The sequence below is a fragment of the Strix aluco genome, chromosome 1 (assembly GCF_031877795.1).
Source record: "Strix aluco isolate bStrAlu1 chromosome 1, bStrAlu1.hap1, whole genome shotgun sequence".
Classification (NCBI taxonomy): Eukaryota; Metazoa; Chordata; class Aves; order Strigiformes; family Strigidae; genus Strix; species Strix aluco.
In genome coordinates, this window is record NC_133931.1 from 56,679,125 (window position 1) to 56,814,737 (window position 135,613).

General features: G+C 41.2%; 2 protein-coding genes across 3 annotated transcripts; both read left to right on the forward strand.

Moving 5' to 3' along the window:
• Nucleotides 1–3,090: 3,090 nt before the first annotated feature.
• Nucleotides 3,091–71,388, forward strand: RAB31 (RAB31, member RAS oncogene family). Its single transcript, XM_074822058.1, has 7 exons — nucleotides 3,091–3,216; nucleotides 30,969–31,048; nucleotides 33,651–33,732; nucleotides 47,918–47,989; nucleotides 49,895–50,001; nucleotides 54,601–54,710; nucleotides 66,928–71,388. Exons 1-7 carry the CDS (start codon nucleotides 3,178–3,180, stop codon nucleotides 67,023–67,025), a joined length of 588 nt encoding a protein of 195 aa, XP_074678159.1. The 5' UTR covers nucleotides 3,091–3,177; the 3' UTR covers nucleotides 67,026–71,388.
• Nucleotides 71,389–88,389: 17,001 nt separating this feature from the next.
• Nucleotides 88,390–126,781, forward strand: VAPA (VAMP associated protein A). Of its 2 annotated transcripts, XM_074822071.1 has the most exons (6): nucleotides 88,391–88,699; nucleotides 109,695–109,847; nucleotides 118,004–118,107; nucleotides 120,102–120,182; nucleotides 123,037–123,213; nucleotides 124,182–126,781. In XM_074822071.1, the coding sequence occupies exons 1-6, from the start codon at nucleotides 88,624–88,626 to the stop codon at nucleotides 124,338–124,340; spliced, it is 750 nt and encodes a 249-aa protein (XP_074678172.1). In that variant the 5' UTR covers nucleotides 88,391–88,623; the 3' UTR covers nucleotides 124,341–126,781. The 2 variants fall into 2 exon arrangements, with proteins under 2 accessions (XP_074678183.1, XP_074678172.1); XM_074822082.1 differs by lacking the exon at nucleotides 109,695–109,847 and having other exon boundaries at nucleotides 88,390–88,699.
• Nucleotides 126,782–135,613: the final 8,832 nt, after the last annotated feature.

Consider the following 135,613-nt stretch of genomic DNA (forward strand, 5'->3'; position numbering starts at 1 on the left):
CCCAGGCAACTAGTACTACCTTGAATTTCCAGATGGAGACAGGCCTGTACAAACTTTCCAATTATCACACTCAGAAACACCTTGAGCCAGATCACATCTTGCTGGCTTAAGCCCAGCTCTGAGGCCCTAAATCTCTCACACTAAGGAGTAATTAATTTGAGATCAGTGCAATTACATTGTTATAAAATTAGAATAAACTAAAGGATGGTCTGGTTCCTCCAGTTTCTGGAAACTGAAAGATATTATTTCTGAGGAGAGAACAGATTACTTGAAACTCTAAGGGAAGGCTGCTGAAAAACAAAGCCGCTTGGCTTTGTATTTCCCAAACGCAAAATACAGTTGGGTAGAAAGAACTGAGGTAAATTATTGCTTCAAAACTTGTAATTATTCCTTGAATAAGATGCTACAAAAGGGAAAAAAAGAAAACCTTTAGGATGCAAAGACTTGTTTTCCTTTGCTTTTAACCAGCCATTTGAAAACACTGCAACATGACCAATTCCTCAAAAATGTTTTCCTGACCACAGTGTCTTGCATGCAGACAAACACAAGGATTATGCCAGTTCCTGGAAGAATGAACGTCATTAGTTTTTTTTTTAATACTGGAGCACATGTCTGTTTGTATTGTTGCTTTTCTCTCTTTTTATCTCCCTAATTTTGGGGGATATTTTTTCCTTTTTTTTTTTTTTTTTGTTTCTAGACTCTTTGTTTAAATGAGTACAATAGGCTATTTTTTCCTCTGGTTGTTCTTTTTTTTGTTTGGCTCTTCAGACTTTTTGCCTGTGCAAGTAAAACTGCCTTTCCTTAACACTCTCCTGCTGTTTCAGCCTAAACAGCTTCCACTGGGTCATCTTCGTGCTACTGTTTTAAACAATTTGCTTGTTTGTAAGTAGCTAATTAGTTATTTGCTGTCTTCAGAAGTAAGCTTTTGAGGTCTGGGCTTTAACCTTTTTTAGTGAGGGCTTCTGTTTCACAACTGTGTATTTGAGAAGAAATTTACCCAGATGAGAAGAAAGATGGGAATCTGACTCTCTTTCCTGGGCAAATTTCTCAGGCACTGTTTTATATCATGGTGGTACTGACTCAAGGCAGCAATTAAGCGTGAAGTCGGTGGGATGTATTACTGTTTCGAAAATGGACAGGCTTAAGCAAGTGCTCTCCCAGACTGGAACCTTATTGACTGTACTCTAGTGCATGCCTGCATTGAGAGGCTTTCAAAAGTTAAGGCGCCTCGGTTAAAGCTGCAGAATCCATGCACCTACAGTAAAGTGCATTAATCTGTTCTGTGGGTGCTCTCATTACCATTACAGCATTGTAGCTTAATCTGAACGCACCTACAGACAAGCCCTCAAACTGTGCTTGTGACACTGAACAGCTTTTAATACAGTGCTCCACTTATCAGTCTCTTTTTGTAATTCACAATCTAATGTAGATTAGATTGGAATCTAATGTAATTCAAGTGTTTCTTGCTGAAATTAATTCAGCTGGTATAATGTTTCATGTGTACAACAAGCAAAAATTCCCAAACTTCAAGAATTACAAAAGGATCAAAGAAAAGGAATAGGTAACTAATGGGATCCATGAAAGACACAGAAACGTTTAAAGATGTGACCAAAAAAAAAAAAAAAAAAAAAAAAAGAAGCATTTGTGAAAAGGTGATCCTGAACCATAACACTGTCTGTGAATCTCAGGAATCTCCGTCCCTCAACAGTGGAAAAGTCTCAAAGTTAGAGGAGAGGAGCAACATTTAACTCAGACTTAAAATTGAAAGACAGGATGAAGTGGGATGGTGTAAAACCTTAAAAATTCCTATCTCCTGTTGATTTGTAGAAATAATTACTGACTGAAATGTCGAGCTGCTTTAAATTAGCTGTGCTATGAGTGCAAACTGTAATTGTTCTATGTTAGTGAGTGTATCCTATTTACTTATTGAAAGATTTTATTGTATAATGCATTCTTGTGGAAAGGCAATGAGCAGACAGAATCCCAGCAACATTCTCTATTGGTTGTCTGAAAACCTGCTGTGTTTTCTCTTTTCTAAATTCTCCTAAAAAAAGGCGACTAGCTTCATTAAATCACAAGCATCTCTCTGATGAGCCTCTTCTTTGATCTCTCTCTTTTGATACTCTCTCTCCTGACAGGCTGTAATACTCCACTAGAAATGCTTTGTGTTTTCCTCCTTGGGGATAACAACTGCTCTGCTCCAAGCATTTCCTTGGCCTAGGATCTGGGAGCTCTGGAAGAGTGCAAACATCTTCTTCCAGCCTGTCCGTGTGAGTGTAGGACCCCATGTGGAACTAATTAGTGACATAATGAACGCCACAACCGTTTATTGCCAGGAAGCTCCTAATGACGTGGCAGTAATCTCACAATGACTAATCAAGATTTTCTTCATTTCCCTTCAGCAATTCTACCTGATAAATTAGTAGGGAAAAAAAATGAAAATAAAACTGTAAGTAGAGCAGAGGCTATGATTTAAAATGCCTGGCAGATGATGTTCTTCTGCTTTCCCAGGGTTGTAGCATGCAACTCTTCTCCATAAATTCTAGGACTTTGGCTATTGAGTAGTTACAAACCCCCCTTCCTGATTTCGGTGGCCTGGTCCTAACATTAGGTGTAATGTAGTATTGAGGATAACTTTGGGATGCCTGGGGTGCAGCCCTACTATCAACCCGAAGTTGACTGTTTTCATCAGAAGTGGCAATGTATTACTAGGATTGGGTAAAAATGGAGTCAGTCTTTTAAATGTTTTCTGTGCATAGTAAGTCAAAAAAAAAAAAAGATTCAGACCTTTCACAACCGAAAGCGGCCCCAATCCCGCCTCGAGCAGCACGCGGTGTGTAGGACCCCGCGCAGGGTGCAGCCTCCCGCCGGTTACTTTCCTCATAGCAGCGAACGTTTCCACGCCGCCTCCCCGCGCCGGGCCGCAGCGTTAAGGCGCGGTGCGCAGCACCGAGCACGTTCCCTCCTCCCGCCACGAAACGCCCCGTGTGCTCCCCCCCGAGCCGCGACCTGCGAGGCCGGGGGGCGGCGGCGAGGCGGGGCCGGGCGCATGTGACCGCCGGCGGCGGGCGGCGGGGGGGCGGCCCGGCGGGGGCTGTGCCGCGCCGCGGCGGGGCAGTGCGGAGTGGTGGCGGCGGCGGGGCGCTGGGGGATGCGGAGCGGCCGGGCCGCGGGCAGATGATGGCGATACGCGAGCTGAAAGTGTGTCTGCTTGGAGTGAGTAGAGGGGACCTGGAGGGTTCGGGGGGGTCGCTTCCCCCTATTTTTTTTCCCACCCCGCAGGTGGGGGCTGAGGGAGATGGGGTGCTCGCTAAAAAGGGGAGCGCTCCCTGTCTACCCCCCGTCACCCCGTCCCTCCCGGAGGGCGCCGCGTCTCCCTGTCCCCCCGTCCCGGGGTGGGGGGGAGCTCGGCCGCGGTGGATTCCTCCACGCCGAGGCTTGGCAGCCGCGCACCGGCCTCCGGTGCTTTGTTTTGGTTTTATCTTGTTTTGAACTTTTTAAAAGTAAGAAGGGCGTATGGGGCTGGGGGGGAGGAAGCGAGGGGCTCTCTTTTGAGGGGGCGCTTCCCCCCAGCCCTTCCCGAGCGGGGGGTGTCGGTTCCCCCCAGCCCGTCCCAAGCTTGGGGGTGTCGCCGCCGGGGAGCCGGCTCCCGCCGGCCGCGGGAGGCGGTGGTGGCCCCCGGCTGGTCTCCCTCCAGTGCCGGAGCCCCCCGAGGCGGCCAGGAGGGTTTCGCCGCCCGCCGTCCCCGCGGAGAGGCTAATTTAAGGTCTCGTCACCCGGCCCCGGCAACAATGGTGGGAAGCGAAAGAGAGGAAAGTAGCAGCGCGCTGCCCGCCCGGAGACGTTACTGCGGGTGGCTCCTTCTCCCGGGCGCCTCTCGGCCCTGTGTCACCTACGTGCCATGTCGGTGCTTTGCTTAATTACTGGCCTGGGTTTATTCGCTCGGTTCCTTAGAGGAATAGCCTTTCTGCCATTGCTCTTTCTCCTTTTGCTTTTTGGCGAACCCCTGTGTGCGTTTCACATCTGGAGCAGCAATGTGCTTAGCTTTGCAGTTTGGCTCCGCCTGCCCCCTCTCTGCCCTGCACGCAGGGAACTTCGCAGCAAAATGCGCTCACCCGGCTACAAACACCGCTGGGAGAACAGAGCCACCTCTTCTGACAGTTCCTAGCAGAGCATCACTACTTAGTTTTTCTTTTTTTTTTTTTAAATATCTCAAATTAACAGGTGCGAGTTAGGCTGCTTTTAAGTCCACATCTCCATAAACGTTCAGGAAAGCTGCATGGATGTTGTTTTAGAGTGAATTCTCTTTCATGCAGTACAAGTGTGTTGAACGTTTGAAAAACAAACAAATACAGACACTCCAGTGCTCTCTGGTTTGTGTTGACACCCCAGCGGGAGTGGGTACCTTGCCCTGCAGTAAGTGCCAGGATGTGGTGCCAGGGCACTGGAGAGTTTGACCCAAAGTATTTGACAGTGACCATTCCTCCTTTCTTGGTTAGAATTCCTGCCTTCAACTTTTAAAATGGCATAGAGACAAAATAAATGTGGTTTATACAAACGTGAGGAGTCTGTGGTAGAATATGTGGATGTGTCTCTATTTTTTCTTCCCCAGCAGAAAATCCTGTAATTTTATAGAGATGAAGTATCTTGTGGAATGACATTCCTCTTGCCCATTATTTATTGCTGTTTTGTAACATTAAAATGTACTGGAGGTTTTGCAAGGCAATTGTTTACTTCTTTTAAGACAGGAAAAGAAACCTACCTATAAAGGAGCTCTGTGTTACTAGGAATATGCAATTACTCTGTGGATTCATTAAAATGATAGGGTGGCAGTGGGAACACTTAGGGAAGATGTGTCTGTAGTTATAGTCGCCTAGTAGTTAGTGAGATATTCCTTCCTGAGTTTTAATAGGGTATAATCCTAGAAAACCACCTACTTCTGATCACAGACATCTCATTTACCATGGAGGTTGACACTCTGTCTTCCCAAAAGAGAGGAATCCTTCATATGACAAATCCCCTCAAGAAATTCAGACACATTTCCAGAACAGACAAACTCTGTACCTGTTCGTGTGAACAAGTGCAGGCATTAGTCTTCTGATCTGTTTGAAAGCTAGACGGCAGCTCAGAATACGTTTTCACACCTAGCAAAAGGAATCTTGACAGTTGTCTTTTCAGTAGGTCCTGGACCTGGTAGCTTAATGTATTGTATCTAGTAGATCCCCTGATAATTGGTCAAGTCTGGCATGTCCAGGTCCCCACATGAGTTCCTATCCTTATTAGGAATAGGGATTAAATTGGTTTCTAAACCTGCATCCTTTTCCACTTCTGAACAAAGCCCTAGGGTGTGCCTCTAAATCAGACAGGAGGATCGCTGATGGTCTGTGGCCCTCAGTTGTGCAAAGGGCCTGTGCTTGGGCTGTTTCCGCCAGCTCAGAATTCCCCAATGAGGAAAAATTGCAGCTGGCATGATGTTTTCAAAGACACCTTCTCCACAAGCCCTGAAGACCTGTTCGACTGTAGAAGGTCTAGGTGAGAGGGGAATGGAGAAACCAGAGTTGTGCTCCATGCTGCCAGCTCTATAAGCTAGCCCAGTACTCCAGGGCCAGTGTTTGGCTCCAAGCCATTGCAGTAGAGATGGGGAGTAAGTTACCGGCTCCTGGATGTAACCACCCCCATTGCCAGGAGGAAATCTGGCCTGTGATTTTTAGCATGAATCTAAAAAAAATGGGATTTGGGTATCTGCATTTCACTTCCTCCTCCTCCAGAGTATCTTGGGGTTTTTTAAACTCACTGTGGGTGTGATGGGAGTGATTTGGAGCAGCCTGGAGTACAGCACAACAAGGGGATGGATGGTCGTGGGGTTTGTAGATGTTGAAGGAGACACCAGCAAGAGAACAACAGCTCGAGGGGCAGCTCAAGGCTAGGTGAGTCAGTTTGGAAGGCAGGCTTTGTTGATGGTGGAGCTTTGTTATTCATGAATTTCAGAAGGCAGTGCTCTTTGAGGAGAGATGATTCCAGCTTGCTGGTGGGCTGGCAGGACCAGGATGCCTGCCTGATTGGTCAGTGCCTCACAGCTACCGAGGTACAATTTTAATAGCTCTCTTGAGTATGTTGCTGTGCAAGTGGCCTTAAGCCGGCTACTAAACTACTTCCCCCCATAGATTATCGCTGCTGGGTAGTAAGGTGTCTGCACATGGAAGGTATTCATCTTCGTAAGTGCAAACACTGGAGCATGAGTCCTGTCTTGTCACCCCAGATTCTTCCTGGTCTCTTGGTTCAGTCTGTTGGTTGTTCACAACATTTGTCCCTGTGTTAGAGGCCACCAGCTTCTGGGGCTGAGCAAGTTTGCAGCTCAGTTTATGCAGTGAAATGAAGTGCAGCTCCCATTTGACTTACGTGATGTTTCTCTCCTGAGTGAGCACCCTCTTGAGGGGATGAAGGAGAGAGGGGCGGAGGGGGGCTTGTGTGTTCCTGAGCCGTGCTTTGGTGCTGTAATGTGGCCGGGCATGCGGCTGCCTGGTTTCCTAATCTGGCTGTGGCTGCTGAGTGCCATGTGCCTTGGCTCCCGACATTCTCTTTATGCGGGCTGGCGGAGTGATTTACAACTCTCTGCCAAGTCCTGACATAATTGTGTGTGGCAACCGCAGAAGTGGTTGCCAGGTTTAGGACTAAGGCGAAGTTTCTTGTCTTTGTCACTTCCTGAGGAAACTTTGACAGCCCTTCAGACTTTGGGAGGTGGCTTGCTAACTACCATCTAAAAAGTGACCTCCATTACCTTTTGGTTTTTGTTCATTACATTTTTATGTTGTGACTGTTCACCATAGGACCAAAGGAGTTAGGATTGGAAGAGGCTCAGAGGTTATCCCTTGGCCCTAAAGCTCCTCTTATAACTTTTCTGACATATATTTGTCTCACCTGTTCCTAAAAAACCTCATGATTAAGGTTTATCTTCTCCCCAGGGTTATGCCCCATAGCTTAATTACTCTTACTGTAGAAAGTTTTTCCCAAACCTGATGCATACATCTTCCTTGGCTGAGACTTCATTTCTTCACCCTCCTGTTTGTGTTTCCATTTTCTTGCTAATAAAAAGTCACTTGCTGGCATGTGTTCTGCTAGCAAGTAGTCTGAAAATACTGTCTGAAGTTGGTAAGCCTACATTTGTAAATCCCAATTCTTAGGTATGGAGAACAGTTTATTACCTTTGACGATGTTGTGCACCTTGATGTGCAGTGTCTGCATATGCAGGCTGTGGAATTGAGCTCAGAATTGTTTGATATTCAGAGTAATTGGGAGTATGATAATAGTTTTCTTAAGGAGAAAACCTCTCTGGTTTTCTTATCTTCATGTCATGATAATGTAAAGCTCTGGATTCTGGGAGAACAAATTCCTGTAGCAGAGCATATGCACGCATGTGTCTCATGTTTCAGTGGAAAGCTCAAGTACCCATACTTCTTTTCTAAGTAGCTATTACAATGAATACCTGTGACTGAGAATCTTTTAGTTTGTGTTGGTGTTTATAAAAGACAACAGTTTTATTTCTCTTGGCTCTAAAATGTTTGTCATTACTAATGCTCTTAGTGCCTGGATGTCCCAACCCAAATAGGAGCACTGCTGTTAAAACCAAAAATGCACCCCTGGATGGGTTGTACCAGTTAAGGACCTTTCTTCTCACTAGAAATATGCAAGGGGGTCTACATGTTAAAATGAGCATCCTACTGAAGACAGTAACGCTACACAGGTGCAGAAACTGTGTGTGCATCAACAGCTGCAGTGCTGTAGCCTAAAACAGAACAAGAGGGACCAGAGTAGTGCAGATGACAAAGGTGGTAGTGAAAAGAATAGTACTGGTGGAGTAAATGTATACCTTCTAAAATTTTGTCCACAAAATGTCTGAGAGAACAGAGACTGACAAGTGATTTTTTTCCCCCATGTTAATAGTTCATTTTAGTTGTGTTTTATTATGTAAACAAGTAAGTCTATCATGAGAGAAATTTCTGCATCGTGACTTTGCATGGCTGTCTATCTCGTGGTGACACTGGTGTGAAGTGTCCATCATTGCAGCCTTTCCAGCAAAGGAGCCCTCATCTGTGTCTCTCCTAGCCACTTACTTCTTTGCATTGTAGTGAAACATCAAATCACATGTAAAACTGGACAATGATTTTAAGGCCATGGGAACTGAAAGGCAGACAGCCAGACACACAGTTAGCATGACTACATATGCCTCATTTCCTTGGGCAACAGTTTTCTTAGTCTTCCTTGGTGAAGAATACTCTGAAGTTTGCACTTAATGTGTGCACATAGCACTTCCATACTCCATTGCCCTGCTTGGCCATTCAAAAGAACAGTCTACCAGGATACTGAAGGAGACTGTTTTGAAAAATACTGCATAAAAATCCAGTTACATAGCAAGTGAGAAATGCCTTTTCTCTTGTATCAATAAACAAGTATGTTCAGAAGCCTAAACTAGCCTTTTTCTATTAATTTATAAATTATTTAAATGTCTACAATCATGTTTTTGCAATGTAGACATTAAATATGTATTATGTAAATATTTCCCAGAATTTAACAAAATTCAGGATTTCATATTGACCTCGGTCTTAGTGCTTTCCTGGTGTATCTATGAAACTTTTTTATTTACTCGTATCTTCCAAAAGTTTTGGATGGGATTGCTTAGAAAAATGAGGAGACGGGGTTATGACCTGAAAATCCTTCTAGGGAAAATGAGTGCGGAGGCCACATTCTGCTTTTGTTTCCAGCAGCAGAACCAAACTGGATTTCTGAAGCCGCAGAAGGCAGAACTTGAAGCAGGTTTTACTTTCAGTAGCTGCAGAGCCTCTGAAGGGGAGGGGAAGCTTGTTGCAACTAATCAGCTGGGTAGAGAAAGAGACTTAGCTGCAAGTGATCAGCTCTGATCTGCTGATAACTGGCTCTCTGGTCCCAGCTGCTGCTTGTAACTTCCCTGTTGAATGAGACCCTGCTGTGACTATCATCCAGAAATCCTATATATGTAGGCTGTAGTTTTCCTGTCTTTCAAATTGTATTTATTTCTTTTGTTTATAGTGTTACCAGTTGGGGTTTGTTTAGGTTTCTCCAATCCCTTGCTTCAGTCCCTTTTTTTGATTTCTTAGTACTGGCTGAAAAATTGTGAAACTTCTTGTTTTCAGTAATTCAGAGAAAAAAGTGTATTCTTTCTTTCTATGAAAATAAGGATGTTGAATTAATAATAAACTCGTTTTTAACACAGCAGTTTTAGCCCTACTCAGTGAAGTAGTGCTGAGGCAGACTATGTGAAGCAACCAGAAAAAAACGTGTGCATGAAAAAAACGTGCAGGGAAAAGAAAAACTCTCTCATTCTCATCAGGCAATTCCTTTTAACTGGGTTAAGTCAAGCCATGTTAAAAGGCCATTTTTTATTTTCATTTAAAGTATGTTTTCTGACACTCTGGTTGATGGTATGACTTGTTTCCAAGGCGATAATTTGCCTTATTGATAGGGTGTGTTGGAGTTAGAGTGCAGTTTCAGGAAGTGGCAAAATAGGCATTAGTTGAGCTGGTCATGGGCAAAGGCCTCTGAACCTGCAGGGCTTTTGCATATGGTAGTGTTTATAAATTACTGGTAAATTTTGGTAGCGTTGGGCTGTGTCTGAGCTGGATATATGGGTGCTGCAGAGTGCAGGTGTACAAGCTGGATAAACTCTTTCTAAAATTTCTCAAGCTAACTCCTTGTTGAGAGAAGTATTTACAGGGAGACTGGAGCCACAGCTCTGCTCTGGTTGCTCAGAAACATCCATCTTTTCTTTTGCCTTCCCTTCTGCTCCTTCTTCCAAATGCCATTTGCCCAGTCTTCAGGGCTGTTAGACCCTCCAGGGGTCTGTTGTTGACCATGTACTTCCCAGATGCATCCCTGTTCAGATGGGATGAGGGCAGGAACGATTTTCTTCATTTATTACACCTTGATTTTGAGGGGGAAGACAGAGGGGTGCATTGAAATGGAACACAGCTGGCTTTAGCAGGTTTGCACTGTTGACCCCACCTTCCCCACATTTCTGATGCTGCCTCAGAAAACAAGCTGTTAAGTTCAGGGCAACTTGTTTCTCCTCAGCTTCAGTGGCTTATCAGCCTCCGTTGATGGAGGCTGTAGTTTGGAGTTGTGGTTTGACCGCCTTCCCATCATCTCCACCTCCATCTGGAAGTTTGGGGCTTCCTCTGCTCATGTTTTCCTCAAGCTGCTTCTGAGGCCACCTGAATGCCCAACACATGGATGGATACACAGAGGTACCCTCCAAAAGGGCCAGGAAAGGTGGTGGGAAACTAGATGGGTTCATTTAATCTGGTCTACTGGATCCTGACATCAAAGGGAACAAATGCATTTGCCCTGGCTACATTAGGTAGTGTGCCCATCAGGCATTTCAGTCTTTCTCAGGGTTGGTCTCGTTCTTTTATAGAGCTCATCTGTAAAGCTGCGAGCACCAAGGATCTCATTTTCAGGGCAACAGTCATTTTCTGTCTCCAGAGCTGGCAGTGCATGTCAATTCAATAAGTATCTGTTCCCTCGTCAGCTCCTTGGTTTCCTCACCCGTGCCGTGGATGCTGGCACGCAGGCTAATAGCCAAGTGCTTCCTACTCTGGGTCATGGCTTCAGCTGCTCCCCACCAGCTCTGCGGCCCCGTGGGCGAGCCAGACCCACAGCAACTGGTATGGAGGGCCATAACATGCAGCCCCCCGGGCATGGCCGAAGCTCTTGGTCGTGGGCTGCTCTGGCATCCCTGGAGCTTTCTGCAGGGGTGGCAGGAGGACACGAGTGGGAACAGCTGGTCTTTGGGCAGTTGGGGTAGTGGCCCTGCCTGTGAGGGGAGGAGAAAAAGGAGTCCTTGCCACTTCCAAACTCTCCTGGAGTTTCTTGCTCTGATGGACTTTCCCTTTGAAAGCTACTACGAGCTAGTGAGCAGCCTGGTCTTTTCCTTCTAGTTTACATGGCCTGGTATTTCTAAATGCTTAGCCTACTAACCTTTACAGCAGATTTAAGCTGGTTTATTTTTTTCCCTTCCACTTCCTTTGGATGGTTGGCTGCATTATAAAATATTTAAAAAAAGAAAATCCTACCTCCATCTGGTGCTAATCACACTGATGGGTTAGATCATCCCACACTCTTTGGACAGGGCAGAGCAAACCTTCAGTGCTCTGCTCCTTGTCAGGGCTTGTTGTGCCCCCCACTAACTCATGTTCTCAGCCTGCAGGCAGCTTGTGTGAATATAACTCTGCAGCCCCTCGCCGGAAGGTGTGTGAGAGCTGCCATGGGGCACATGCTCCTGAAGTAAACGAGAATAAAAGATGTTTTTATTCTCATGGCAATATTTTTCTTCGCTCTACCTACCTCATAGAGACTGGATGATGGCATAAGGGCCAAGGTGAATGGAAATTTCTTAAATTCCATCTGAACTTAACTTGTAATACGCCAGGAAAGGGACATGTTGCAGTTTTCTTCGGAAACATTTTTTACACCCTTCCAATGAACGCTTGTAGTTTTGAACATCACTGTAAGAAGACGAATCCAAGCTTTAGAAAGCCGCCAGCAGAGGTGGATGGGAGGCCAGCTCGGAGCACAGCCTTGTGTAAGCAGATGCCAATGGTTTGATTTATGGTCTCCAGCCTCGCAGGGCTGCTCATGAAAGCTGAACAACAGGCAGCGGAACAAATGCTTTTTATTTTTGCCTGGCTATTTTTATATATAAATGCTAGTTAGTGTGTGGTTTTTCTATTTCTTGGAGGAGAGGGTAGAGCAGTTACAGTTTTGCACTTTTTGTTTTGGACAGAATAAGTTCTTATTTGGGCAACATCTGCAGTGGGAAGTACATGTGCGTGAAATCCAGCTACTAAATACTTCGTGTCCCCGAGCTATTATTTCCTTCTTTGTCAGCAGAGTGACAGGATGCTGCAGACGTCATTGAGTGTCCCGGTTGGACTGGTCAGCCTCTGCTAGAACAACTGCAGGGGACTATAAAAAACTGTAAGAGCAATCTTACAAAATGATAAGCATCAGCCTCTTGCAGGAATTCACATACAGCTAGGGACTCTGATGCAGATTTACCTCTACTTTAAATCCTGTCTACAGAGCCAAAGTGAGTTAAAGAGGTTCCTAAAGTGGGTTTAATTTTGAAAAATTATTTTTTTTTGGCCCATTTAATTCTGCAGCAAACAAAACTTAATAGGTGTTGATAAGATCTAACTGTTCATCAGCAAAGGTGTGCTCCAGAGTGGTGCGTCATGCCTGAAGTCATTTACATGTCCTTCCATGCTCACTGGTGACCTGTGAGATACAGCGGGCGTTGGAGTAGCTTTAACTTTCTCTCTCTTATGCTTGTAATCAGTAGCTGGTACCTCATCTCTAGGACTGCCATTGCATGTGTTCTCCAAATGTGCTCATTTCTTGATTGTGAGGCTGATGCTGGGGATTCAGTGGCAGAGATGAATCCTTAGGTATTTGGTCAACACCTGGTATGTGCCAATGCAGAGAAGCTGTAGTGGGGATCACCGGGCTTCCCAAAGATTGATGTGAAAAGCATCCCAGAGACAACTCCCTTGAATGTGATGTGGAGTCACACCAAGGCTCAGCTTGGCTGTTGGGACTTTAATTCATTTTTAACTACTTGATTATCTACGTTAACCACTACATTATCGCTATGGTTAGTAGTTTAGGAGCTAGAAGTATATTATAACTGAAAAATTTGAGGTGTTTGTCTACGCACTGTCACAATTTTAATCTCAAGCAGCTTCTGCCATCTGTGGAAGCAAATACTGTGTTTGTTTGCTTAGGCCAGTCTTTGTTAATTAAAAAAAAAACCAAAACCCTCTTGCTGACTGACACACACCGCTACCAGTCTGTAAAGGCACACTTCCACTTTGTGGCAGGATAAATCTGGTGGTTGGTTAATTCCTGGAGGGATTTGGGAAATGAGAAAGAACAGATTCCCTTTATTGGATACGAAGCCTTTTATCTCTTTTTCTTTATCTTTTTTTTTTTTTTTTTCCTTAGCATACTAAATATAAGTGGGTCTATTTTAAGAGTCATAAAAGCAACACTTACAGTATATCTTGTTAAAGCTGATATGAACAGGAAGCTTCCAACCACATTTAGGCCAGAAGTCCTTCATAGTGCATAATCGATGGTGACTTCAATCTTTGCAATACTATGCAGACAATCTTACTTCTAGGATACTCAGTTCTTGAGTGTGCTACAAACAAGGTTTTTACTTATGTTATCCCTTAAGTAGCATTTTTCTTTTTTTGGATGATATCTCTCTTGTGGAAAATTCAAGGAGAGTTGGACTTTGTTTTTGTCCTAGTTTGTTTGAATGTCAATGAAGGAATTAATTTTGTCCCCTATATTTAATGTCTTCAACTGTTATAACTCCAGCAACAGACTGTAGTTTGTGTGAATCGTCTTCAGAGTCAATTGTTCTGTCCTTTGATATTCCCCCCCACCCGCACCTTGGATATTTTTTTTTCCCCCCCCGCAGGGTGTGCTTGAAAAGAATAAACCCATGCCTAAGCATTAGACAGACAATTGGAACACATTTTATGTAACAAAAACGGTGGTTGTATACAATCAGATAACATAAATGCTGATTCAAGGTTGTGTTACTGAAGCCTTAATTTGTAGAGTCGAGTCCTTAAACACGTGTTTAATTATAAGCATTGGGGTAATCCCTCTTCAGCCATGTATCAGGGTACATCGTTCAGCCTTTGCTGAATGGGCTAAATTGAGTCCCAAGCTTAAAGCTCAGCATATACTTTAATATGCATCAGAGTGTAGTCCTGTGTGGAGGACAAAGATAAAAGGTTTATGTAAATGAAGTATTTGAGATAACGCAGCTCTTGAATGATTCCTGACATTTAACATTAAAAGCAGATAAAGTAGCTCAGTTTTACCTCTGCTTGGTTTTCAGGATCTGGTGGGCTCTTTAGAGGTGGTGCTTTATTTGGTCAGGTGATTAAATTGAACCAGAATTTCATGTTCAGCTTTGCCTTCTCCTTTAGGCTGGTGTGGCGAGAGAGAGAGTGAACCTTTGGCACCTGTAGAATAAGTCCAAATTTTAAAAAGTTTGTCTGAAGGAGTGATAGCCTTACAACCTAAAAAGTTTTTCAGGAATAGTTTAAGTGATGACCGGTAGAAAAAGGGCTATAAAAGTCAGTAGAGAGAATTTGGAAGAACAAAGTGATGAAAAAAGAGACGAACAGAGGAGGAAGAAGTGGAGGACTGAAACTGAGAGACTGAGGGAAAGCATTAGGGGAGTTTTGTGGGGGGACTGGTGGGAGGGAATGAGGAACATTGGGGTCAAGTCGGAGAAGGAACGAGGGAAAGAGATGCTGAGAATAAGGAAACAGAAAATCACACAGAACAAAACAGCAAAGGGAGTAATACGTACAAAATAAGGTGGGGTGAAAAAACCTCTCCCTTGGTTTTAGCCTTCAGTTTCCTTTTTTCTTTTAAAGCTGTAGCTTTGTCTTAGTTAGCATTATTTATGTTTCAAAACACACTTGTTCAGCTGAACCTGCAGAATTGTTGTTTACACTGCATTAAATTGAGCTGTATCTTTTGACCAGTGAAGAACGCTCTGTTGCAGATCTGGTAACTGAAAGTGGGGCTATTGTAGGATCTCATGAGCCACTTGAGATGTTGTCAGACGTCCCTGTGCTTGTCATTCTGCTGTGTCTGGGGTCTGCAGGAGCTTTGGACTCAGTCCCACACAGTCACAAGCACTCGGGCTGTGGCACAGAAAGCATGTTTACCACCCAAACAGCCTGCCCTGAGAGGGACTCAGTATCCTCTGCATGGCTCAGTCTCTTTCTGCTTTGGAGGGAAAGATCAAATTGCCTCTTCTTCTAGCCCAGCTATTCTTGTCCCTTGAGGAGATGTCCTTAAATGTACTAAAATTCACGCTTTAGCACTGCCACTTGAAATGCTCCCAGCATGTTTTCAATTGAGATTTGCAAAGTCAGTACGCTTTTGACCATTTCTGGTTTCCGATTTGTGAGTGAAGATGAGAAAAATTGGTCAGGTGAATCAAAACTTTCTTCTGTGAATCAGTTGTAAGTTAGATACTTATTTCCTATTGTTTTTTTTGTGTTGGAGAGAGGAAGGTGCCTTAACGGCAACAAAACCTGTTCCTGCTCATTTAAAGGGCTTTTCCCTAAAAAGTTGAATTCCCTGGCACTAGTGGCACCAGCTTTAGGAGCTGCTGGGTTTCATTCCTGCTGAAATCAATGGGAGGTGAAAACGTTAAAGAAGTCAACTGCTTAAGGGATACAGCCTTGTGCTGATAATGTCTGCCATTTATGAGCCTGTTCAGCTTTACTCTCAGTAAGTTCACAGCAGCACACAGTAAAACCACAGATAAAAAATTCAGGCCCTGGGTTTTATTATACTGTGCTTACTGTTATCTCTTCTGTTCACTTGCATGGGTGACAGAGGGGAAAGCACTAGGTGGGTTCTTATATGACTCTGTTTAAAGTAAGTGGTGATGTTTACTGTATTACAGAGAACTTCAGATCCAGGCAATAGGTGAAATGAACATGAAATCACTATTAATCTAAATTAATTAAACATGATAGTTTGGTGAAAAAAATTTTAACACAGATTTAGGTTTATGCAGACCTCTGATTGTCCATTCCCAGTCCTACACCTCAATTCAGGAAATGAAAACCCTCAGTTTTAAGGATTTTAGACCTCTCCGTGATGCCATTTAATGTCCAAGTAGAGGTACATTATCTACATGTTATCTACCTTTAACTGTAGATAACAAATAATGGCAAATTCCAGTATCTCAACTCGCCCTCTTCCCCTGATATCATGGGGGAAGGCACACATTTTAATATCTCTGGAAGATTAATGAAGGCAGGTTTCCAAAGGATGCAGGTGGGCTGGCAAATTCTAAGGGCAGCCTGCATAAGAAGGTGCCATTAGCTGCTGGCAAGCCTTTAGCCTGCTGCTGCTAAGGGAGACTACCTCAGACCTTTGATGGTCATCCAAGACTGCTGATTTTGTAGGTTGTTGTGTCAGCTAAAAGGAACTGATAAGCAGAGACAGAGTTTCTAGCAATAAAACCAGGAACGAAATCCTTAGTTTCTGTCCCACCTGTGTGGCATTCCCTGAATCACTCAAGGGTGCTGGTGCCTGGCTGCTTTTGGCCAGTGGAGAGGCAAGGAAGAGTTGTTTGCCTCTGGTTGTTGGTAGGTGACATACACTATACGAGGGCTCTGCTAGTTTGGAGCAAAGATGCCGGGCCGTGAGGCTGGTTCCCATTTGTTAGGGGAAATGTCTTAATATAGCTGCTCCTGAAACTCTGTCTCCTTCCTCTCTGTGGCTTGTTGCTGTAAGAGAGAAGGGATCAGGCTTTCTTTTCTCCAGGGCTGAAGTTTTCAACTGGTGTTTCAGTTGGCACTTCTAATTTATGTGGCTTTTTTCTTTCTCTTTGGTATGAAATGCAATAATAAGTTGCAGGTGGAGTAGTTACAAATTGGGAGGGGTATGTCTGAGCCCTGAATTGAGTTGTGTACTGAGTTTGGATGGCAAATTTGAAGGTAATTCAGCCCTTTTACAAATCTTCCGGGCAACTGCTGGACTATTTTTATATTACTGAAATAGTAAACTGAACACCAAGAGCCATTTCCTCAAATGCTGTACCTACCTGATGTGCATATAGATGATTGCATAAGAGCCACTGCCTTCATTTATTAAAAAAAATTATTTTGTTGGGATTTGTAGGCAATCTCTAATATGAAACAACAATGTTTGGATTGGATTATCAATTCCAGACTGGCTGGAAGATTTTTAGTATCTTCTATGTAGTGACAGATATATAAAATACTCCTTCCCCCCCCATTTAGTAAGTGACACTAACAAGCCTGTATTTTGAAATTATGGCCCCTAATGATAGGATTTGACAACGGAAGAGGCAGGGTGTTGGAGTATGAACAGAAACTTGTGTCAAAGAGCAATTCAGGTCAAAGATTATCTCCTTGTCATACCATTGTTTTGAAAGTTTCAGCTGCTACAAATATTTGTGGGCAAGGTTCAACTTAGAAAAAGAATTTGGTTTGGAAAGAATAACACAGATTTGTTTATCCCATTTTTTGCTGCCAAACTGTACTCAGAAACCAACATTTGTCATCATGCTATTGCCTAACGTGTTTACTGAACTATGAAAGCCTTGGGTTATTTATGTATTTAGTCTGAAAATTGAATTTAGTTTCTCTCATCACTGCATTGCACAATGATGATGAATGATATTTAACCAGATTGTTATGCTGGTGTGTGTACATATGGCCAATAGAGATAACAGTCCCTGCAATCAATACTCATTGACTGTGAGGTACAGTGACTTGTAAGTTACTTCCTTACACTTATCCCTTAATTTTTCAAGTTCAGGGCTGATTATCAGGATACCTAAGCAGATATTCACACAGATTTTTACTGGTTTTTTAACAGGAATTTATTTGTGGGAAGAGTAGTAGTATATCAAGTGGATTTTTATGACTGCATGTGTATTTTGAGATAGAGTGGGTAGGAAAAGGATGGAAGCGTGCAGGTGTTAAGAGGTCTCCCAAGTTTGTCCAGAAAATAAACTCTGACCATTGGAGTTGTCAAAGTCAAGTATTGCTGTCGGTAAAATTGCATAGTCATTCAATCAGGACTTGCAATTTGCTTTGTTTTATTTCAGCTTTGTTTAGCTCCTCCCTGTGGAGGTTTCACATGCTGGAGAGATCTCCTAAGTTAGCTCTTGGTTCCTACTTTGTTGGCAGGGGGGACAGTGAGTGGTGACCACCACCCATCTGTGGCACCACAGTAGGTAAACCGGAGCTTTCATTTCTCCTCCACACCTGAAAAATGAAGTGGTGAACATGAAAGTCATCATACGTAAGTGTCTGTGGTGGTGCTCAGATGGGAAATGAGCAAGCCAGTAACAGGGAGAGGTCATTAAGGTGAACTGCAGTGGTGGGAGAGCATATCATGCAGTGTGAGATAATACACTTTCTTATCACTTACAGGGCATCTAGCAGGGTAGGTTTACCTGCTGGTCTGTGTTACGTGTTGGTCAGGAGGATCTATGATTCAGTGGTCAGTAGAAGGCAATTAGAGGTATGATTCTGGTTTGGATGGTAGTGACTTTATGAAGTCCCACAGCTATAGGTCTCTTAAAAATGAACCAAAAAACCACCTCTGTGATGTACAACATTGTTGATACTGTGCAGGTTTGGGTGCAGGTTTTTCTTCCTTTCTTGCTTCATTAATAGTGATTTACGTGTGAGATATGGACATTCTTTTGCAGCTGCCTTTGCTGCGTTCACACCACTCGTTGTTACACAGAGCTCCAAAGGTGGTAACAACAGTGGGAGATTTCCTGTGTTTCCAAGGGAAGGTGCTCAGGCGCTCTTCTTTCCATCTCTGTCTGTCCCACCTGTCTAGTTCTTGTAACTCCATCATGCAATCCTCTTTCCCTCTTTGCCCAGGCTCTTGGTTCCCAAATCACTTGAGCAATTTAGCTAGTGCTCCTTCCACCTTTCCTCCTGTCCAAGTATGGTCAAGTTGGCCGTTTTCTTCTCCCTTAGTACCAGGAGTCACCAGGTGGTGCTATTTCCCAATTAAATGCCCTTTGCACTGCAGCGCAGTCCAGCCTTTGTAGAAGGGTTTTATGGTGTTTGGTTTTGTGATGGAGCTTTCTTTGGTGGGCAGCTGTGTCAGGTAGCAAGGGGTCTTGCTTCTCGCCATGTGTTCAGTCTTGAGTCAGTTTTTTTGAAGCAAAGTTGTTCCCTGTGACTTAATCACCCAGTGTCTTGTTTGACATTGAGGTCCCAAAAAAGGCTGAACTGCTTCTACACAGCTTGTGATCACACTGTTGTATTTAAAAGCTGCCTTACTGTAGCGTAAAGCACAAACAAGTCTCACTAAGGATGTCCTCAGGCTTTGCACTGTTGGGTGTCCCCCCCCCATCCAATGGGAGGGCTTTTTCTGTGTTCATTGGCATGTGCTGCTACTCCAAAGGAGATTTGTGTGTGTGACTGCTCCCTTGAAAGGTGCTCCTCTTGTTTCTCCTTTCATCCTCTGATCTTATTAGTCAGCTAGATTGATACCACCTTATTTGCAGGTGCTTTTTACAGAAATCATGCTCTTACGTGAAACTTTAGAGCCAGTTCAAAACAAGTTCAGCATCTTGAGCAAATACCTAATGCCTCCAAAAGCCACAATTTGAGATGAAGGAATGCAAATAAACACCAAGTTCCTGTCTTCATTTTCACCAGGCTAAGCAATTCTTCCTTTGCAGCCGTCCATACCACATACTGTCAAGGGCATAAGAAATTGATTGATTGAGATTCTGCTCTTTGATTTCAATTTAAAATCCTCCATTTCTCTCAGCAGTTCAGCTACTGTTCTGAATATGATAACTTGCATGGAGAGGGGAAGGAAATGTGTAAAAAAAGACACAGAGAACTAGGTGGTAATTTGATGTGGGGAAGCAGTTTCTAAATAATATTAATAACGAATGAAGGCTCTTATCTTTGCTGTCCACACTCATGCTAGCATGGCGGTGTGGTTAGCTTGCATTTTGTATGATAAGATGCAGTGATTAAGCGTATATATTTGAATTAGAGTATGGGTTTGGGGTTTTTTTTGAATGAAGTAGATGAGCTTAAAAAATTGCTAAGTTGGATGTTCCAGAGCTAGGTTGACTGCAGTGTTAATTTGTTGTTGTTATTTTTTTAATATATTCTACAGTGTTGCTGTTCTTGAGTCACCTTTGCAGAGAAAGGAACTGAGGTAGCTGGAGTACTGACCCACAGGCTGTTTTCTTCATCAATTTACATTTCTGTTTTGCCTTAAGGTTTTATTTCTTTATTCTATTGGAGTTATTTTAAAGAATAGCTTTGAAGGAAGCTTCTTTGTTCTCCCTTTCCCTCCGCAGCCCCCTGTTTCGTAAATAAAGATTGCTTTATACTCCCATGCCAACTCCCATACACACAAAAGAGTTGGCAGGTTGCAGAAGAGCATCACTGTTTGTAAGCAGTGGGTGACTAAATGTGCACCAGCCACGTGGGCCACTTTGTGATTTCTTGGGTAGTCGATAGTTTAACTGACCGCTAATCCTGCCACCCACTGCTAGTGCCATGTAAAACAAGGATTTGTTCCTTACTGCTGATTTAATGCCATGTCAGTCACTGGACTATGTACAAAGGAAAGATAGCTCCTTTCTGACTAGGTCATCTTTCCAGCACCGTCTCTTGCCTTCTTCCCAAGAGGAAGAAAGAGGAGGGAAGATACGGCTGGTCCACTCATCTTGAAGTTCTTCAGGCTGTAGCTGCGTCTCTCTATGCCTTCAACTCAGCATGAAGAGCTTGAGATTGGAGCACTAGTTATGATAGCGGGATAATGCCAAGTATCTTGGAAACACTCTAGGAGAGACTTTGATTTCATATAATATTACATATACAGATATATGAATGTCTGTAGGGAAGTGAATTTGTTGCTAACATTAGCTACTATACAGACATTAGCATTAAAGAAAGTGTATTTGAAACGAGCATTAGGGCTTTTTGTCTCTAAAAGATTACTGGGCTGGGATCTGGGGGAGAGCAGTGGACCTGTGACAATGAATACGGAGAAACTTATTAACTCCAGAGAAGCCTACAAAATGGCAGGACAAGTAGGACTGCGTTTCCTGGCTCCAAGTCTGGCAGATACCAGAGTAGGTATGCAGGCCCGAGTTTAATTCCACAGAAGAATGCGTGCAGGATGTGTGTGAAAGGAAACCACATGCTGAATAATCACGCTGGTAAGGGAGCCAAAACTGGCAGCAGACATTTGGCTTCAGTGACTGGTTGAGAACCAGAGAGGTGGCCAGGACTGCAGACACATCCAGCTCTGAGGTGAAGCAGATGGGCCATCACTGTACATGTTTTGCTAACTAATGTGGACTAAAGGAAAACAAATCGAGAGAAGGGATCAGATGACAAGTTATACTTTCAGAGGTGTATTGGGTTTGTGTGACAAGGTTTTGGTAGCAGTGGGGGCTACAGGGGTGGCTTCTGTGAGAAGCTGCTAGAAGCTTCCCCTATGTCTGATAGAGCCAATGCCAGCTGGCTCCAAGATGGACCCACTGCTGGCCAAGGCCAAGCCCATCAGCAACCTGGGATAACATGTTTAAGAGGGGGGAGAAAAACCCTGCGCAACAGCAGCTGGAGAGAGGAGTGAGAATATGTGAGAGGAACAACTCTGCAGACACCAAGGTCAGTGAAGAAGGAGGGGGGGAGGAGGTGCTCCAGGCGCTGGAGCAGAGATTCCCCTGCAGCCCCTGGTGCAGACCATGGTGGGACAGGCTGTGCCCCTGCAGCCCATGGAGGTGAATGGTGGAGCAGAATCCACCTGCAGCCCGTGGAGGACCCCACGCCAGAGCAGGTGGATGTGCCTGAAGGAGGCTGTGACCTGTGGGAAGCCCGTGCTGGAGCAGGCTCCTGGCAGGACCTGTGGCCCCATGGAGAGAGAAGCTCATGCTGGAGCAGGTTGGCTGGCCAGGACTTGTGACCCCATGGGGGACCCATGCTGGAGCAGTCTGTTCCTGAAGGACTGTACCCCGTGGAACGGACCCATGCTGGAGCAGTTCATGAAGAGCTGCAGCCTGTGAGAAGGACCCATGCTGAAGAAGTTCATGGAGGGCTGTCTGCCATGGTTGGGACCCCAGGTTGAAGCAGGGGAAGAATGAGAGGAGTCCTCCCCTTGAGGAGGAAGGAGCAGCAGAGACAACGGTTGATGAACTGACCACAACCCCCATTCTCCATCCCCCTGTGCCACTGGAGGGGAGGAGGTGGAGAAAACAGGAAGTAAAGTTAAGCCCAGGAAGAAGAGAGAGGTGAGGGAAGGTGTTTTTAAGATTTTGTTTTTATTTGTCATTATTCTACTCTTGATTTGTTTGGTAATAAACTAATTTCTTCAAGTTGAGTCTCTTTTGCCTGTGATGGTAATCGGTGAGTGATCTCCCTATCCTTATCTCAACCCACGAGTCTTTCATGATATTTACTCTCCCCTGTCCAGCTGAGGAGGGAAGTGACAGAGCAGCTTTGGTGGACCCCTGGTGTCCAGACAGAGTCAAGCCACCACAGGAGGTCGGATAGCATTAAGCCCCGGCCAGCAGATATGTTTCTGTTTTAAAATGGCTATTAGGAATGTACAGGGGATATTGAAGATGCATGTAAATCCCAAACAAATAAACTCAGCACCTGACTATCTCTTAAGGCACTTAAATGGTTCTATGCCACTACTGTCTGAACACTTTACAACTATCACTGATGTAAATCCCCATAATGCTGTTACAGTGTAAAATGAAGTAATTGTTATTTTTGTTTAACAGCTAGTGAGGTGAGAATGATAGCGCCAAGAATTCCTGTGCCAATTGCAGTCCTTACAGCACTAGGAAGAAGGATTGTATTCTGATATAACAAGAGTGACCTAGTTGAGGGTACGAGAATGTCTCTGAGAGCAAGCGGGGCACTTCCTACTTGTAGAAGGAATTACAGTTAATCTAATTCTAATGCACACCAGAGATAAAAGCCTTATTCTGTAGCTAATTTGTGCTCCACAACACCAGCATTGGCCTGAAATTACACTAGCAATTAGAGATGATATGTAGGGTATATTACCATGGAAGAATTGGCACAGACCATTTATGGGAGTAATATACCGACTGATTAAAAGATACCAATATTGCCACATATTATGAGTTTAGGGAAGGGTGTGCAACAAACAGAAATGCAGACGGATATTCTTGCAAGGTTCACAGATGGACAGATCACCAAAAAAACTGTGATGGTTCCTACTGAAGAAGTGTAACACTGCAGAATAATCCTCTCCCTCAAAACACAGTTGCATTGAGATCTGTGTGTTTGTGCTGGGATCTTGGGGAACTCTGTTCCAGTACTCACTGGGAGCGTTGGTGTTCATTTGGCAAATACCCTTCACTCAGAAAAGTACATGATAGCACGTTGACACTCCTGGAGGCCAACTGTGATTCCAGTTCTTCCCTTTCAAGAATTTGCTTTGCAACCCAGTACCTGCCAGACCTTTGCAGATACTCTTTGCAGATCACAGGGGGCATAAGGCCATGTCTGCTGTCATTTGGAGCTCTTATTGCAGAAGTACATTGCCAGTCTTGGTAATGAAGAAAGTCAAACAATTGAAGGTGGTTGTGTTGAGGTAGGGAGGAAAAACATGACAGACTTCTTGTTTGGTAAAGGGCCTGTCAGGGAGTTTCAAGCCGCTGCTTTGGGAAGCAAGTGTGCCCCTGGGCTAGTTCTGTAGCTCTGGAAGGGGGATCCCAGCAAATCAACAGGAAAAGGATCTTCTCCAACAATCATGTTGCTCACAGGGGAGATACTCTATTTCTCGTTGTACAGGGCTGTAATGAAGATTGAAATTTGCAAAAATTATTTGTGTCCTGAATGAGATGCATATTCTTTTGACCGCAGAAGTGAGGCTTCAGAGCACCTCAGCCTGCATCCCTGTGGTTCAGGCTGAAGCCTCAGGCAATTTTGTGCTGATGAAGTGGCTAAGAGCCAATGTGTCAGTCTAAGAGCTGTTCTTGTATTTTCATCTGTACGCTTATGCAGTGGTGGGATTTGCTCACTTGATACATCTTGCAGATGGAAAAACTGAATACAGTGAGAAGCTATTTGCACTTCTTCCTAGACACCACTCTGCAGTGCATGGCTGCATTTTCACTGGGACAAGCCTGACACTTGGCAGATTCAGTTCAGTCCCAGGGGTGTCTCTGAACCCAGGTCTCCTGAAAGGTATTCTCCTTACAGCAGTGTTTTTAGACAAGTAAGTGATACCCAAATACAGGGAAGGATGAAGGATGTGTTTAAGGCTAGCAGAAAGTTTATTGGGTAGAGTAGTTCTTGGATTAAAATACTGCCCTTGGAAACTGTGATCAGGAGTCTGTTGTGCATAACTCTTCCTTGTATGTTCATATGGTTGCTAAAAATCCAAAGCCAGTTTCAGATGCTCTTCAAGCCGACTGCCACTGCCTTCTAGAGCAGCTGTAACTGGATTAGTAAGACATGGAAAGTATTGTAATGCTGTCTGCATGTGATGGTCTGAGTAATGATTAAAATGTTAATGGCAGGCAATAGAGGACTAAAGCAGGCTGCAAATTGTAAAGCTTTATTTTGTTGTTCAGCTTGTTGCTTTTTTGCCTCCACTGGAATTTAAAAGACAGCCATAATCCTGCACTCAGCCTTGCCACATCACGTGCCTTTGGGTTAAGAACTGGCATGTCAGAAAGCATGGAAGATGCAGGTTGGATATCTCAGTGCTGCATGCCAGACCTTGCCTGAGGACTGATGTTCCTCCTAGAAACCAGGCTTGACCAGAGCTGAGCATACATTTCTGCAAAAGCCCAATAATACTTTACGGTGCAGGCCTAGCGGTTTGTCTGATGACAACTAGCAAAATGCTAACCATCTAGCAATGCTGCAATGTGATTATGCTGCTGTGAATTTTCAAATTCCATCAAAGTCCTGCCGGGGATAATGGGAGTGGGTCAGGGGGATTCAGCTGTAAATCAGAAACTAAAGCGTGGCCAATTCTGACAGTGGAAAGAATGGCTATTTTAATGTGCAGAAGCTCAACTGCCAAGTCAAAACCAGCTGCGCTTTACAGAGCTACTAGAATGAAAGGTCTCTCTGCATTTGCATTTTTTGTAAGACTCATTGATTATTTTTCTTCCCCTAAAGTTTAAACCATGTCTTTCTACCTCAGATTTGCCTGGCCAGTTGCAGAGATTCTGAGTGCCTTTTTTTTGGTATTTAAAATATCAAATACACTGATTATAAAGGGCAGTGTTCTCCTTTTTACAAACTTCATACCAATACAGATGTTTTCATCTGTACATCTTAATTACTCCCACGATGAAAGTTCTGCACTGGCCAAGGCAAGGACCTCTCCTTCCTCTCTACTGTAGCACTGGCAAGGGTCAAATTGGTGTAACAAAGATGAGAATTTAGCTTGGGAAATCTTGAGCATAAACTGGCTGTTATTTTTCAGTTAGTGAAGAATGAGCCAAGAAGTTTGTCCGGTGGCATGAATGTGTGACAGGGAGCCAGGAGTTGTTGCTTCTCTTAATAGTCAGGAGCAGCCAGCTTCTTCTCTGAGCAGATCCTCTTCCAGGAGAGTGGGACAACTTTTTGACTGTACCCTTGTTCTGTGTATTTGATTGAGCATTGTTATTACCCCCTGCTCTCTGTGTCTGAAAGGTGACATGAGGCAGCATTATCTCACCGGAAGGTGCACTGAGAAGATCATTAGATTTGGCCATGGTTATTTCTGGTGTGTGCACTTACTGCACATCTTGATGCTAACCAGTCTGAAGAAAGCTTCAGAAGAGCTTGCTGGTAGGCTCCAGTATTACCTTCTGCCTGGTACTTGGGTTTTCATTGGTGTGAACAGCTTTGTAATTCAAGCTCTATGCCTGATGAAGAAGCTGCGCCACAAGAGGCTGCCTGGGAGTTACACTAAATCAACCCTGACTGCATCAATCATACTCTTTTTCTCTTAATCAGGGATCAAGAGAAGGGCTGAGTCTGAGGAAGGGCTGAGCTGCCAAATGCTTATGGTGCCTTTGCAGCTGGGGTGGTTAGCAGGTCAGCTTTTGGGGAGCCTCAGCACAAACGGGTCCTGAGGGGCAGATGCATTCCTGTTGGGAGTCCTTCTGAGTTCGGTGGAAGCCACATGAGCCGTGGGATTAGTTTCTTGCTTATGGGAAAGGATAAAGACTTCCAAATGTTTCCCATATTATTGTTGAAATGACATCTGCTTTACCTGCTTTTTTTGAGCACTTGGTCATTCTTCTGATATGTAAGACCCATGTTAAACCCAGTCAGTTTTAATGAGACCTCTGCCTGTAGATGGTGTCTCAATGAATCTTGGTTATGATGAGAAATGCTTCGGAGAGACAGACATTTTTAATTTGTAAAAATTTATACAAATTGAAATACTGTGGGTTGAATCCTGATTTTGTCTAAGCTGATGGGAAAACTTCCATCCTTCCGAAGGAGCCATGTGTTGGATCCCTATTTTATAGAGGTCAGTTCTCCATTACTTCTCAATGCAGATTTTTGTGGCACCCGTCTCCAGGGTATCTCAACCCTTTTTTTAAAGCTGAAATGGGAAGTTAGTCATGAGATCCGTGGTGGTTACAAGCCAGATGATCTTTTTTTTCTTACTTTGCAAGTAGGAGGACAGAAGGCAGTTTCTTCAGTATCTTCATTCTTAGTGTGTCATTTCCTCATGTGAAGTGCTGTCTAGTATTCTTGTTTTATTTGTGTTTCCAAAATTCTAGAGTCATAAAAGGATTTTTGCATGGTTTAATTTTACATCTATTAAAAAAGCTCTATGTGTTAACATAACACAGAAAAATTCTGTGTAGTCAAGAATAAAAAAGCTCTTGCAGCAGTGTGCATAATTATAGGGATGCTGTTTAGTCATCAGTCATGATATGTGTGGATTTTTTTGTGAATTCAACATTTATCCTATTTCAGATGTAAAAAAGATTTTACATGAAGAGTGTAGTTTGCTCAGCACAATAGGGCTTGACCCATCTGAATCTGTTAAAAGCTATTACATCAAGGCTAAAGACTAATGTCCTGATTGGGGATGTGTTTACAAGATAGTATAGTTCCCTTCAATGTGGAACAGTGCTTGGATGACTGGGCCCTATGGTTTTGCAAAGATATAAATGAGACATCCAGATTTAAATTAAAGAGCTAAATTTTTCTGCATTAGTTTTTTCTGACGGGATAAACGCATCTGGAACAATGGACAGAGGAATATACCAACTGGCTATTTGTAATGGGAAAATGGTTTTCTTTTTTAATATATTGCTCATATTGAACTTCTGCTTTCTTTTTTTTTTTTTTCTTAAATCTTCTTCTATGCTGCTGCAAATCAGCCAGAAATAATCAGCAGCTCAGTTGTTGTTTGCCTGCAAATGAGTTGCCAGCATCGTGTAATTCTGCTGGCTTGAAATACAGTCTCATCTCCTTTACAGTAATGTGAGCTGAGAAGAGCCAAGTGTGGTGGTTCTCCGCGAGCAGAAGTGTGGGTGGAAGCACTGGTTTTTGTGGCGTGCTGCTCTCCATCCTCGTGCTCTTAAATTCCTCATGCCTAAATCTGTGGGTAAGGTATTTTAGAAGAATAGGGAACATCTCTTCAGGGTTAAAGGGTGAAAATCAGGAATTAGTCATGCTTACATTGGTTCCTTGTATTTATCAAAAACATCTGATATGGCTTCAGATTTCCATATCCATTTTGCTGACCAGTGGGAGATTCTGAAGTTGTAGTTATTTCTTCTGGTGGACTAATAGCGGTTTACTTACTGTGGATTACATTTCTACTCCTTTCCTTCCTCACCACCCCACCCCTTTTGCTTATCTCAGTACAGTGCAGTTTATAACTGATATTTTGTAAGTGTGCTATGAGGCTTATGAAGAAGAAGAAAAACAAAACATGCAGTTGGTCCCATGAGTGACTCATCAAATGCATCATGAACACCTTAATTCAGAATAATTATATTTATTTCTTTCTTGCCTCTCCTTTCATGTAGTGGTATACTCTTGATCGTGATGAGTCAGTGTAGTGCTGAAGCCCTTGGATTTCCCATGGATAAGGATTTTTCTGAGGAATTGCAGGATGTCGTCCCTAAAGTGTGACATAACTCCTGAGGACGTGTTCTCAGTCTCTGAAACTTGTCCAATCCACTCAGCTCAATACTGCTATGACCTTTTACATAAGCCTTGTTATTCCTTGGTGTATGTTTGATGTTATATGTACACTAACATGGAGTAAAACAAAAAAGAAAAACAGATGAGAGGGTGTAAAAAGCTGCCAAAAAGCAGAAATTTGAGAACTGAAAAATAAGTCATCTGCATGCCTGAATGCTACCCAGGCATGTGGCTTGACAAGTCTGTTATAATCCTTTGAAGAAAAAGGAACAGAACAAGGGTGATCATCCCCGTCAGATGTTAGAAAAATGGATGTATTTAGAGGGAGACCTTATAGCAAAGGACAAAGCAGATAGTAGCAGGAAAGCTTTGTACAGCCTTATCAAGGAGGTTTAATTTCAGTGCATTGGTGAGAAGTGAATACTTTTTCTGCTTCTTTGAAGCAATCATGTTTTCCTTGAATTCTGTGAGATCAACCTGAAAGATAGTTCCCTATTGTCAATAAAAGATAAGGTCTATCAGCAGTAAAAGATTTCTAAGTTTTCAAGTTGTTGTCCAGTGTTCATGCACCATGATTTGCTTTGCTTTCAGGCAGGTGAGTGTCTTGTTTGATGGTATGGTAACGTGAACTGAAAACTGTCTAAGTAGTTTCAAATCCTGTGATGGAATGATAATCACAGCCTTAAGTGGGAAGTGTTTTCTTTCTTACTTCCTTCCCCTCTGTGCTCTAATTATACTCTGGTAGCTGGCTGTTTGTATCCTCCAGGCAACAAAACAGAAGCTGGGAGGGCTTGTTTCAACTGAACCCCTTGGTGCAGTAAATTGCCTGGCTCCTGGAAAGCACTGGCCACTGGCTGCAACAGTGGTCATCCTAAAGACAGGTTCGTTTGTGGTCCACGTCCATTGGTTTCACTGAGCTTGCACCAGGGGTAAATTTAGCCCTCTCGGTAGTCCAAGCAACCCCAGGAGTAAAGTGTAAGGATGCATTTAAGCTTCTTGAGCGATATTGGTGTGCCTGACATATGCTTAAGTTGAACCGTGCTTGTTGCGAGAGCAATAGAAACTTCGAAAGTTCCTTTAACGTTAGCGTGAAACATTAGTAAGAACCACGAACTGAGAGATGAAGAGGTAGGAGCTTCCAGGAAAATGAGCTAAGTTTTAATCCACACTTGTGGATGTCGTGTCCTTGCCAGAGACTGGTCTCCTCTTGCTCAGGAGCTGTAATTGCAGTTGCCCTTCTGAGTGACCCGTCAAGGGAGCTGAAGGAGGTACGTGAAGCTTAAGCATCATTGGGTCATGGGAGTCAATGTCTAGTTTCAAACACGGTGGCAGAAACTGTGTCCCCACAAGAGGGAAATGTAATTCCTCGCACTCAGTGGGTGGTAGTTCTGGTTTCTCCACAACATTAAAAGTCCGGAATAATAATTGGATCCTCAGTTTCATCACAGAGGAGCTTATTTTTTTTTCTTTTTTAAGTGTTCTGCCATCCTGGTCTAGTAATTATATAGAGATGTCAGCTGGAATCCATAATGAAGTCAAAATTTGGGAATAGCAACAAGATGTGTCGCTGGTATTGATCAAAGGCTATGGGGCTGGTTTTAAACACTGCTTCTCTCTTTGATCTTTTTTTCCTATTGATTGAACACAGTAGATAAACAATCGTCTGTGTAGTATGAGCATTTATTATGGCTTTTAAGATGACTAAGGACAGCTTTGAATTAAATAGAAGAGTTTAAATGATGGTTTTCTAGTAAGCACTGTCTATAAAGACTTCACTTGCAGTGGTGATAGTTTCATTTAAGCATGGTGAAAGGAAATCTAAATACAGGCATTCTTTTTCTTTCATATTCAAAAAGAATATAAAATACTGCAAAATTGATTGCAGGAAAGGCAAAGGCTTTTTTTAATATATAGTTATGTGTGGGCAAAGGCTGCTTTTTTTTTTTTCAATATGTAGTTATATGTGTAGTGCTCTCAACAAACTGTATTCTCTTGTCTTGGTAGTTTTTGAGAAGTTTGTGTAAATTAGTCAAGTGTCTTAAAATGTGGATACAAATGGAACTACCAGGTGCAATCTGGTAGTTCTGCAATCACTTCCAATGAAATTAATAGAAAACTTTCCATTGACTTTTTAATGGGTTAGGTTGGACCCTGAGCTGTCATTGTTAATGTCTTGGAAAGGTCAGGATCGATTTCCTGGCATCCTTTTTGTCTCTAAGGAGGATCTTTACAATTCTGTGGTAGACATAGCAATATTGCTATTCGTCTTCCTTTGTAATTCTCTGTATAATTTAAACTCTTCTACCTACCGTCTAAGGCTTCATGAAATAACAGAGGCAAACCGAAAAATACTGCATTTTGGGGAAGTTGCTCATATTTGTGAATGCCTAAAATAGTATTTCTGCAAAACGTCAAGCTTTCTACCCCCCCCCCCCCCCCCCCGTTATTCTGAATTTTATTCCAGTACTGTGCTGCTGTTATTTTTCCTTACTGATTGGGGGGGTAAAAAAAAAAAAAGACTATTGCTGCAAATGAAAGCAGCCTGCCACATTGCATTGTAGAGAGCAAGTTGTGTTGCATTTAAAGTAATGCTGTTTCACGGCAGTCTGGTAACACAACCTGCACAGGGATAGCTGCACATCTCTGGGGATCCAAATCTTTGGATCCCTGCCTTTTCAAAACCACCTGAAGCCTCTGCAAAGTTTCCACCAAGCAGGCTTGCTTGTCTTGCCATTAAAAGCTAGTTCCACTAAGTTAGTGCTGTCTACTAAAAGGTTGATGTTAGTAATCTGGTTTGGAAGCGTGATCAGGCTACCCTTGCAATGGGCCTGAATGAAATTGTTTCTCTGGCTTTGCGGGGTAGTTTACCATGTGTTTGAAAGCACAGGATTTTCTTGTACATGTAAATGGCTATGCTTGAAGTACTGCAGTCTTTGCAGCAGGAGTATAAAATCCACCCAAAAAAAAGAAGGCTTGGAGAGAAGCGAGTGTTGAGAAGAGGACCAGGGAGCTCCATTCACGATGCTGACATTTGAAAAGAATAATCCATGTGCTGGCTGTTCTTTTGAAATCTTTAACCTGCCCTACTTGCCAGTAGAGAAGATTTAATTTCACAAATAATATTTGACTGTTTCTTCAGGTGAAGAATTGGTATCTAGGGTCTCCTGAACTCACTGTCATGCTTTTCTTTATTTTCAGGATACTGGGGTTGGGAAATCAAGCATTGTTTGTCGATTTGTCCAGGACCACTTTGATCACAATATTAGTCCTACTATTGGGTAAGTACCATGCATAATACATTTTTTACTTCTATATATTTTTTAACTCGCTGCCCTCTGCTGAGCTCCTTTCTTTTCCTTACTTTGAAAGGCTCTGAATACTGTATATAATTTTTTCTCCGTCTTACCAATCTCACTCAACTCTTTACTCTTCTTTAATGTCGTTCAGCTCATGTCGCCTGTTTAGAGAGTCTGGGGTTGCCCCAAACCAGGTCTGCTCTGCGCTCCCTTTTCTGGGAATACAGAGGGGCCCTAAACTTACTATATTGCAGCATACTCTATTGTGCAGAGGCTGACAGAGCTCTGCCAATTCTCCTCCTGGGAATGGTGTCTCTTGAAAGATCCTCTTTTCTGGGGTGGCCTAGAACCACGTTGTATGGACTTGTGTTGTGCACGGCTGTTGACTTCCAGCTGTTCTGTTTCGTTTTTCTTCACTCATCTTACACCAAGAGATTCTTAGATGTCTTACTCAGCTGGTGACCTTTTCTTTTTGTCATGCCAAGAGTTTCGCACTTTAGGTTTGTGTTTTGGTTGTAGGACCTTAGGATTAAAATCACTTTAGTTCCCACTGGTCCATGAGGTATCAAATCTGATCCATGTAGCTTAAAGAACTGAAACCCCACAACCTGTGAGACCGTGATCTGCACAATGATCAGGGCACCCCATAACTGAGTAATGGCAGGAGAACCATGGGGAGCCCTTAATGTACCTACATTGTGTGTCCTGCCAGGCTGGGCAGGAACATGGGCAGTGTCTGTTCCTGTCTGTGGACATACTTTCATCTAGGTTTAGGACGTGCCACATTATCTTGCCTTTCTCCAAATAGGGACAATGCAATTTAAACTAAGTATAATTAATTCATACCTGTTCTTCTTTAAAAACTGTCAAGCTTCCATGTGTCAGACCATCAGAAGCCTGTAGTTGATTTTGATTCCAAAATTTTTTTCTTTTAACATCTTAGGGACAAATCTGCCACGTCCAACATTATCTGAAAAATTTTGAAAGTTCTTGATCTCTTACAGGAAAGGAAGATAATATTTAATGTTCACAAAAGAGTAATTTGGGTGGGTAAGGCTGATCTGACTTGTGTGTTAGAGCTGTTTTAAAACGTCTGTGGATTGGTATTGATCGCTGTGTGTTGTTCAGAGGGTTAGACGATATTTTCCAAAGCTCTGCCTTTCGATGCATGAAGGAGTCTCAGCTGGAAGTTGCCCATTGAAGTTCCAGGACAATTTTGGACTCCTGAATGTAATTAATAGAGAAAAATGGACAGAGAGAAAGGAAGCATGTAATGAATATCATTACTGACTGAAGGGCACTTGTTTGCAGTGAAGGAATTGGTGGGAACTTGAATGGTTCTTTACTTTTAAGTCACCATCGGCATTTTTCCCCAAGTAGTTGTTGTTGCTAAATAAATGTCTTCTGCTCAAATAGAAAAATATTTTCCCTCTGTTATCATAATTATGAAAATTAAAGGGATTTTTTTTCCATTTGAAGATTAAAATGTGATGGCTAGCTTGCACACAGGTGATAATTACTCTTCTATATAGATAAGATTTTTATTTTTATTCCAAATCGATCAGATGTTTTAAATATATAATCCTTGCAATCTACAGTAGGTGCTGTGTCTCTAAAGTTCCTGTTTTTGAAGCTGTAAAGTGTTGCTTAATGCTTTGAGAAGGAGAGTGACAACTGAAAGCACACACCCTGAAAACAACCAGAGAAAATGCTGCACATTTTTTGCCTCAATATTTTTATAAGCAATGTACCATTTAAATTCGAGCAATTTGCAGATGGCTGTAGAGGAGACCTCTGGTATATCATTCTCAGGAAATGTTTTAATCAGTCATATATCGTTCAGTGCTTTTGTAATGACAGTGTATCGTATCAAATGCATCTTTATGAGTCAGGAAAAAAGTTACCACAACAGAAATTGTTCAGCAGTGTCCAGGTGGGATGGGGGAAATAAAAAATCTGCCAGAGTTTAGCAGTCTCTCCTAGCCAGCTTTCAATTGAAATACTGTAATATGGAAAAAACCTATAAATTTGTAACCCTCTTTCCTACAAGACAAATCGCACTGTGAAAACAGATGAATTTCATTTCCTACAAAAAATACAAGAAGCCATGAAGATTTCTTCATCTGAGCTGAGAGTGGGAAGAACTTTTTTCCATTTGTTCACCACATGCATTCCAGCAGGTGACTTTTCTGATCCATGGTGATCCAGTGTTCTGCCTTTAACTGAAAAGTTGCGCATTTGTTGCCTGGTATGATGCTGGCTGATGCCTTTTTCTCAAGTCCATGTCACTGAGAAGATGGAACTAGCTAGCAGCAGAAGCTACGTGTGAGCAGCAGGAGAATTTGTGTTCCTGGGCCCATGCAGAAATGCCCTCTGAACCTCAGAGGCTTTTCCTTTCTTTTAAAATACATATATAGGTATATAGGTATATATTTTATCTGAGAAAAGGGAGACTTTCACTTCTGTAGGCATTTTATCAAGGTTTTGGAGTTTCCCATATGCAGTCTAACCCAGCAGAACTGGCTAGGTTACATATTCAGAGTGACTGTCACGTTATAAATTTCTGTTGCTTCCTCCTTTTCAGAGCATCCTTCATGACTAAAACTGTGCCTTGTGGGAATGAGCTTCATAAATTTCTGATCTGGGACACAGCTGGTCAGGAACGGGTGAGTATTACTTTGCAGTATGTCTTTGTTATCCGGGTCTCTTCTAATGTGTTGGCATACTTTTTCTAAACCTTTCATCTTCAGAAGACTTTGTAAGCATAAACCTACCGAATCTTTGCAAGGTTCTGTGAAGCAGGTGGTTGGCAGTCACCAAGTGTATAGGTTCCCATTTCACAGGTGAGGAAAATGCAGAGGAGGCTGACCATACCACTTAGCCTGGTGTGAACTGTCAGCCACTTTCTTGAAGACACCTTGGGCAGTGCCCGCACGGTCTCCAGCTCCCCACTGGTTTCACTGGGTTTACGTGTGGCAGCTTTTGTTGGCATTGGAAAGCACTTGACTTCCAGCACATGGGCTGGCAGGTGGTTTGAGCTTAGGTGGTGACTCCAGGGTTGTGGTGAGTTGGGACATTGAATATGGGCACAGGTTGTGTCCACTGTTACTATTTTGGAAATTAGCACTGGCAACCTGAACCACTTAGGGTTTTCATCTTGATTTTTCAAGTGTGTGAAGTGAATTACTCAAATTAAGTAGCTTTTCCTTTGGATTTTCAAAAAAGCCATAACAGAGTTTGTGGGCATTAGTTCTTACTGACTGTATGTAAGCCTGATTGGTCATTTGTTTCTTTTAATAGCCTCGATGGTGGTAGTATGTAGTAATATGCTGTAGAACTGTAGAGTTCTCTTAGTATATGCCCAGATTTATCTTGAGAAGTTTGAAAGAAATGGAAGAAACCATGCACACATTTTAAAATATCTTCAAAATTTCTTGTGAATTTTCAGTGTTCCTGTTCATAGAAAAATGTAGCTATGCTCATGTTAGGTTGGGGTAAAATGAGATGCTTATACAGGCTGTAATGTCAGTCCTGATATATCCCATGTATTCTCCATACCTTGTATGTGAATTGTGGGCAATGAAGATTTTTGCTGTTAAGTGCAGGAAATGCTTCTGCTTTTATTTACAATGTGCAGCATGATGTAAAGTGGCCCTGATGAAATCTGTTGACTTTCAGCAATTCAGTATGTTATTTATGATGGGAAAACGGATCTTGAAAAACATATTTGAAGTATAGCATAATTCCTTCCCTTAAGTCTTGTTTGTTCCATTTCTGCATGGTCTGGAGCTGATAACTGGCTAATTATTGCAAGAGGTAGCAAAGGTTCAGTGTTCTTTCCCATGCTTTGAGTTTCCTTGCTTATTCTCTCTCTCTCTCTCTCTCTCTCTCTCTCTTCCCTTCAGTGCCCCACTCTGCTGTCTTTTTTTTTTTCCCTTAAGCTCTTCAGCACACAAAACTCAGTTCTTGACATTTAGATATAAGTATTAATCTATTTTCTCACATAGTCTTAAGACTCTCAAAGCTTTTTTTTAAAGTAGGTGAATATTAATAAAGCCGTATTTACTGAATTAAATGATGCCTCTTTTGAGGCAGGAAATCTGTGACTGAGCTCTGACTCTTGGACACAAAATCCATCCTTCCCATCTAGTCCCTTATGTTTCCTCTCAATTTTTTTTAGGCTCATCATTTTTCAAACATCTGCTTTCCTTTTTTTTTCGTGTCCAACAATGATGAGCAGTGACCACCACAAACCATGTTAAATTTCTCAGAATCTATTACAGATAAGTTATGTTACAGGTTTTCATGTGTAATCATGAATTATAACCTCTTTAGGCCTGGGGCCGTCTTTTTCTTCTGTGTTTGCACAATGTATTCCTAATCCTTCACTAGGACTCTAAGAAACTGGGGTGATACTGTAAACAGAGTTGATGTTGAGTCCTAGGTACTGAGGCAGACAAGTTTTCTGAGGTGAGGTCCGTACTGTTCCAGGTCATTCTCTGTCCTAGAACATCCCCATTTTACAGCTAGACACATGATGCTTCTCAATAGCTTATTCACTTTAATTTGATCTGGGATTCTGGTTACCTTGTCTTGTGTTGCTGCTTCTGATCTGCTATTCAAGAACAAATGTCTCCCCCTGCTAATTTCTTTCTTGATACCCTCTGAACAATAGTAATGACCCAAAGGTTCCAGCCTACCCCAACCTGTGGGCCTATTACTGTTTTTCATAGTGTACTAATAGATGTCTTCCAAGTGGTGTTTCTGGTTTGAGAGCTGTTGTCCTTCTCATGTTCTTTGTTGAGGCTTTATGTTCCACTGCTAAAGTCTGGAAGTTTTGTCTATTGTCTGTACTGCTGATAGCGTTGTTTAGGGCTTCCTGTTCTTTCAACATTGCCTTTGTTTGGCTTCGTTCTCCTAAACACAAGGCCAAGCACAGGACGTGGGAGTGCTTATTCTGGAGTTGGGGTGTGCTGTGCTTCCCCAGCTGTGCCAGCTGGTGCTGTGTCTATGTGCTGACATGGAGCCTTCACGGCAGAAGAGCCCTGAGTCAGATTTAACTGAAGCCTCACTTATGTCATGGAAGTTAAGCTCAAACCTTAACCATGGTAGAGTGGGCAGGCGGAAACAGCAGCAGCAGCACTTCTGTGATCCTTGTTCATGAATTTCTCCTTTTTTGTGAGTTTCTCTGGACAACAAACTGGGAAACTGCCAGCTTGGAGAGTTTAGAGAAACCATTCTTGAATATCTTAGTTGTAAGCCCTTATTTAAGATGTGCCCTGTGAGAACCCGTGTGTCTCCTGGCTGCCTTCAGTCTGCTGGGAGAAGCTGAGAATTCACGTGGCTGTTTCTGAAAAGGAGCCATGTCCTAGGTGCTCAGAGAAGCCAGCTGGAAGCACTCAGCACCCCCTTAAGGCATTAAATCGATATTCAGATAGCCACTTGTAATGTTGCAAGCCTTCAGAAATGCTGGTCATTGCTGGGTTTAAAAGCTTGTAGGAACAGCTGAGTTAGTTGAAGAACCTTAATATACAGACCAACCAGTCAGAAGTTGGTCATGGAGAACAGATAACTTCTAATTCATATGGATAATAGTTACAATATTTCTGTTGTGTCAGAAAACTTGGAATTGTAGGCAGAGTAGAAAAGGAACTAGAATTGTCATTTTGTGGGAGATAAGAAGCAAACATCACTTCTGTAGAATGACAATAACACAGCAAAAAATGGAGATCAAAAGCGTTTCAATCATAGCCTTGATGGGAGTGAATGCTCAGCTTGCTTCCTGGAGGAGACCCTGGAGAGGGGTACATGGCTCTCCAGCTGCTCTTAGTGTGGGAAATTCACATTGTACTTGATTACAAAAGGAGAAAGCTTCTTTAATCCTTCTGTCATGTTCTTTTTTTCCCCCTTTTTGGATAGGGAGCATCTTGAACTGTCAGCACACTTAAGAAAATCCTCCTACTTTTCTGTGCCTAAGTACTGGTCTTTGCAGACCCAGCTGCTTTGTGTTGGTGTGCTATCAGACAAGCTCACTTTATTCTGTTTTTCAGAGTCACTTTCCCTCCACCCCACTATTTTTCAAATGTCACTTTTTTCCCTATCTCACTTTTCCCCAATCAGCTTTAAATTGTTGCTGTGGACTCCAGGATTTAAATGCACAACAATTATGTTACTGTTAGCAAAGGTTCGCTCCCCTAAGAAGTCTCTTCACAAGTTAGTTAATGATGTTTTTATTAGCATATATTTTGGTTCATGGTGCTCTAAGTAGCTTCTAATTGCAGTGCTTTGTCTGAATACCTTGGGTGGCTGCCAGCTTTCCATTTTGCCAGCTGAGGAATATTGTAGCAAATAGTTAGGGAGCCTGAGGGCCATGTTTCTAGGGCAGGAAAATTTATCTTTGTCCTTTTAAAATTTACTGTGTTGAACTCTGGGATTTTTAATTTTGTTTAATAGAAGGAACCTCAATTACTTGAGCCCAGTTTAAACCTTGATAGGAATTACCGTGAGTTGTGGGCTTTTTTTTTTTTTTTAAAACTGCTCCATTTCCTGGAAAAGGCTGACTGATGAGATACCTACAGTGAATTATAGTCCCCTCTTTTCTGAGTGACAGTAGTTGTTCTGCTGATTCAGAGACAGTGTCACAAGGTGGGAGGTGAAAATGCTCCTTGAGGGGAGGACTTGTCTTTGCTGCAGTCTTGACTGGGATGTTTCGCCTAAACTGAGCAATCTAATCGCTGAGTTTATGGATGCTTCCTCTGAAACCAGACTATCCTGAGAGGAGTTTACAGCAACTATCAATGACTTGAATTACTTGCACAGTCAAGACATGGCCTGAATTTTGCTCTACAGTTTTATATAGGTGACTCTGATGACTCTCTGACCCTCAGCTTAGTCCAGTGTGGAGGTGGTTCCTTGTATGTGGTGTAAGGACCTTCCTGTAGTGAGCTGCTGTTTGCATGCTGCAAAGGTCAGCAGGTGATTTGGTAGCATGTGCGTTTGTGAGAGCATCAGTGGCATTAGAGCTAGTAAGTGAATATGTTATTTTTACTATTTTTAGAGTGAGCGTAAAGCATGGTAAATCATTTAAGAGATGCACATGGATGTGCTTTTTCTTAAGCTTCAGCAAACTTCTACCATGTGTAGCTTGACAGTGAGCTGCAGAATAGGTGTAGTGTCTTTTGCACCCTTTGTTTAATGACTGTAAACTTCAGAAGGGCTAAGCACAAGTCACTTCTGTGATGTTGCAAAGATTTGTTTTCTGATTATTTAAAATACCTTCAAAAGATTATCCAAAAATGTTTTCCTTTTTGCTTTAAGAATTCTTACATATTTGAGAAAAATCTTCATTTTTATGTATATATCTTCTTCAATTTAACTAGCAAAAAATACCTGTAGGTTGGAGACAGATAGATCTCTCCTGATTTATTCAGCTTGTGAATCCTGAGAACTGGAATCTCAGTCTTCAGTCATGAAGGGAAAACTACTCCACGTTATGAAATGCTAAATGGTATCTGATAGTGGCTTTCATGCGTAACATTTTTCCATTTGCTCTTTGCCAGCTGAGAATGTTAGGAATTTTGTATCCCTCCCTGTGCTGCTGCTTGTGAGAGAAGCTTATGTGTCAGGGTAATCTGTTTCACACTTCTGGTTTTTGCCTTTGCTTCTCTCCACACCCCAATTTTCTGTTTGTTTGGCAGCTGCTGCCTGGAAGGTGATAGGAACAAGGTGACATGTAAATGCCCAGGCTTGGGCAAGTGGAGGCTCCCAAGCTGTGGAATAGGTACTGTTCATGGTGTATGGACTGCTTCAATGAGCTTGTGCAATGCAGGAGCAGTGGTGGTAACCTCTGGCTATTCCCTCATGGGTGCTTCCCTGATCCACGGAAGCAGTTAAGGCAGCTCTCCTAAACAGGCTGGTAGTAATGTGTTTCTGCCACTGGTCTACCATGCTTTTCACTGTGAGAACCTCAACAGTTTGGTTTATAGGAACAGGAGCCAAAGTGTGAGGAGGAATGTGCTTCAGGTGGGTTTGGGAATGGGTCTGAAGAGGTTTGTGGGGGTGGCATGGCAGGAAGGACCAAGGACAGGAGAAACAGGACACCCAAAATCACCTGCAAGAGGGGCTGGGAATGGATTGCGGAGTGAGGGAACCAAGGTCTGTAAAAGTCCTAATCTAGCAAGGTGAGTGTGTATAATAGGAAGGGGAAGGAAGCTGCAGAGCTATGTCACTGCCCACACACGTAAGTGGCTAGCAGACAGCTAGAAGCTGTGGCTGTCCTTACCATTAATGGCACCCAGATAAAGAAAGTGTAAGGATCTCTGACCTTGAGAGGAGCCAGGTGGTTTGATTTTGGCCACTCAGATGCAACATACTTAGTCAGAGCATCTCCTCAAGAATGGGAATGAAATCTAGTCAAATGATTACAGCTGTCAGGAAGCAAATCTTGTGCTGCTGTGCACCTGCAGATGCTTGAAAAGGCACCATGTGGAAAAATCTTAGCTGAATTCAGCCTGTGACTTGAGAAGGTGCGTAACACTTGCTGAGCGCTGGTCTGATTCTGCTTACTTTATGCATCCTTACCCTTTCCAGCCGTGCTTGTAGGCAGATCTCTAATCCTTTTGCAGTAAGACCAAGTGATGTTCTTTGCAGTCTAGGATGGTAAAAGCAACCCAACAGAGGAGTTGTGGAAGGTTTTTTGTTGGTTTTGGTTTTGTTTTCTTTCTTTTCCTCTTGGCTCTGGAGTTTGGAAGAGACAGCTCTGCTGTGGCAGTAAGCCAGCACTAGGGTGTAGCACTACAGGATGGTGCAAAGAGCTGCTGACATGAATTACTGTTCCCTGGTGTGCCTGGCAGATTGAATGAATCCAGACTGTCTTCAGTAGCATTTGTCAGCCTCTATATAAATAGGCAAGAGTGGTAGTTTTTTATTTTTGTATTTATTTGGCCTTTGTTTTGCTTTCTAAACCAGCATGGTTTAGACATGGTTAAGAGACGTTTACTACCACAGCTTGGGTGTGATTTATGTTGTGTTCCCTTGAATTTGTTTTTCTTTTCTAAGTATTGTGATATGGCTATTGTGTGGCTTTTTCTTCTTCCCCATTCTGTACCATTAGTACAAAGGAAATGTGAACAGCATTACCTATGACCAAATATACCCCTCCATGATGAGATGCACAGGAAACAGAAAGCAAAATACTACAGAGCTCTTAAATAGGTGGTAAATTTCTTAATGGCTGGTTGGTTCCATTTTTCTGCCCTTTGCAAGGTCAAAGCTTCTGTTGACTTCAGTGAGATGGCCAGATGAGGGGTTGCAGAATTCCAAAATACTCCTGGAATTAATGAGAACAACTCTGGTTATGCTGAACTTGCATTTGCACCACCTAAGACTGAATTTGTCCTCTGTGCTGCAGGACTGTGCAACTGTAAGGTTGGGCAGCTTCTAGTTGGATCCTGAGAGAAAAAGGGGACCTGCTTTCAGAGGAAATTTCATAATGCACATGTGGCTTCACTACTTCTTCCTTAGTGGCAGAGATAATGAACCGCAAGTACAAAGTGGACGTGTTGGTAGAGGAGCATGAGTATGAAGGTGCTCCGAATCCAGTTAGCATTTCGCCAGTACTTATGCAACTGTGTAGGTATGTAGCACGCTGTGTGGCGTGCTCTAAGGAAGAGAGTCGTAAAAGTCTGCATGAAGCTACACAAGTCATTGATTTTGTTTTTTGGCGTGTCTTTCGTAAAATAAGTTTCTTATATTTTGAATGGCCCTTTTGGCTTGACTGTACCTGTTGAATTGGAAAATGTACTCCTACAGCTTAACTATTGCGCTGCATGGTTTAGTGTCCTCAGCCTTACAAGTTGTTATCAATCCCGACAGAAGCAGAATGGGCCTGATGAGTGAGGTGCATCAGTATTTGCAAATAGGCAAACTTTTTGTGGGTACTGAATGAGAGGCACAGGACTTCTAAATTTCCATAGTAGGTGAGCTGCTCATGATAGCATACTCATTATACAAAGATGGGAGGTATTCCCAGTTCCTAGGGGGTTATGGTGGAAACTAGTGGGAAACAGTGGGGATGAAATTCAGTAGTAAAGCAGCAAGTCCTTGTACCTTTTGACTCCCAACAAAAATGTATGCTGTAAAGTTGTAGGTGATTTTGGAAACAGAGGAGGAAGCCACCTGTGAATGTATTTAATGCTTAAAAGATGATTATGTATGTATGATGCAGCCATGAGAAATGTCTTACGTGTTGGGGAAAGTGCAGTTAAGGCTGGGTTACGTCTAGAGCGCTGCATTACAAACCTGGTCACCAGCAATTAGGAAAGACGAACTGAAGCTGGACCAGGCACAGAGAAAAGCAATTAGACCCTGCTTTTTCCTCATTACCTTATCTTCAGACTGAAAGAGCCTGGTTTAGCAGACTGGCAAAGTTAAGACTGCATGACTGCTCTATATTCATATTTCAGCTGAAGGCAAGCATTGATGCTTGAATTTCAGTAAGTCAAGGTGCAAGTAAATTACAAGTAACTTAGTAATTAGGAATTCAGAATTTTATTAATTGTCAAAATAATACAATGTTGTAAAAATATCATGGAAGAAAACTCAAAATGATTTTAGGCTGGACCATGATCAGCTTTTGACTTGAGTTAGCAGTGTGGTTATTTGTGATGGTGGGAGCTGATAGATGACTGGTTTGGGTCTGTGTTTCCCCATTAGCCCAAGGTGATGTGATCTGCTGCTGGCTGCAGGTAGGGATGACATCAGCCAGAGCACTGCTCTTGGGGGGGTGGGTTACAGAGGGGCTGGCTCCCCGGCAAGTTGGGGTTGTGACCTGGGTGTCCATGTGGCAGAGCCATGGCTCGCTACTCAAGCATTTTAGGTGCCCCTTCTTGAGAAGCAGAGCTGTTCTCATGCCAAAGCTTGAACTGCTCCTGTTTCTCCTAATTTTCTTGGGAATTACTGGATACAGAAATACTGAGCTATAAAATCAAGGTTATAGACATTGTAATTTATAATACAGAAGGAGTCCTGTGAGATTTAATTTTGTGAGATGATTTTTTGTGTGTCACTTGTTTTGGGCATCTGTCCCACATTTGGTCCTTGGCAGGTGAAAAATGTGCACATTAGTATTTTGTAGCCCTTTAATTAATTTTGCATGACTCTCTTTTTCTAGGTAATTAGGCCAGGAAAAAGTTCAAGAGGACTGTTCTTTTGGGCACTGATTTAAGAGGGGGAAAAAAAAAAAAAAAGCATCGAATATAATTATTTGCATAATGTTTTTACAAGTATGTTTGTGATATTGGAAAAGCCATGCTCATAAAACATGTTCGTTAAGAGTCTATTATTAGATCATGAAACTTACTCAGAGTTACAATTTTTCAACCCCTTTTGATTTATTCAGTGTTGCAAAGAGTCTTTTCCTGTTTTCTTGTGGACAACAGTGATTTCTTATGACGGGGACATAGTATATCATGTTTGGTTATTAGCCTGCACAAAAGAATGATGAAGGGGATTTAATTTTGGTTTTATTTGATATTCTGTACTGTGATAACTGATAATAGTTGTTACTAGTGTACTTTCAGTTGTTATTAAATAATTTCAAAGTACTTTTTTTTTCCTCACAGACCATAGGAAGTTACGTTAAGATGCATTGTAATCCCATTTTGGTCACTTTGTCCAATGTAAAATATGAAATCTTGAGTGTCAGGTTTATCCAAATAGGAATATAAACTTATATGCCAGATGAAATCTATCAGTTGATACTAAAAAAGCTCAAATTCTGAAGCTACATGCCCAAACATGGACAAAATGTTTTCTCCTCTTAAAAGGCCTTATAGCTAAAATATTACTGTAGAGTCATGAAAGAGGAAATAACTGTCCTGTCAGCTGATCAAGTAAATAGATTCTGAGTAGAGTAGGGAGGTCATACTTGTTTGTTAACAACAGCTACTGAACCTGAGTGCCTTTCAAAGGCAGTTGCCTTTCTGAGCCTAGCTCACTGTGGTCTTGCCCTCCCTCTTTGCAAGCTTGTGAGGAATTGGAATATTTAAGTACTTTATTTTGCCTTAAATAGCAGAGGAACTGCATTCCTCCTGCGTGCTGCACCTCTGGTCACTGCTTTTTATGTTTCTTGACATAAGGAGCAGGTCAAGCATGGTTTGACATTGTTTAGCATTTCTGTTACTGAAATGCAACGCACTGTTGAAGTGATTAATCTCCAAAGATAGAAGTTTTCTTTGTTTCTGCATATTACCCACACTAATTCAAAATTATTATTGCTTCTATTATAGGAAAAAAGAGTAAAACTGCCCATGACAATAGACTGTACCAGCAGACATGTGCACAAAGTACTGCAAGTGCAGACCTATTTGAGTGGGGTCTAAACTGAGGTGAATCTGGCTTCTAGTGGTCCTGTCCTTCCTCCTTTTCCTCAGCCATGATTTCCCACCCTTTCGTTTTGGCTGAGCGAGCCTGGAACTTATCTCATGCACAACAAGCTGGTTTGGGAATCCAGCTGAAAGTTAATCCTACCCAAAAAACGGCAGTTTGCATCCTGGTTACAGTTTGCATCTGGTTCTACTTGACCAGGATCCAGTGAGAGAGGTCTGCTTTTCTGGGTTGGTTGTTTTTTTTTTTTGGTTGGGTGGTTTTTTTTGTTTTGTTTTGTTTTTTATGATTATTTTTACTTTCTGGCCCTAACACTGTCAATATTATTCAGTGAAACAGCTGTTACGGAAAGTGTTCTTGTCACCTGGTCAAAAGAAAAGGGAGAGAAATTCCCAAGATGATGTACAGGTTCTCAGTGTGCTTTCTGGGCCAGTACTGAAGGAATTTGAAGCATGTGAGTTTAACTGCATGGCTCCTGTGAAGCGTGATACTGTTATCTGAGAGGTCTTTGTAAATTCATGAATACCATGTAATCTAGATTAAAACCAAATCAGCATGTGTGTAGGATATGTTTTTTCCAGAGTTTACAGACTGGGAGGAGTGTGCATACACCATGAAAGGTCAGATCTACCCTCCACAATTAAGGTCCCTGATTTTCAGGCTACTTTAATGCAACACACATGTTGATGAGCAGGTCTTGGAAATTCTTGAATTTTGTAGGAGATAAGTTCTTGTCACAGGTACTAAGTGAGCCAACTAGGAAAGATGCCCTCCTAGACTTGCTGTTTGTGAATAGAGAAGGACTTGTGGGGGATGTGATGGTAGGTGGCTGCCTTGACCACAGTGATCATGAAATGGTTGAGTGTAATGAGAAAAAATGACAGCAGAGTTGCTACTCTGGACTTCAGGAGAGCAAACTTCAAACTATTCAGGGAGCTATATAGCAGATTACCGTGAGAATCTGCTTTTGAGGGCTTAGGAGTCCACGCGTGCTGGTCAGTCTTTAAGAACCACCTCTTAGAAGCACAGGAACAGTCAATACCACTGTGCTGTAAGTGAAGCAAGCAGGGTAGACCAGCTTGACTGAACAAGGAACTCCTCATGGAGCTCAGAAAGAAAAAGGCGCTGTATGATCTCTAGAAGTGAGGTCAGGCTTTGCAAGAAGAATGCAAAGCTGTGGTTCATTTGTGCAGGGAAAAGACGTGAAAGGGCAAAGCTCAATTAGAGTTGAAACTGGCCAGTGTTGTTTCAGATAACAAGAAGGGCTTTTTAAAGTATGTTAATACTAAGAAGAGGTCTAAAGAAAACATTGGACTGATACTTGTTGAAAATGGTCATCTGACTAGGGATGAAGAAAAAGTGCAGGCATTCAGTGCATTTTTTGCCTCAGTCTTTAATAATCCTGATAGACCTTGGGCTGCCCAGTCCCCTGAATTGGAGGATCACAAGTGTGTGAACAGTGACTTTCCATTTGTGGACACTGAAATTGTAAGGGACCAGCTGTATCAGCTGAATGTTCACAAGTCCATGGGGCCTGATGGGATTCATCCCAGAGTTCTAAAGAAACTAGCAGGTGTTATGGCAGGGCCCCTCTCGATCATCTACCAAAGGTCTTGGGAGTGTGGGGAGGTCCTTGCAGACTGGAAGCTGGCCTGTGTTATTCCAGTTTACAAGAAGCATGTGAGGAAAGATCCCGGGAACTATAGACCTGTTTAGACTAACCTCAGTTCCTGGAAAAATTATGGAGAAGGTTATACTGGGTGAAAGGCATTTAAAGATAATGCAATCATCAGGCATAGTCAACATGGGTTCAGAAAGGGAAAGTCCTGTTTAACTACTTTGATATCCTTCTGTGATAAGGTCACCCTGGATAAAGGGGAGGTGGTGAATGTAGTTTTTCTGGATTTTAGTGAAGCTTTTGACACTGTTCTTCTGGACAAGTTGTACAATTGTGGGAGGAGCAGGTTCATGGTATGCTGTGTGAAGAACTGGCTGAAATCTCAAAAGGCTGCACCTGGCTGGCAACTGGTCACCAGCAGCGTTCCTCAGGGTTCAGTTCTAGGGCCAGTTCTGTTCAATATATTTATCAGCAGTCTGGATGCAGGAGTTGAATGCACCATTAGCAAGTTTGCTGATGATACCAAACTGGGAGTTGCTGTTGACTCTCTTGAGGGACAGGAGGCCTTGCAGAGGGATCTAGGTGGGTTGGAGCATTAGGCTGTGATTAATAGGATGAAATTTAACAACTCCAAATGCTGGATTCTGCACCTAGGAGTAATACTGGGCACAAGTATAAACTGGGAGAGGAGTGACTGGAGAGCAGCCCTGCAGAAAGGGATCTGGGGGTGCTGGTCAGGTGCAGGCTCTATACAAGTCAGCAGTGTGCCCTGGCAGCCCAGAGGGCAAACTGCACCCTGGGGTGCATCAAACAGAGCACAACCAGCCGGTCAAAAGGGGTGATTATTGCACTGTATTCAGTGATGGTGCAGCTTCACCTTGAATACTGTGTGCAGTTCTGGGCACCACAGTTTTAAGAAAAATGTGAAGGTCCTTCAGTGTGTCCAGAGGAGGGCAACAAAGCTGGTGAAAGGGCTGGAAGGTATGTCCTGTGAGGAGCGGCTGAGGACTTAAGGCTTGTCTAGTTTGGAGAGAAGGAGGCTGAGGGGCAACCTCATTGCTCTCTACAGCTTCCTGAGGAGGAAAAGTGGAGAGGAAGGTGCTGATCTTTTCTCCCTGGGATCCAGTGACAGGACACGTGGGAACAGTTCAAAGTTGCGTCCAGTCAGGGGAGGTTTAGACTGGACACTAGGAAGCATTTTTTTACTGAGACGGTAGTCAAACACTGGAACAGGCATTCTAGAGAGGTGGTTGATGCCCCGAGCCTGTCAGTGTTTAAGAGGCATTTGGACAATGCCCTTAATAACATGCTTTAACTTTTGGTCAGCCCTGAAGTGGTCAGGCAGTTGGACTAGATGATCATTGTCGGTTTCTTCCAACTGAAATAGTCTAGTCTATTCTAACACACTGGAAATTTCTGTCATGATTTGGAAGTTTAAAAATTCTGGAAAGTGTTTATTACACTAAACATGCAAGTAATAAAGTCACACACTAAAAGCCCAGAAGGCATGCATCTACCCAACTCCCTCAGGAACTTGGCTGATCCCTTTTCTTTAGACCACGTTTCTTGACTGATTCCTCTTTCTTTTCTCCTGCTCTTTCCTGCTGTTTTCTCTTATTAATGAGCTCTCCCACCTGCCTCGCTCCCTAAAACACTTCAGCACTTGACCATCTGTCACTGCTGCTGTGCATCCTTACTGCCATAAGAGAAAGTGTCGACCTTGAGCTGGAGGGTGTGATCTGTGAGAAGTAGCTTAGAAACTGGCAAATGAAACAGTATTACAAATAACTGGCTTTATACATTGCATGTGAAACAGCAAGAAATGTGGAGGCTGCTAGGTCTAAATGCTCACTCTGTAAGTACAGTCCTGAGAAAAAGATGTGTCCAGTAAATCTGCAGAGATGTGCAATATAACACATGGATCCATGCATGTTCGGGGGCAGTGAGATTCACACCCTGCATTTGATTTAGGAGTTGGCCTCAATTATTAGCTGCAGCTTTATATGAAGCTTTTGCAGATCACTTTACAAATAAAAATTTGTAAAATGGCTGCACAAGTATAGTGAGACTAAATGTATTTTTCAAGAAAGATTATTTTTGGTTTGCTTAAGACTGTTTAGTTGAATCAGCAGAAAGGCTTTTTGACTTCCTTTCTCTGTGTAATTATAAGCTGAAATTCTAAATCAGCTGCTTAGTCATGGTAAATTATAAAAATTATGCTGTTCATTGGCAAGCTGTTGTTATAATAAACATATTTATTGCTTTTTTTTTCTTAAAGGATGTTTCCATTGAAACAAAAAGCTGAATAGTAACTTAAGCTGCAAGAACCCATGTTTTTCAAAATATCTGTCATCGTATAGGATGAGTAAACATGACAGGTGTTCAGAGTTTTCTGACAAGTTAATTTTATACAAGTCAATTTCAGTGTTTTATAAAACTCAAACCCAAGCTGGATCCAGTCTGTTACAACTACAACGGCAAAATGTTGTGGTTTGCCAGGGAAAGGTACCTATATGCTGTCTGGTTAGACCTCCAAGTGTAGGTGATCTTCATGTCAAAACTTGTCCTTAGAGTCTATGCCCTGTAATGGAAAAGATGCATTGAACCTGTAAGTGCTGGTTGTGTAAATCCAGTGGGATGAAGAACAGCAGGAGATAAGGGAGCTCTGCTTCCTTGGTATTTAAGGAAAACTAAAGATAGGCAACCGCTGAAGAAGTCTGTTCTTTATGGGATGAAAGAAAGTCAGTGGTCCTACCATGGCCATCCTGCCATATGACCTGACAAAGTGTGTGATAATTCTGATTTATTAATGATATTTTTTGTTGGGGGGGATGATTATGTTTTAACAGTTTCATTCCTTGGCTCCAATGTACTACCGAGGTTCAGCAGCAGCCGTGATAGTTTATGATATCACCAAACAGGTAAGACCTCCTGTATGCTTTTTGCCTGTGTTAGCTCCTCTGCTTGGGCCAGAGTTGGAGTTAAAACCCACAACTGCAGAAGTATTTATATGTTAATCCCTGTTCATGTCAGTGGGGTTTATATGAGTCGGTAGTTTGTGTAGATTTGGGTGGAGGAGTCCTGCTGACTTAAGAAAAATAAGTCCTTCTTCTGTATTGTTTAAATTTCATCTAAACAAAAGGTTGGTGATTTCGTTTTGTCAAAGTTTCTTTGAATTTCCTCTGGCTAAGTAGACAGGATAATATCCTGCAGTACCCCCTCCCACCACTACCACTTATGTTCTCGGTATGGAATTGAATTTTTGCCACAAAAAGCAGCTGGCCGCTTTATCAACTGAACAGAAATTCAGTTGTTTGCCTATTACTGATTTTAAACCTAATTATTTTTAACTAAGCATATCATTTCATGTTTGCATTGCACGACTCATATCTTAACTTTGAAAGCAGTAATGAAATAATAAGTCTCTGACCTTTGTCTCAACATTATTAATTTGGAATGAAAATTATATTTTCAGAACCTAGACTGCTCTGTCTCATTTCTTGGGCAGAGGAGGCTAAGAGGTTCTAGCTGAATGCCTCTTCCACTGCTTTTGAAAGAAAACCCTGCTGATAAAGCTGAGTTAGAGGAGGCATTAATGGATGGATGGTCATGACAGTTCACTAGCATTTTATTCCTTTCCTTCCAATTGAATTATTTACTACTAGGTTCAGAAGGCTGGGTTGATTCTCCAGTGCATTAGTGTAATGATGTGTGGCTGATGATGGTGGCCGCTGTTGCACAGTGGTACTGTTCTCCTGTTCTAATTTGCCAAGAAAAGATGAGGAAGAGTGAATCGTGCTGGATTGATACTTATTTTTAATGTAAATATCTTACAGTTGATCTTGTAATGCACTGTAAGAATAGAAGTTTGTTTTGCCAGCCTTTCTCCAAGATTATGTGAAACAGCTCTCAGAATAAAGAGGGAAAAATAGAAGAGGAAGGTCAATGTGTATTTCACTTTCTGATGCTTAATATTCAGTGTTGATCATTAAAGCATAATGGATGTGTTTTTCCCAAATGCTTGATAGTGTTCTCCCTTCAGTGCTACTGATACAGCCATTGCTGATTTAGACACAACTCTTATGTGCATTTCTGAAGGGGAAAAAATGATTTATAATATATTTGGGAGCTCAGTTTGAGTTTCAGTAATAATTTCAACCATGTGTTATAATTGAAATCTGTAGGAACAAATGTGATTTTAATGCTATTAGTTCATTAAAGGACTAGAAAATTTACTATTAAAATAGGCAACATCAAAAACTGTTTGAATTTTGTACTTGGAGGGGAAAAAGCCAGGTGAATTGTCACCTGTCTTTTTGGTTTCATAATGAGTAATAGAGGTTTACCAGGTCACAGATTTGGAAATGCTGGGGGGCAGCCAGGCAGGAGAGAGGTCCCTATGCAAGCTCTCCTGGATGTTACCAAAAATATGACACTGGTTGAGATGATAATCTACTAGGCAGAAATTGAAATTAGACAAATTAAGCTCACATTAAAAGTGAAGGAAATTAGCCACTAGCCAAACTTAAAATAGCTGTGGTAGTTTCTTCATCACCGCAAATTTAAGGAAGACATTCAGTGCTGCGTGGGGGAGGGGGGGGGAGCAAAGGGGGAAGAGTCCGAGTTCAAGAATTAATTTGAGGAAGTTTGACCTAAAGTTTGAAAAGCAGATTACATTTTACAGCAATCTTCTTCTTCTGGTCTTCTGATTTATAGAATTATTATTGCATTAATACTGTCAAAGCTGTGTTCTTCTAACTCAAAAAATAAGCAAATACATTAACAGAGACTAGGCTGTTAGCTTATTTGTTATTTCTCTGACTTAGGATTCATTTCATACTTTGAAGAAATGGGTGAAAGAACTAAAAGAACATGGTCCTGAAAACATTGTAATGGCCATCGCTGGAAACAAATGTGATCTTTCTGATATCAGGTAATACATCCATTTTTGTTGTTGCGTTGATTGCAGTAACTATATTGTTTCCTTCCTTCAGGTAACCAAGTTGTTTCGTTGTTCTAACAGTATATAATTTTGGTCAGCTGTATTGACTCTTTCCTAACACCAGTGGTTCTATCAATGTACAGTCTTACCAGCAGCAGCACAACTTGAATGATGTACTTTTTTTTAACGTCTCTTTTACTGCCCTTACTGCATATCTGTACAATCTACACCCTTTAGCGGCTGAATCACTGGGAAAGGAAAAGTATTATATTTCTTTTTACTTCCATTCGTGTTAAAAGATGCAGAATGCATTAAGTGATGATCAAAATCAGCAATGGAAAGATAGAAGGTTGGGCCTGAGGTAGAATAATGTTATTCACAGAGAAACTTTGAGAACTTGTGCTTCGCACTTTGCAACAGCTTTTCTGGAAATGGAAGCACATTCTGCTGTACGATAGTGATCCTTTGTGTCAGTCCATGACTCTGCCGGTTCTTGCTTCAACTATGAGTACAGACTCAATGGCTGTATTTGATGCTTTCCTCTTAGGACCTCATAGGCTCTCATGGTTGTTCAGATATGATCCCCCTGTTGTTTTGTAATAATTACTTTGGCCCAGGTTCACCAGAGCCCTGAAGCATGTGTGTAACTTCAAGTGAGTAATGCAGTGCTTTATTGAATCAAGGCATATACAAGGATTGGACCTGTGTGGTTTTTGTGGTTTGGTTTTTTTTTTTTTTTTCTTTTGTTCCTCCCCATCCCCCACCACTGTCAGCCATGAACCAACACAAAACTGTGAGACACTGCTATCTGTAAGACCTGATGCTAGAAGACTCCTGGCTTCTGTTGGGCTAGGAATTGGGGAAACAGGTAGTATATTGGCATCTCCTACATGATGTTGTGGTATGCTTGTCAACATGGTGAGAATGAGTCCTGTAAGACAAAACTAAAGGTTTCCAAATATGAAGTAGAAAAAAGAGGAAAGGATGATTATAAAAATAAAACCAAAAACGGGTTAGCACAAATCAGAGTTCTCAGTTGCCCTGAGAGTCACTTCAAATTTATTGCTCAAGTGTTCCCAGCAATACAATTGCCTGATTAAATCAAGGGTAATAAGTTTGGAGACTGTGACAAATGGCACCAATTGCAAATGAATCCATAACCAGCCCTCCCCCTGCTTTTGGTAGCATTTGTTATGGCAGCAAGCTTTTAAATGCTGTTCTGCCAGAGACAGGTTAACTTCGGGACATGAAGAAAAACCTGCACCCCAGTAAGGTTGTGAGAATACTGGGGTTCCTCACAGAGCGGCTGTGCTCTTCCCACCGTGTTATTCTCAAGCACTACCTGTTGTTTACTGATTGCTGATTGTCTGTTTCTTGCTCCTGTTCAGCCAGTACAGCTCTTCATGCACAAAATGTTCTGGAGGAGGCTTTTTTCTCCCCATAATTATGAATAGTTTTGAGAATATTTGTTTTATGCAGTTATTCTTTGTGCACTCCCCGTGCTTTTTTCTTTCTGAAGTCATTCAGTGATGTCCAGCTAAAGAGATTTTGGTGGAAAAATAGCAGACTATCTCGTATGTGGTATGTTTTCACAGTTTTTCCAGAAATCTCATTGTTTATGCAATACATGCAGCTGTATGCATTCTCTGGCTGGTTTATGTCTTCAGATTTACTTCAGTAGAAATGATTTTAGGTGAAATGTGTCACCAATTTACCAGATTGTTTCCAATGAGTAGAAAATACATGTGCCTTTGGGCACAGAGAATTTAAAAATAAGATGATGTGAGCACACAGGAGCAAGCTGCTGCTTCTACGCATTTTTGGCATCTCTCTTTGTATTTGTAGAACTTTTGGCAGATGTTTTGCTGAATATCAGAGACACAGCTGCATTTAAGACCAACGTGAATAGATACAAGCTGATCTGGTTCAACTTGATTTGATTCTGCTCTCTATAACTGTGGGAGATAATGTAAGGGAGAATGAATGGAAGCAATAAGAACTGATTATCTTCCTTTGGGAAAAGACTGACACTATTTCTCATAATCATTGACCATGATGCCCTCCTCCTTTAGCATCTAAAATTTGGTTTTGAGCTACCAAGATGGATTTGGGACACTTGGGGGTCATGCTGATTTTCTCAGTGTTGTTAATAGGCTATCAGCAGTTTTTAGCACTCTGTTGAAGTAAATTTCGTCTCTACTTTGAAGGAATTTCTACAGGTAGACAAGCAATTTTGTTTAGTATAAATCCTCACCTTTGTTACAGTACTGTCAACTCTAGTACTGTTCAGTGTTTAGCATACTTTTAAGTAATAGTAATAGGCTTTTTGTTCTGATATGTGTCCTGTCCTTCTGACAGGTAATTAAAAAGTAGTTTCAAAGACACAAGCTGAGACTCCAATGTTAAAATGTTGTAACTCTCCAAAATATTTTTTGAGTGTTACAGAAGTCCATAGTTACAATATCAACTAAGAAGTGTTTACTTCCCTAAAAATATGGTGCACCTTCTTAACAAATTGTGTTCACTGGAAATTGCCAGATCTTTGGTTAAGAGAATTCAGCAGAATTTCATGCTCAGATCTTCCCTTGATGCATCCAGAATATTTCTTTATTCAGTGATTATTCAGAAAATCACAAGGGAGATTGAATCAATAGAATGATTTGGAAAGGATAAAATGAAATAATTGACATCTTTCAGAGGATAGGTATTCCTCTAACTTTCCCCATAACCCTGGAATAACACTTTCTCAGCACTCCACCGATGGTTCTTGCCTTCTCCCCTCTTTACCCCATCTCGCACGTGTTCACCTCTTGGCTTAGAGTTCAAGCATTAGCGCTCTTTCTTTTTGACAAGGTAGCATCTTAGCAATGTTGACATCCAGATTATGATAACTCCACTTGATGTATGCAGCCTTCTCAGTGCCGGCAGCACTGGATGGCATGATGCTTATTGCCCGTGTGCTGTGGATGTTTATAGGCTTCCTTTAGAAATGTCATCAGAAAAGGCTGAGAAGTTTTGTGACACTTCCTTGGAATATTGTCATGTGCTGCTGTTTTCCCTTTTCCTTGATTCCTGAAGTTTGCTTTCTCATCTAAATTACAGCACGTTGAAAGTCTTCATTGCATAACCCTATGCTCTCAAATTTCTTTACTGTTGTTTGAATACTATGTTACGTAGTTAAGTTCCTTTTTTCTTATCTCCAGGCCCATCTGCAGATGGTGGTACCTTTCATAATAAAGGTCAAGGTTTCAGAAATAGGAAGGAGAATGCTGCCTCCCCTGTGTCTTCCACAATAAAAAGACATGTAATACAAAGAAGCAAGTAATGGAAACAAGCTCTGAATCTAGATGCTGGAATTGCAGTCTAATTTTCTGAAAACTATTTATAATAAATAGGGCAGTTACTCTGCCTCTCTGCATGTTTCCCATGAGCAGCAGTTCTGATTTATTTAAAATACATACCTCCATAAACTAATTGTGAAACTGCATTGCTGTGCTCCCACCTAGGTACCTTCTGCTGAAGTCCAAGGCACTCATACTAGGAGGGAATTGTACTAGGAGTCTCTGGATTGGTACATCGAAGCTGTGGGGTGAAGGAGATGTTGCAAATTCTTCATATGCAACAGACAGCTGTAAAGCTACCCAAAACACACCAGTTGATGTATCGAACAACTGGAAGAAAAATGGTGCTGGCAGCCTGGTGTTTCAACATGTGCTTCCGTGATCGGGTGTACCTTGGGTGCCTGTTAGCGTGTTCAGTCTCTGATTTTGAGCTGTTGCTCAAAAATCAGGAACAGCTGTGGTTATGGATAGCAGCGGACACTGACAGATTTAGCTTTGCCACCTGGCTCAGGCAGATAAAAGGTCAGCATGGGGCTTGCTTTGTGTCTGAAGCAGAGGTTTTTTGCATGTTATAAACTGTATTTACCAGCTTTTGGCATATGAAGTATTGGCTACAAAATGAGGACGTTCTACCAGTGATTTTAAGGTGGTGTCCCTCTGGTGACATGGCACAGAATGGTGGTCTTCCTCCAGTGAATCTGGCACTCCCAGATTGCTCTTGCCAGTGTGCTCGGAGTCGGTACCTTTCATATTTCTTTCAGAATTGCTCTTGTTTTCTTGCTGCTTGCAAACAAACACATGATGCTCTTATTGTTCTCTTCCACAACAGTAGTACCCTATCTTGTTTGAACACTTGGTGTGGACCGTGCTGGTTGCTGCCTGGATCAGCAGAGTTAATATATCTTCTCTCTAGTTTTTTAATGCTTTTCTTATCAGGGTAAAGTTTTTAAAAAAAAGCAAGTGGTGTTGTCATTTAAATTACCTTCCTTCTTTCAAGGCATGGCTTCAGCAGCAAGTCCAAGTAATGTGCAAATAGATCATTGGTGAAATTTCAATATTTTGAATATGATGATCTAAATGCCATAAAAAGAAGAAAGATAGTACTACTTTTGCAGGAAAGAAAAGCATGCTAATGCTTTTCTGATTAGACTGTGTTTGAGGTCTTTTTTTTTTTTCCCAAAAAATTAAATTATTTTTTTGAAATTTGGTTTCTTTTATTTATAAATCTAAAAAAATTTTTTTTTGGTAGGGAAGTTCCTGTGAAGGATGCCAAAGAATATGCAGAATCTATAGGTGCAATTGTTGTTGAAACCAGTGCAAAGAATGCTGTTAACATTGAAGAACTTTTTCAAGGAATAAGTAAGTAAATGCTCTCTTTGTTTGTTTGTTTAGTTATTTAATTGTGATGGTTTGGAGGTCTTCTGAAAATACCTGTCTGTTTCTGCTGTAAAAACTTCTTTCCCATGGATAACAAGAAATCCAGTAGCGGGTTGTAGTATGGCTGGTGTTTACGTAGTTGTATGCTAAGAATGACTTTGAATATACCAGAGTAAAACATAGTAGTTACGCGGTAAGCCTGTTTCTTCTAAAATATATAAATACATAAATCCTGACCTGGGTCACATCATCTGTTTCAGACCAAGCCTGCTGTAGAGGCAATACTGCTGATCTTATCATCATGTTAATAAAAACTTAAATGTTGAGAAATGTGCCTGGAAGACTATGATAAGTAGAAAACAGTCATTGCGGAGGAATCCATTTAAAAAAATATTTTCTCTCCAGGTCTTTTAAACAAGATGAGACTGACATTCCTCATGAAGAGAAAAAAAAATGTCTTGTTCAGTTTGTCTCCTAGGGGTTCCAGTTTTGGCCTCTGGCTGCAAGTGCGAAGGACCTTGTGGGCTGGAAGGGAGCTCGGGAGATCTTTGTACAACTTCCCGCTCAAAACAGACTTGATAGTGAATTCAGGCCATTGTCTGACTGGGCCCAAGAGCAGAGGTTCCACAACCTCTCTGGGCAGCTGAGTCCAGTGTTTAAATAGTCCTCACAGCGGCACCTCCCTGGTGTATCAAGTCACAACCTCTCCTGATTCAGTTCACTGTCACCATCGCTCATTGTCCTGGATGCATCTCAGTAAAGAGCGTGGCTCTGTGTTCTTAGCAGCCCTCCCCATTGGTACTGACAGGCAACTTTGCGGTCCCCCAGAGCCATCTTGTCTCCAGGCTGAACAGGCCCCATTTCCTCAGCCTCTCCTCACAGAGCAAGTGCTCCAGCCCCCTGACTGTCTTTGAGGCTCTCCTCTGAACTTGTGCCAGTTTGTCAACATTTTTCTTGTATCGTGAGGCCCAAAACTGGATGCATTACCCAGCTTGTGTTAGACTATATCTAGAAGGGGATAACCACTTCACCTGACCTACTGGCTTGGCTCTTGTTGGTATGACTTAGGATCCTGTTGGCCATCTTTCCTGCCAGAGCGTGCTGCTGGCTTGTGCTCAGCTTGCTGCCCTCAGGTCATCTTTGGCAAAGCTGCTTCCCAGGCAGCCAGTCCCCAGCCTCTCTCATAGCCCGGGGCTCTTCCTTCCCACAAGCAGGGCTTGGCATTTGTCCTTTCTGAACCACATAAGGCTCCTGTTGGCCCATTCCTCCTTCCAGCCTAAGGCCCTGTTTTGCTGATTAAGGATACCAATTAAACTCGGACACCAGAGTGAAAAGAGTAGGTGTATTTTACTAGTGATAGCTAAATAATGTAACAGAGTAATACAGAAAACATGCAGTAAGGAAAGACAGAATAATGCACTTAAAGCAAACAAATAGGAAAATGCAGGGTAATGCATCAAATCATTACTACATGAGAGAGAGAATAGTGATGAAGAAAGATACATCACCACTTGCATACGTTACCATCATCCAGATCCACAGTCGCTGGGGAGCCCCGGTTACAGCGAGGATTTGGAGAGCCTGTCCTGGCAAGTGGGAAATCCTACGCGGTGCATCCATCCGTAGGTGAGGCATCCAAAGTGGCTGCAAATGGGCCCAGCCTTATATACTAGAGATCAGCAAGCCAGAATAACTGGCACCTTTGTTTTGAGTGGAAAATTTCTGGTTTCATTCTCCTGTTGGATTCCACCCAAAGCCTGGCCAGGGCTTGGGGGGGGAAACCAAGGGAGTTTCCAACAAGGCCAAATACTTGGGTTCTCAGCCTTGAAGAAGGTTGAGAAAGGAAAGTTGGATACATTCTCTTGGTCTTTCATCCTCACTACTGATTATATTCTGTCTAAGCTGCATCTTTCAGTAGTGAGTTTACATATTTTATTAATGACTACATGCTAAGTTAGCAGCTTCAGCTCAGGGCCTGTTGTTCAGGCTTCAGTATTTCAACACTTTAGCACTTTTTACATCAACATAAGTGGGTGGTTGTAGCTTACTACAATACCTACTAGCACAATGGTTATCAGTTATAAAATATACAGGATTCATCTACAGGTCAGCTCTGGCTTGGGCCTGTTGTCCAAGCCTTAGCACTTCAGGCCCTATGAACAGCAGCCCTGCCCTCAAGTGTATTGAATGCACCTCTGAGTTGATTATTATCTGAGAGCTGAAGTGGGTGCATATTTTTTCCTCCTTCAGGCCACTGATAAAAGGTATTAAGCAAGGTACTCCACTGGTAACTGGCCTACAGGTAGATACATACTGTTAACCACTGGCCTTTAAGTCTGATGATTCAGCCAGTTTTTCACACTGCTAACGGTCTGCCTGTCTATGGTATAACATCCCAACTTGGATATACCAGGATGCTGTAGGATAAGGTATTGAAATTCTTGCTAAAGTCAAGGTAGACAACATCCAGTGCTCTCCCTCAATCACAGATCCAGTCATAGTATCATTTAGGGCAACCACGTTGGTTGGAGATGGTTTACACTTGGTAAGTCCATGCTGACTGGTCCCTGTCACCTTCTTCACCTTCGTGTGCTCAGAAGCATCATCTGAGAGGATTTGCTCTGTGGTTTTCTTAGGAAGCAGAGTAAGGCTAACCAGCCTGTAGATCCATGGCTTGTTACTGCCCTTTTTGAAGACAGATAACAACATTCACCTTTCCTCAGTCATAGGGGACCTCTCCCATTCTCCACAACCTTTCAAGAATGATAGGGATAATAAAGAACAGCCTTGTAGTGACATTGGCTTGCTCCCTCTGCATCCTCAGGCTTGTATGGGTTGAGATTTCTGAAGAGCTCCATGACTTGATCCTCTTCTACTACTGGTGGTTCCTTCTTTTCTGAATCCTGTTTTGGGATACAGAGGCCTAGGAGACAGCATGTTCAGAAACTCAACGTTGTTTTCCTAAGCATTTTATTTTATTTCACATATTCATAATCAGCTCATATTATCTACCACACTTTGCCTGAGACAGGGACCGTTCAAGTGTTTACTTTGCTTGCATGGGATGTATTTGAAATGGTTAATGAGAAATGATATTCCTAGAATACGCTACCTTTCTTTTATCTCCTTTAATAAAGGAGGAGTGTGTAACATGGCTGTCTGGAGGAACTGGTTCTTCCTTGTGATAATTTACTTGATTGTCTGCGTCTGATGGTTGCGAATGTTCTCGCAGAGGAACTCATCCTTGCCATGTAATTAGATAATTAGTTTCCGTCTTTGATAGGCAGTGCTGCAGCTGGCAGCATACACTGTCCCTAATAAAGGATATAATAGACGAGGAAAATCAGCTAAATTAAGTTTAGTATGAACTAGATACCCAGGCAAGTGCACGTAATTCCATAGGCAATTATTTCTATATATAGAAATATTTGGTCTTGGTGGATGTACTTGTGACCTTATCAAGTAGTCAGCGGAGAGAAAGAGAGTCGGTAGTGGATGTTTATAGAAATATAGTGGAAACCAAGTGAAAAATGCTTAATTAGCAGGAGAATTAATTAGTATGATTGTGACAGGGCAGAGGGTGTGGATAACTTTCTGATGTTTTACACTTCGGACTTTGTGCAGTTTCCAAAAAAGTCTGTCTATGCCCAAGTTGCATGGCAGCATTTCTGCCTTTTCAAGTGTATGAAGTCCCTCTGAGACCATGTCTCCTACGCTGTTGACTAATTTTATTTGTGTCGTGTCCTGTAAGTCATGCTGCAGCTTTAGTTTTGCTTTCACGCTGCCCGAGAGTTTGTGCCCTTCTCTTTGTGCTGCCGTAGAAGGGCATGGTGCAGCTCCCCAGCCTCTGAACAGGGAGAGGGCAACTTCTGTTTACCTTGGATCTTGTAGGTAGACTGTATGTGTTACCTATTTTACAGCCTGGATTTGGAAGGATGTTTCAACATGTGAGGAGAATTTCTCCATTAAAAACCTTGTTGAAATTGATACCCCAAACAGAAAGGGTAGACTACATTTTAATTTAGCTAAAACATTTACCTCCTGCTTGCTTATGCTTTTCATTTCCCAGGGGTATTTTAACATAATCATTTTTCCTTCCTAAGGTGTCTAACAACTGTCTCTTTTCCAGGGAAAATGTTGTGAGCAGAGTGAAATAGTATAATGGAAAAAACTTACTCAACATAATGATATAAAGAAGGTGGAAAATAAAAGGGGAACTGGGATGTTTTGCTGACAACCAGATAAATCTTGGCAAAATTGTAGAGATTATAGACAGATCACTTCATTTCTAAGGTTATTATATTACACTATTTAAAAAAAAAAATTCAAATCAGTTTCTCTCAGGATTTGAGGATTTGACTGCTTTGAGGGATGTCTTAATAACACAGTCTCAACACAAATCCATTGTCCTTAATTCTTCTTAAGAAAATACAAGATGTGAAAGACTAGAATCAGTAAAAGTTTCTGATTTTTTTGCTGATAGGGCAAATCTGTCAGGAGAGGAACTCTGCAGTCGTATTCAGGCAAATGAGGCTGAGGAGGCAGACTGACCACAAGAGTCGGCAAAGTCGGTGTTCTCTGTGCTGGAGAGTTTTCACTGAGCTGCATGATGGAATGCAGCTCCTGGCTGGCTGTTGTACCCCTGTGATTTCAGATGGCAAGCCACTGCACTTACCCTGGTTACGTTTAGCAGCGCCTGAATGAAGGCTTGCTGTGATTGTGAAACATCACATGGCTGTTTTATTTCTCTTAAACAAGAAAAGGGTATTTTTAGTACAGTTGTGTATTCTGCACTTGGGCTAAATTTTTCCCAATGTCTTTCTTGAAAGGTTTTTGACATAAAAAGGGCTTAAGATTGTAGTGGTTTTTCATGTGTTCCAGTAGTTCTTTTCTAATAGCTGAGTGCCCATAGGATCAAATGTTACTAACTTTGTATTCCTAGCCTTAGAAGAATAAGCACAGTGGCTCCTTGTCACTGGTTTATACTAAAGCAGCAGCAAAAATGCCAGGAATGTATTATACGAGAGCAGTATAATACAGCATAAAGTTGTACCTGTGCAGGGGTCATACCAGTTCTGTATTGCGCCTTCTTGGTTGTGGGGCTTTAGTCCACTGACCACTGCTTGTGCCTGGGGAGGCAGCTTACCTATTAGAACTGGCTGGTTTTCAATGACTAAACAAGCTGCCCCAAGTGTATTGTCATTTAGTAGCAATCACACCCTTGCAATTCTCAGACTCAGATAAGCCTTAGTTGCCTTATTCAGATCTAGTACACGCCCAACTGTTTCTCTTCAGCCTGTGTGTATTGCCTGTTACCTTAGTGTGAAGGTGACCCAGATATGAAAGAGAAGATTGCATAAAAGCCATCCTCTGTAAATGATAGAGCCAAGATTGTACCTCCCAGGTTAATACCAATCTGCATTAGTAGGTCTAAAGGTAAACAGGCAGTGCTGAAGAATACCTAGCCAAATGAAATATGAAAGAAACTTGTGCTTAAACAAAAAAATAAATGATGGGCATGCATTATTTTTTCTGAAGTCTGGCAAATGTTGGAGATTGGTGTGCTACCAAAGGGGGCAAGATTGAAGCATTTCAGCATCTTCTGTCAAGAGTGAGAGGGAAGTGATGAATAAGATTATCAGAATCACTCTGTGGAAAGTGTGTAAAGAGCTGTTAGCACACTCAGTCTTACTGATTCTAGTACTATGAGAAGGAGAGACAGACTGATGTTTAAAAATCCAGATAAGGATGTTCTTGCTAGACAAGGCTTCCTAATTAGAACAAAGAGTTTCTGTCTCGGGATACAACCTTTCATGTGGTAAATGCTTCGTTATAAATGTATGAAGCTATTGATTTTTCTGATGCCTTGCCAGCAGCTCATGTATTGAATATTTAATATAACCCAAATACCTGTTTCCTAGAAATACTGGGAGATTAAAAAAAAAAAAACAAACACAATCTCTAGAGTTTACAGTTTAACCAGTTGTATACTGGACAAACTAGAGAGGAATGTTTGAAACATCTGTCCGTGGAATGGGGAGGGATCCTTTCCAACAGAATTTCGATGTCCGCACTGACTCAGATGGACTTGGATGAGTGAAATTGCAGATGGACAATATTCAGGCTTTGGGAGTGATGAGTATGGTGGTTTTCATCCTGTCATCTGCTGATTTGTGGATATCTGTGAACTACTTTGAAGAGGTCTATGAAATACATTTTAAGAAAAGCAAGTACATTTATGTTACAAAGCAATTCACATATGCCATTTTTAAGGCAGCCCAAGCTCATAATTGATTTTTTGTAGGGGGTGTTCACCTCTGAACACCCTGTGAAAGAATGGAAAAACATTGCCCTAACTTATGTTTGAGATTATATTATTTTTTTACAGTTTATGCTCCCTGTATTCTAGGAATAGTTCTCCTCTTGCTTTCAAATTTCAAGGAATGAAGCAAAACTTACTGGCCTTTGGACTACTCCTAAAGTTAAACGTGTGAGGTCCTGTATTTCTCTCCAAACATAGGAGAGCACTTCAACATAAACTAGTAAATAAACCAAAACAGCCCAAAGTTAATTACAGCAGGACCTCAAATCACGGTTGGATCTCTTAGTTATTAAAGTAATTAGGAATTCTGTTCTTTACTTTGATGCATGTAAGATTTAAATCTTTTTTTTTTCTGCACATTTTAATTAAATGAGCATAATTTAGTTGTTTTGCTGCTTCCCCCAGCAAGAACTTCAGTGTCAGTAATCTATGCTTTTGCTTTAAAAAAAAGGCTTTATTTTCTTGCATGGAGTTGCTGTTAGATATGCTATTAGGAGTGTTAAAATAATTGCAACTTAACTATGTTTAGTTATGCAATATCCTTTGTTGTAAATACATGTTACCTTTCATGAAAACTTACAACATGAAGTAAACAGCAGTCATCTCTGTCAACTGGGGAAATTCTGCTTCACTGCAAATACAGGCGAGAAAAAGAGACTAGAGACTGACTAGTGGGCCAAGCTTTATAATCCATGTGAGAGACATGGGGAACTTATAAAATACCAGTGAAACTGGTTTCAAAGGATGAAAGGATTTGGGGACATAAGTAGTGTGACTGTTTTAAGTCCTACAGGTGCAGAAAGTATTGTATGCAAATGACAAAACTCTTGGATAAGATGTGCTTGCTTCATTCTGCCATGCCTTCACAGATGGCTGTGGTTCTTTCCAGGGGCTCACCTTGCTGTGATACAGCTAGCAATTTTAGGAGGAGGTTCTGGCCATTGTATAGCTGCTGTACCACTACTTGAAGAAGAATTCTGCCTTTTCTCAGGTGAGCCTTGAGAAAAGCTCACCTTAGTTGCGGCAGTTGTCAGGCTGTTGCTCTGGGGCAGAGTGAAACGGATTTTGCATCCTGCACTGGTGAAAATCTCCCCTTCCTCCAGCCCCCTAAAAAAATAAAGTTGTATGTGATTTTCAGGAAGAGAACAGATGGGAGAAGTGTGCAGAAAGCCACCATGTAGCACCGTGATGTCTTACCTCTTACCCTTAGCAGAATTATAGTTGTGTTAGATAGTAGGACTGTGCTTCTTTTGGACTTGGACTTCATCATCTGGATGTGCCAGCTCATGTTGATCACATCACATCTGTTCCCACACTAAACAAGTATCTGTTCAGTGCACTGTTGTATTTGTCCCTTTGTCGGCTTGGTAATCTGTTGTGGGTTTTTTTTCTTTATGCTCAGCTCTAAGGCTTGAAGTTTTTCAAGCAGTTTTGTACAGGTCTATGATGAAACGGGTTTCATGTTTAAGAAAAAAAAAAAAAAACCACAAAAAAACCCCAAACAAAAAAACAACCAACAAACCAACCAAAAAGCTCAACTCCATGCCTGATTTTTCTGAGCTAATGAGTGTCACAGCTTATAACTGGAGCATTGCATTCAAAAAAGAACAAAGAGAGCAGATTTTATTACTGTGATGATGCATCCTGCTTCCAGTTGCAGTAGAGCAATCCCCACCTGCCTTTCTTCAAGTTCTGCTTGCAGAGCTGTCATCCAGTCCCTGCCATCTCTGTTGCTTCCCTGCTCCAGTTCTCATTTTTCTCCCTTTCCATTTTGTTTACCTCTTGTCCCACCCTCCCATTTCCCAATCTCTTTGCCTCTGGCACTCTCAGAACCACAACTCCCAGAGTGCTGATTAATCTCTTTACATTAACAAATCCCAGATTCAATAGCAGGAATTGGAACTCTACTAAGCATTGGAGAAGACTCTGACCTTCATCCTGGACTGCCTCAGCCCAACTCAAACTGGCCAGAAAGGAGATGCAATTGATTTAGTGCTTCCCACCTGTTAACCTGGGTGGTTCACTTCAGAACCATGACAATTTCTGTAATCTACATTTGAGCAGTCTCTTGGGATGCTTATTATTTTACACATCATGGTGTATTTACTGGAATGAGTTTATGGAGGACACCCAAGACCTCTGCATGAATGTGTAGAGGTGCATGGTTACAAACAGTTGTGTTGCACAAAATCTGTGAAACATGGTCTGAACGTTATTGAAATTAAACCAAATAATCAGATATTTAATTAATACGTGTGCAAAATCTAATTTTTAAATTGCAGTTGGCGGACCTCACTCCATAGAAATATCAGCAATGGGAGCCATATGGGACTTCTATACTGTCTCAGTAATAATATATCCCTAAGTTCCTCATTTCACCAGTTCAGCTACAGCGTTCTTAGATAAATATATGTGCATCTGGTTTTCTCTGTGCAATTGCCTGTTTCATCTGGAATCCTAAGATGTGCTGTTGGTGGTCTTTGGCAAGCTGGCTAGTTGTGTCCTGCTCTGCAAAATGGATAGAAGACTCTATTTGTGGTCTAGTTTGTTGTCTTTAAGTTAAGCAACAGATGAGTTCAGTCTCTCATGGACCTTTTGATCTGACTCTGTCTCAACAGAGCAGTCTTTGGTTTGAAGAGGAATTGCCTTAATCTTTATTTCTTCAGCAGGAGAATTGCAAGACTGGATGTCAGAGCACTACTGCTCCTTGCTGACATCAATTGCATGAAAGAAATAGCATAAATTAACAGTGCTGTAGGTTATCTAATACAGGGATATTTTTTATTGCTCTGGAACAGAGACTACGTATGCCAGTGAGATACACATTTTAAATGAGTATATACTTTCTGAAATTAATTCAGTTTATGACCTGTGTTGATCCTGACTCAGTGCTAGCTATATTTGAGTTGGTGTCAGCAATATTGATGCCCTATTTATCAAGAGCTGAATGGCATGATGAGATAATCACAGTGCTTTTAGGTACCAAAAGTGATTGAGCTGGTTTAGAAGCAGGAAGCGTAGATGCAGGCTCAGTATTTCACTCCTCATCCTTAGTTCTGCTGCTGCTTAAACCTTTCGCTGCTGCAGTGTCTGCTGTGAGACTAGCTGTCAAGAAGGCCCAGGGAGAGACAATCAGTCAGACAGATTTCTGACTGATTATTTTTATTCACTTCCCCTGACCCTTGGTGAAAAATGACTGTATCATTTGCTGTGGAGCTGGTTCTCAGGTGTTGGACTGAGTTTATGCTCCAAGAGAGTTACTTCTGTCAGCTGCACATCAGATGGTAAAAGCTGCTTGGGCAGGGATAAGTCTTGTTGCTAAAACTAAAATTATTTAACTTGATGGTTTAATAAATCTGGTAATAAGAGAAATTATAAGTGAGAGAAAACTCACCTACTAAAAAAAATATTTTCAAACTTGAAAAAAGTTTAGACTGTTCAAAGGCTTATTTCCTTGTATTGAATTCAGGGGGGTGTGTGGTATCCAAACAGCAGAAAACATGACTAGTTAATGACAAACAGTACTTAAGTTCAAAGGCCAAAATAACTAATCAGCAAATATTATGTCTAGAGATTTTTTTCTCTTTATTATTCATAGTTGTTATCTGTGTGGTTTTTATTGTTTTGAGAAACGAAATAAATCAAGGTGATTCTTAACCAGATATGTTGTGTCCTGGTCTGAACTGGACAAAGTGCTTGCTGACCTTGAAGCCTACAATGTTTTTTCTCCAAAGATAAGTTTGCCTACTTCTTTGCATACACATCAAGAGTACTGTAGAAAAGACTTGAAACTTACGAGAAATATGAAACACTGAATGAAAAACAAATAGAGGTAACGTGATTGTTTAATGCAGACTTCTAAAATAAAAGTTAAGCTAATTTGCATGTTAAAGCTCTCCTCTTCCAAACTTGCTGTTAGAAGAACCAGATGTTTGGAGAGTATTTGCTTTATGGTATGTTATGGAAACTGTGTCTGTAAACTCCAGTTGTTTTAGCTACACTGTGTTCTGAGTCAGATCGACTGGGCTTTATTTTAGCTGGGACTGAGTTGAAAGCACTTTGGAAATAGTAGGTATCTAATGCAGAAGTTCTCTGCAGGTCTCTACAACAACAGCGTTACCCTCTTGGAAGGCCTGTCACAGGTACTACTACGTTCTTCATATTCTCTAGAGTTTTAAGAATTAGTGGATTCTCTTTGTCTCCAAACAAAGCCTACAGAACTAATGCATGTAACAGCTGTGTCTATAACCACCCATTCTGCTTTTTATTTTACTTTGAAAGGGCACTTATAAGCATGAAGCCCAAACAGAATGTAAGCAGGGTATGAAGTTGATATTTCAGTGACTTGAATAGAGTGCAGCATTGTAATGTCAGTGCTTATACGTGCTTCAGCCCTCAAGATACCTGTTTCTCACTGTTGGATCAGTATCTTTAGCTTAGTAATGTGAGGAATTTTCCCCCTCTTATTCAGTTGTACAAACACCCAAGATTACCTGCTTCAAAAGTCACACTTTTGTTGTATAACATACCTGTTCGGATCTGACTGAATAAGAGAGGTGAAATTTTGATGGGCTTGACCAAAGGTAATTTAGGGACAAGTTTTACAGATTAAATTTTGGTGTTTGATTTCATTGTGATTGGATTTTACCTGAATGCGTTTAACTCACCCTCCCACAACCACTCCCCCAAGCAATTTCTAGGACTCAGGCTTCAACATAGGTACATAATTCATAGAACATTTGGCAAGAGAGAGCTGTGAATAAATGCAGCAAAGGATGGGGAAATCTAAACTATAAAATCCACTTGGATTATGATGAGCTGTTCATAGGAACTTTATGCTTTCTGAAAGTGACATATAGCAAACCAACATTAAATATTTTAATTCTTGTTATTTAACGTGGGTAATAGTAAAACAAGGAGTAATTCATAGACAGTAGATTCAACTTCAGAAAAAATTTCCAGGAAACCCACAAGGTAATGAGAAAGTACCTTACCATGACTGTAAACTCCCAAGATACTGATGGAGAGATCACACAGTGGGTTTAATGGAAAAGCCAGGCCCACACCAGAGACAGAGGATAGACTGGACCTGGGAGGATCTTGGTTTTCCATTCTGATTATTAAGCACATTGTATGTTGTCCATGAGTAGGAAGTCAGTTAGACAAAAGATGAAGCAGTACTGAAAGGGCAAACAGGGGAGGGAGTTGGAGCAGTGCCTTCTGCCCCTGGGAGAAATCTTTAGCTCTCCTGTGATGGCTGCATTTCTTTCAAACACTTAAAATAATCACCCCATAAGATGATTAAAAGGTCAGGAGAGTTTGGGGGCAGGGGGGAAGGGAGTGGTGTTAAGTAATCAAAGCTGTCAACTGGAAGGACATGGGTACCCCTCAAAGGAGGGAGGGATTCAATGAAAAGAAGAGATTTGTTTTTCTTTTTCAAGTATAGGCAGCATGTGTTTAGTTACAGCACTTTGTAAAACTCTAGTGTACAAGGACTAAATGCCATGCAGATTTAGGACAGGCAAGATCTTGTTAAACTAGCACCATTCGCATTTAAGTGGAATTAGGAGAAAGCTGAGAATTTTATCTTTCTTAGTTGTAAGGTGCTCAGTAAGATAACATGGATAACATAATTTCAGTGTACTTCGTTTCAGTGTACTTCATGCATTCTCAATAGCCATATTTCATATTTTTTTTAAATGTGAAAATCTTTCATAATCAGGATGCAAGGGAAAAGATTCAGCGTACACAGGACAGAGTTGTTTTCTGGTGAAGTTTCACAAATGTAGTTCTTATGCAATCCGAATTGTTCTGTTACCTGCATGTGTTGTTACTACATCAGGAAAATTGAATTCATTGTCTCTTCATGTGTTTCAGGTCGGCAAATTCCACCCTTAGATCCTCATGAAAATAGTAACAATGGAGCAATCAAACTTGGAAAGCAGACTTCACAGACGGGTAGGCGGTGCTGCTGACCCAACTTGATCTTTTTAGATTTACTTGAAAAACAGCACCATTTACTTTTTTCATTGAGAAAGGACTTCATGATCTCTGTGACGTGGCTCTTTATCTTGAAAGCAGTAATTTTGATACTTCCCATGAGCAATAAAGCAAGGACCAGAAGCAGAAAGCTTTACTTCAAAGGGATTTTGAGAAACCTAGCTGGAAAATCCTCTCTAATATCCTGTCAAAATTACAATGTCAAAGTACTCCAATTCTCTATTTAAACCAATGACTGTTTTTTTAAAAAAATAAAAAGATCCTTTTATATATAAAATTTAGATTTGCTGCAAAAACTTATCTTACATTGCAAAGTGGACTTGGCATGTTTTTAGTGTTTTCTCTGTAATAATAAGGTGACAAAAAACCCCTAAAACCTGAATTTTGGCTTACAGTTTCTCTGCCATCTTTCTAGCTGGACCCTGCTTCAGTATTTTTCTAAATCTGTAGCTTCATCTTGTTACTTTCAGTAAACATCAGCAAGAAATGGACTGAATTTGCTAACTAGAAAAAAAATGGATCCAAAGGATGAGTGAGTGCAATTTTTATAGGCTAGAAGTCAAAATCTGTGTCAGGAGGTGCTGTGTATGTGAAAGAAGGAGTTGTCATGAAGGAGACTGCTGGGCCCCATGCAGTTCCAGTCTGCTCCAGAAAGAAGTGAAGATGCAGCCACTGTGCTTTGCCTGAATTGATTCCCTTTGCAAGGCTTTGTTAATTACTGAAATTGTAAAAAGAACATAAATGTCGGCCTAATCTCCACTATTTACTAGGTTTCCTCCCAATCTGTGCCGCAGACCAAAGTTGTCTCTGCTCAAAGATGCCAATTCCTTGATTTCTAAGAGAGGGTGCCACAGTGCCCCACTCCTCATGGTCTCACTGCTGTGCTCCAAGAAGTCTTCAAGTTTGAAGAATATTTCTGTACAAAAACAGCTTAAAAGCACGATATAATTTGGGGTTAAAGGCTGGAATCTAATAAAACAAACCAGAATGTTCTTTACAAATGCAATTCCGTGAATTTGTGGAGTAGTCTTCTCTGTTGTGTGGCGATGTGGTATGGAAGACCCACTGCGTGATATCTTTGAAGCTTGGTGCAGTGTAGAAGAAAAATCCAATAGGTGGTTATGAACTAGAAATAATGTAAAACTGTACGTGTTCTCCACTTCCATCCTTTATGAATGTGTGTGACTGAGATGATAAAATCCAAATCTATTTTCTTCATCAATTCCGTTGGAAATCGGAACTAGGGTAAGAAATGCAGGCTTCAGAACCAAAGCCTAGCCTGCATTCCACAACATTAATTTGTTCTTGTATGAGGAAAATTAACCTCACTGCACATTTGTTGGGGGACTTATGAAAAGCAAACAAAAGGGAAAAACAACTTTCCACAATAAATCATGAACAGTCACGCTAGAGCCGGGTTTCTGTGTTTATACATAAAAACCAGACCTTATTGCTTAGTTATGAGATTGCTTTGATAAAGTGGCACTAATTATTAGGGCTTGAAACAGAGCCAGATTAAATCAATGGGAAAGTTGCTTTGTCTTCAGAGGGCTTGAAGTAGTTATAAGTGGGAAATGTCCCACTGGATTTTATCTAAGAATCTAAAATGCATTGTTTTTTCACATATAATCCATTTCTCAGATATTTTGGACTCCTTTGAAAGCACTCATACTTGAAAATATGCCCTTGTATAATACACAGACTTGGACACCTACCATGGGAAAAGGTATTTCGGGTAAACTTCCAGTTGTCACCTGTGCTGATATATGATTCATGTTGCTGCTTCCTTGCAGCAACTATTTTCTGGATAATCTGGGGTTACGTAAGTGAAAATTGAGCAACCAGCATTGTTGATAGTTTGAGAGGGAGACAGGCTCCTTCAGGGGATGTTACATCCCATCCAAGCAAGTCTGCCAGGTGTGCCTGGCTCTTTCACCTGGCTGTTAGAGGAAGAGGTTAACCTGGCCTTCATCACTAAAGAAAGATCAAACTTATTGATATCACAGATTCATATAATTTATGGGATCTGTGACCTAATGCTGCAAGAGATCTGGTGCTTCCTAAATAAAACCCAGTAAAAGGCTAGACCTGTTACCAAGAAAGCAAGGTGAGATTGAACCCAGTTTTTTAAAGGTGTCATAAATTTTAGTTCCACATATGTTATGCATAACTGATTTTTAAGCTTTCATAAACATCTGTGCCATATTTCTTTTTTTAATGAGACATCTCAAAACATTAAACCTTACTTGAGATGTCTGAAAGCTTTATAAGACAATTCTGTGAGTACCTTGTATACTCTGGTTTATGCTAGAACTGGCAATTGATGCTGATCTGTATGGGATATTGTCCTAAACAACCAGGTCTCACAGCTACCATTGAGCTGTATGTGATTCAGAACAGGTTTAGGAATTGTATGTTAAACTATTTTAAAATTGGAAGTTGTTACAATGGATCTCTGGCGGATTTTAAAATTCAAATGTTGGCTAAGTAGGCTCAAAGATATTTTTGCATGTGGTGGGTCAAATCTAAATCCCACTCTGCTTTTAGTCAAGAAAAGGATTTAAATGAATAAGGATTGTGGTTGTATAAGATCTTGAGATTTGGGTTACGGTGAGCTTCAGTAGGGAACTCTGAAGTCACAGGTGAAAAAATAACAGGCCACTGTCCTGTGCAGAGCAGCTCACATTTTTTTTGAAGACAGGGTTTGCCTTTGACAGTGATGCTGCCTCTCTGTTGTTCATCAAAGCTAAAGTGCAGTTTTAACCTGCCTCTTCAAATGGGGGAATGGTTTGTTTTTAAAATTATGATTTTCAAATGTAAAATTAATGATTTCTGCTTCCTTCTGTTGCTTGTTGCTTGGAAAGTACCACCACTCTTCATAAACAGCCAGTAAAAATGACATACAAAACCCCCCCAAACTCAGAGTCCAGAGTTTCAGCAGCAACTGGAATTCCTCTCAGTAATTAATGGCTGGTGAAAAGCCAAATTCAGGTTACTCCTGGGGAGATTCTGAGTGTTGGATACAAGAGGAAAGTTTTTCACAATCAGAACAATCAGCCATTGGAATAGTCTCCCCAGGGAAGTGGTGGATTTCCCAACATTGGACATTTCTAAGACTCAGCTGGACAGGGTGCTGGGCCATCTTGTCTACACTTGTCCTTTTGCCAAGAAAGGTTGGACCAGGTGATCCATGAGGTCCCTTCCAACCTGATACTCTGTGATTCTGTAAATTACTGTACAGGAGCACCTGTCTCTGTAGCTGATCTGCTCTAATAATAATGAGAATAATAACTGCAGTTCTAGGTTGGCCAGCTGGTGCTGGATTTGTCCAAGACTGGTTTTCTCAAGAGAGCTGGCATCAGGACTGAGGCACAGGCTGCAGTGCTAAGGATGTTTGGTGGAGCTTGTTTGCACCGTGACTCAAGACTGTGACTGTCCAGTTGTGCGTGACTTGTTTTTCTGGCTTGTCATGAACTAGTTTAGAAACAAGATTATGAAGGAACTAGTTTTCATATATGCTCTGCATATGTGTGTGTATATAAGTACAGTTTTATATTGTTATGATGACATGTAGTGTTTTTTCACTATGTCTGGTTCTCATATACTGCACATTGTATTCTGTAAGTACATTTTTTTTGTTAATGATCATTTCACCTTTATGAACTTAAAGTTACGGATCAAGGGTAGCAAGAAGATGGAGATACACATAGGTACAGTTGTTGACTTGCCATTCTTACACATGAAAATGGCATATTATAGAAAAAAATTGTCTTACAGACTGAGAAATCTAAAAGGCCATTATTATCTAAGAATTGGGACTCAGAATTAATAAAGTGACACTTAAAAAAAAAAATTGATTATTTTTGTTCATGGTACAGCAGGTCTATCTAAAGTGCTACAATGTAACATGGGTCTGTATCAATACCTAGAAAAGTTACTTGTCATCCCTTGTCTTTACTAATCCTTCATGTCACGTGGTAATAAGCGTGACTAGATAGATTATACATGTGAGCACTCTGACTATAATCAGACCTTTTCAGTACAATGATGATATATTTTACTGTCCTACCCTTAATTATTTAAACCAGAGTCAGTGATAAATTGTCAGTTTAAAATCACCTGCTAAGTACTCTTCCTCTGTTTTGTTTATGTAAGGGCTTTGACTGGGCTGGACCCACTCGCTTCATGTATGGGATGCTGCAATCTGTTAATACTTTACCTTCTGTTTTACATATTAATTGTATCATACCTAATAATATTTTTTCCCTAAAATGTAGTTTTTGTGTTTTATTGAACCTGCAATGATTAACGCTAATAAATGTTTTTAAATACCTCTGATCTGGGGATGTCTCTGGTTTCAATAAAGCAGAACAAAATAGGTCCCATTTTTCACATTGTTTGCTCTTGAAAAAGGGCTGTCTGCAGTCTGTGGATTGCTTACCTGGGATTTAAATACGGCTTGAAACGTGTGGCTGGCCTTGTAGCAGAAACTGAATGCATTCCTGGGGGATCTTGCAGTGCAAGTGAACTTTCAAAAACCGGAAGAAGATTATCTGAAAAGCCCTTAGCTAATTTATTTGATTTATCCATTAGAAGAGAGGTACCTGAGTGGCCAGTATCAACTGGAAATTTAGAATAGTAGCTGTCAGTAGAAAGTGAGCTTACAATTACCACTTGCTTTCAATAGCAACCATGACTAGTATGGCTCATAAGACTCCTCCTCTTTTGTATGTTTTTAATTTGGTGATACATTTAATTTTTTTTCCCTACTTTTATGTCCCTTGAAGTTGCCTTTAGGAGTTAAGAATTAACACTCCCTTAAGACGTATGCAGTGTTTCATACCTCTTAGTGCTATTGTTTCAAGAGGTCTTTAAACTCACCAGAAGTTTTTTGCACTGTCCAGCTCATATTTTCAAAGTTGTTAGCAGAACTATGAAAACTATGAATAAAGGGTTGGGTGTTTTTTTAAGGAAAAACAGATTTTTTGGAGTAAGGCTTTTCTAACTACCATGATAAATTCAGTGCACACCAGTACACGAGAAGCACAGTAAATCAGATAACAGCACAGAACAACGTTTTTCTGTGTAAGGAGAAACCAATATTTCAAATGGGATTACACAGGTTATGAGTTTAGTTACTGCTTGAAGATACCCAGCAGGATCTGTTCCCTCCTTTAAAACATTTATAATCACATTGACAAAATTACGTATCTCCAGCTATGTGTAAATAAAAGTGAGCCCAGGTACATAACCGTAAATGGTAAAAGGTGATCTACTCAATTCAAGGAAAGCCCCTATTACCAGTGTGTTGGAAAATCAGAAGTGAACGCTGTTTTTCCTTTCAGTGTGGAAAGAGAGTTGTGCCCCTCAATGGATCAGTCCTTGCATTGTCAGTGGGATGTTTTACACAACTTGGAAGCACATTCTTATAGTGCTTTAGGTTAGTTTAGAGTTGAATTTAGCAATGAGAGGGGAGCTGTACTATTGTCTGGAAAATAAACCGCCTCTGCTTTCCTTTTGAAGACTGAAGGTTATGTCTCAGGGTACTTAAGGAAAAGTATTTGACATTTTGGCCTTCAAAATCTTCACGGCTGCAGCTTCAGTCTTTCTGCAAAGAGCATCATAGGACACCCTGCTGTGATCTCCGGAGCACTGTTCTGAAATCAGGACAGCAAGGCTGATGAAATAGTCCATGTATCTGCTTCATACGTCCACCCCCTCACCTAATCTGTAAAAGTGTTTAGGCTACTACCAGGTTTGTGAAATGCCTCCCTTTCCTGAAAGGAAAACAATAAGCTGCGGGATTTTTTTTTTTTCCCTCGATGATGTTTTACATAAAGCTACAGAGTAATTTTCTTAAAAGTGTTAAAACACTCATGGGGGGATAGACTGGCTATAAGTATCCTCCGTTAATTGGTGCAGGTTACTCCTTAAGGACTTGGCATCAATGATAGAATCCATTCATGTGTACTGGGGTTCTTGATCATTAATAAGATCTGCTTTTGATTACATCTAGTTTTTAACAGCTGGACAGGGGTAAATTCATTGCTTGATTTAAATGCTCTCTCACTGTCCAAAAGTAAGACTCTTCACTAGAAACTGTGAAATCAATGGCTTACCTTATTTACCAGGTTAGATGAGAAGAAATAAGTAAGAGCATAATGTAGCATAATACAGTCCTTTTTTGTGTCTGAAAAATCTATTTCAGATGTGTTTCCTGTCTTTCGATTGAGAAGAGTCCTTACTGCAAAAGGTCTGTGTTTCTGATACTACCAAGTGGGTCTTGATGCAGATTAGTTTGCGTTATCTCTATCACTGCTGTGTATTTTGTAGGAATATGAGGACAGGCTCATGGTATTAGCATTCATAATCACTGTGCTTTCAATGGGTACGGTGTTAAAGTGTTACTGAAATTGTTTTGTAACGCAGTTGTGAAAACTTGAAGATAGTACACTGGCAGAACTTGAAGTGTAAGAGGCCTGTACTAACTTGCATTTAGTGTCACACCAATTAACAAGTTTTTAATAAGATGTCATTATTCAGTGCAGAAAAGTCTAGCACTAGGGTGGAAGAGAATTTTGAGGCTTCTGGTTAGGTATCAAACATTTATCATCTTGGGAAGGATTTCTTTTTTCTGGCTGTTAAATTACTCCAGCCAGAAATCATTTTTATCCCTGAGACTCCCTGAAGTATTAAAAAAAAAAAAAAAGCTTTCTTTGAAAAGTACTGACCTTGTTTTCTCAAAACCTCCCTAAGAACCCAAGTCTTTATCTTTCCCATCATCTGTCAAAAGTTCTTTGAGACACACCTTATTTATGATGAAACACTCAGCCTTTGATTGCCACACTCTGGGAATTTTAGAAAACAAAAATGCATTTCTGATGAAGTCCATTTAATTCACATTTATTTTACCTAGTCAGTGCCATTCCTGCTCCCTCCATGACAGTAAAATACACATTTAAATAAGAAGATAAATACCTAACAACTAAACCCTTGTTCCCCTACAGCAAGTAGAGAATACTCTGGAGAAATGATCTGTTACAGACTAAGAGAGAGACAATCCCTATGCTTCTGATTACATATTGACAAGTACCAATCAATAAGGAAGTCAGCTTACATGTCTAAGAGATGCCCTTGAGGAAAATGAACATCACGCTCCTTCCTCTTTGTCAATATAACATGACTTGGGGGGCAAGTGATAGCATTGCTGTTACTGACTTAAAATAAATAGAAAATTAATAAGAGGATAGTAGCAGTTTCTCTGCTTGTTTAATAAGGTTGAAATGTAGGTTAAGCACCTTATGAAAGAAATCCCTGCTTCTTGTCATCTTCAAAGAATCTGGCTGCTTTGCTGACAAATATATGTTGGGAATTTTCACAGAGGTTTAGCAAGAAAGAGCAATGGATGCAATCTGGATGACACAGTGGATTTCAAAATCCCTTTCCAATATTCTAGCTCTGCAAAAAATCAAGTCATCCGCAAACCTAGAATCACCACCCAATATCCAAGTTCCTGTTTGTGTTCATCACTCATCATGTGGGACAATTTTGCACTGTAGATATTTACCAAAAAACATAAAATGTGTAGTAGGAATTTAATAAGAGTCCTAAGAAAGAAGGATGTTAAAAATAAAGACTTTTTCTGTGCTATTTCTTGAGACAGTCTGGAACCCAAATGACAATGAAATAGCTTTCTTGGCATCATTCCCTTCAGAGATACCATTTTACTTCTGAGTTTTACCACACTCTGTAGGTCATTCCTGGTTCTCAGGGAAAATTTGCTTTCAAGGTGGCAACCTGAACCACCTGCTGGCACCTAAACAGCTCTCCTCCCACGGCACAGCCTTTAACACCGATGGTTCTCCCCATAGTTGCAGTAAGGAGGACAGAAGCCTTACTAACAGAGGTGACTCAGTTTCTTGGCAGTTTTGAAAGGAGGCTTTTGAGATATGCTGGAAATATGAACTCATAATGACCTAGGAAGGAGCTCTCAACAGAAAAATTTGTTTTCTCCTGACAGAGATACCAGAAAAGGAAACGTTGGGGTTTTTTTTAATAAGTTTTTCACCACAGTCTTTTTTTTTTTTTTTTTTTTAATGTTTTAGGAGGTGAAATTTCTGGAGGGGAAATAGATTTCTTGAAATGAGAACAAGGCCAGAATATCACATTGATTACAAAATTCTGAAGAGGGGAAGTAATGTTTAGAACTGAAGAGAAGGACAAACAACATGATGATGTCCTACCCTGAAAGACAGTCTTTGTGGTGGGTTACAACCCCGCTGAGGTGGTAGAGGAGGAACAAAAATGGTGTCTGAAATAGAAGATTTCAGGGTAAAAAGGATATCACATTATAAATGGTCAAAGAGTGCATATACATGCATTTCATGGCACAGCCATGTTAACACCGTTGTTACTTCAGAACCCTAACTAATAAAAGAGCATAAACAATTACAAGATTAAGAGTAGATCAAGTGCCTAGACTCCACCTGTAAAAAATGATACCGTATCTTTACCTGTGGGTATGCCTGAATTTACATAGTACAAAGTCCACTGAATAAAAGACAATACCCATTCATATGCTCCATGACACACCGGATACTGAGTTAGAGCCCTCAACAAAGAGCTTTGGCTAATACATTCCAGTGCACTTACATAGCCACCCTACCTGCATGGTTTAGCTTTTCATGAAGCTTGATTCTGGCCGAATGTTTTGGAATAATGAGTAGTTTTTCATGAAAAGGAGAAATTGTTCCAGAGAAGACTGAGGAAGAAAGGATGAGGTGGTGATAAATGTATCCAAGTAGATTTGCATTGACTGATTTAACCACAGCATATAGTATGTACTTAAGTATTGCTGCCGGGAGTATAAAGGCTTTACAATAACACAACATCCATCACTGAAAGATAAAATGGGGGGATTTTTATTTTATTTTTCTCAGGAGGAAATTGATGCCTTAGAAAATCCACAAGATTTGAGTCATCAAGTCATCACTGTCAGCGGGCATGGCTTTCAGACACCTTGTCTAATCTCACTGTGAATCAGTCACCAGTGAAAGATGCATACCACAGCAGAAAATTGCACCCTTCCTTGTCTGATAGACATGGTTTAAAAAATTACAGGTCCTGAAGCAACTACCAGATTAGAAGGAGGGCCTCCCTCTGAGAAGTCTGTTTCATATCACATCAGTGACAGTGAGGTGAGGATGTCTGGGAGCTATGGGTTTCAAAGCTCTGGGAAGGTGGTTACTTAGCTATTTGGCAAAATGGCTTAGCCCATGTCTCTGGTAGTGCAGGAGAGCCTGAAGTTATTGAGGCTACCTTCTGACAGGTCTGCTTTTGAAGAAAGATAGCTTTTCTGGTGAAATGGTGTCAGAATTCCCATGAGAAGTCCCCTTTTCCTGAGACTTTTGAGGAAAGATGTGTTCCCTGCCATTTTCAACCAGCATCGGAAATTTTCCTTCCACTTAGTGGGAGCTCAAAGGCATAACTAAATCCTGGGTGTTAGATAATTTCAATATGTATTTTAAACCAGCCAGCCTCAGGCAAGAAATTAGAGTCCAGGAACTTGTGATTTTCTTTTGGTATCCTCGGGTCGTGCTGGAAATGTAAGCAAGCTGTGTTTCAAGCTAGGTGGCCTATCTGATTTCATATGCAACCACGTCATAGAAAGTGTGTGATGAGATGACGCAAACATTCTCTGCCAAATTTGACAGTCATCTGCAATTTTGTACAGAACCGTTACTATAATGTCACAGTTGTCGTTTAGCTATGTCTTTTGTACTCAGAGCTGGTCTATGGAGAGTGAGATTTTGACTGATTATGATGGAGTATAAATAGTCTCCCTTCTCCCACCAGGGTAAATACTTCCAATTTAGGTATCTGTCCTCTCTTCAACTCCCGTCCTTCTATGAGGCCATTGAATAAGAGCATTTTGGGTCAGGGCTTTGAAGTCTTGAGGCTTGAGGTTGCCTTGGTATATATTGAATTACCAGACTGTCAGGCCTCCATGGCAACTCCATCGCTTTCATCATAACTGGCTTCTGTATTGCCTCACATGAGAGCAGGCTTTATGGGTGGTTTTGTGCATTTCTAAGTTTTCCTGTGAGGCAACTGAAAATATTTTATTTCCTTATGATGTCACCTGGTATGTGCTGATGACACAATGAAGTGTTGAGTTTTATTAGCTACTCAACTCATACAAAGGCAACCAAGACAGTGAAAACTGAAAATGTGCAAAAGTCTGTTTAAGCTCATCTTGGGTAAACCTTACTGTTTTAGTTTCTAGAAAAACAGTCACATAACTGATAGATGTTGCTATGGTCATCTCATCAAACAAATTACTTCTGCTTGCATTTAAGAATGAAATGTTATCCAGGCTGAAACAATCAGAAGTTGGGTCAGTCATAATGTGGCCAGAAGCCCTCCCATCCTGTCCAATCTTTTACAACAAGTTGTTACTGAAATTTGTTAGAATTGAGTCAGTAGCCCAAATGAGTTGTTCAGTGATTACAAAGATGCTGTGAGGCTATGCAGGACAGAAATCAGGAGGTCCAAAGCCCGGCTGGAAATTAATCTGGCTTCAGCAATCAAAGATAACAAGAAATGTTTCTATAAGTATATCAATAGCAAAAGAAAGACCAGGGAGAGTCTCCATCCCCTGCTAGATGCTGAAGGAAACTTGGTAACAAGTGATGAGGGGAAGGCTGAGGTACCTAATGCCTTCTTTGCCTCAGTCTTTAATAACAAGACTAGTTGTATTGAGGGAATCCAGCCCCCTCAGCCAGATGATAGAGACTGGGAGAACGATCCCCCCGCAATCCAGGAGACAGTCAGTGACCTGCTACATCACATAGACGCACACAAGTCTATGGGACTGGATGGGATACACCCAAGAGTGCTGAAGGAGCTGGCTGGGGTGCTCGCCAAGCCGCTTTCCATCATTTACCAGCAGTCCTGGCTGACCGGGGAGGTCCCGACAGATTGGAAACTGGCCAATGTGACGCCCATCTATAAGAAGGGTCGGAAGGATGATCCAGGAAATTACAGGCCTGTCAGCTTGACTTCGGTGCCTGGGAAGCTGATGGAGCAGCTCATCCTGAGTACCATCATACAACACGTGCGGGACAACCAGATGATCAGGCCCAGTCAGCATGGGTTTATGAAAGGCAGGTCCTGCTTCACAAACCTGATCTCCTTCTACGACAGAGTGACCTGCTTATTGGATGAGGGAAGGGCTGTGGATGTAGTTTACCTTGACTTTAGCAAGGCCTTTGACACTGTTTCCCACAACATTCTCCTGGCGAAACGGGCTGCTCGAGGCTTAGATGATCGCATGCTTTGCTGGGTAAAAAACTGACTGGATGGCCGGGCCCAGAGAGTGGTGGTGAATGGAGTTAAATCCGGTTGGAGGCCGGTCACGAGTGGTGTCCCCCAGGGCTCGGTTTTGGGGCCACTCTTGTTTAACATCTTTATTGATGATCTAGACGAGGAGATTGAATGCACCCTCAGTAAGTTTGCAGATGACACCAAGTTGGGTGGGAGTGTTGATCTGCTCAAGGGTAGGGAGGCTCTGCAGAGAGATCTGGACAGGCTGGAGCGATGGGCTAAGGCCAACTGTATGAAGTTCAATAAGGCCAAATGCTGGGTACTGCACTTGGGTCACAACAACCCCCAGCAGCGCTACAGGCTTGGGGAGGAGTGGCTGGAGAGCTGCCAGTCAGAGAGGACCTGGGGGTGTTGATTGACAGCCGGCTGAACATGAGCCAGCAGTGTGCCCAGGTGGCCAAGAAGGCCAATGGCATCCTGGCTTGTATCAGAAATAGCGTGGCCAGCAGGGACAGGGAAGTGATCTTACCCCTGTACTCGGCACTGGTGAGGCCACACCTCGATTCCTGTGTTCAGTTTTGGGCCCCTCCCTACAAAAAGGACATTGAATTACTCGAGCGTGTCCAGAAAAGGGCAACGAAGCTGGTGAAGGGTCTGGAGCACATGTCGTATGAGGAGCGGCTGAGGGAACTGGGGTTGTTTAGTCTGGAGAAGAGGAGGCTGAGGGGAGACCTCATCGCCCTCTACAACTACCTGAAAGGAGGTTGCAGAGAGCTGGGGATGAGTCTCTTTAACCAAGTAACAAGCAATAGGACAAGAGGGAATGGCCTCAAGTTGCGCCAGGGAAGGTTTAGACTAGATGTCAGGAAGTATTTCTTTACAGAACGGGTTATTAGGCAGTGGAATGGATTGCTCAGGGAGGTGGTGGAGTCCCCATCCCTGGAGGTGTTTAAGAGTAGGGTCGACATAGCACTGAGAGATATGGTGTAGTTGGGAACTGTTAATGTTGCATTGATGGTTGGACTGGATGATCTTCAAGGTCCTTTCCAACCTAGTTGATTCTGTGATTCTGTGAAACCTCTATACAGTTCACCCTCTAAGAGACAAACTTAAGATTTAAAACCTCATTTCACTTTTCAATAAAGGGCAAAAATTGTGAAGAAATATCATGTGTGATGTCATCGGAATACACCAGCTTTCCCAAATGCATGACAGTTTTTAAGGAAGAGCCTAATTCTCAGATTTAAAATGTTACTTAATAAAAATGTAATGATGCAGTTCCTTGCTTTGCTGTCCATCAAAGCTATCCAGATCAAGCCTCCTAAGATTTGCTGAAGATTACATACCATACTTGGAAACTCAGCTTAGAATGAGAAAATTGCCTAAAGAGTGATCTTTTTGGCTTAGCCATCCCTAAGACTGAACATTCAATATTTTAACTTGGTTAAAAGTTTTGTTACTGATGCATAAGCCAAAATTCAGCTCACCTGTTTCTGTCACAATGGTATTGTGTCTGAATAGCTAGCAAGAGCAAAATGCAATGACTTCTTTTGTGTGTTTGATAAGAGTGAAACTGAATTCACCTGGGGACTAGTTTCTGGATAAGAAAGCACAGTTTTTACTAAGCTACTTTGAAAAGCTGAATTTTTACTCTTATAATAATGAAGTGATATGAAATTCTTTCTCTTTCACTGTTTGTGTGAGAGAATGTTCATCAGTGAAAGCAAAACACATTTAAATCTTCAGGGTTGAATGCTCCCAAGAGCATGGTAAAAATTGGTGGAGATACTTTCAGAACCATTCATACTCATTCTGAACAAATATTGGTGCACAGGGGAAATTTCAGATGACTGGTAAAAAGTGAATGTGGCATACTGTAAAAAATAAATGTGATGGGTTCAGATGATTACAAGCATTACATAGACTCTGGGCAAAATACTAATAAAGACAAGTATGGAAGACAAATAGAAATTAATTCATAAGTAGTAGCCTATGTAATGTTAATCAATATATTTTTAATGGAAAATAGGGGCATTCAAGCAATAAGACAAGATTAAAATGCAGTTGCTTAAGGTAGATGTATTGTCTTAATGCACATGGATTACTTTAAATCATTTGATGTAGACCTGCATGACAACCTGCTAAAAAACTGCAGTATTATACAAAATCAATTTACCTGTATCAAATGCTCTGCAAACCAATTAGCAGCTACATCAGCATGTTTCTACTCTCTTCTAATGGGTTACTTAACAGCTTCAAAGGATCCAACTCAGTTCAATGTCTTTATCGGTGATCTGGAAGAAAACATAAACTCTTTGCTGATAGCTTTGCAAATGACACCAAAATTACTGGAAAGGAAAGAACAAAGAGAACAAAATGACATAAGGGTATTTAACGTGGTGCTTCAGATCTTAAGCCTTAAGCTAGTATTTAAAAATAGGATGAGTTTCAATGTGGAAGAGATGCTATCCCCTATCTGTTTATGGTGGGAGTCTCTGAAGCTTCTGGTGCTGGCCCCGAGAGGGAGGGGGGTGAATGAATAGAAACTACTCTCTGATCCACTATACATTCCCATTTTCCTCATTTCTATTATTTGCCTTACTCGGGGAAGGAAAAAAATGCAAGGAATGCCCAGGCACAGGAAAAAATCACATTCCAGGTTTGCAGTGGCTGGCTCTGGTTTTCTATTAAATTGCTATTAATTTCTTAAATTATTTTTTTCTCATACTAGGGACAAAGGAGGAGACAAAACACCTGCCTCATTTAAAGGTGAAAGGAGGGGAAGCTTTCTGGCCTGGTTGTCTGCTAGCCAGCAGGAAGAGAGGGGCAAGAGCAATGTGGATTAGGAAAGAGGGAGGGGGAAAAAAAAATCCAAACAGCAAAATAGGTTTGTCTGTAACAGGTATGTAGGCATAGGACCAAAGTTGCAGGTGAGTGGATGCACTCTCCTAACCTTCCCTGTTAATGCTTGGTATTGGGGGAGGAGAATGGTAAATATTCACCGTTGTAGGTGGAGAGCCGTGCATGGGATTGCAGTGTCCATAGTGTAGGTGGGACCTGCTGAAGGGCAGAAGGGACTAGGTTGCCCACAAGGAAGGGGAGCATCAGGGAACTGCGCACAGCATGATAGATTACTGGCTGATGGGCGCACATGGGTTGGGAGTGGAAAGGTCCCGCATGGGGTAATCCAGGTCAGAGCATCTTTGGTACATGGGGCTTTCTGCAGGCCTTTTTACCCCTTGCAACTTCAAAAATGCTGTCAGGTATTCTAGCTTTCCCTTTGCAAAGTGTTCATACCTGTTTTAAGGTGACCCAGAACAAAGTCTGAAAGACACATCCCTGTTTTTGCGCAGTGTATCAATTGCATATTGCTATCTAACAGATCCCCATGGGTATCATTTGTACAATTAAGCTATAAATAATTCAGTATTTGGCAGTCAAAGATTCCATCAATAATATTATGCAGACTTTTTTCTTTTTTTCTTCCCCAAATGCAAAGTAAATAAATATTTCATAAATGATCTCTCAGGTAGAGTGTTCAAGATTGTGTGCAGACACAGGACATGCCTGCAACAAACAACCCAGAGTGGGGAGATGATTCTAGAAACCTTGTGTCTCTGCTCCTAGAGATAATGAATTAATCAAAAGCAAAGATCTTTCATGTGTGTATTGGCCCCATATTAGTAACCTTAGCTTCCTGCATCTGTTAGAGGAGTGTTTTGAGCACTTGCCTGTTTCCTGCCACAAGGCAAGGGTAACAGAGAAAGAATTTCCAGGAGATACACACAACCCACAAAAGCAGTGTCTGCAGATCCCCACAGGATCTATGATTTTGCAAATTTGCAAACTCTTAACTTTATACATATTAGTATTCCTCTGGATTGCATAAACGTGCAATTGCAGAGTTAATTGGCATAAGTGCTTGTGATTTAATTGATCATTCAGAGTGGAGGAAAATCTTTATGTTATTTGATAACAGATTACAGAGGAATGGATATGTCCTCATCAGTCAATTGAATGCACCAGTCAATTGAATCCACTGACATTTTGAATTTCTCCATGTGTCCCCTTCTTTTGCTCTGCCCATTTTCAGGCTCTCAGCTAATTTGATCTTTCAGCAGAGACAAACATTTCATTCTCACGTTCATGATACCTAGTTATTTTTAAAGTATTTTTAACATAGTTTTTGCTGTCTCTTTCTGTCTGGCCCTGCTTAATTGATGCAAAAAATAGCTATCTAAAATGTTCTTCCTTGAGAAAAGTTGCTAATTTTTCCCCAGAGATCTTCTCCTTGTGTCTGTCTTCAGTCAGTTCTACTCAAATTTGTAAGAAAAATCTAGCACTGCTTCTGCAGTGTGTGTTTATTTTCTCTTGTAACCATTGCAAACTAATGTACCCTGGGAAAAGGAGTTGGATTCTTCTCATTTGCAAATACCATTAACAGAATTGTGGACCAAATTCCATACGCAGCTCCAAATTACACACTCAATTAGGGCCTGATCCAATGCTTATTAAAGTCACTGGAAAAATTCGCCCTGATTTTAATGGACTGTAACTCAGACCTTGGGGAATGGACATTTCCACTGTGGATGATCAATTTAATCTTTGAGCATGCTGGAATTTACACAGTGATAGACTCATAGGGTTGGAAGGGACTTCAGAGGTCACATCTCAAGGCAGAATCAACTAAATTTATCTCCCAACAGATGTCTAACCTGTTCTTAAAGGTTAGTGACTGGGACTCCATAGATTGCATTTCCAGGCAAACTTTTTCGTTAATTATCCTTACTCTTAGAAAGTTGTTCATATCTGCTCTAGATCAGTTCTTGCTCCAATCTACACCCATTACTTCCTGTCCTATTCAGAGTAAATGAGAGCAGACTATTTTCTTTCTCTTTGCAATAGCTTTTAATGTATTTGAAGACTATTACTGAACACGTGAGTCAATCATGGCTTCCTTAGGCTAAACAATCTCGGTATTTCGATCTGTTCTCATGTTTCAACCTGTTTTCTGGATCTTAGTCATTACAGGTCCTCTCTTCTGGAATCCCTTCAATTATCCCACATTCTTCCTGAAGGATAGTGCCCAAAACTGGACACAGCACTTCAGTGCAGGTCTTCGCATTGCTTAGTAGAAGGAAAGCACTTCGCGTGTCATGCACAGTCTCAGTAAAATGCTTGTCTTTCACACATTGATATAACATTATTTGTTCCTATTTATCTTGTGAACCATTAGAACTGAACCTAGGCATAATTTTAAAATATAATTTGAGGGCTTCCTGGGACTGCTCGGGAGATGCTGAGAGCAGAAGTAGCACTGCAGAGCTGCTATGTGTGTTAACAGAGCAAATGAAAGGGAAAATTTGAATCCCAGTTGACAGGTGAGTTCTCCAAACCAAGGCTGAGAAAGACCATGATGTTGGTTGCAAGAATATCAGATTGGAAAAGAGATGCAGTGATCACAGGGCTCCATCATGCTGTCTCCACAGAATTACTTCTCAGGTTATGACTGTTATTTAAGACAGTTTTTCTCTTCTGGAGGTGACTTTCAACTACGTACTTATGTTTGTATATTTACCTATGCATATTTGACTTTTGGCTACTTTTTAGCAAAGTATTTGTGCATTTTTAGAAATGCAACACCAGCAAACAACAACCAACATACACACATATTCCATATTTTTTATATTGAATTGTCTCATTACATCCCTCATGAATGCATATGAACTGTAAGAACCAATTCTTGAAAACAGTATTCAAAAATCCACTTCCTTAATAACTTTGTCCTTTATCAAAGGACTAATGGCTTTTAGCACATTTGAAATTGACTCAGGAATCATTCAGTTCTTTAAATGCTACTTTAAACCACAAAGACAAGATACCATTTTTGTCTTGTTCCTAAGTTAAAGGTCTAGGGCATTTTTGTGTTCAGCAGAACAGAATCAGGTCCAAAATATGAGAAGTACATCAAATTTTATGCTATAGCTATTTATAAGTATGCCATTATGTATTATTAGCTTCTCTCTACTTGAACATTCAGCATGCATTCTGTTTTTATAATAATGTCACTAGGGAAAGAAATACACTGTAGTTGAACAAAGTTGAAGATACTCAACTAAGATCTACTTTTCCAATCTGAGGCCACATTTGAATAATGCCATAAATCTTCAATAATAGCACGGACTGCAATTTTACCTTTGCTTTACAATTTAACAAGTGGGCCTAAAATTATATATGGAACTCGTTAGTTAGTTACTCGTTAGTAAATGATGACTAGAGCCTGCTGTATGAATACAGTTTTGTATTTCAGAAGATAAACAGCAGCACCAAAAGGCCAGGTATTCCCTTAAAGAGAAATTAAAAAATACTCTTACCTTTGTACCTTTGCATTTTGCAATATTCACTGACTTAGCAGTGCAGGATGCATGAGAGACTTCACTGAGTGAGATCTGGAATTTTCCCATTAACACGACAAGTAATGCGGCACTTGGTTGCTTTTTCTGACAGTCTTAATAACTCCAAGAAATCGCAAAGAAAGTTGTGATATTGTTTTACTGCAAGACATTTTCAAGTTCAGAATTGGTGGGACTGAATAAACTAACTGCATAATAAACAGTGGAAAACGCTATTACGAAACTGAATCTAGTCTGCTACTTGTCAGGTATAGAGAGAGCTTATTTAATATTTAACGGCAAACAGTTTTGAAAAATGTCAAACCATCTCCAAACTCAGATATTATAACAACAATACTGAATTCACAGTGTGAAAAACATGAAGATCTACAAACACACAGGACAAATGTTGACCTCAGATTAAGCAAATGTTATCCTTTTGCAAGCAGTGATGAATACATTAAAGTCACTTCTGGAACAACATCATGATCTCACCGAAATCAGTGAGAGTTCTATTGACTGCAATAGATCCAAGATTTCATTCCTGAAGTGTGCTATGAGATGTTAAAACGAAATGAATCAGATGTTGAAGAAGGTTGCCAGATATTGCTGATCAACAGCACAGGTGGTGTTTAATATAAAAAAATGACATCAGTCTGGATGAAATAAAAGCATTAGATCAGAAATGACACTAAATGCAACAAAACAGATTAATGCATTATTAAGGTTCTCAATGTGTTCAAATTACAAAGACTACGTTAAAAAAAATATGTTCATACATAATTACCATTAAGCCACCCACTCAGTGTTTATGTACTAACTTTGCCATTACTGTAACACAAAACAAGCAGATTGAAGCTGGACAGGCACGCACTGAGCCGGGCTGACCAGGGAGACTGTGAAATCTCTGTTCTTGGAGGTTTTAATGACCCCACAGGACAAAGCCCTGATTGACCTGGCCTGAATTCAGCTTTGACCCTGCTTTGAGTTGGAATTGAACTACGCCCCCCCCTGGGGTCCCCTCCAGCCTCAGTGATGCTCTGATGCTCCCTCTGTGAGCCACAGCTTGAGGCTCTGCCCTGTTGTTCCTTCACTGCCTCTCCATATGCTGGTGATAAGGATTAACTCAGTCCTCCCCCAACCCGTGCACATCCCCTGATGTCAGTTATATCTATCGTGCAACCATGTCTAACAAGGTGTTTGCACCAAAAAACACACATGGGAAAACCTGTAAGACCTGTTGGCATATTAAGGAGAGATCTTAACTTCTTGTTCTCCTCAGATTTTCTTATACAAGAGATGTATAAAAGAATTGTAAAACAGAGGTATTTCTGTCTTCCAAATCCTCATAGAGGAAGCTTCTTTTGAATTTGTACTCGTTACTGTTATTTTTTAACCCCATTAAAAAGAGAAAAGACAGAACATTTTGTGCCATTTAGTATTTTGCAGCAGTTCCCTATGTCTTGATTCTTTGCAAGCTGAGACAAAGTTCTTCTGGTAGATAATCACCAGGTAATTCTGGAGCTGAATTACGGTTTCTGAGAGGTGTACACCATGGCTTAATCTTTGATGGATTCATGAACAGAGTGGAGGTAATGGAGTAAGTGTCTATGTTAACAGAAGAAGGAAAAAATATACTAGGACAGAAAAAACCCCTCTATCTTCCAGTTTATCTTCCAGATCCGAAGAGTAAGAATGCATAGAGTGGAACATTGGTTTTGCTAACGAAGTCCAGCAGACCACCAGACAGTAACTTTAAATATTGCACTGTAAATAAAGGATGTAATTTAAGATGCTGTTTTATGTGCATCATAAAATAAGTCTGTAGCAGGAAAACTGCAGCCAGAGTAGTTGCAGACCTCTAGCGACATTTTCACATATATGCTATGTAACTCCACCTTTTGAAGCCAGTTCCAATCAGGTAAGACTGCTCTGAAGTACTTTTCTAGAGCACTTCTCTCTTATTTCTTCTTCAGCCAGTGATGGTATTAAAAGTCAGATGGATATTTGCTGTTGGCAAGAGAGGCATGGGGAAAAGTGCTGAAGTAGGCAGGCATGATGGTGGCAGGCCTGGAGGAGAGGCAAGCAGCTGAAATGGAGGGTGGAGGCTCTGCTGGAGCCAAGGCAGAGCCTGAACCTAAATTACTCAGAGGGTCTCCCCTGCCAAATGGCCTCAAAACGCTTCCTTCATGGTTGGGGCTGAGGTAGAAGTATTCACCAAAGAAATGATGTGATCCACAAGTCTTACTATGGTAAGTTGATTTTGAAGGTAAACCATTTAAGTAATTTCAATGTATTATTAGGACGTATTTTTCAAATGGGTTATGTCCCTATACGTGTTCTTAGCATACCTACACCTGATTGCAAGAGAGAAAAATAAATGTGTTAATCCGACTTCATTTCCATCACCTGTACTCCAGCCTCACATGAACATAAGACTTGCACATCTTACAGTAGATTCTTCAGAAGTAGATTTAGAACATAGGAATCATCAGGGTTCGGATGGATTTGGCAGTCTGTTTTTTCTTGTTTGTTTGTTACCGGTGTATTCAAATATCCCAAGATGCACCATCTGCTTGAAAGTATGGTATTAATGAAAAGGCCTACTCTGAAAACACTGTGTCTGACAAAAAGTCCAAGTGAGAGGATGGCAAATACCCCGTGTTCCTGCCTACTAATAAATAATGGCTCATTTCTCATTCAGGTTTTACAAGAGCCCAATCTCTCTCAACATTAACTCCCTGTTAATACTCTTAACATATACTCCCTGTTAATATCTAACAACAATTTTCGTACTTGAGTTTTTGGCAGTTTTCCAGTCCTGTTTGAGATCCAGGCCCATCCACCTTGAAGCCCGTGTGCTGCCTGGCAGGGTGGTAGAGCTGCCTTTAGGCTGGGCCGCAGCCAAACCGTCACGGGTACCTGACAGCAGCGGGGAGCTGGCTCCAACACTTCAAGCCTCGCCCATGATCAGCCCAGACCCGAGCCAGAGCTGCCAACGGCCACGGGGCGTTTGAGACCGTTGGCCCAACTTGCCTCCCTCCCTTTCCCCACTGCCCCTCAGGGACCCACGCTCGCCCTCCCTCCTCCAGCTTCGAGGGATGGGCAGACCAAACCACTCCTGGGCCGCGAGGGCCGCGCTTCGCCGCAGCCCCTCGAGGCCCGAGATTGAGGGGAGCGCGCCGAGACTCCTCGCCTCCGCGTCCCTCAAAGACTACAGCTCCCGGCACGCCCCGCGCCCGCCCGCCCGCCAGCCGCGAGGCACGCCGGGAGCGGTAGTTCCGCCCGCCGCCCTGCAGCCGCCCCAGCCCCGAGCCGGCGGCGCCTTTCCTCTTCCGGCGCCTCGCGGCGCACGCGTGCTGCTCCCACCGCCTCTGCCCCAGCCGCGGGGGGCATTCGGGAGGGGTCGGGGTGCCGCTTCTCCCCGCTCCGCTCCTGCGGCTCCAGCGGGTGCGGTGGCTGCGAGGGCCGGGCCGGGGGGTCTCGCTCTAACCGCCGGCGCGGGAGAAGGAGGAGGGGAGCGAGGGGAGCCGCCCGGCGCGAGCTGCGGGCGGGCGCATGCGCGCAGGGGGCCTCCGCCGCCTCCGCCGCCCTCGTGCCCGCGGAGGGGTGGCGTTGCCGGCCGGCCGCTGAGCCCGTCGCGCGGGGAAGGGCGGCGAGCGCGGCTCGGGGCGGCAGCGCGCGCAGCGGCAGGCGGCAGCGCCCGCCCTCGGCCCGCGCTCTGCCGGCAGCGCGCGGAGCCACTGCCCGCCCCACAGCGAGGGAGCGGCGCCGCCGCCCGGCCTCCCCCTCCCGCCCCTCCTCCTCCTCCTCCTCCCTCCCCCCACTCCTCCTCCCGCCGGAGCGAGCGAGCGAGATGGCGGCCGCCGGGGCTCTGGCAAAGCACGAGCAGATCCTGGTGCTCGATCCGCCCACCGACCTCAAATTCAAAGGTGAGGGGGAGCCCGGCGCGGGGGAGGGGGGCGGCGGGACGGCCCAGCCCGGCGGGGTGTCCCGTTTCGCCTCGGTGTTTGGGCCGCCTCCAGGCGCCTGGTTCCCCCCCTTCCCCTCCCCCGGGCCGCGGTGCCGGGCCCTGCCCGCCCGGGTCCGTCGAGGGGTGGGGGGGGCGCCGCCGAGCCGGTGAACGGGCTCGGCCGCCGCCATCTTGGGATCCCGTGGGGACTCGAGAGCGTGTCCGCGGCCCCAGCGGGTGCCGGGCGCGGCGCTCGGGGGCCGCCTGCCCCCCTCCGGCCCCCGCCGGTGCGCCAGACCGTCCCCTGCCCCCGGCGTGTTCCCCCCGCATGCCGGCGCGGCCGTTGCCGTGTCACCGCTCCTCTCGGGAGGGCCGGCCCCTGGAGGAGCGGGGCCCGGGGAGGGGGAGCTACTTTGCTGTCATTTCTGCGGCCGCAGGGGTCTGCGTGCCCGCCGGTCCCTCTCAGTGAGGTCTGCCTCTGGCTGTAGCGGGTCGGAGAGGCCCCGAAGCTTCGATCAAGCCTCGCCGCCGTGCTACGGAGCGGCGGGGGAAAACTCACTTCACGAGGCTCCTCGCCTCACGTCTGGCCTTCTCCCCCTCCTGCGCCCCGGCGGGCCGGCTGCGGGCGCTTGTCGGAGCCCAGCCCCGGCCCCCGCCGGTATCGCCGCGGGGAATGGCGCGGTTTTGCGCCATCACTCCAGGAGTGTGTGAGTAGGCGATGTGCGGGCACTCACTCGCACCCTCTACCCCATGCAGCCTGGCCCGCTGGCCTGGCAAATGACACCACCCCCCCCCCCCCCCCCAGCCCGTTGCCCCAAGTTGTCGCGTTGCAGGCAGGTTCTCGGTACGTAAACAGGCAGCTCACTCCTTTCCCGGGAATGAGGGAAAGGAATGTGTGCGTTTCGGAAGTTTCTGTGTAGTGGGTATTGCGGGCCGGCCGCATGACTGTGACCGGCATGACATACTTCTGTCAAAATAGGTCCCAGTTAGTGCTGTTACCATGTGGGGGTTTTTCTTTGCTAATAAGTTAGATAGTTGTGAAAAGGAAGGCTCTTCGAAGGATGAGTGATCCTTGAAAGGTAAGGGCATAAAGAAAAGCAGGATAGAGTAAGTAGTTTTCAGTAGTATCCTGCAATTATATTTTATGCCCGTAAGGAGCATGGGGAAAAATCTCAGAAGGTTTCAGATTTAGAATCAGCAATATTAGATTTTTTTTAAAGCTGTGAATGTTATCTGAACTTACATTCTAAATTTTGTGACTAGTATCAGCACATGTACTTGGCTAATCCTATAAATATTTTATTTTCCATTTTTAGTAAACTCATTTTTCGTTATTTTAGAGGGACAGAGTGGAATTTATGATGTTGTAAAAATCTTTAAATGGACAGCTAGAACAAATTAATGTTTATGTTAGAGAAGAACACTGTATTCCCCCAAAATACCTTTGCCTGGTCTGCCTTTTAGAAATAAAGCTTAAGTCTGGTTAAGAGATTTTTAACAAACTATACTTGTTTTATTGATCCATCAGACAGATTTTGGTTTTCAATTGATTTGATCACAGATACAGTATTTTCTTGATAGCTTCAATTTTGAAATTCTTAAATTGTACATTCATAGAGTGAAAACCGTAGCGGGAGCTTATCTTTTTCTGTTTTGTGTTGTTAAAACGCTGCCAGGTCTTGCCGCACTCAGATTTCAATACGCTGTATTCTTATTGCAAGAACAGGCTGGAGGAAAATGCATGTGGGTTTTTTGGGGTTTTTTTTTGGTTTTTTTTGTTTTTTTAAATTAAAAAGCTACTGTGTCTAATTCAAAGCTTTCAAGTGTTGAGCTGTCTTCAAGCTGGAAGTAATCCTTATTTATGTGATATGAAACGAAATGTTGATACAGGGAATATAGAATAAATACTAGATTAGAAATTCTGTCTGTATGAAGCCATTGTCAGTCAGTGATCTTTACTGTGCTGTGTGTTTATGTACTTAGAGCATGAAATTTGTATTCTTTAGGCATAAACTTTGGTTTCAGGCTAATGCATATATTAAGAAAATTTCTCTAGAGCAGACTAAGCAAAAACAAAATCTGAAGCATAATGAGACTGCAGTCTTAATACTCCATGGAAAGCATTCTCTGTTACTATATTATTACAGTAATATACTATAGAAAGAGTTATCTGTTGAGAGAGCATTGAGTGCACTCTCAATATTTTCTAATTGCGTATTATTCTGAGGTGTTTAAAAAGGTTTGTGGGCCACAAACTCAGTTCTAAAGCACTGCGTTGAAGAATACAGTATTGGCAGAAGGGAATTCTGAGTGTTATCTTTTAAAAAGTAGTTGGTTAGTAAGAGGATGTGTGACTCAGAATAAGTGTAACTTAGTGTAGGAAAAATCATACAACTTAAAGTGTATATTTTTTTCAGCATAGCTGGTTATTTAAAGGTATTTTATTGGGGCAATTATCTATTCTTATTATTGACTTAAAACTGTTGATGTGTATATAACAGAGACCCAGTTTAAGTCTAAACATCTGAACTGGACAAATAGTTTTGTTGGTTTTCTTGCCTCAGGAACTTATAATGAATTTGCTGACCTTTAGGGTAACAATGAAATGTGTTAGTATGCCCTTATGCAAACAGTGATTTAAATTAAAAAGTACATAGGACTTATCTTAAGGAGTTGTTGACAAGGCTTTAAATTCATCATTATCTAATGAAACTGTCTTTCTTTTTTTAATCTACTTTACTCAATCAGCAAGAATAAGGTCTATAATACATGTATCCTGAATTTTATTACACACAATTCAGAGGGAGGTCTAAAGAACATGTTCCATGGTGGCTAACACATTACATATTTCCTTTGGTGACCAAAAGATTAGAATACTGTGTTTATAGTACTTAGCATTCCTAGAAATTTCAGTTATTAACAGCGTTTTGTGTCATGGTTGATTCCCTCTGCTTCTATGATAGCTAGGTTTCTTTGGGTTCTGGAACAGTCAGGAATACCTGAGGAAAGCCACAAAACAAATAAGTACTTTTCAGAGTGTTGCGCAAGTGTAACAAGGGGGAAAATTGTACTTAAAAGTGATGAAACTGAGAGGCAGTTGATACACTAGGTAATACCACTGTCAGAGACTCAGTATGGAACAATGAGAATTTGCCTTGTGGTTCTTGTATCCAGGTCTTCAGCCATATTACTCCTGTAGGTTAGCTTTCTTCTGTATTTTAGTCTAATGTATTTTGTTTAGCTTCTCAGATCTGAAGTTGTTTGGGTTTGTTTAGGACTGGATAGGAAGAATTGAAACATGAGACACTTAAAAGCAACTAATTGAAAGGTGGAACATATGCTGCTTCTTACGGGGGTCTTTCATGTGACACGCATATAATTGTCTGTAGCTCAAGTTTAGTGAAAGTTATGGTAATCTGGAATTGGTTCCTTGTGAGTAAATAAATTTAAATAATTTTTTTAAACAGTTGTGTAGTTAAATGGCAGCACTTGGTTTTCAGTTCAAAGATTTCTAGCATTTTTATGGAAACCTGGTCTTCCTTAAGTCAAAGAAGCCAGTTTTGCAGTTGTAAGTAACTTGTATTTAAGCTGGTCTTGGATGATGGTCCTTTTTAAAAAACCTTTGCTAAATCTTTACATCAGTCATAAGACGTGCTTCTGCACCACCTAATTGAAAATCAGCTCTAGTTGATTTGATGAGCCTTGCAGGATTAGTAGACAGTGTTCAGAATTTGAATTTCATGTGATTCAGAGGTCTCTGACTAGCAATAGTCAGACAATATAAAAGTATCTCAATATTCTAAATTGATATCCTTTATTGAAGTTCTTGCTTACAGGTGTGTGAAATCCAGTTATGTTACCTTTGTAAATGTCTCAAAATAATGAGGCACCCTTTTCCTTTTTTTTGTTTTGTTATTACCTTGAGGCCAGAAATAAGTCAGCAAATAAGTAGACTAAAATCAACTTTTGAGCATGTCTGTATGTAGCAAATTTTCCCTTTGATGGTTTGAGTTAATGGGAGAGATCAGTATAACAGATGATGTTTAATTTCTGATTATTCTGTTTCATAATCTGGGATTGTTAGCCACAATATGGCTCATTCTGAAATGGAGATTTCAACAACCTTTTAAATAATATTGCTGTAGCTTATTTTGTAATCATTGCACTGCCATTGGTAACATTGAAAGCCACAGGCTATGTGTTGCTGCAAATCGAGAAGGTGGAATTTGAAGGTAAAAATAGCTCAACGTTAAATGCATCCCCTGCCCTCAAGGTCTGTTGCCAGAATTGGCCCAGGATATCTTTTAGTGTAGGCAGGGTTTGAAGTCCTCAGATAGGATCTTACTGCCTTATTTGTGTGTGTCTTGATTATGTCAAATTTTACTCCTGTTTTCACTATTCAAAGTACCAGCAAGTTTGTGATGTCCCAGCTTTCTAAGATAGGTTAGAAAAAGGTGATTGGGATGTCAATTTTCTGGTATCTTCATTCAAGAACGTTTTTGAAACTAAACAGTAGGAGTGCAGAGGAGAAAACCTGGTTGTGATTACTTAGCACAGTTTTGGCTTTTTGGTACTTTGAAATGATTCCATTTAAGTTGATGTTTTTGCTGTCTGAGTATTGTGTAATGACAACGATTGAACATCCCATAGAATGACTCAGTATTCAACAAGTAGTCTTTGACTTTTTTTTTTAAAAAAATCCAAGAAGGATTCCTGGAATTGTTTACTCTTCCTATATATGTGTACTTCTATCCATTGTGTCCTGGCTTAAATATGATATTTGTTGGTATTTAAAACTTGTTTTTTTCATGATAGGTATTAATGAAAATTGAGACACAAAATGATTGGTGGGAGTGTGTTGAGGAAGAGAAGGAAAGATAACTTTTTTACTAGGTGTTGCTTACAAGGTGATATTATGTTAATACATACGTCTATCACAATGTTACAGTACATTTAAAACTGACTAATAAAAAGGGAGTTGTATTGATCTGTGAAGTCAGGCATATTATAGGTGTTAGATGATATTTTGGCACCCGTAACTTGTCATTTGTTTTAAGATTCAATAATGGAGAATTTTCCTGTGATGACAGAGGTATACAGCAGGAAAGATTTTGAAGTTTTGTCCGTTATCTGCAATTTGTAGAACTCTGTTTTACTTAACATCGCATTTTCACTAAACAGAGAAACACTGTCCAAACCTCACTGTCTTGTATGTCTAGTGTAGTCACTGGTATAAAAGCTTCACCTTTACATTGTAATTAGTATAGAGTGCCTACTCGTTCTGCTTGTTGATAGCCTGAGCAAGTGTTCTAGATCACCGTGATACATCATTATTAATATTGTAAAAAATACTGCATTATACAGGAACACTGTACCATTGTTCAAGGCCAAGTTGAAAAGTAGAAACTTACCATGAACAAAAGGAGCTATTTTATGCATCAGTTAATAGGCCTGAATATTTAGTGCACTGACTGTCCATTGTGGTATTATAAATTGTTCCTGTTTTGGCTTGGCTGTGGTTTGTGAATATGTTTTACTTTCTAACCAACTTTGTCTTTGGGAGGTGTTTGTTAACCAGATTTTTGTGACCATCAGTCATTAAAGGGTTATTACATGCTCAGTTTACAAGCCATAAATTCAAGTTGGAAAAGGCTGCTGGAGAGAACTTGCTGTGTGTAAAGTGGAAAAAAAAAAATCACTGACTAATTAGAGAAGTATTAAATTTTCCAGTGTCAAAGTTGTCAAATTACAAGGCTTTTATTGTCAGATGAGCCAGATAAGTGTGTATAAGCTAATTTCTTTAAAAAAAAAAAAAAAAGATTGGCAAAATGACTCCACTCAGATAATTTCTGATGTGGTATTGTTAAAAATGCAGAAACACAAGTTAGAATGTTAGTAATTTTGTTTTCCTTAAGACTTTAAGTCTTACTACCTTGCATAGCAATCTTGGCCTCTTTAGCTTCTCTTGCCTCTTAGTGTTGTTGGTTTTATATCCTATGCAGTTATTTCATTGCATTGTAAACTATTTGGCAATGTAGATGTCATATTTCATTTTATGGTTTGAAAGTGTTTAGAAATACATGGTTATGTAAATTAAATATTTTCAGTTTATTTCTTTATGAACAAGATCTTGAGAGTTAAGATAGTTTGGTAAATATTATCCTGGTGTAGGACTTCAGGTGTTTGGTTTTTAATAACATGAGTAAGGAAGAAAAGAAAAAGAAAAATAGTTATTTGTCTGAATTTTAAAAAGATAGTCACATCAGAATTTTTCCCTCCTGTGTTTCTCAAAATGTGGTCTCACTTGGAGTAATTATTAATTTGACACTTCAGTGCTTGAATAGGTCTGACCTCAATAGTGTGCAAAGCCTTAGAGGAAAGAATAATTAAAGATGTGAAGGAAAATGGAACATGGAATAAAATGCAGCATGAGAGTCCTGGGTAGAATGTGCCAGTCTGATCTGAGACCTCCTCTTCTCTCTTTCTCTGTCTCATTTTTCATCTCTTCTATGTGTATCCCCTAAACAAAGTCTGATCTTACCACTGGATTTACTGCATGTCATTACATCATTTCATGGAATCATAGAGTGGTTTGGGTTGAAAGTGACCTCTAAAGATCACCTAGTCCAATTCCCCTTCAGTGGGCAGGGGCATCTTTTACTAGATCAGGTTGCTCAAAGCCCCGTCCAACCTGGCCTTGAGCACTTCCAGGGAGGGGGCATCCACAGCTTTTCTGGGCATCCTGTTCCAGTGTCTCACCAGCCTCATCATAAAAAATTTCATCATAATGTCCAATCTAAGCCTACCCTCTTTCAGTTTAACTCTGTTGCCCCTTGTCCTGTCACTACAGGCCCTGTAAGGAGTCTTTCTCCATCTTTCTTATAAGCCCCCTTTATATATTGAAAGGCCACAATAAGGTCTCCCTGGAGCCTTCTCTTCTTTGACCTGAACAACCCCAACTGCCTTAGCCTTTCTTCACAGGAGAGGTGTTCTAGCCCTGTGACCATTTTTGTGGCCCTCTTCTGGATGCCACTCTAACAGTTCCACATCTGTCTTGTACTGGGAGCCCTAGAGCTGGACACAGCACTCCAGGTGGGATCTCATGAGAGTGCAGTAGAGGGGAACAATCACCTCCTCGACCTGTTGGCCCATCTTCTATTTATGCAGCCCAGGATATGATTGGCTTTCTGGGCTGTGAGCACACATTGCTGGCTCATACTCAATTTTTCATCCACCAGTATCCCCAAGTTCTCCTCAGGGCTGCTCTCAACGCCTTTGTCTCCCAGCCCATACTGATACTGGGGATTGCCTTGACCCACGTGCAGGGCCTTGCACTTGGCCTTGTTGAACTTCATGAGGTTTGCATATGCCCACCTCTCAAGCCTGTCAAGGTCCCTCTGGATGCCATCCCTTTCCTCATGCCGATCAACATCACCACTCAGCTTGGTGTCATCTGCAGACTTGCTGAGGGTGCACTCAATCCCACTATGTCATTGATGAAGACATTGAATAGTCTTCGTTGGTCTCAGTATGGATCCTTGAGGGATATGACTTGTTACTGGTTCCCACTTGGACATTGAGGCATTGACTGTAGCTCTTTGGATGTGACCACCCAGCCAATTCCTCATCCATCTAATAGTCCATCCATCAAACTCGTATCTCTTCAATTCAGAGGTAAGAATGTTGTGGAGGACTGTATCAAAGGCCTTACAGAAGTCCAGGTGGATGACATCCATAGCTCTCCCCTTGTCCACTGATGCAGTCATTCCATCATAGAAGGCCACTAGGTTAGTCAGGCATGATTTGCCCATGTTGAAGCCATGTTGGCTATCTCTAACTCCCTGTCTTCCATATGTTTTGAAATCTCTTCCAGGAGGGTCTGTTCCATGATCTGAATATTGATTATTTGATACAGAGGCATTTGCAAAACTAATAATGAAGTTCCAGGTAAGAGCTTACTGGAGAAACCTAAGGTGGAGAAGGGATAAGCTGTAAAATAAATTGCAGCACAGCTGTTGGGCTATTGGAGGCTTAATAAGGACATTTCTAAAGGATGGACCAGTGTCGTGTTTGAACTTGGTTTAGAATCTTCGTTAATGACCTTGGTGTGGGTGGGACTGTGCTGGTAGAGCTCATTGGTAATGCAAAGTTAGGAGATGTGGTGAACGTGAAAAAAAAAATTGTGTGTTTGATGCATGCTTATAATAGAACTGCTGTTCTCTCATTTTAGTTGGAAGTGATAAAGAAGTAAAACTAGTGACTGGTACTTAATCACAGGTTTATTGTGAGTGTGAAATAGGGCAAATATGAGACTAGTTTTATAGTGAGGGAAGTATTAATGCCAAGGTTTATGGCATTGATGAAGCTTTATCTGAATGCATCCCTGGCAACACCTAGTCAGAGAAAATGAACCCAAATGGAAATGGTGCAAAAAAAAATAGTTATTAACATAAGTGAAGTAGAATAGCTTGGCTTGTTTATCTTGGCAAAATGAAGACTGAAAGGGGATCTGATTGCTATCTATAAATATATCAGAAGAGGTAAGCACTGGGGAAAAGAAAAGCTGTGTAGGCTAAAGGGTAGGGATTGGAACAAAAATGAATTAGCATCAAGTGGCTATGAATGTATTCAGATCATTAGAAACCAGTTGAATTTCAGATCTGAATTATGCAGTTTGAACCAACCTTCTAAAAATTATGTGGGAAAAAATAGTTTTACATTCATCAGATACCATCTTACAAAATGGCTTGTTTCATATGGACTTTACAAGGCTTCTCCTAGGTCACAAGGTTACAATGTTAACAAGGTTGCAGGCTGGAGCGATGGGCTAAGGCCAACTGTATGAAGTTCAATAAGGCCAAATGCTGGGTACTGCACTTGGGTCACAACAACCCCCAGCAGCGCTACAGGCTTGGGGAGGAGTGGCTGGAGAGCTGCCAGTCAGAGAGGGACCTGGGGGTGTTGATTGACAGCCGGCTGAACATGAGCCAGCAGTGTGCCCAGGTGGCCAAGAAGGCCAATGGCATCCTGGTTTGTATCAGCAATAGCGTGGCCAGCAGGGACAGGGAAGTGATCTTACCCCTGTACTCGGCACTGGTGAGGCCACACCTCGATTCCTGTGTTCAGTTTTGGGCTCCTCCCTACAAAAAGGACATTGAATTACTCGAGCGTGTCCAGAAAAGGGCAACGAAGCTGGTGAAGGGTCTGGAGCACATGTCGTGTGAGGAGCGGCTGAGGGAACTGGGGTTGTTTAGTCTGGAGAAGAGGAGGCTGAGGGGAGACCTCATCGTCCTCTACAACTACCTGCAAGGAGGTTGCAGAAAGCTGGGGATGAGTCTCTTTAACCAAGTAACAAGCGATAGGACAAGAGGGAATGGCCTCAAGTTGCGCCAGGGAAGGTTTAGACTAGATGTCAGGAAGTATTTCTTTACAGAACGGGTTATTAGGCAGTGGAATGGATTGCTCAGGGAGGTGGTGGAGTCCCCATCCCTGGAGGTGTTTAAGAGTAGGGTCGACATAGCACTGAGAGATATGGTGTAGATGGGAACTGTCAGTGTTAGGTTAATGGTTGGACTGGATGATCTTCAAGGTCCTTTCCAACCTAGTTGATTCTGTGATTCTGTGAATGTTCTTGAAAGTTTGGTAGGACAATGGTGATACCTAATTATGTACTTAAGCTAGAAGCTGGTATGTCATGTTGCATTCCAAGACATTAGAATAGCTTGACTGAGATGCGTTAAATGTTTTTTTCTTTGTAAGAAGGGATCCTCATAAATTTAAAAATCATACACATAGGAGTAACTGCTCCATAGGTGAACTTAGTAGACATAATTCATAGGAGTATGATGTTGATTCAACATGTTTAACATGTTAACAGTATGATGTTAATATGGCCGCTAAATCTAGTAGACCCAATGAAAGTAGAAGCCGTTTGGTTTTTAATTTGGGTATCTACTAGACATGTTCCATGTTGCAGCTCAAGTTGGAACTCTAGCTGCTTCTACAGCAGTGAGCTGAGTGGTCCCAGGGAGCGTGGCTGCATTAGCTCGGCTCAGTACCATGTTGTAGTGAGGGAATGGAGTTTGTGATCCTGTCTGAGTGACAAGACTGTGATGGAATGCAGCTTTTATTTAAAGCAGGTGTTTGTTTTCCTGAGTGACTGTAGGATATGCTGTACTTGGCTTTCGGAGATTTGGTAGATGGAGACCTGTAGTCTGTGCTTCTGAGAATGAAAGGTCACCCTGAAACTGAAGCGAGCTGTTTGTGTCTTTGGGAGATATTCCAGTATTAGCTAGACCTGTCTATAGGAAATTTTCATGTCTGATATATAAGCCTATTTAGACCGGGCTCTGTGTTATGTGCTGAGGTTGGACACTGTCTAACAGCCAAAAGCCTGAAACTGGGTTTTTTTGAAAGAACTTTCTGGGCTTTTGTCCACACTTGGAGAAGTGTGAAGTTGATGTACTTTTAAAGTTACTTTGTTAACACTGGTGGGATACTACTTGCAAGGAAACTGGTGAAAATCACAAAAGCTCTGGTGTTCTGTTTAATGTTTGAGTCTGGCCTCTGATACCTGGTTCTTGGAGCACACTGGGAAAAGTGCTAAGTAACAGCTTTTGCTCAGGTCTTCTGTGGAAAGACTGATTTTCTGTGCCACTACAGCTGTCATCTGAGATGATTACAAATATTCTCATTACTGCTATAGAGTTTGAAGATTATCTTATGTTGCAATTCAGATCAGAAAGGTGTATCCAGTTGGAAATTTTGTACTTGAGGATGCACACATATTTTAAGCTGCTGAATATTTGAATATTTTAAGCAGACCTGGGCTTTTCAGCATCACTGAAGCCTTTTGTAAGCTATAGCAGGTTAAAATACAAAGCAAGTTTAAAGGGAAAAAGAAGGGGAAAAGTTACTTGTTTATTTAGTTTTGTTGTTCAAATCTGCTAGTAGTCTTTGAAATCTAAGAGCCTTTGTAATTATCAAATTGATTAGGTATCCTACCTTATTCAAGTAAAGAGAATAGTTGCTCCAGCAGGAAGGGTTTATGACACAGCCCTTACTGAACTAAATTGTTAATACTGCATGTTACTGAACGATTGCTTTTACATATTACTTAGTTGTTTTAGGACTTTGGGGATAATTTCCTGTTTTAAATGTTCATGTTTAACAGTAGTAAAATGTTTCTAGTGTTTTTGTTATTTCTGTGGTGAGAGTGCTTTGGGATGAATAATACTTTATCATTAGACTGTTAAGACTATCCTGGTAGAATTATGAGCCACCAAATTTAGTATGCTCTTGATGTGTATTTGGCTAGAATAACAGTGTATCCCAATAAAGCTAGATTGCAAGTAAGGAATTCATAATAATGGTGGAGGTTAAGGTGAGTTACAAAGATGCCTTTGAGGTTAGTAACATGACAGTTCTTCAGTAATGGCACTCTTTTGATAGGAAAAATATCCAGAGTAGACATATGACTGAGCTGGACACCGACTGCTATGTTTTAAAGCTTAAACTAAATACAAGCATTAATATATTTGGACAACTTATTCCATGTTATACCATCTTATTAGTAGTGGTTTTTGTTGTTGTTGAGGCTAAACAAACCATTGTCATATTTAACAGTAAATGCAGGACAATCTCCTTTTAGCCGGTATTTTATCTAATATATAAAGTAGATAATGTTATCTTTACCAGAATTCATGGTAATCATCTGTGGCTGTACTTTACCATTGAGATAGATGCTTATTGCATTTTTACTGTTTTTTGGCGACTAGCAACATGTCAGTAACAAGCTGGAGTGAATACGAAATTTTGATCCAGAAACAAAATATAAGAAAACAAATTGTTTGTTTTGTCTGTTTGAAGTGCCACTCCATTGTATTCCTGTGTTTTGTCCATCAGACTGGCAAGCAAAAGGTTTCAATTCCTGTTTCACATAAAAAGGAAGCCTAAAGAGGGTAGGAGCAAGGACAGGTAGCCTGGGAGGGATACAGAGAAACCGTGAAGCAGCCAGGGATCAGGTTAGGAAGGCCAAAGCCCTGAAAGAACTAAATCTGGCCAGGGACATCAAGGGCAGCAAGAAAAGCTTCTGTAGGTGCATTGGTGGTAAAAGCAAGACCAGGGACAATGTGGGCCCTCTCCGGAAGGAAATAAGAAAGCTGGTTATGTGAAATATGGAGAAGGCTGAGGTGCTCAGTGACCTTTTTGACTCAGTCTTCATGGACAAGTGCTCCAACCACACTGCCCAAGTTGCGGAAAGCAAAGGTGGGGACTGGGTGAATGAAGAACCACCCACTGTAGGAGAAGATCAGGTTCAGGACCATCTAAGCAACCTGAAGGTGCACAAGTCCATGGGACCTGATGAGATGCACCTGTGGTTCCTGAGGGAACTGGCGGATGAAGTAGCTAAGCCCCTACCCATCATATTTGAGAAGTTGTGGCAGTTGGGTGAAGTTCCCGCTGACTGGAAAAGGGGAAACATAACCCCCATTTTTAAAAAGGGAAAACCAGAAGACCTAGGGAACTACAGGCCAGTCAGTCTCGCCTCCGTGCCTGGCGAGATCACGGAGTGGATCCTCCTGGAAACTGTGCTAGGACATGTGGAAGATAAGGATTTTGGTGATTGGTGACAGCCAACATGGCTTCACTAAGGGTAAATCGTGCCTGACAAATTTTGTGCCCTTCTATGGTGGGGTTACAGCGTTGGTGGAGAAGGAAAGAGCAACTGATGTCATCTACCTGGAGTTGTGCAAAGCTTTTGACACTGTCCTGCATGACATCCTTGCCTCTGAATTGGAGAGACATGGATTGAGGGATGGACCATTTGGTGGATAAGGAATTGGCTGAATGGTCGCACTCAGAGAGCTGTGGTTAATGACTCGATGTCCAAGTGGAGAGCAGTGATGAGTGACGTTCCTCAGGGGTCAATGTTGGGATCGGGTGGTGTTTAACATCTTTGTTGGTGACATGGACAGCGGGATTGAGTGCACCCTCATCAAGTTTGCTGACAACACCAAGCTGTGTGGTGCGATTGCCACACTGGAGGGAAGGGGTGGCATCCAGAGGGACCTTGACAGGCTTGAGAGGTGGGCATATGCAAACCTCATGGAGTTCAACAAGGCCAAGTGCAAGGTCCTGCATGTGGGTCGAGGCAGATCCATGCACAAATACAGGCTGGGTGGTAAGTGGATTGAGGGCAGGCCTGTGGAGAAGGACTTGTGTATTGGTGGATGAAAAACTGAATCTGACCCAGCCGTGTGCGCTTGCAGGCCAGAAGGCCAATCGTATCTTGGTCTGCATCAAGAGAAGTGTGACCAGCAGGCTGAGCTCTTGTGAGACCCCACCTGGAGTGCTGTGTCCAGCTCTGAGGTCCCCAGCATAAGGAGGACATGGACCTGCTTGAGCGGGTCCAGAAGAGGCCATGAAGATGATCTGGGGGCTGGAGCACCTCCCTTATGGGGACAGGCTGAGAGAGTTGGGGTTGTTCAGCCTGGAGAAGAGAAGGCTCAGGAGAGACCTTGTAACAGCCTTCCAGTACTTAAAGGGGGCCGACAGGAAAGATGGGGAGGGAGTCTTTATCAGGGAGTGTAGGGATAGGATGAGGGGTAATGGCTTTAAGCTGCAAGAGGTTCGATTTAGATTAGAGATAAGGAAGAAATTCTTTCCTGTGAGGGTGGTGAGACACTGGAACAGGTTGCCCAGAGAAGCTGTGGATGCCCCCTCCCTGGCAGTGTTCAGGGCCAGGTTGGTCGGGTCTTTGAGCAGCCTGGTCTAGTGGAAGGTGTCCCTGCCCATGTCAGGGGGGTTGGAACTAAGTGGTCTTTATGGTCCCTTCCAACTGAAACCATTCTATGATTCTTATACCACTCCCGGTAAAGCATTCATGCCAGCATCTACACAGTCACCTCTGAGATGTGTAGCCATATATAGGCTCTGCTTGGCCTTTTGACAGGGGAAGATGAACTATTAGGATTAAAAAATGAGCATTGTTTCAGCATTTTTTGGAAGAGAAGGAAAAATCTTTGACAGGTACACCATCAGCATGGATGCAGACAGCACGTCATTGTGGGGAACTCAGATAAAATATGATGTTACCCTTGGTAAACATTGCTAGCCTAGAATCAGCCTTCAGGAGCTGTGGACATTGAGGTGCGTCAGCTGTCTTATAAAGCCTCTTTTGCATTCTGACATTTACGTGCAGGTTGATGATAAAACTAATAACTGTTTCTCAAGGGTAGAATAAGAAGTGAAAGATTCTGTATTATTGCTCTAATATATGGATATCTACCTGAGGGCATGGTTATTTGTAGGTATTATTAATTTTGTACCTTTATCCACTGATTTACTTTAGAAAGTATTTCTTTACAGAACGGGTTGTTAGGTGTTGGAATGGGCTGCCCAGGGAGGTGGTGGATTCCCCATCCCTGGAGGTGTTTAAGAGTAGGGTCGACAGCGCTGAGGAATATGGTGTAGTTGGGAACTGTCAATGTTAGGTTAATGGTTGGACTGGATGATCTTCAAGGTCTTTTCCAACCTTGATGATTCTGTGATTATCCCTGATCATTGAGACCTATAACGTTGAAGTATTAATCCTTGAAACTGAAGCTGTTATGCTTCATAGACTGAATAATTTTAACACAGGTGATTTGTTAAGAGTTGGAATTTTTCTTCCAGTTGAAGAAGGTATTTGAATGATCATGGTTTTGATACTTTGAGAGGAAGGAATTATGTTCATTGGCTATGCATGTTATGGATTCTCTTCAGATTGTTTTCACAGACGTCTGAATATTCATTTCTTAAAACTAATTTATGGAAATAAACAGCATTCCTCTCACTGTCTTTTGTGTCAGCTGTGTCACCTATGTTTTTTTCAGAAAACACTGTAAAATTCCTTTTGGAGCAATTAAGTGCTTTGTGTATATTTTAAGATTAGTTTTCTTACCTGACAGTCAAGGTAGTTTTGACTTGCTGCAGAACACTGGTCTTTCATTTTTAGACATCTTTCCTTCAGTGGTGGAAGATGATCAGGTCAGGGAATACTTAAGTAAACTGGATATACCGAAGTCCATGGGCCCTAATGGAATGTACTCATGAGTGCTGAGGTTGCTGGCAGATGGAGAAACAGGCTGACAGGAGAAACCTTGTGAGGTTCAACAAGTGTGAAGTCCTGCACCTGGGGAGCAGCAACCCCTCCAGGCACCAGTACAGGCTGGGCTCTTGACTAGCTGGAGAGCAGCTTTGCAGAAAAGGCCCTGGGGGTCCTGGTGGGCACCAGGTTGACTGTGAACCAGCAACGTGCACTTGCTGCAATGGCCAGTGGTATCCAGGGCTGCATTAGGAGTGTTGCCAGCTGGTCAAGGGACGTGATCCTTCCCCTCTGCTCAGCACTGGTGAGGCCACAACTGGAGTGCTGCGTCCAGTTTTGGGCTCCCCAGTACAAGAGAGACAGGGACATACTGGAGAGAGTCCAGTGAAGGGCCACCAAGTTGATGAAGGAGCTGGAGCACTTCTCCTATGAGGAGAGGCTGAGAGAGCTGGGACTGTTCAGCCTGGAGAAGAGAAGGCTCAGGGGGATCTCATCATCACACGTACTTGAAGGGAGGGTGCAAAGAGGACAGAGCCAGGCTCTTTACAGTGGTGCCCAGTGACAGGACCAGAGACAATGAGCACAACCTGAAACACAGGAGGTCCTCTCTGAACTTCAGGAAACACTTTTTTTTTTTACTGTAAGGATGACTGAGTGCTGGCAGAGGTTGCCCAGGGAAGCTGTGGAGTCTCCATCCTTGGAGATATTCAAAAGTTGTCTAGACATGGTCCTGGGCAACTGACTCTGGGTGTTTCTGCTTGAGCAGGGGATTTGGCCCAGATGACCTCCGGAGGTCCCTTCCAACCTCAACCATTCTGTGATTGCTATGTCAAATGATGGGAAAGAAAAACAATTACATTTTGGCCTAATTAAAAATTCTTTATTACATTGTATGAATGGCGATTACATGGGGCTATGTTAATTTGCCTTTATTCCATTGTTACTTCTAATTCTAGCAGAATGAGTTGATGGAGATCTTACTCTGTTCCTGTCAGGTCTATTGTAAAAGTCAGTTACTTGTTCTCAAAATTTGTCTTGCTGGCTTTATATTATTACCGCTAGTTTTTATCCTGCTGACTTTTAACACCTTCATCTTTCATTAGGGCTCAAATTGGCAAATGCAGTAAATGATCTTTCTTTGTCTGCCCAGCCTGACTTGAATATGCACTGAAAGAAAACTACCCTGCCTGAGTTTGTTTCAGTAAAGATGCCTTGAAGTGCTCTGTATGTTTCAAGTGTTCTTGGAATTTCAGAGGTGATGAAGCAGTTGTGAAAAAGCATCCCACTTAAAGCATATAATCCCAATAGTTTTTGAAGTTAGCACTGTAACTTACACATCTTAAGGAGTTTGGATTCCTTTTGCCAGTCTGTGTACTTTTTTAATGTGTACTTACATTGTTTTTAGATGTGGTTGAATATCTCACTTTACTGTGCCAGTTTACAGCTTAAATAAACTTTAGTTCCATGCATGAAATAGAGTGCTTTCTGGCAGAGTCAGCTTAGGTATTAGCTTTTATAACAGCTACAATTCAGTGTCTTAAATCAAAGGGGACAATATACTTAACACTTAAGTGTTTCATCTAAAATGTTGTTGAATTTGTTTAATAATGCATGCTCATTTTTGTACAACTCTACAAGTTATCTGCCTGCTAATTATCAAAGATTTTATGTAATTTAATAAAATGATAATTTCTTATCCAATTTTAGGTAGAGGTGATATTCTGTGACAGGCTCTGTGTGTACATTATGGCAGCCTTAGTAATTTTGAATGGAGCTTCTTGATAACCAAACCTGTCCACTTCTCAGAAGTTCTTTGTTTGCTCCATACTACCAACAGCTAGAGATACTAACAGTGATCTCAACTTTCCTAGGGATACCACAGGCTGAGGTTTGTCTAAGCTCTTCCTTCCCACTCTAGAAAGACATATTCAAGTTGTAATTTTTTCCCTTATGTTTGACCATCCCAAGTGGTAGGAAGTTGACTTTTGGAGCCAAGGAACTGAAGGAGACCTGAATTTGAAGAGAAGATTACACTGTTGATCAAAAAGATCTCTGTACAGGTCCTACCTATTCAGTAATACATAGTATTTTGTTTTTACTGCAGTGTAACTGGCAAGCCTGTGGCAAGCCAGGAAACTTGGCACTGTGTTTCAGCAGTGGAAGCTGTCTGTGCAGAATCTGCCCACTAGTTGCTGTAGTCCGAGATGCATAGTTGCCAGAGGCAACCCTGACATTAGTGTTGCAGTGGCTGCACTGTAAGATTGCCGAAATAGAAATTCAGTACATAATGGTTTTGGAGATCTCTAGTATCTCTGCGTGTGGTTAGGCAGGTGTTTGTCATTCCTTTCTAAGGCCTTCATAAGTCAAAAACCCAGGAAAGATCTCTGCATCGATTGTCACTGCTCCATTCAAAACAGTTGGAATAACCTGGCACTCTCACAATTTTTATTCTAGGAAGATGCTGTAATTGGTGTCATGAACTTACACGGCTAAGTGGGTTGCTGAACTCCCTGTCCCTTTTAAAGTAGCTCTGACTCCCAGAGGTTGTTAGATTGAAATTACAATAAAGCAACGATCTTCTGTCATTGGACATCATAGTTACATCAATATAGCTTGAGGATTTTATTAAATTACCACAGCTTCTGAAAACCCTAGTTGCAGATCTAGAAGTCCATTGTCATAAGTTGTGCAAATATGAAAGATAGTCTTAAGCAGTTTATGGTGGAAGTATTTGGCAAACAACAGTAGATGAGTACTCATGAGGTATTTTGTGTGGTGGGTACAGTTAGACATGAGCCTGTCTGAGGTTTTAAGTGCTCAAATAAAAACCATCTTTGGCCTGGTTGCCATGCAAGCAGCGAGATGTTCTTTTTGAGAGTATAAGCCTGTCCTAGTGTAGCTGTGTTTTCTGAGATGGAGTTGGCATCCATTTGTCCATCTTGGCGCATGTGCAGAATGCCTGTGTCCATCTATGTACTTTTCCTTGTTTAGATGTGGCCTGTGTGGCGTGGCCTAAAACGTTTCTCCTTCCTGGTTGTCCCTCTCCCCCCCACTTCTCTTGGTTTTCGCAAGGAACTGTCATGATTTAGGGTTTTGCACTCAGGCTGTTAGTACCAGCTTGTACTTTTTTTTCTGCACTCCCCCGAGGGTAGTGGTATTTATGTTTGTGTGAGTGGGAACTCCAGAATCCTCTTCTGCTGTTGCATGGTTTCTTTTTTGAAGGATATGTCATGCTACTTTAGCTCGTGCAGCTCCTTTGAATGGTAATAGATACATTTTTCTGATTTACTATCTTTGTGTCTGCTCCTTCCTGTCCATACTCAGATCAGTACTGTCTGTTGGTGCTGACTACCAAAATAGCTGGGTTCTGCAGAAACAGTGAAATTCAGTCATCTTTTCCTTTTGTGCACCAGTTTGTTACCCGCTATGTATTAAATCTCATGGTTGCAAGTCTTGAGAGGCTTTATACATCTTTTTTTCTTTAAATCTTTTAGAAAGCAGGTGACAGAAGGGTGCTTTAGACCTTAAAAAAGATTTCAGTCCACTCTGAAAGAAATATCTGACACTAAAAAATGTCCCTGAGATAAAGGCTCTTTTTTGGGAAGTATTCAGGAAATGCAAAGGAGGTCACTGCGTTCATGTACCTGGGGAACAAAAGCAGTTTTGTTTTTTTTTTTTTTTAATTATCTGTGGTGTTAGAACTGACAGTAAATATCAGAATAATTTGAAGAGTATTTTGAATCCTATCATTATTATGCACTTTGAGGAGACAGGCATAAAGGGACTTTTCATGTCTCAAAAGAAACAGAACATCTTTTTTAAAAAGTTTTAAAAAACAGTTTATCATCAGTTTATAAGTTCACTGCTTTTTTTGTCTTAAGCTATTTTTGAATAGCATAGCTCCTTTTATTGATGACTGTGCCTTTCAAAATGAGCCTTTGAACTAAGCTTTTTTTCCTTTGAGCAAAGATTCCTTAGTAATAGTAGTTGAGAAGATTGATAAGCAGAGCTCCTCAGGTTGTCTAGAGTTGCAATTAAAAAGAAAACAACGCACAGTTTTGAAAGCCAGATTCAAGTGCTGTATACCGCTGGGCACTGCAAAGGCAATGCCTAAGTGGTTATTAGTAAAGCTCTCAGAATAACTTCCTCAACAATGTTTGTGTAGCTTGAAAAAATAAATATTTGGTCTTTTCTGAGTGTATCACCAGTCTGAGATTTAGAGGATTATTCAGCTGCCTGATTTTAGTTCTGCTTGTGGTATGGGTGATGGGAGTTATTTTTGGATCACTCTATAAGTAAATGCAACTGGATCCTGCAAGAGGCATCAAGAGGCAAGTGGCAGGAAACTTTGAAGTAGTTTTGTAAATCTTCCTCTTGGGGGCTGTGTCACGTTTGCTTGGATAGAGAGGAGTGACTATTTCATCCACTGTATGAAGCAGATTAGAAGTGAAGTTTCAGACAAGTAACAGTTCCTGTTCTCTCTGAAGAGTCTCATTGAATGTAAACCTAGCTCACATGTATCTTCATCTACATCTCGGCAATTCACGTTTTAGTCCTTTATTGATTTGTATCTTGGTGTTTTGTGTCAAGGCTCTGTTTAGCACTCTCTCAAAATCAAGGATTTGGAATGAGAGTTATAGAAGCAAAGACACTGGTCAGATAGTGAGCCCTCTAGTGTAGTAACATGTTTGATAGTGGCCAGTACAGTTTCCTTCAGAGTAGTCTGCCACCTCTGTGGAATAAAGTGTTCAGAAAAGAATTGATTTCCTTTGTCTTATGCAATTAGTGGTTTTATTGTACCTTGCCACTTGTTCATATCACATATATTTTTTCATCCAATTTAATCTAAAGTTTGCTTTCTTTGTGTTTTTTTTAATGAAAGAGTAGCTGTCATGTTTTCAATACTGATGAAAATTATTTTGTAGTAATTTAATGTGTGTTTTTTAAAGAACTGAAGGCTCTTAAGTTAATGTACACATGAAATATTATTGAATACATTTCTTGTTCATGTGAAGTTCCTTTTTCTAAGATACATTCTTCTAGTGCCTGTGCAGTCTTGCTTTCAGATGACACAAGCGTAACGGAGATTAACACAGCTGAGAACACTGTGAACCTTACTTGCTTTTTGTGCTGCTACTGTATGGCATCACACGAAGATGATCTCTCCTGGAAGATGTGCTTTTGCAGCTTGACATTGAAATTATGCCTGTTGTCCGATCCAGTCTTAGATGCAATTCCTATCCTGATGGTTTACATAAACACGATTTAGAGAATACACTGCATTGAATATGTAAATATGACAACTACAACTTATTTTCTGTGGATCAGTTAGAGTATATGCATAAACAGAGTATCATCTCCCTTGCCTATTTTAAAAGATGAGGTTGATGTCTGTTTCTGTCAAGTCTGTGGCAGCTCAGAAGTGCAACAGAAGTTGAAATCTCAAGAACGGTAGTATGTTTCAATATCACGCCTTTTCTTTCTTTAAACAGTTGAAAGAGTTCCAAAGCGTATGTTGCCTCTACTCCTAAATTAAAATTGAGCAAAATTGACTTTTGCATATGACCATTACCTCCTAGGTATTTGAAATGTTAAGAATGATTTGGTAAGATTAGCATATGTATGTATGAACTTCTTGGGCTAGCAGCTTGAGTCTGTAATACTATTTAAGAGTTATTTGTTGATTGCTGTAATGTGTATTATTAGAACTAAGGTGGTAGAGTGTGCTTTGCATGTAACAGTATATATGCTTGACAGATGTAAGGTTTAACTTGCTTTTAGAAGTTTGTTGCCATCAAGTTATATTTTAAGAGTAATTTGTACTGTATAAACAGATTTCTTTCCCAGAGATAGATGCATATTTAAAAAAAACCAAACCTTTTTTCAGGTCCCTTTACAGATGTAGTAACTACAAATCTTAAACTACGAAATCCATCAGATAGAAAAGTATGCTTCAAAGTGAAGACCACAGCACCTCGTCGGTACTGTGTGAGGCCGAACAGTGGAATTATTGATCCAGGATCGTCTGTTATTGTTTCAGGTAAAAACAGATATGTACAGTTGTGCATTAGACCTTTTTAGGCCTTTCACAAAGTTCCCTAATGCTTGATCTTAGAGGCTGTATGAAGTTTGTCAGCTTTTTAAAAAATAAAACTCCTCTTCTTCATTAGGGCAATGTCAATTTGATGTAGAGCTGCAATGATCCATGACAAATCTTCCATACAGAAATATTTGCTGTTTGTCACATTTATTGGCAGCTCTCTAAAAAGGAGGAAAAGAAAGTTGGAAATGGGCAGTGATATTAACAGTACCTTTGCCTTCAGACTTCTATATTCATGCTTTATATCGTGAAGTAGGGCATTGTTTGACTGCTCAGATGTGTTTAAAGTTTAACATTTGACGGTTCATTGCATTTAAAAAAAAAAAAAAAATTCACAATTGTAGACCAGTTGTTTTGACCATAGTATTTGTCCCTGGACTCTATTGTTTCATAATTCTTCCATTTATCACAGTAGTATATGTTAAGGGGTAATCATTAAATTGCTTTAAAAAACCCGTATTTTCTGTCTTTTTAGGTAGGTGGAGCAGTTTGTAGCCCTTAAACTTGAAAAGAAATCTTGTATGTTCCACTGTAGAGACACTCTCTCCTTATTGTGTTTTTGTTTTTTGGGTAAGGGGATTAAAAAAAGAATCCTTAATTTTCAGCAGAGTGTGAGTCCTGAAGCCAGACAATATTTTCTTTTTTTTGCATGAAACTCCATGTAGGTTTGGCTTATGTACTTCATTCTGACAATCCACAGAGTTTTGATAGCTGGTTGTATATAATGGTCCAATCCTATACTGGACTGTACAATGTCAAAAAGACCAGGTGTTAGTAATTGTGGGAGTAGACGTTCTCAAGAAAATGGGAAATGACTAGGTATCAGTCTTCTGATTTGGTAAATGATCTTTGTAGGTCATTCTCCCAATTGTTTTGAGGTAGGAATCTCCAGAATAAAGGGAATTCTCAAACCAGTGACTGTAAGAGGTGAGAAACTCTTTTATTTCTCTGCACCTACCATATTTCCCAACTTGGAGAGAGGGGAATCCTCTTTTTATATGCTGTGGTTTTATATGTTATAGAGATTACAGGCAATAGAGGTGTGAGCTCCAGGATCTCCCAAGTCTAGAAAGCTGATTTTATAGAACCCTTTGAGAGCTGTAGCAAAGCAAAATGGAAACACGGGGCAATCCTCAGAGCTTTTCAGATTCATATCCTTACACCCTTTGGGAAGTTTAAAAGAATCTTCAGGTGATATGTTCAAATGTTGCAAGGAATAACTCAGGAAAACTTTATGATTGATTAAAAATGTATAGTAACTTTCCTTATAGGAGAGATACCAGTTTTCTAACCTAATATGATCTGTAGAATGTGATGGAGGGGGGATCGCCCTCTATGTCAGTGACCAGCTGGAGTGCATGGATGAGGACTTGGCCGAGAGCTCATGAGTCAGGATTAAAGGGAAGGCAGGGACAGGATATATTATAGTGGGGGTCTGCTACAGGCCACCTGACCAGGAAGACAGGGCAAACCAGGCCCTTTATAGACAGACAGGAGCAGCTTCATGTTGGTAAGCCCTGGTCCTCTTGGGGGACTTCAACCAACCCAATATCCATTGGAGGGACAACACAGCAGGACATAAGGAATCCAGGAGGTTCCTGGAACGCATTGATGGTAACTTCGTTCTCCAAGTGACAGAGGAGCCAACAAAGAGAGCTGCTATGCTGGACCCTTTTCTCACCAACAAGTAGGAGCTGGTGGGGAGTGTGAAGCTCAAGGGCAGCCTTGACTGCAGTGACCATGAAATGATGGAGTTCAAGATCCTGAGGGCAGCAAGGAGGGCGCAGTGCAAACTCCCTACCCTGGACTTCAGGAGAGGTGTCTTCAGGGATCTGCCTGGCAGAGTAGCATGGGCTAAAGCCCTGGAGGGAAGAGGGGCCCAAGAAAGCTGGTTAATATTCAAGGATCACCCCCTCCAAGCTCAGGAGCGATGCATCCTGACAAAGAGGAAGTCAGGTAAGACCGCCAGGAGGCCTGTGTGGATGAACAAGGAGCTCCTGGACAAGCTCAAACACAGAAAGGAAGCCTACAGAGGGTGAAAGCAAGGACAGGTAGCCTGGGAGGGATACAGAGAAACCGTGAAGCAGCCAGGGATCAGGTTAGGAAGGCCAAAGCCCTGAAAGAACTAAATCTGGCCAGGGACATCAAGGGCAGCAAGAAAAGCTTCTGTAGGTGCATTGGTGGTAAAAGCAAGACCAGGGACAATGTGGGCCCTCTCCGGAAGGAAATAAGAAAGCTGGTTATGTGAAATATGGAGAAGGCTGAGGTGCTCAGTGACCTTTTTGACTCAGTCTTCATGGACAAGTGCTCCAACCACACTGCCCAAGTTGCGGAAAGCAAAGGTGGGGACTGGGTGAATGAAGAACCACCCACTGTAGGAGAAGATCAGGTTCAGGACCATCTAAGCAACCTGAAGGTGCACAAGTCCATGGGACCTGATGAGATGCACCTGTGGTTCCTGAGGGAACTGGCGGATGAAGTAGCTAAGCCCCTACCCATCATATTTGAGAAGTTGTGGCAGTTGGGTGAAGTTCCCGCTGACTGGAAAAGGGGAAACATAACCCCCATTTTTAAAAAGGGAAAACCAGAAGACCTAGGGAACTACAGGCCAGTCAGTCTCACCTCTGTGCCTGGCGAGATCACGGAGTGGATCCTCCTGGAAACTGTGCTAGGACACGTGGAAGATAAGGATTTTGGTGATTGGTGACAGCCAACATGGCTTCACTAAGGGTAAATCGTGCCTGACAAATTTTGTGCCCTTCTATGGTGGGGTTACAGCGTTGGTGGAGAAGGAAAGAGCAACTGATGTCATCTACCTGGAGTTGTGCAAAGCTTTTGACACTGTCCTGCATGACATCCTTGCCTCTGAATTGGAGAGACATGGATTGAGGGATGGACCATTTGGTGGATAAGGAATTGGCTGAATGGTCGCACTCAGAGAGCTGTGGTTAATGACTCGATGTCCAAGTGGAGAGCAGTGATGAGTGACGTTCCTCAGGGGTCAATGTTGGGATCGGGTGGTGTTTAACATCTTTGGTGACATGGACAGCGGGATTGAGTGCACCCTCATCAAGTTTGCTGACAACACCAAGCTGTGTGGTGTGATTGCCACACTGGAGGGAAGGGGTGGCATCCAGAGGGACCTTGACAGGCTTGAGAGGTGGGCATATGCAAACCTCATGGAGTTCAACAAGGCCAAGTGCAAGGTCCTGCATGTGGGTCGAGGCAGATCCATGCACAAATACAGGCTGGGTGGTAAGTGGATTGAGGGCAGGCCTGTGGAGAAGGACTTGTGTATTGGTGGATGAAAAACTGAATCTGACCCAGCCGTGTGCGCTTGCAGGCCAGAAGGCCAATCGTATCTTGGTCTGCATCAAGAGAAGTGTGACCAGCAGGCTGAGCTCTTGTGAGACCCCACCTGGAGTGCTGTGTCCAGCTCTGAGGTCCCCAGCATAAGGAGGACATGGACCTGCTTGAGCGGGTCCAGAAGAGGCCATGAAGATGATCTGGGGGCTGGAGCACCTCCCTTATGGGGACAGGCTGAGAGAGTTGGGGTTGTTCAGCCTGGAGAAGAGAAGGCTCAGGAGAGACCTTGTAACAGCCTTCCAGTACTTAAAGGGGGCCGACAGGAAAGATGGGGAGGGAGTCTTTATCAGGGAGTGTAGGGATAGGATGAGGGGTAATGGCTTTAAGCTGCAAGAGGTTCGATTTAGATTAGAGATAAGGAAGAAATTCTTTCCTGTGAGGGTGGTGAGACACTGGAACAGGTTGCCCAGAGAAGCTGTGGATGCCCCCTCCCTGGCAGTGTTCAGGGCCAGGTTGGTCGGGTCTTTGAGCAGCCTGGTCTAGTGGAAGGTGTCCCTGCCCATGTCAGGGGGGTTGGAACAAGATGATTGTTAAGGTCCCTTGTAACCCAAACTGTTCTGTGATACTGTTCTGATACTGTACTGTTCTATGATATTGTACTGATATGATAAAATTTCAGTGTTGCTTACCATGGACAATCCAGCATCTTGTGGATGAAAGATCGTTTTGCTGGTTATTGGTTCAATATTCTAGAGTCAAGCCTACTTTATTTCCGTCTTCAACTTACAGCCATTTTATCTTAACTGTGTGTTTGATCTGGTATCAGGGATCTTTCCTGTGTATAGTCATGCATCACGGTCAAGATATTTCTGGACTTTCAGGGAATTGAATAGATTGAAGTATGTCACTTGCCTATTGTAAAATGTGTTTTCATAGTTACAAATCATCTTTTTAATACTTTGAATATTTCAGTTTTTTAAATGAGGCAATGTTGGAGCTATAAACAATATTTCAGCCTCAGGTTCACCAATAAAGGGAAAGTGTGTCATACTGCTCAACTCTTCAGTTTGCATAGCAGGGAATCTTTGTTTTCCTTTTTTCTGTATTACTGGATTCTCATGCAGTTATTCAACTACAGTGACCCCAAGATGCTTTCATGTGTAGTTAGTTTAGTTACAATGATTCCACAGTGCTTTTCAGAATTAAGTTCTCTTCCCAGAAATGTCAGCTTCATCTTTTTGTTTTTAAGCATATAATTTCTTTTGGGTCACTTGGTAAGCCAAGTACGCAGATAATTTTTCTAGTGACCCACTTTATCTCATTAATCCCTCAACGGAATGTTTTTGGTGCTGACTCATCTTTCGTATAATTAAAAATAGATTTCTCTCACATTGTTGTGCAGAGAAACACCATAGGATACCATGAGCTGAAACTCCATGTTCAGAGCTAAATGTTGAGATAGTGTTAGCTGTCTTCAGCCTGTATAAATGCATTGTGCTGATTCAGAGTCAAGCCAAGTTTTAAATTCATTGTTTATATGATGCAACAGTCATTTTAAGGAAGTCCATGAGCATTTTGTTTATTATTCAAATGTGAATCACAAGGTAACCTTCTTCAGCCATTTTTATACATTTTTTTCAAAAAATGCTAATTTGGTAAGACCTGTTATTCTTTACCTTGATGCCCTTTATTAGCTATTGTTATATCATTTATTGCTTGTTGTTAACTTGTTAACAGTGGTTGCTTGTTGTTGATTTTTCTTTTCAGAATATAATGTGTTATTCTTCTTCCTTAACAACTTGTTACTGTTACTTGTTACTGTTCTTCCTTCTGGTTTTCAGACCCCTTTAAGGTTGGTTTTTTTTGTGGAGATAAAGCCCTCCTAGGCCTGTTAATAAGAGGCTTGCTTTCATAACTGTTTGTTGCAGCTCCCCTAGGTGTGATCTCTGGACTACTCAGGGATTCCAAGAACATGTTGAAAACTGTGGCTTCATATATTAATGAGATTTTTCCATGATTACTTAAAACCATGAGGAGCTTGAAGAACTCTTTGAATTTGTGGATTGTCTTTTTCTGCTGCTTTTCAACTCAGTCAGTTTTTCGGTTGTTACTGAGCGGTCAAAGAACATAAAGTTTATTTAACTAGTTATCCAGGAATTCTGCCAGCAGGTGAAGAAGTTCTCTGATGATGGAAAGCTGGCTTTCAGGTTACTCCATCTGTTCCCCTGGCTTTAGAAAACTGAAGTACTGTGTGCTATTCAGTAGTCTGTTGATGGAACAGTTCTTAGAGATAAATTGCTATAGCATCCGTACCTGAAAGAAGCATTTAGTTTGATCAGTTATGTTTTGGATCACAGTGAGACCAATGATTAAGGAAACTTGGCTTTTTAAACCTTTCCAAATAGGACTGTTTGAAAGCATGTCAAATACTGCAACTCCTTTATGTGCTTTGTCTGTAAAATATACCTGATTCAGACTATTCACTTATCCTTTGATTATGCTGTATGTAACATTTAAGGAAAAAAAAAATAAACCATCCTGTAGCAAACACCTGCAGCTTGTAACTAGTGTTTAAGGCCTAAAGTTAGGTGGCAGTGTAATTAAATTTAGAAGTAATTTATTTTCATAGGTGCTAGTAAATTTGGAAAGGCCAAGTTAGTAATTTTGATATTGTACTTTATAAAATAAACTAATGCAGTTCAGTCCTACCGTGAAGAATTTACTCGCTGTGTGAAGGGAAGCATGTTGAACTATAATGAAGATTCAGAATTATGGAAAATATAATTGAATTGTTGTAGCAGTATTGAAGTCTACAGACTGAATTGGTATATGGTATATATGGAAAGATTGTTCAGAGCAGACTGTGTTTTTCCAGCTAAATCAGTATTTCTGCTCTAGCTTTTTCATTGCTGTAAAATAAATAAATATACAGATACCTGTTGATAGGACTCCATAAATGTAATTCTTGGTTTTTTTTTTAAATCTGAAACTACTTCAGCTTCTCTTTAATTTTGTGTAAAGATATACTGAACTAGAATTCCCATTCTGTGGAAGAAAAGTGTATGTACACTGGCAAATAATTTATCTGTACAGTTCACTCTTGAGTCCTTGTCCTCTGGTAGACCAAGTTGCAAGTGTAGCCATATACACATATAAATATAATTTGTGTGGTCCTGTTCTCCCATCTGGAGTAAGGCAACTAATTGTCTCTGAGAGAAGACAAGGGGGTGAGCATGATAGTTTGCTTCAGAGTCCACTTCAGACAGACGTTACAGTTGGAGGTGGACTCTGCTGGTTGTGTATCTATCTCTTTGCTTTGGTAGGCCCCCAACACTACTGTAACAAACATTGTGTATTCAGGTATTTCTGCAAACCCTTATATTATGCCCCTGGATATGGAGCTATATCCTATAAAAGTTCAAATCTCCTGGTCTGTATCACACACATCATGTTATTTCAGTCCCTTTGAACTAAAGAAACCACACAAAAAATAGTGATGCCAGGGTGACCTGGACAACTGCTATGTGGTGTAAAAACACAGTCTGCTCCTGGATGGCATTGTACAACTTGGATGGATGAAGGTACTGTGCTTCTTTAATTAAATCTTTCATTTAAAAGTATTGTAGTGCTGTAGAAATAATGGAGGCTATAAATACTGTTAGTGATGTAATTTTTTTCACTGAGCTTGTGAACATTTCAAAATAATAACTTCAGAAACATGAGTTTCTGTTCTTGACCAACAGTTTTCAACTTTGGAAAGCTGAAAGTACAGGAAAAAGGTCATTCAGAAAGTCCAAATCTCTTGCATACTCTACCTCTGGTACTTGTAGGACAAACTATGTTGTGTCAAAAATGTCTGTTTTCATCCAGAAGGTGTGTTTTTTTTTTTTTTAAATGTGCATTACAGTATGTTGAAAGCTGAAATTTCAGCAAGAAAATACATAAGATAAAATGCAAGGAGTGGGTATTATGAGTTTTACTTTAATGTTTCACTTAAAGCTGCCTTTACAGGGAATTTGATTTTGAATCCCATCCCTCTTTCTTCACTGATAAAATATGGTGGAGGCCCAAAACTTGCAATAGAATAAAGTGGAGTACTTCTGGATAAATGTTAACTGTTAGACTGAACTTATGGTTAAGAATGTTAAAACTTGACTAAAATGTGTAGTGTAGTTAGTACATAACTAATCACTATAATTTTTTTTTTAAAGAGCTCAGTTTGAAAGTGGATGTATTATTAAAGCCCCAGGCAGCTTCACCTTCTATAATAACAGTAGTTTGAATGAACCATTTTAGTAGTTTTGCTCCCAGCATTAATGCACCTTTAGAAGTCAGTTGAACTTGCCCCACTGCTTGATAGTCTACTGAGGTAGGTTCTCTCTCCTGTTTGGTTTTTTTCTTTTTCCCCTGAGTAACTATAGTCGTGTGTGCTACAGTTCTTTAACTTTGCATTCACTTAATCATGAAATGTGTTTATTCCAAAGAAAAGTTCTGTGGTGTTTGCTTGGGGGTTTTTTTGTGTCTTACAGGAGGATCTGGTTGTTCATAGTTGTGTATATGAAATGCCTTCTAGCTATAGTAATTATGGAAATAATCATGTCAGCTACACCAGACTGAGAAACTTTTTTCTTTCAGTACCTGTTGCTACAGTGTACATCTGCTCTACTTTCAACACTGCCTTTGTATTTTAACTTTCAGTATCTGTTCGGTGAGAAGCAAATCTGAAGTGGCTTGTTACAGTGATTAGCTGAAGAACCAGAGTTTTATGCTTTGTTTTTTCTTTTGAACAGTAATGCTGCAGCCTTTTGACTATGACCCAAATGAGAAGAGTAAACACAAGTTTATGGTACAAACAACCTATGCACCACCAAATATTTCAGATATGGAAGCAGTGGTAAGTAAAAATGGGGTATAATGACTGTTGGGTTTTTGTCCTTAAAAATTCAGGCTTAAATGTAAATGAATTATGTTTCTGCGGTTTATTTTTGGAGAAGAATTGGGTTTTCTGTAAACAAGTAATGACTTCCATATGTGATTCAGAGTTTTTAATATTAAATACAAGCTCAATTCTTAGAACTTGCCTAGTGAACTGGTTGAATGGAAGTAGTGAGTCTAAGGTAAAGTCAGTTCAGTGTTAAAATACAGGCACGTTGTACCTTATATGCAACTAATCTGAAGGGGATAAACAGATTGTATTTGAAGAAATCAAGTATATTTAAACAACAAGTCTGAATCTATATGAAATGGGTGCATTTGTTCTGAAAAGTATTTTAAGTGAAATGTTGAGTGGGATTAAAGTGAATTAGAACATTTGGAAAACTAAGATATGTCTCTCTCTGCGAGACAGCAAATGGCTAAACACAGCACAAATGATAGATTTATTTTCTGTTTTAATAGAACATGTAGATTCAGTTCTTTGACAGGATTGGTCTGATGAAAGATTCAGAAAGAAGATACTTAGGTTTGTGCTTGTTAGTTCAAAAGTAAAGACACCTGTTTCTGACATTACAAGCTGGCAGCAATTGGAAGGAAGCCTTCAGTTGTCAAAGCATGCCCTTTAGGGTGTATGTGGACTGACGTAAGCATGTATATTAGGGTGGAGGGAAATGATGCAGAGCCTTCTGTCTCTAGAGACTGTTTTGAGGAATGCCTGAGTTTACACAGGTACGTTCAATGCTCACTCAAGGCAGAGGAGGAGAGGTGAAACAAAGGATGAAGATGAGGTTTTATAAATCACTGAAATCCACTAGACCACTGTGGGTTTAGGCTCTGTCCCCTTACATAAAGGCAAAAACTGTGGTGGCATTACTCTTCACTGGAAACAGTGGAAAATGTTTTTAGATTTTGTTAAGCTTTTGAGACATATAGCTAGAAAGTTAACATCTCTTCCTTGCTGGTCAGGTTTACTTTTTCTTAATATGCTCTGATAGCTCTTGGCTATGTGTGGTAAGTGAAGCATAACTATTTGGTGAGGATATAAAAATCCCCTTTAGAAATACCTTTCAAATCTTCCTTAGTGTGTTCAAGTATAGAATACTGACAAACAGATCTTGCAGAAAATTGGTAGTTAAAGTCACTGTACAACTAATGCCACTGAAAAAAAGAACAAAAAAAAAAAGGAAGGATGTTATGGAAAGCCTGAATATTCTAGTCTGTTAAACCAGCAATTCTGAGGTAACTTCAGAGGACCTATTGTTGGAAAAATTGCTGCAGTCTTCAGATGAGTCTCTGAGCCTAAGGCAACCACATGAAGTGTATGCTTTGAAAGTTAATTGTCCATTGAGCAGGGAGATTCCAGCATATTTCACAAATATTTAAATATATTGATAACCATTAGAATTTAAAATGTTTTTTATAAACAGCTTTGAAAAATTCTCTAGGCCCAAATTGTAATGTATTACGCAGTAAAAGGAGGAAGTGGCTAAAAATTTAAAATATGAAGAACGAAAGAAATTTACTGTGGAACTAAATATAGAGTCAGTAAAAGATGTCTTTCAATCTTCTGTTTAAAATTGGTGCTTCCAAGATGGGACATTTACCAAGGGCTAGAACTTTGTTCTTAAACCAACTCAGATGGTACTTGTTCCTCATTGTCTGTTAAAAGAACTGCTGTATTGTCGCTTCCCTATCACCTGCAAACCTCTGGATCTATCCTTGCATTCAGTTTACTCATTTTCGTTTCCAGACTTAATTATTTGTAGCTTTCATTACTTTGCAGTAGTCAAAGTGAGCAAAAAACCGCTATTCAGAAGCACGTCTGAAAATTGCTGCTAGGGTAAGGACAGTATTAGGCTGTGTAGGAGGCAAGTACTAAGAGCAAGCGTATGAACTGTTCAGATGTTTGCATGAGTCTGGCATGTTAAGTAACTATATTAATTGTTGTCTTAGTGGAAAGAAGCAAAACCTGATGAGTTAATGGACTCCAAATTGAGATGTGTGTTTGAAATGCCCAATGAAAATGATAAACTGGTAAGTAAGAAAAGAGTAAGAAACTGTCCTACACTGACTGGTAGGATCTCACAGAAATTTGTTTTGAATTTTTTTTTAGACCTATTTGATTTGTTGATTAAATGGATTGTAGGAATTTGTACTAAATTAGACAGGAGGTGTGTTCAGTGTATAACTTTTCAAGGATTCATAGAATCATGGAACAGTCCAGATTGAAAGGGACCTTGAAATACCATCTAGTCCAACCTTGTGTTGGAAAGGGAGCAGCCTGTCCAACTGCATCTTAAAAACCTCCAGCAATGGAGACTAGTGCCAAAAATTATTATCCTTTCATTAATTTTATTATTGATTTGCTTTAGCATTTTATTACTGTCAGATTAAAAAAGAATCTTCAATACTGCATACAGTGAAAAGTACATTGTATCATTTGCTTTTTAAAGTATTAAATGCTTTTCAATTTTAAAATGGTGTTTCTAATTCAGTTGAATCAGAAAAGGAAGTACTGATTAGAAGTTAATGCATGCTTTGGGAATCCTAAATGCATTTTGTAAGATAGTGGTAAAGAGATAACCAGACAAAAAAAGTAAATTCCATTACCTCTTTCATGCTCTTGCCTTCAGACAAAATCTATTCCAATTGTGTAGGAGATGACAGTTTCATTGTATATAGACTGAAGATGTCTGTTTTGTGTTGCCTGATATTTGGAATAATAGTTAATTGCCAGTTACCTAGAAGTTTTGCAGAGTATGACTAAATTGTTATGCATTAACTTTTTTTTTTCCTCTCATACTTGAAATTCTGATTTATGGAATCTTAATAGTGTGTATTTTGGGTTGTTTAGGTTTTGTTTTGGGTTGGTTTTTTTTGGTGCTGCTTTTAGCATTGTGAATTAGAGCACTAAAGTAGGATTTCTGTAAACAACCTTATTCACTTCATGGATTTGAGTTTTCTTTTTAGTACTGTCCAATTTTTACAGTAGTCTATAAGGTGTGTTGGGGGAAAGTGGCACGAATCCCTGCATGTAAAAACTATCTCAATATTTACATGCATAAAGGATCTCTGTGAAGGCTGCTAGCTGGCCAGTAGCTGTCTTTGCAACCACTCATTATACAGTTTTTGGAGTGTAAGGTAAAGTTATTTTTCAGATGCTATGTCAGTATAATGTGTTTTGGTGGTTTGTGTGGTGTGTGGTGTGTTTTTTTTTAAAGGATATTTTATGAGATGCAGCCTTTTATTCAGGTGTAAGCTGCCTAAGTGGGTGCTAAATGCTTAACCTTTACAGTTTTAGCATTTATTAAGGCACTTAGTTGTCTACTTTCTGTGGTTTTTACCCTCTTATTAAATTACCTGTTAGATATTAGAAAAATTATGGGTTTTTTTAAATTTAATAAAATGTATAATGTAGTGAGAGAAGTGTAGTGGATTATACGAAACTACCTCCTTTTGTACTTTTTTTAACATGATATCCTCATAGTTTTGACTGTACATAATATTTGTATTTTTCTGAGCAGCAGTGTAGGGTTGCAAAACCCTGCTTTAGCAGTTGATCTAGTCAATCCCTTAAACCTGGCAATGAGAAATCTACCAAGTCCTGAGAGGAAGCTTCACCTGCCACCTCAGGATATACCTACACTAGGACACAAATATTTCACTCCAATCAGCAGCCACTTTCTTCAGGTGCCTACCAGTCATAGCTGGAAGATTGACATGAAGAAACTAGTCAGTGAGGTCAAACAGCTGAAGTGATGTTTCAGTTCTACTAAAGGAATTCAGTTCAGCTGGCAAATCAATTAAAAAAGCAACAGATCCTGATCTGCTTACTCATGATATAAATATGTTGGTCTTTTTAAATCCAGTTAGGAGTACTTGTGTGGAGTAGCAGGATCTGGCTCTTAAGCTATCTATGGCTGCATTGCAAAAAGTGTAAAATGCAAGTAGATACTGTAGACCAAATAACTGCTTCTTGCATAGGAACTGAAGAAATTCTTGCATCTTTTAGTTGCTTTGTTATTACATATATGTGTTTTACTTTTTAAAAGGTTTTCTGTTACATTTAGTACTTACCTTGGACCACTTTGTTTATGAAGGATGCACTATGGTGGTGGTCTAAATGACATAGCTGTGTAGCCGAGCAAGTAGGAGTACAGAAGCCTGAATCTGAATATGAGCTGTTTCTGAGTATATTGCCATGTGAATGCTGTGTTTTTATGAATGGTAATCTGGGCTATACAGCTGAATCCACTATATTATTAATGTCTATTGAAGAATATTGTATATTTTGAGCAGAGCTGTGGGAACTAGATTTTTAGTTTTATTTTTGGCTTTTTCACAGCTTTTTATGTGGCCTTTCAATTGTATTCAAAATTAGTAATGTGTATTTCAGAGATGCTGTGAGACTTAAAATTCTGTGTTTGTGCAGTACTTTATTCTCCTTCAGTAAGAGGTGGTATAAGTGCAAAATTTTTGTGCCATACATACTTTATTTTAGTTTGTGACATAACCTGTTCTCTACTTTGTTTTGTTTCTTACTATTGCAGGATTACTTTCTTCCTTTTATTTTTTTTCCCTCAAGTTTAAATGCTGTCTGGTGTATTTTATGCCATGATTTGAATGACTGCTGGGTCAGTGTTAAGTAGCTAAAATATTAATTTTTGTCTCAGTAGCATGTAATACCAAATGTGAACAGTGCATTCTTCTCTTGTTTTTTAATATTTGAGCTAAGCAGAATTGAACTGGTAAGAGAAGTCTTTTGTTCAGATTACTGTAAATATAAACTTCATTGAACTATATTAGTAGCCAGACTGTTTCAATTTTAAGCTGTGGATGATTTTTCTCTAGGTAAGTAAAATTCTCAAGTCATTCTTAATGTTTGTAGAATGATATGGATGCAAGCAAACCCACCCCAGTACTGAACACATCTAAGCAGGATGGACCGATGCCAAAACCACATAGTGTTTCACTTAATGATACTGAAACAAGGAAGCTAGTGGAGGAGTGCAAAAGACTTCAAGCAGAGATTATGAAGCTGACGGATGAAAATCGGCACCTGAGAGTAAGTTCTGCTTCCGTGTTTATATTGAAGTGGCTTCACTCTTCTTGATTGAAAGGTCTCGTTTGTAATTAGGCCAATAGATGTGTATTTCAGGAAGTAGATACAACATTAGAATGTCAAGATTGATTTGTAATACGATTTTACTCTCCTGTACATACTGTATATTTTGAAATTCTCAGTGATTGAAACTTTGATTGTCGTGAATGAGATACTGAAGCTACTTAATTTTCTTCTTAAATAGAATGGTCTTATTTAAGGTGGGCTTGGTTACTTTAAGTCTAAATCACAGATACTGAATTAGTAGCTTTTAACAGGACTGCATTATTATTCATTAAGAATAATGAATGAGATCCAAAGTAGTAATATTCAGTATCACAGATTGTTAGTGAACAAGAGCTATTGTTTAGCCAGAGGAGGTAAGCAAACACTACAGTATTTTTATGTAAAGGTGCCATTTCAGTAACCTGTCACTAGTGAATACATGACTTCATGTCACTTTTCTATGTATTTGCTTTTGGATATTTGTCAATTTCATTAGCTGTGGTAGTCCTTTAAAGAACCATGAAATAATGTCTCCACACCTGTAATTCTGATGACATTGGAACATTTTGAGAAACACTCTACACAAAGCAGATGTTTCTCCTTAATAGTAAGGAATTACTGCTATTTAATTCTGACGCATAGTATGTAAAAGGAGGGTTCTTTGTTGCACCTAGCAAGAATTTCAGAATCTTTCTTAACCAGAGCAAAGAGAGAGACAAGATGATTACCTGTACTTGAAATATTATGGTTTGCTATGTTTATGTTTTGATGTGGTGTTTTTGATGTGGTGTAACGTTTGGGGTTTTTAAAACTTTATTTAAATGTTCGCTAGTAAATTTGGCCTTTGACTTCAGTTTTTACAATTGTAAAGAAGATGTGTTCATAAATATTTTTTTTTCCATCTGTGTTTTTTTTTCCCCCCTCAGGATGAAGGCTTGAGGCTCAGAAAGGTAGCTCACTCGGATAAATCTGGATCACCCACAGCTTTGGCCCTCAGAGATAATGGCTCTAATTCTCTTCCTTCGCTTCTTGTTGTAATTGCAGCCATTTTCATTGGATTCTTTCTAGGGAAGTTTATCTTGTAGAAAGAATGAGTGAGAGAAGCATGCAAAATGCAGCTTCCTTTTTTTTTTTTTTCTTGGCCAGAAAAAGATTTGTTTACCTACCACTTCATTGGTAGTATGGCCCAAAAGTGGCCATTTTTGTGTACAGCATCATAACAGGCTTTGCCTTTAATGATCTCGCACGGTTAGAAAACACAATCTGAAAAGACAAACTGTTCGGCTACTGGACAAAATTGTATATTAAGTCATCAATAGCAGGTGTCAGTTGCACAGTCAGTCCTTTATGAAAATTCATAAATAAAGAATTGTTCTTTCTTTCTGTGGTTTTAATAAGAATTCAAAAATTGTTCAGAGTCTTGTAAATGTTATTTTAATAATCCTTTAAAATTTTATCTGTTGCTGTTACCTCTTGAAAAATGATTTATTAGATTGCTAATCCCACTCATTCAGGAATATGACAAGAGGTATGCTGGGGGAAATGGTGCCTCTTACTGTGTAAATTTTCTCCTTACCTTACTTTGCTAATATCATGGCAGCATTTTTCTTATTCCTTGTGAGGCATTGTCGAGAGTTCTTCATCCTTACAATCCTGTCCCATAATATTTAACATTACAAAAGAATAAAATTGTTAACAGATTTTTCTGCTGGGTAGCCTGTTTGTGTGTGTCGTACTCTTAGAAGGGATTCCTAACAAGTTCATTGTTCATGGTAATTTGCTACTTGTAACAAATGGCTATTTTGAAGTTTATTTGCTTAAGTCTCTGGCTTAGACTGTTGTAATTGAAGCTTGGGGAGGGGGGGGGGAAAGGTTTCCATTCCATTTCTTAAAAAATTGAACTGTTTTCTGGCTGCTTTCAGCTACAGAGAGGATGTTTTGGGACAGAGTAATTTCGATATCCAGCAGGTACAATTACCAGACATGAATGTTTTCAATATATTAACAATTTGCTTGGATTGTTCAGGAGTGTAATAATCAACCTTCTGTTCCATCTGTGGATCTTCTGGGTGTCTTCCAGGAGTCAACATTATTTTTTGATTTCATAAGGGTACTTAATTCACGTATACTAACTTGGTTTGTAATTCTGTTTAGCAGATACTCAAAAAATGCAAGTTGAATCGTTCAGACACCCATAGTAAATTCCATGATGCAGAAGAGTTGGTATTTGCTGAGTGAGCCTTTAGAGAATGAAAATAATTTTTATGCAATTCTTGACAGATCTACCTGTGTTAACCATGTATAGCTAAGTTTTAAAGAATGCATTTTTTGGGGGTCTGAAATGCTTCCCTGCACTTAATCAGTCTTGCCTCATCTCTGAATATGTCATAAAAACAAACAGTAGTATTGGAACAAAACATTATCTGTACTTCTGACTAAGCATAATCCAATACAGGGAATTACTTGTAAACTGAAAAATTGTGGAAGGGGTATACTTCTGTAAGCAAAATTGTGTGTGCTCTTGGACAGCTTGACTTGATGTGGTGCAGCTAAGTGTATTAGACCTTGGTGTATGCACACCTTATGTAGCTGAGAAAAATGTTCTGGAGAAGATGTACGTTATCTTGGTTGCCTTTGATTTCTAGTGCTTTTTTTAAAAAAAGAAAATTATAATTACATCATGTTCTGTCATTGCTCTGTGATAAACTTTTTTATAAAGTCTTGCATATGTGCAAGGAAGATGATGAAGAAAATGCAAATACTGCTTATCTTTTCACTTAAGCATGCAAGCACAGATGTTTTCAATTACTTGTTCCAGTGTCTGCATTCAAGTCTCCTTCCATCCCGGTGACTGGAAAAACTATGTTAAGGTCTTGATTATTTTGGTTCCGCTGGTTCAGAATGGTGTAATTCTCCTGATTTTTTTTTTTTTTTTTTTTTTTCTCTAACAGAACATTGCCACATCAAACTTTCATAGCCTGTTCCAAACTGATTACGTGGAAAATAACGAAAGCAATAGTGTGCAGGATGTAGTTTGCTTCAGCCGGAGCAGTCATTCCTGTGTTGAAGGGCGGTGGAAAAAAAAATCCTCTGGAAGACCATAAAATGTTTTACAGCATGGTGTATGGAGGTTTCCAAGGGTAGCTAGCACTTTCAGGACTTGAGAGCAGAAAAAGGGAGTCATTGCTCAATGCAGCTGACTCAGGTTTTGCTGTCTGGCAGCAGAAATAAGGTGAAAATAATAATATCAGATTGAAACAACTTTTTTCGTAAATAACAAACAGGTGGTGGTAAAGCTTGGTTATGGTTTAAGTAATGTCTTCAAAGTGAAAGTGTACAGCGGTCTCGTAACCAGTGTACTTACTAATGGTATAAGGAGACTGTCTTGGTTCCAGTAATCCCTTCATAGCTGTATATAAAATGTAATGCTAAAACTATTTTGCTCTCAGGAGTCACTTTGGATGAGATCAACTGTATTCAGTGAATTATGTAATATGGATTAAATTGTTTGTCTTTGTTCCTGAAATGGTTAGAACTTCTTGCTTTGTCTGCCTGCTTACTTGTGTACGTAAGCATGGGGAAATACAGTCTCTCCACTGCTCCTAGTGATGTGATCAGACGATGATGCCCATAAAGTTGTGTGAGGGTAAAAGCATAGCTTCAGTTAAATATGCATTGCTGCTTGGTCTTCTGGTTTCTCAAAAGGGCAAGGTAGAACAAGTATACAGTATCAAAATAGTATTTAAAAGTTTTTATGAATATAGCACTTTAAAAAAGGGTAGTATGATGATTCAGGGGAAAAAAGAAATCCTAGTTTAAATAGAAGATACAGCTTCTGTAGTAATTCTGGGCACCAAATTTAACCCACTTAAAATAGGTAGATATATATGTATGAAGTTCATCTAAGAAGTTATCTGTATCAATGCACAAGTTATTTGTGCATTTCTACACATTCTCTAAAAGCTGTTGACAAACACTTTTGCCAAGGCTTGCATGTTTCTGCTGCTGTGATTGAAGCCAATTTATGTATAAGAAGCAACCAAACACTATCTTGAAACTTCATTATCCTCTTGGGAGGAGGGAGGGTGGAGGGAGGAGGTGGAAGGTGACATTTTGCCAAAGGGGAAAAGACAAAGTCAATAAGCAAACCTTATCTTTCAGGCCTTCTTCAAAGATATTAAAAGTTGAAGTGTTAATAAACTTATTAAAAATGTAGTAGTGTCCTTTTTATTTTGGAACCCTGACTATGTACTACTGTAGTCTGCTGATACTGAATAGGTGTATTTAGTCCACCTCACAGGTGGTGGAACTGCCCTGCTTCTAGATACAGCTAGTAAATAGCATGAAGCTGCCTTGGATGAAGATTCTGTGTTGGAGGGAAGAGCAGGTGCCTGAATCCAGGCAACACTGGGGATGCTGGTGATTTGTCAGATTTCTAATAGTCATCATGACAAAAGAGTTTTTTCCTGTTTGGAGTCCATAGGTATTTATGCTTGAACTGACTTGCCAGGGCAAACACTTGCTTCAGTGGCAAAAGATGGAATGAGAGCTACGCAGTTACAGAGCAACCCTAATAAACATTGACTATAGTGTTGAAGTGCCCTGCTCTTCGTGTTTGCAGGTGGGATTGAAATTCTGTAGCTCGTCTCTTCAGCCACACTGCTGTGAACATAACAGTTCACCGCTTTGCTTGGTACGCTGGTTCCTGTTGCATGGCTTTGCAGGGTGGGCCCTGGAAGGCACATCCATGTGTAGCACTGACCACTGCTGCCAGGGAGGCTCCGTGTTTGCTGATCTTTAGTTTCTGTGACAGCTTTAGACTGGTGGCACACTTAAATGTTGGACAAGAGTGAGACCTAAATACAGGATATGGTTCTCACGTTGGTTTGAGTTCCTGTAGGAAGGTCTGAAACTAATGACTGTTAAATGAGACCAGTTTCCTTATTTCCTGTCTGAATTTCTTTTACAGGGGCACTCAAATAATGTAACCAAGTATATGATCAAAGTTGGTCTGGTGTGTTTTTCTTTTTTGTATGCAGGTTGGGTATGTTTAAGAAGAATTGTTCGTTCTGACTGGACTGCATAAGCAGAGGGTAGTGATGGTGTCACCTTGATTTATTTGCCCTTTAAGTGACAAATGGCTATGTAGAAATGAGGTCTTGTGCAAAAGCAAAACAATTGATTATTAATCTTTTATCTGGCTTTCTCATTTCTGCTAGATGGTAAGGTCACTGCCTGTTCCTCATTTGCTGGGACAAGGGTTTATGTGTTTGTGTGGTGAACTGGATCTAGAAACTGCTTTGGATGAAATCTATTGTTTCATCCCCTACAGATTATGTTTTAACTAAATCGTGATATAAGCATCTCTCACCATGTTACAGTGCCATTTTATTTAAAGCTTGGTACCAGTTTATGTAATGTTGATGACACTGCCAGCAGGGTACTGAATCCCTGTTCTTAGAGTAGCTACTTCTGTTGCTGGCAGTGGTGGAATGCTGCTCTTCCTCTCCCTCTTGAGAAAAGACTTAAAGGATGTTACAGTATCCAGGCAGAGAGGCATGAGACAGACAGCTCTAGTTATAGCTAAGCAGTCTGATCTCAGACACTTGACATAAATGAAAAATTAATGGAAAGGTGCCTGAAGTAGTTATTCTTACCTTTTAAACTTACATATAAGAAAAAAAGTGTTGTGATGTTTTTTGGGAGGGTTTTGGGGTTTTTTTGTGTTGTTTTTTAGAGTTAGTCTGCTTATCATCCAAGTTCCTAAAAAAAAAAAAAAAAATTAATTGTCGTAGTCTGGGAATAATTATTTCAGGATGTTCTTGAAAGTTTTACTAATGCTGATGCAGGTTCACATGCATAGGTGGATTCAGAGAGATTGTCACTGGTGATCAGTGTCTAGGGTGTTCTCAGAGTGGATAGTAATTAAATAGCAGTCTTCGTGAGTGTCTCAGTCTGCTTTGTAAGGATGGCTTACCTTGGCTTTTAAAGTTGGGGAAACTGAGGCACAAGTGTTGAGACAAACTATTAGGAAGAGGGATGGTTTAGGCTAGTCCCTGTTCTGCAGCACATACTCCATCCTGTTTCTTATCAAGCCTTCCTTGAGCCTTGCCCAAGTCTTTTTTTTTTTTTTCCTAAACAGGCAGAAAACATGGTTTAGAGAGGTGTTGAACAGTGAATTGTGGTCATTGGGTTTATAATGCCTGGCCTCTGCTAAAGACAGTAGAGAGAATAAAAAAAAAAATGACGCTAAATATTTGTGCATGTTGTGTTTGTGGTGTTGGAATATAAAAGTGTGTCTGTGTAGCAAAACTTATGTGCAGCTAGTGCTGTTTGTACTTTTCAAGTAAAAGCAAACAGTCCAAAATCTGTGTAACTACCCTCTTAGTGGTGGTATATGTTGCTCTGCCCACAGGACTGGCAAAGTATTTTTCCATTGCTGCTTTGATAGTCCAAATACGGATGATAGACAGCTACACACTGAATTTTGGAGGCACTTCTTCAGAAGAGCCAAGCACTTTTTTAAAACCTTAACATGTTTGACTCCTGCAATAGTAGACTTTTATGGAGGTTAAATCCACTGATGTGTTTTCACTCAAAATTAGTAAATGCTTCGCTGATATTACTACTTTTCAGACTGCAGTATACTTCTGCACTGATATGAGGGCTGGTTTGAAAACTATTAATAATGATAATCTAGTAATTATAAAGATGGTGCTCTGTTTCTTAATGGTTGAGAGGCATTGCTTTAAATCATTATGTAGGACAGTAGTTTATAGAACCATGTTTTTGAAAGGCTTAGGAGGAAAGTCTGTAGAAAACAAAACTTGAACCCTTGGTCAAACAGAGAGCGAGCCCTCTGGGGCTGTAATTGGAGATACTGAAGAGTGCAGCTTTGATAATGGAGTGGTTCATAGAAGGTGGGAGCTCATGTGGTGACTAATTTTCCTTGATTGCTGTAATCACCTCAGGTTAGTTTAATATTTTGGAATGATAAATGAGACACCTGTCCCACATCTCAGGAGTGGTTGGTGTCAACTGACGAAAAAGGGAGTATGGTAGGAAGAGATGGTTGTGAGAAGAGCGAGATGGACTGCTTCAGAAGTGGCTTTGTTGATGGTCTTCCCAGTGCAGCTGGGCTGTTGGAAAGGTCTGTCTGTGCAGCTTTCTCCTCAGACATATGCTGGAGACTGCTGTGGCCTCCAGGAGTGGGAATTTCTTTCCAATCTCAGGGTGCAAAGCCTTAAACATGGTGACCCATCTTGTAAACAGGAGAATGCCAGGAGAAGGGTTTTCATTGTATTCACGCCCAGGATTGTCTAACCTCACATTTCCAATGCAGACTTCAACTTCACGGCACTGCTTTCAGACTTCACTTTATTGTGTAATGCCTTGAAATACTTTAGTCTGGGCCTCTCACTTCATGTCCCAGCTTCAAGAAAATCAGAACATACTGCTTTCCTGATTAGGTGAAATTATCTCTTCATCCTGCCTCCACAGGAACCAGATTACAATGGCAAGGGAAGGTCTGCGTGTTTGTGGGAAAAACTTAACTTCTTAAAGAGACAAGGTTTATGTGATTGCAGCATCTTTGTGCTGCTTCCCCCTGTGTGAATTTGAAATCTAATTCAAGCCGCATTTGATAGAGAGGTTGATGTTTCACAGATACCAACTACTTCCAATTACAGGAAAATTAGAGCTGAGATGAAAGACATTTAAATTGGTGCTCCCATCCAGGGCAAGCCTGCACAATGAGCTGGAAAGATACCTGTCCTGCTTGCTGCTGTTTGACCAGTTAGTGCTGGCGTGCTTGCCAAGCTGTCAGCATGGACAAAGATGAAACAGCCTCGCTGCTGCCGACAGTAGCCCAGCACTTGTCAGCGGTGTGGGTGAGAGACGAGCGGGTTACAAGGGAGCTCAGGTTAGTAGGCATGGTGGGGGAAAACTTGAGCTGTCACCAGAGTAAGTTTGTGGAGAGTGTGTGGGGTGGGAGCAGAACTTGATCTACGTGGGGGCAGGAAGGAGGTGATGCGAGAAAACTGCTAAATAACGGGGTGAGAAATGCTAAAAGTTGGAAGCAAGCGTAACCCTGCATGTATGCATCCTCACTTTTCAGGGCTGCTCTGCTCCAGCACTTCAGAAATGCTAATGATTCAGTGATAGCATGTCCAGAGAAGAGCAGCGAAGGTGGTGAAGGGTCTAGAGCACAAGTCCTATGAGGAGCGGCTGAGGGAACTGGGGTGGTTTAACCTGGAGAAGAGGAGGCTCAGGGGAGGCCTTATCGCTCTCTCTACAGCTACCTGAGAGGAGGTTGTAGTGAGGTGGATGTTGGTCTCTTGTCCCAAGTAACAAATGATAGGACAAGAGGAAACAGCCTCAAGTTGTGCCAGGGAAGGTTTAGATTGGATATTAGGAAAAACTTCTTCACTGAACAGGTTATCAAGCACTGGAACAGGCTGCCCAAGGGAAGTGGTTGAGTTGCCATCACTGAAGGTATTTAAAAGATATGTAGATGTGGTGCTTAGGGACGTGGTTTAGTGGTAGACTTGGCAGTGTTGGGTTAACAGTTGGACTTGATCTTAAAGGCCTTTTCCAACCTAAATGATTCTATGCAAATGGATGGGAGGAGGAGTCTGATGTTCAGACTAGCTGTAACTGAGCTCAGAGCTTCTCTTAGACCAGCGATTTAAAAAAAAAAAAAGCTAATTGTGATTTTGTAAGTCTACTTCTAGAGGTATATAGAAGTTGCATTTGTGGAACTAGAGGCATAGAAATGAAGCGGCTAATCAAAAGTAAATGTTTTCAGCAACGTAACCGGTGGCATATGCACAGGGGCCTCCTGAGCTCCTTGGCTACTGCTCTGAGAGTGCAGCAGAGAAAGAGCAACGCATGACCCGAGTCTCTGGAGCTCTGTGCATGCAGTGTGGCTCGTTAGCTGAGCCACACAAACATTAATTCCTCTGTGGGCAGGCAGAATAATAGGGTTATGCAAAACAATTGTGTGTCTGTGTACATTAATATTTACATCTGATTTGTGAACACAAGTCTTTCTGGGGTGCCTGTATGCTAATATGCAAACTGGTGGTTAACGGTGAACAGGTTACTATAGGACTTTATATTGTATCTTATGTTTGTAGTTGCTTCAGTTGCCTCTAATCCATTTTCCTCCTTTAACTGCTCCTAATTTTTGAGTTACTTTAAAATTGCTAATTTTGAAGGCAACTGGAGCAGAAACACTTCATTCTTGCCAGATGGGAGCCATCTTGCCCAAAACTCACTCCTAAGTGCACTCTGAGCCTCTGCAAGTATTAATTTGAGACCTCCAAAGAGAAATGGGAGGCTTAAATAGGAGGATGCTGACACAAGGTGAATTGCCAACATCCAGAAGTATTTGCTACTGCTTTTGTGAAGTAGAAAGATCTCAGCTGTCAATGCAGAAGCATTTTCAGATTTAAGAAATTTAAATTTAGATTTTTATAAATTATTTTTATAGGAAATCCTTCCCAGTCTTGTGCCTGATGGCCTCTGAGTCCTGTATGCTCCCTTTCATGTAGTTTGATACATTGATAGTTTTAACATTGATAGTTGTTACCTAGTTCTGGTTGGAATAATGGAAGCTAAAGTGCTTGCTCTTATAACAGGGTGAGCCAATAATAATCTTAGTTTTAAAATTATAATGGCTGTCAAAATTTAGCAATGTTTTCTAGCATATATAGTGTATTTGAGAGTTTACTCTTCGAACAGTTTTAGTGAATGTGTGATGCTCCTCATTAAAAATTTTGGTAATTCCATGGATAAAGTACTTGTGTGTGAGCTGTGTGTGTATATATATCTCATTACAATTATCAGTTCAAAAATGTATACAGTTTTGGACAGATGGGAATATGTTGAAGCAATGCAAGGTTTACAATTTAGTAACAGTATTTTCCTTCTAGTATTAATTTAAAACAAAACATGCAGAAATGGTACATTAGACCATGCAATCATTTCCCCAGTATCTGTTATGGTCATGCAAGGATGCTGGTCATGCAGGAGGGGCTGCAGTGAAGGCTGCAGGGGCAAAGCTTCATTTTGGCGCTTCTTAACTCTTGAAAGTGTGACTTCAGATTTCTTCTGAGTCTAGTTTCTGTGATTTATTGCTACCGCTCCCATGGATGGCATGCCCCTCTGGTAAGGAGAGCATGGAAACACGTGGAAAGAAACTGTAGTGTTAGTCTGACCCTCAGGGAAGACTTGTAAAATGTCTTTAAAAAAATGTGTGTTTTATTTTCTGTATGCTAAAACCATGGGCTCAGTAGAGAAACTGGCTTCAGGACCAATACGTGTTTCCCGTTAATTTGCCCAGTTACACAGGCTCTGATGATCCTCTGTCTTTCATGAGAGGTGGTGGGGTCACCCTCTTACCTTGCTGGTGCTCCTCTGCTCCATTGTCACTAGTCTACCCTCTCAGGTGGTCTTAAATTAATTGCTGTAATGAGGCCAAGAGCAAGCATGCCTAGCCTCAGTTTAACTTAAGCGCTGCTGCTTACTGTTCTCGATAAAGGGGACCGAACCTTAAAGCCTGCCTGGCTTTGGCTTCCCCGCTCCCCTAACCGTACTACCGCTGTGTTTTTTGGGAGGAAAGCTGACAGGAGAATGGCTGTTGAGCCGGTTGTAGCCGCCAGATGGCAATGTCCCCTCGGTGCTGTCGGCTCCGGTCCCGCCGCGGGGGGGGGCGGTCCGGATCGTAGCTCGTTTCTGTCGCAGAATCCTTGGGGAGTTCTGTGCGTCTCTTGCTTGTACTGCTGAAACTGTTAATTGTGTTTGCTGGATGATGCGGTTGTTTCCAGCAGTGCCTTATAGAGGGCAGTTAGTGGCGCTCAGAGTGCATTGAGTGCATTTAGGAGGGGGTTTTGGACAAGATGGCTCCCATGTGGCAAGAATGAAGAAGTGTTTCTGCATCCAACTGCGTTCAAAATTAGCAATTTTAAAGTAACTTTAAAATTAGGAGCAGTTAAAGGAGGAAAATGGATTAGAGGACACTGACGCAGCTACAAACATGGTACAATGTAAAGTCATATAGTAACCCAGTCCACTGTTAACCACTACTTTGTATATTAGCAGTTAATAAAGCTGATGTCTGTGTATTGTTTTGATATACTGACATATATACAGACATATAAATATATTTTTTTATATCTTTTGGGGTCTTCAGACTACAGTTTGGTGCTAAAAGTGATCCAGCAGTTGGGCACTTAAAAGAAATTCATAATGCTTGTGTCTATCTAGCAAGCATCTGTCCTCTGGATTAAAGTATGTAGTAGGTCTGATCCTGAGCTGCTTCTGTGGGTGGAATTGCAGCATTCAACAGAGTTAATCTAGGAGATTGAATGCCTGACAACTCCAAGTGTAAACTTTTTTCCCCAACTTTTAAAATTTCTTTATTTGAAGACAGAACTGTCCTGTGCAGCTTGCTCTCTTGTTTTCAAATAGACTGTCGTAGAAATGACAGCAGACAAGGATTGATGTGGTTCCCCTGGGAAAAGGATGTTGGGAATCATGTCTGCCTGCTTTGAGATGGCAATCACAGGCAGTTCCCATTACTGGAAGTCATGTAGGAATTAACGGCTGTCCTCAGGGCTTGGTAGCGCCATAGAATCCATCTGATGGACTGGTCCCGTGCCCTGGAGCGGCCTTGTGAAGAAGGAAGGGGTGGGGAGAAGATACCTGATAAATAATTGCTCAGGCCAACAGCACTGTTTTCTTAGCTATTGAGGGAACTTGTGGTTGGAATCCTCACAGCCATGTTTGGTTTTGCCTGATTCAGCAGTGGAGTGGAAATTTGTTTCTTCATTTTCTTATTTATTGCTGGCAGCAAATAGAAATTTTAAAAATCAACAGTGATTGCAGTAGAGGAGAGGACTAGAAGGAAAAAAATCTTGGCCAATACTTGTAGTAAAAGGGAAAATTATGGAAAATTAATGAAACTATAAAATTCAGAATGAGTGGTGCTGGTTTTTATTACCTAGCCTTCCCTGTTGTGACAGGAGTGAGTAAATTATGCCATGTAGAATCTATTTATGCCTGGACTAATCCATAACCACTGCTTTGTGTGGAAGGGAGGCCACTTCTTCACAGGCTGTGGCTACTGTATTCAGAGTACCTTGTAATTTAGGGCATGCTTCCTGAAAACCGAGCTCATCTTTCAGGGATCTCTTGAGTCATTTCTGAAAACTCAGAAATGGGTCAGCTCCAACGCTTGTGGTAGTGGAAGTCTCACTGACTGCATTTCACCTCTTTCTGTGTACAGGTGAGGCAGAGTGAAACTGCACAGCACTGAAGAAAGATGCTTTTGTTATCCTGTGGCTTGCCTTCCCTT

What these genes read in the sequence shown, in the direction of transcription:
- RAB31 (XM_074822058.1), top strand. Translation starts at nt 3,178, where the DNA reads ATGATGGCGATACGCGAGCTGAAAGTGTGTCTGCTTGGA. An exon ending in TGAAAGTGTGTCTGCTTGGA is followed by an intron (nt 3,217 to 30,968) that starts GTGAGTAGAGGG and finishes CTTTATTTTCAG; the next exon opens with GATACTGGGGTTGGGAAATC. An exon ending in ACACAGCTGGTCAGGAACGG is followed by an intron (nt 33,733 to 47,917) that starts GTGAGTATTACT and finishes ATGTTTTAACAG; the next exon opens with TTTCATTCCTTGGCTCCAAT.
- VAPA (XM_074822071.1), top strand. Translation starts at nt 88,624, where the DNA reads ATGGCGGCCGCCGGGGCTCTGGCAAAGCACGAGCAGATCCTGGTGCTC. An exon ending in CACCGACCTCAAATTCAAAG is followed by an intron (nt 88,700 to 109,694) that starts GTGAGGGGGAGC and finishes ACCTTTTTTCAG; the next exon opens with GTCCCTTTACAGATGTAGTA. An exon ending in ATGAAAATCGGCACCTGAGA is followed by an intron (nt 123,214 to 124,181) that starts GTAAGTTCTGCT and finishes TTCCCCCCTCAG; the next exon opens with GATGAAGGCTTGAGGCTCAG.